Source organism: Lepidochelys kempii, chromosome 24 (assembly GCF_965140285.1).
Source record: "Lepidochelys kempii isolate rLepKem1 chromosome 24, rLepKem1.hap1, whole genome shotgun sequence".
NCBI classification, from domain to species: Eukaryota; Metazoa; Chordata; order Testudines; family Cheloniidae; genus Lepidochelys; species Lepidochelys kempii.
The window spans coordinates 18,535,430-18,640,714 of record NC_136403.1 but is presented as its reverse complement, the minus strand read 5'-3'; the positions used below and the strand labels follow the sequence as shown (position 1 = coordinate 18,640,714).

Below are 105,285 nucleotides of genomic sequence, written 5' to 3'. Positions count from 1 at the left end.
CATGGAGCCATTGATCACTACCCTTTGAGCCCGACAATCTAGCCAACTTTCTACCCACCTTATATTGCATTCATCCAGCCCTTACTTCTTTAACTTGCTGACAAGAATACTGTGGGAGACCGTGCCAAAAGCTTTGCTAAAGTCAAGAAACAATACATCCACTGCTTTCCCTTCATCCACAGAACCAGTAATCGCATCATAGAAGGCGATTAGATTAGTCAGGCATGACCTTCCCTTGGTGAATCCGTGCTGACTGTTCCTGATGACTTTCCTCTCATGTAAGTGTTTCAGGATTGATTCTTTGAGGAGCTGCTCCATGATTTTTCTGGGGACTGAGGTGAGGCTGACTAGCCTGTAGTTCCCAGGATCCTCCTTCTTCCCTTTTTTAAAGATTGGCACTACATTAGCCTTTTTCCAGTCATCCGGGACTTCCCCGGTTCGCCACGAGTTTTCAAAGATAATGGCCAATGGCTCTGCAATCACAGCCGCCAATTCCTTCAGCACTCTCGGATGCAACTTGTCCGGCCCCATGGACTTGTGCACGTCCAGCTTTTCTAAATAGTCCCTAACCACCTCTATCTCCACAGAGGGCTGGCCATCTACTCCCCATGCTGTGATGCCCAGCGCAGCAGTCTGGGAGCTGACCTTGTTCGTGAAGACAGAGGCAAAAAAAGCATTGAGTACATTAGCTTTTTCCACATCCTCTGTCACTAGGTTGCCTCCCTCATTCATTAAGGGGCCCACACTTTCCTTGGCTTTCTTCTTGTTGCCAACATACCTGAAGAAACCCTTCTTGTTACTCTTGACATCTCTGGCTAGCTGCAGCTCCAGGTGCGATTTGGCCCTCCTGATTTCATTCCTACATGCCCGAGCAATATTTTTATACTCATCCCTGGTCATATGTCCAACCTTCCACTTCTTGTAAGCTTCTTTTTTATGTTTAAGATCCGCTAGGATTTCACCATTAAGCCAAGCTGGTCGCCTGCCATACTTACTATTCTTTCGACACATCAGGATGGTTTGTCCCTGTAACCTCAACAGGGATTCCTTGAAATACAGCCAGCTCTCCTGGACTCCTTTCCCCTTCATGTTAGTCCCCCAGGGGATCCTACCCATCCGTTCCCTGAGGGAGTCGAAGTCTGCTTTCCTGAAGTCCAGGGTCCGTATCCTGCTGCTTACCTTTCTTCCCTGTGTCAGGATCCTGAACTCAACCAACTCATGGTCACTACCTCCCAGATTCCCATCCACTTTTGCTTCCCCCACTAATTCTTCCCGGTTTGTGAGCAGCAGGTCAAGAAAAGCGCCCCCCCTAGTTGGCTCCTCTAGCACTTGCACCAGGAAATTGTCCCCTACGCTTTCCAAAAACTTCCTGGATTGTCTGTGCACCGCTGTATTGCTCTCCCAGCAGATATCAGGAAAATTAAAGTCACCCATGAGAACCAGGGCATGCGATTTAGTAGCTTCTGCAAGCTGCCGGAAGAAAGCCTCATCCACCTCATCCCCCTGGTCCGGTGGTCTATAGCAGACTCCCACCACTACATCACTCTTGTTTCTCACACTTCTAAACTTAATCCAGAGACACTCAGGTTTTTCTGCAGTTTCGTACCGGAGTTCTGAGCAGTCATACTGCTCCCTTCCATACAGTGCTACTCCCCCACCTTTTCTACCCTGCCTGTCCTTCCTGAACAATTTATAACCGTCCATGACAGTACTCCAGTCATGTGAGTTATCCCACCAAGTCTCTGTTATTCCAATCACGTCATAATTCCTTGAAATCACCAGGACCTCCAGTTCTCCCTGCTTGTTTCCAAGGCTTTGTGCATTCGTATATAAGCACTTGAGATAAGCTGCTGATCGCCCCTCATTCTCAGTATGAGGCAGAAGCCCTCCCCTCACAGACATTCCTGCCTGTGCTTCCTCCCGGTATCCCGCTTTCCCACTTACCTCAGGGCTTTGGTCTCCTTCCCCCGGTGAACCAAATTTAAAGCCCTCCTCACTAGGTTAGCCAGGCTGCTCGCAAAGATACTCTTCCCTCTCTTCGTAAGGTGGAGCCCGTCTCTGCCCAGCACTCCTCCTTCATGGAACACCATCCCATGGTCAAAGAATCCAAAGCCTTCTCTCCGACACCACCTGCGTAGCCATTCGTTGACTTCCACGATTCGATGGTCCCGAACCAGGCCTTTTCCTTCCACGGGGAGGATGGACGAGAACACCACTTGCGCCTCAAATTCCTTTATCCTTCTTCCCAGAGCCACGTAGTCCGTAGTGATCTGCTCAAGGTCATTCTTGGCAGTATCATTGGTGCCCACATGGAGAAGCAGGAAGGGGTAGCGATCCGAGGGCTTGATGAGTCTCGGCAGTCTCTACGTCACATTGCAAATCTTAGCCCCCAGCAAGCAGCAGACTTCTCAGTTTTCCCGGTCAGGGCGGCAGAGAGATGACTCAGACCCCCGGAGTAGAGAGTCCCCGACCACCACCACCCGCCAAGCTTAGGTTAAAACTTCCCCAAGGTAGAAATTAATTTTACCCTTTGCCCTTGGATTTCCACTGCCACCAACAAACTTTATCTGTGTTTACTGGGGAACGTAGCTTGGACACGTCTTTCCCCCCAAATCCTGCAAACAGTTTTCTTACAAGAAGACTTTTAATAGAAGTAAAGGAATCACCTCTGTAGAATCAGGATGGTAGATACCTTACAGAGTAATTACATTAAAAACATAGAGATTCCCTCTAGGCAAAACCTTAAGTTCCAAAAAAGACACACAGACAGGAATAGTCATTCTATTCATCACAATTCTTTTCTCAGCCAATTAAAGAAATCGTAATCTAACATATACCTAGCTAGATTACTTACAAAAAGTACGAAGACTCCATTCCTTTTCTATCCCCGGCAAAAGCAGCATATAGACAGACCCAGACCCTTTGTTTTTCTCCCTCCTGCCAGCTTTTGAAAGTATCTTGTCTCCTCATTGGTCGTTTTGGTCAGGTGCCAGCGAGGTTACCTTTAGCTTCTTAACCCTTTACAGGTGAGAGGAATTTTCCTCTGGCCAGGAGAGATTTTAAAGGGGTTTACCCTTCCCTTTATATTTATGACACACCCCCCAAATCTCAGCTGGGTGAAACGCTGGCTGGGATTTCTTCCTGGAGCTCTAGGAAAAACAGAGTTAATAAGACACATGCACCTCTAAATATACTACCAAGTACATAAAGACTAACAATCTTTTCCACATCTCAAGGACGATTTTAACCAGTTGATTGTGGGAAACTTTCATGGGAGAGTGCATCAGCCACTTTGTGAGAAGCTCCTGAGATGTGTTGGATGTCGAAATCAAAATCTTGGAGAGCTAAACTCCACCGAAGAAGTGTTTTGTTATTTCCCGTAGCGGTATGAAGCCACTGTAGTGCAGCATGGTCGGTTTGCAGGTGGAAACGCCGTCCCCAAACGTATGGGCGTAGCTTTTCCAGGACGTAGACAATGGCGAAACATTCTTTTTCACTGACTGACCAGTTGCTTTCCCTCTCAGACAGTTTTTTGCTGAGAAACACTACAGGGTGGAATTCTTGATCCGGTCCTTTCTGTATTAAAACTGCTCCCACACCACGCTCGGACGCATCTGTGGTTACGAGGAATGGTTTGTCAAAGTCTGGGGCCCTTAGTACAGGGTCAGACATGAGTGTCGCTTTAAGCTGGTGAAAGGCCTCCTGACACTTTTTGGTCCACTGAACAGCCTTTGGCTGTTTCTTTTTGGTTAGGTCTCTCAGTGGGGCGGCGATTTGGTACAAATTGTCTGTAATAACCAGCCAAGCCTAAGAAGGATTGAACCTGTTTCTTTGACTTTGGGACAGGCCACTTTTGGATCGCATCCACTTTGGCTTGTAGGGCGCTGACAGTTCCTTGACCCACCTGGTGTCCAAGGTAAGTCACTCTGTTTAGGCCTATTTGACACTTCTTGACCTTAACAGTTAGTCCTGCCTCCCTTATGCGCTCAAGGATTTTTGTAGATGTTCCAGGTGTTCTGCCCAGGAATCTGAAAATATGGCCACATCGTCAAGGTAGGCGACTGCATATTCTCCTAATCCCGCTAGGAGACCATCTACAAGTCTTTGGAAGGTGGCGGGTGCATTCCGCAGCCCGAAAGGGAGGACATTAAATTCATACAGCCCGAGATGTGCGATGAAGGCTGACCTTTCCTTGGCGGATTCATCTAGCGGTACCTGCCAGTATCCCTTGGTTAAGTCCAAGGTAGAGATGAATTGGGCCCGCCCCAGTTCATCTGTGCGTGGCATTGGATAGTTTTCTGGGTGAGTTACAGCATTCAGCTTATGGTAGTCCATGCAAAAACGTATCTTCCCATCTGGTTTGGGAACTAGAACCACTGGAGATGCCCATGCACTCTGTAACATATCCTGGATCTCCCGGTCTATAGCAGTTTTAGCTTGAGGATACACCCGGTAAGGTTGGACTTTAATTGGGTGAGCATTACCTGTGTCAATGGAGTGGTATGCCCGTTCAGTCAGTCCTGGGGTGGATGTGATCGTCGGCGCATAGCTTGTGCACAGCTCCTTGGTCTGCTGTCACTGCATACGCCCAAGGGTCATGGAGAGGTTCACCTCTTCCACACCACAAACAGTTTTCCCTTTGTAATAGAAACCTTCAGGCCACTCAGCGTCGTCTCCTCCCTGGGCTGGAAACTGACAAACCTTTAATTCTCTGGAAAAAAGGGCTTTAAAGAATTAATATGGTACACCTTAGGCTTTTGGTTGGAGGTGGGGAATGCTATGAGGTAATTAACAGCTCCCAGGAGCTCCTGGACCATGAATGGGCCTTCCCACGATGCTTCCATTTTATGGGCCTGGAGCGCCTTTAAGACCATGACCTGGTCCCCTACTTTGAAGGAACGCTCTCTGGCATGTTTATCATACCAGGCTTTTTGCTCTTTTGGAGCATCCTGTAAGTTTTCTTTAGCAAGGGCTAAAGAGGTTCGGAGGGTGTTTTGTAGGTTGGTTACAAAGTCCAGAATGTTAGTTCCTGGAGAAGGTGTAAATCCCTCCCATTGCTGCTTCACCAACTGTAATGGCCCCTTAACCTCACGGCCATATACAAGTTCAAATGGGGAAAACCCTAAACTGGGATGTGGTACAGCTCTGTAGGCAAAGAGCAACTGCTGCAACACTAGGTCCCGATCGTTGGAGTGCTCATTTACGAATTTACGTATCATGGCCCCCAAAGACCCATTAAACTTCTCCACCATGCCGTTTGTTTGATGGTGGTAAGGAGTGGCAACCAAATGATTTACCCCATGAGCTTCCAAGAGGTTTTCCATAGTTCCTGCCAGGAAATTAGTCCCTGCAGCTGTGAGGATGTCGGAGGGCCAACCTACCCTAGCAAAAATGTCTGCTAGTGCCTGGCACACACTTTTAGCCCTGGGGTTGCTTAGAGCTCCTGCTTCCGGCCATCGGGTGGCAAAATCCATGAAAGTCAGTCAGTACTGCTTCCCTCTGGATCTCAGAAAAGGACCCAGAATATCCACAGCTACTCACTGAAATGGAACTTCAATGATGGGGAGTGGTTGGAGAGGGGCTTTGACCTGGTCTTGGGGTTTTCCCACTCTTTGGCATCCTTCACAAGACCGGACATAGGTAGAAACATCCTTGCCCATTCCCTCCCAGTGGAATGGCCCCCCAAAAACGGTCTTTGGTCCTGTTCAGCCCAGCATGGCCGCTAGGGTGATCTTGGGCTAAGCTCAAGAGCTTGGCCCGGTATTTAGTTGGAACTACCAACTGTCTCTGAGGATGCCAGTCTTCCTGGTGTCCACCAGAGGAGTTTCTTTGTATAAAAGTCCTCTTTCTACAACAAACCTGGATCGATTAGAAGAGCTGAGAGGCGGTGCGTTGCTCCGTGCCGCTATCCAAGCTCTCTGGAGGCTTTCATCCGCTTCCTGTTCGGTCTTGAACTGTTCCCTTGATGCTGGAGACATCAGTTCCTCATTGGATTGTGGACCTATGCTTGGTCCCTCTGGAAGCAATGTAGGGGATGGGGCTGTTTCCGTTGACTGTGAACCGCTCTCCGCTGGGACACTATGTTGGGGTTCAGGCTCTGGCTGAGCCTCTTGTGTATCGTTATGGGCTGCTGCTGGTTAAGGTTCGGTGGGGCCCTCTGGTGTTGAGGTTGCAAGTACTGGATTCAGTGCTGGCAATGGGTCTGGTGCTGGTTGTTCCTCTGGTTCTGGGACTGGTTCCGTCTGGGTCTCTGGGACTGGATCCACTAGTGCTGTTGCAGACATTGGCCTGGGGTCCAGGTCCATCACCTCTGACCGGCTCCTGATAGAAGTTTCCTGAACAGAGCTATGCCTCAAGGCTCGTTTAGCCTGGCTGCGGGTGACCATTCCCACCCTCTTGGCCCGCTTCACATGATTGGCCAAGTCTTCCCCCAACAGCATGGGGATGGGATATTCATCATAGACTGCAAAAGTCCACATTCCTGACCAGCCCTGGTACTGGACAGGCAATTTGGCTGTAGGCAAATTGAAAGAGTGGGACTTGAAAGGTTGAATTGTCACTTGGATCTCTGGGTTGATTAAATTGGGGTCCACCAATTAAGCATGGATAGCTGACACTTGTGCTCTGGTGTCCCTCCACTCGGCGACCTTCTTCCCGCCCACATTCACAGTTTTCCTCCACTCCAAGGGTATCTGCGAGGCTTTAATCTGTTGGGGTTCTTGGGGCAGTTGGCCTTTACATGCCCCAGCTCGTTCCATTTAAAACATCGTCCAGCTGACGGGTCACTGGGGTGAGGTGGGTTGCTGGAGAATGGGGTGGTGGGACGATAAGGTGTCTGGAGGGTTCTTTGGGAGGTAGGTGGGGCCTTGGGCGGCCCCTGGTAATAGCGTGTGGTCTGGGGTTGTCCCTTCTGGTCTCCGCTCCAACTGCGACCAGTTTTCTTCTTCTCTGCCACCTCTACCCATCTGTCTCTAATCTCTCCTGCCTCGATTACAGTTTGGGCTTCCCATCTAGGATGTGTCTTTCTACTTCCTCAGGAACACCCTCTAAGAATTGTTCCATTTGCATTAGGAAGGGCAAATTTACTGGAGATTCAACACTTGCTCCTGATATCCAGGCATCCCAGTGTTTCACAATGTGGTAGGCATGTCGGGTAAATGACACATCTGGTTTCCACCTTAGGGCTCCGGACCTCCGACGAGAATGCTTAGGTGTTATCCCCATTCTGACTCTCGCCTTGGATTTAAACAGTTCATACTTGTTCATGTGTTCTTTAGGCACTTCAGCCGCCACCTCAGCTAATTGTCCACTGAGCTGCAGCCTCAGCTCTACCATTTATTGGTCTGTAGAGATGCTGTACCCAAGGCAGGCCCTTTTGAAGTTTTCTAAGAAGGCGTCGTTATCATCGCCTGCCTTGTAGGTGGGGAACTTTCTGGGATGGGAAGTGGTACCTTTAGAAGGATTGCTAGGGTTTGTTGGTATATTCTGCTGAGTCTTTACCTTCTCCATCTCCAGTTCATGCTTCCTCTCTTTTTCCTTCTCCTCCTCCACATGCTTCCTTGCCTCCATTTCCCTCCTGTGGGCAGCCTCCTGTACCTCCTTCTCCAGCCGCATGAGTTCTATCTGCCTTTCATGTTCCTTTTGTTTTTCCCTCAGACTGAAATCTGGCTAATTCCAGCATTTCTTGAGCCGTGGATTTTGTCATCCTAACCTCTCTGTTTTTAACTAACTTTACAGCCGTGGTTTGGAAATAAACAAACAAACAAAACTTGGCTGTAAAATTTTGCTGTGCTGGAATAGGATACCTATTCTCTGATAGTGATTGTCAGCCTACAGAAAAAGACAATTCCCTTTGTCTCTGCTCTGGCCCCAAATCAAAGCAAAAAACCTCCAACTACTTGGAAACCTGCTTATCAGGAGCCCCAAAGGAAAAAAAAAATTCATGTTCAAATCTGTGCTCCCTCTAAAAAAAATCAAAATCCTAAAAAAAAAAAAAAAACCCTGCCACTTTTGTATCCAGGAAAATGGGTAGAACACCGCCCCCACCCCCATTTAGTTTTAGGGGGAAAAAAACCTCAGGTTTTCGAAGACTGTGAATTTCTCTGCAGGAGATTAACTACTCTGCCTCCAGGCAAAGAAAACCTGCAATTCACAAAGATAATCCCCTTTTGTCTCTGCTCTGGCCCCAAAGCAGAGAAAAAACTACTTGCTTTCAGTTGGACCTCCTTTCCAGCAGGCCCAAAGGAAAAAAAAATATTTCCTTTTTAAAATCTGTTTTTCTGGTTCAAAAAAATCTCAAATTGATCTCAAAATGATTTCAGGTTAATCCCACCACTCTGCCACCATGTCAAGGTTCCTTCCCCACTCAGAACTTGAGGGTACAGATGTGGGGACCTGCATGGAAACCTCCTAAGCTTACTTTCACCAGCTTAGGTGAAAACTTCCCCAAGGTACAAATTAATTTTGTCCTTTGCCCCTAGATTTCTACTGCCACCACCAAACTTTAACTGGGTTTACTGGGAAACGTAGTTTGGACACGTCTTTCCCCCCAAATCCTCCCAACACTTGCACCCCACTTCCTGGGGAAGGTTTGGTAATAATCCTCACCAATTTGCATAGGTGACCACAGACCCAAACCCTTGGATCTTAGAATGATGAGAAAGCATTGAGTTTCCTTACAAGAAGACTTTTAATAGAAGTAGAAAAGAATCACCTCTGTAAAATCAGGATGGCAAATACCTTACAGGGGAATTAGATTCAAAACAGAGAGAATCCCTCTAGGCAAAACCTTAAGTTACAAAAAGACACACAGACAGGAATATCCATTCTATTCAGCACAGCTATTTTCTCAGCCATTTAAAGAAATCATAATCTAACACATACCTAGCGAGATTACTTACTAAGTTCTAAGAGTCCATTCCTGTTCTGTCCCCGGCAAAAGCATCACACAGACAGACACAGACCCTTTGTTTTTCTCCCTCCTCCCAGCTTTTGAAAGCATCTTATCTCCTCATTGGTCATTTTGGTCAGGTGCCAGCGAGGTTACCTTTAGCTTCTTAACCCTTTACAGGTGAGAGGATTTTGCCTCTGGAGAGGAGGGATTATAAAGGAGTTTACCCTTCCCTTTCTATTTATGACAACAGGTGAAAGTGTTATGCCACTGGCCATGGGGGATTTTATAGCACCGGGGACAGAAAGGTGGTTCCCCTTCCATTTATATTTATGACACGTCCTTTCTTATGTTATTACATAAGTGTCACGGCCACATTGTGACTGACAAATAGCTTCCTTTCTCAGTTCCACCGTGTCATGATAAGATAACTCCACTGGGATATAAATCTTGTTCTTACAGTTCAGTGGATAGTACATAGAGCTGCACAAACAAGTCATTGTGTCAGGAAATTTTAGCTCGTATTGACTTCACTAGTGCTTTATATCTGGCCTGTTGTAAAATGAGGCAAACATCAAGATAAGCTGATGTACCCCCTGGAAGACCTGTGTGTACCCTGGAGTACACGGACCCCTGGCTGAGAACCACAGATCTCCACTAACGCACAAGGGAATTGTCCTCAAGACACATTGCATCACCTGATCAGCCAAAGTCACATGCAGGGTTGTGAAATCTCCCATCTCCGGGTCCACCAGGATGTCTTGGGGCAGCCCCAGCCGATCGCCTAGGGGGCAGGTATTTGCCATCCTGCCGGATAAAACCACAGCCAGATGCTTCCTCGCTGTTCTGCTCACTGCAGCTAACATCCAGGCACCATGTGGGTGGCTCTGCCCCTCTGCCTGCTGTCCGCTCTCCTGGCCACAGGTGAGTCCCGTGCGTCCCTGGTCACAGGGAGCCAGGTGGTGGGGTCGGGAATTCACTTGGGGAAAGTGCTGCTGTCGATGGTGGATTCTGGGGTCAGGATGGAATTTGTGGGTAAAACCAGCAAGAGGAAAACCCGGAGCCACGTCCCCCGGCTGACTCGGGGAGAGCAGGGATTGGAGCCTGGGACACCCACGGCCAACGCTAGGGGCCTGGCCAGCGGGTCTGAGTCCGTCTGTCCTTCCTACTTCTCGTTCCTCCTCCAGCTCTCGCCCGAGCTTGGGGTCATCCCGATGAGGAGCAGCACCCCCGTCCACATGTCGTCCTGCCTAGAAATGTTCCCCTGCCTGTCAGCGCTGAGATTCCTGCCAGGAATCCAGGGTTCATTCCCCGGGTTTGAAAGGGGAATGGGGGTGCAACGGGTGGGGGCTGGGAGCCAGGACTTCTGGGCTCATTCCCCAGCTGTAGAAGCGGGCTGGGGTGTAGTGAGTTTGAGCAGAGATGGTGGAAATCAGGACTCCCGGGTTCTGTCCGTGGCTCTGAAAGAGGAGTGGGATCTCGTGGGTTAGAGTGGGCTGGGAGTCAGGAGTGAGGACTTCTCAGCTGTCTTCTTGGTTCTAACCCTGAATTGAACACATCTTTTTTCTACCTCAGTTTCCATATTTCTTTGATAGGGATAATATAACTTTGCAACCATCTAGGGACATAGAAGGGTAGGGGAAGGTGTTGTGAGGTTTAATTGATGTTTCCACATGAAAGCTCTAAAAAAACCAAAGTGGGAAAATCTTCCTTTCTTTCTTTCTTAAAACTACCTTATGCTCACGTAATGAATTTAAAGGCCCCCACGCTCTGGAGAGGAAAGAGTTGATGCTCCTGGGATCGCTGGCTGGAGACGAACAGCCATTAATCCAAAGGCTTAACAAGCGTCAATCGTATTCTGAAGAAGAGAATTGGCAGGATCAGCGATGAAAAGTGGGTTGAAGTCGAGTGTGGCTGAGCTGATATAACTCTGAGAGGCAGAGGCCTGGAGCAGAGAGTTACGGCGGGGTGTGTGTGTGTGTGTGTGTGTGAGAAAGGTTCACCACAAAGCCAGGAAGAAACCCCTCTTCAGAGCAGCCGAATTCTTGTTTTTCTGTCTACACAGATGTGTGGGGTTTGTTCGCAGGCAAGCAAGATGCCTTTCCCCATCCGGGGAGTTAAATGGAACTGGGCAGAACTGCTGCAAAAGCAGGTGGCATTTCTCCAAGATCTGCCTGCCCACACGTTCAGTGAGGAGGCATTGGTGGTAACAACTCCCACAGCGCCACCTCTTGGTTGCTGGTGGTATTTCGCCCACGGGCACTGCCTGAGGAGGGGTGTGGAGCTGGGGTTTGTACTGAGAATGGATTTTTCCAACCTCCAGGGAGCGCTCTGCAATGCGAGGTGTGTGCGTCCAGAGAGCAATCATGCTCCGGCCCCCTGCAGCCCTGCGCCCCCTCGGAAGGGACCTGCATCACCGTTGTGGCAGAGATCAGGCTGGGTGAGTGAAAGAAGATTCCTACTAAGTGTAGACACCATTGTCCTCCTGAAGCCAGGGGTCGAACCCAGGAATCCTGGCTCCCAGCTCGTCCCCCTACTCTAACCAATAGTCTCCGCTCCTCTCCAGGAGCAGGGACTGCTCAGTCTGGAATGATAATGTCATTGACGGGGGATGGGATGAGATGGGGTATTGCAGTGGGTGGCTTTGGGGCCTGGATCAGACAGAAGAGAGGATTTTATCGCGGGGGGTGGGGAGATGAGATTAGTTGGGGGTGGGGTGGATGGAACAAAAGGGGAGGATGGAGTGGCTGGGGGTCCATTGGGGAGCTCAGAGGTGATGCTCTGTTTCCCTTCCACAGAGGGAAACTCCTTCTCCTACACGGGTAAATCGTGCCTGGAGCCCAAGAACTGTGAGCCCGGCCCCTTCTCGCTGACCTACGTGCACAATGTCACCATGCGGGCGAACATCGCCTGCTGTGACACCGACGGCTGCAACGCCGGGGCCATCCCAGGTGTGTGTCTGCTGCAAACCTAGAGCCCTGCTCCGGCCACACCTGCCTGGAGAGAACCCAGGAGTCCTGACTCCCAGCCCAAAGCCCCCATTCCTAACCACTAGACCCCACTCCCTTCCCCGAGCTGGGATTGAGCCCAATGTGTGGTGACTCCCCACCCTTGGCTGACTGTGTGTGTCTGACTGTTCTCAGTGCCAACTGTGAGCTCCGTCCCTAACGGCCGGCAGTGCCCGTCGTACCTCAGAGGGGGGCCACATCTCTGGAACGGGAAGGGGATCTTGGCCTGCACCGGCACCGAGGACCATTGTGTTGTGGAATCTGGGATATTAAGACTGGGTAAGTCCTCCAGATGCGGGCGGGGTCTGAACACAGAGTACGAGGTGGAGCCCAGGTGTCCCGGCTTAGTCCCAGACCCCCTTGCTCTGACCCACTAGACTCCATTCCCCTGGCAGAGTTGCAGAGAGAACCCAGGAGTCCTACTTGCCGAGATGCCAAAGGAGCACCCAAGGAGGATAAGGCCACTGCGGAGAAACTAAATGAATTCTCTGCATCAATCTTCACGGCTGAGGATGGGAGGGAGATTCCCAAATTGGAGCCATTCTGTTTTGGTGACAAATCTGAGGAACTGTCCCAGATTGAGGAGTCATTACAGGAGTTTTTGCAAGAAATTGATAAATTAAACAGTAATAAGTCACCAGGACCAGATGGGATTCGCCCAAGAGTTCGGAGGGAACTCAAATGTCAAATTACAGAACTACTAACTGTGGTTTGTAACCTACCATTTAAATCAGCTTCTGTCTCAACTGGCTGGAGGACAGCTAATGACACGCCTGTTTCGAAAAAGGGCTTGTTAGCCGATGGCCAAGGATGTTTGGTGAGGTGCCAGCTATGCCCTTTTATACCATCCGTGACTTTAACCGCTAGGACGCACTGTCCCTTCGCGGCGGGCAGCCCGGGCTAGGCTGACGGATGCCCCAAGGTCCTAACGACCCGTGACTTTAACTGCTAGAGCTCAGAGCTCCTTCGCAGCGGGCAGCCAGGATTGTCTGACAGGTGCCCCAAGAGTTTGCCCCATGGAGGCGGCACAACTCAACGCAAGGCTCTTAGTACTCCCACCTAATGGCCAGGCTTTAGAGCCAAAACGGCTGAGGTTCTTTAATTGTGTTGGCTGCTTTACAGTAAACCAGAGAAAACAAGTCAGGCTTATGCACAAATGGTTACCAAAATTTATTAAGCTAGATTCTAACCATGTGGTTACAAAATTGCTAGTGCCTACTTATTTAAATGTAGAGATGTTACACACACAAACAGGTTACAAACTGAAGCCACAATCCCAAAGAAAGAAAACAAAGTATAAAGCTCTATTTCAAAATATGTGTACACTAAAGATACGAGATCAGTTGTGGGTGCTTCTTACCCTCCTTGCATCTCTCGATTCCAGCGGTGCCAAGCCAGGATCAGTCACTCAATTCTGCGGAAAGACGAATAAGGGACAAGGCTTAGGGACCCTCTTAGCTGCAGAAGCCTTGGGAGGCTGTCACTTATCTGACCAGCAGATAGATAGTGAAAAGCAGTCCAAAATCATGGTGCAGTAGGTCCCCTACTTATACCTCTGTACTCCTTTATTCTCTTTCTCCTTTCTTATGCCAAATTGGGGCTGGTCTGTCTGGGTGACGCCAGCTTTCGCAAGAGTAGTTTACACTTGCAAGGGAGAGAAACAATAAGTGTCGACTACTGGACATTTCTTTTATCAGGGTAAATATTTTCCCACCTAGGATGTTGGGGTGTGTGCATCACGCTATTTAGTAGGGGCTAAGAGCCATGTCTGTCACAGGGCCTCTGCCTGCTGTGAGCTTAATCCTTGTATCTGTTCCCAGAGGCACATTGTAGCAGCACACCTGTGCTTTCACAGCTTCAAAGGCTGTGCTGGAATATATGTTAAGTGCCCTGTTCCGGCTTCCTCCTGTGTTTCCAGTAATGCTGGTCTGAGGGGGGCGGTGGGGGGGGGCTGTCTGGCTACAGGGCTCCAGAGGTGATCCCGGCAACTACAGGCCAATAAGTCTGACTTCAGGACAGGGCAAACTCATTGAAACTATAGAAAAGAAGAGAACTGTCAGCCACATAGATGAACATAATTTGTTGTGGAAGGGTCAACATGGTTTCGGTAAAGGGAAATCACGCCTCACCAGTGTATGAGAATTCTCTGAGGGGGTCAACAAGAGTGTGGACAAGGGGGATGCAATGGATATAGTGTACTTAGATTTTCAGAAAGCGTCCCTCACCAAAGGCTCTTAAGCAAAGTGAGCTGTCATGCGATAAAATCCTCTCATGGCTCAGTAACTGGTTAAAAGATAGGGAAAAAAGGGTAGGAAGAAATGGTCAGTTTTCAGAAGGGAGAGAGGTAAATAGTGGGAGTCCCCCAGGGATCTGCACTGGGCCCAGTGCTATTCACCAAATTCTGAAATGTTCTGGAAAAAAGGGTAAATAGTGAGGTGGCAAAATTTGCAGAAGATACAAACCTACTCAAGATATTAAAGTCCAAAGGAGACTGTGAAGAGGTACTAAAGGGTCTCTCAGAACTGGGTGACTGGGCAACAAAATGGCAGAGGAAATTCAGTGTTGATAAATGCAAAGTAATGCACATGGGCAAACGTAATCCCAAGTAGACATACACAATAATGGGTCGAATTTACCACTCAAGAAAGATCTTGGAGTCACTGTGGAGAGTTCTCTGAAATCATCCACTCCATGTGCAGCGGCCGTCAAAAAAGCAAACAGAATGCTGGGAATCATTCATAAAGGGACAGAGAATAGGACAGAGATCTAACCCCAAAGATCGTGTTGCCTCAATATAAATCCATGGGACGCCCACAGCTTGAACACTGCGGACGGATGTGGTCGCCCTGTCTCAAAAAAGATCTATTGGAATTGGAAAGGCTTCAGAAAATGCCAACCAAAATGATGAGGGGGATGGAATGGCTGCCATATGAGGAGAGATTAATAAGAGTGGGACTCTTCAGCTTGGAAATGAAACGGCAAAGGGGGGATATGATCGAGGTCTAAAGAAGGTTGAAGCGTGTGGAGGAAGTAAAGAAGGAAGTGTTATTTACTCCTCCTAACATAAGAACGAGGGGTCACCACAGGCAGCAGGTATAAAACAAACCAAAGGAAGTACTGCTTCACACAACGCACAAGAAACCTGTGGAACTCATTGCCGGGGGAAGTTGTGAAGGCGCAGACTATAACAGGGTTCAAACAGGAACTAGAGAAGTTCCTGGAGGACAGGCCCATCTGTGGCTATGAGCCAGGATGGGCAGGGAAGGTGGCCCTAGCCTCTGTTTGCCAGGAGCTGGGAATGGGCGACAGGGTATGGATCATTGAATGATTCCCTGTTCTGTTCATTCCCTCTGGGGCACCTGGCATTGGCCAGAGGATACTGGGTTGGATGGACCTTTGGGGTGACCCAGGAGGGCCGTTCCTCTTATGTTCTCATGTTGTTCCAGGCCCCCTGCTCTGAGCACTAGACCCCAGTCTGCCTGCAGAGCCGGGTGCAGTCCTGCTGGGAGGGGAGTGTGTGAGAGACCTCATGAGGGTCGGGGTGGGGGGGGAATTGGGAACCCCCGATCACGTCTCTCCCCCTGTCCAGGTAAAATCAAACTGAGGAATACTGCAGCTGGATGTGGCTCCCCTGGCGCCTGCGTGAAGACAGCGTTGGTGAAGAAATACGCCCAGGGCGTGCCGGAGATGCTGAGCGAGGCCGAGTGCTACCCAGCTCCAAAGGCCAGTGGAGGCATCGGGGAGCCCTGAGCCCCGGCCTGGCATCCTCCCCTTCTGCTGCGTGCCGGGCTGCAGTGCACCTCCCTTCAGCAGCCACTGACTGCTGCTTCTCTTTCGGGGGGATTGCGGGTTCCTTTTGTGCATTGGCTGAATAAAGCGAGTTGTGGGGAAAGCACCCCCCATGATCTCTGATCTTCCCTGGGGAAGGAGGGCTGTGGGAAGGAGAGGCCGTGGCTCACCCAGCTGTCCAGGCGGGCGGGAACGCCCTGGAGGGGAGAAATGTCCTTCTAGGTTGATTTTGCAGGGCTCAGTTCGTCCCGCTCTCTGGAGCGGCTCCACTGGGAGTGCCGGGCTCAGGGAAGGTGTCAGGAAACAGGGCAGATCCCCCCAACCGGTGGTGCTCTGTGAGCAGATTTCACCCAGTGTGAACTCCTGGATCGCTGCCCCCGTCTGACCCCGGAGTCACAGCCAGTCCCCTCAGATACTCTCAGACAAGCCGGACTTTGTGAGGAAAGGTCACGTACACCCCAAACCAGCCCACCCAGGTTGTTCCCAGCCCCAGGAGACCGGTCACTTACCCCAGAGCCACGGGACCCCAGATCCTCCACCAAAGGCAACCCTGGCAGCCAGGTCTGTAGGAAACTCGCTAAAGGTTCGTGAGCTAAGGAAAGGAAATGAGGGTCACAAGGGGTTAAAGGCGGTAAAATTCATGCCCAGATGAGTCGCATTCTGTAATTCCAAACGGTGGCGGTGATGGAAGAACCTGCCATTCTCCCAAGTCTTTTCAGGTGCCCCCAGACGGTCTCCGGGGATCCCTGCTTTGCATCTGGTTCTGGTCCCTGTAAGAGTCCAGCCAGCCCAGCGAGGCAGGATCCTTCCCTGAATCCATCCTTACAGCTTCTTCTCCCAGAGAACAAGCTGGCAGGGCCCCCACCCACGTGGGCTTTGCCTTCGATGAGGGAGGGAGGAACGCGGCAGTCAGCACACACGATGGCCCCTGCCTTTGGACTCAGCACTTTCCTGGTGCGAAAGTTCCTCCTTAGCATCCCTCCACCGTCTCTGCTGGGTCAGTGAGTCCCAGGGCTGTGCTCAGGGTGAATGGTTGTTACTCCGCGAAAACAGCAGAGGGGGAAGGGAAAACCATACCACGGCCCATTGGTTTTTATGAAATTGAAACTCCAAACACACTGTTCTACCTTCTCCATGCCTTTGATCTCGGCCAGGGGCTCTCGACCTTTCCAGACCGCTGTACCCCTTGTGGCAGTCTGATGTGTCTTGCATAGCCCAAGTTTCCCCTCACTTAAAGCTACTTGCTTCCAAAACCAGACATGGGGTCTAAATAAGCTGTTCCCAGTCAAGAAAGAGATCTTGGAGTCACAGTGGGTAGTTCACAGTACGCAGTGCATGTCAAAAAAGAGAACAGAATGTTGGGAATCATTAAGAAAGGGAGAGATAATGAGACAGTAAATGTCATATTGCCCCTATATAAATCCATGCTACTCCCATTCTTGAAAACTGTGTGGAGATGTGGTCACCCCAGCGTATAAAAGAGATATCGGAATTGGAAAATCATAGAATCATAGAATATCAGGATTGGAAGGGACCCCAGAAGGTCATCTAGTCCAACCCCCTTCTTGAAGCAGGACCAATTCCCAGTTAAATCATCCCAGCCAGGGCTTTGTCAAGCCTGACTTTAAAAACCTCTAAGGAAGGAGATTCTACCACCTCCCTAGGTAACGCATTCCAGTGTTTCACCACCCTCTTAGTGAAAAAGTTTTTCCTAATATCCAATCTAAACCTCCCCCACTGCAACTTGAGACCATTACTCCTCGTTCTGTCATCTGCTACCATTGAGAACAGTCTAGAGCCATCCTCTTTGGAACCCCCTTTCAGGTAGTTGAAAGCAGCTATCAAATCCCCCCTCATTCTTCTCTTCTGCAGGCTAAACAATCCCAGCTCCCTCAGCCTCTCCTCATAAGTCATGTGTTCCAGACCCCAAATCATTTTTGTTGCCCTTCGCTGGACTCTTTCCAATTTATCCACATCCTTCTTGAAGTGTGGGGCCCAAAACTGGACACAGTACTCCAGATGAGACCTCACCAATGTCAAATAGAGGGGAACGATCACGTCCCTCGATCTGCTCGCTATGCCCCTACTTATACATCCCAAAATGCCATTGGCCTTCTTGGCAACAAGGGCACACTGCTGACTAATATCCAGCTTCTCATCCACTGTCACCCCTAGGTCCTTTTCCGCAGAACTGCTGCCTAGCCATTCGGTCCCTAGTCTGTAGCAGTGCATTGGGTTCTTCCGTCCTAAGTGCAGGACCCTGCACTTATCCTTATTGAACCTCATCAGATTTCTTTTGGCCCAATCCTCCAATTTGTCTAGGTCCCTCTGTATCCTATCCCTCCCCTCCAGCGTATCTACCACTCCTCCCAGTTTGGTATCATCCGCAAATTTGCTGAGAGTGCAATCCACACCATCCTCCAGATCATTTATGAAGATATTGAACAAAACCGGCCCCAGGACCGACCCCTGGGGCACTCCACTTGATACCGGCTGCCAACTAGAGATGGAGCCATAGATCACTACCCGTTGAGCCCGACAATCTAGCCAGCTTTCTACCCACCTTATAGTGCATTCATCCAGCCCATACTTCCTTAACTTGCTGACAAGAATACTGTGGGAGACCGTGTCAAAAGCTTTGCTAAAGTCAAGAAACAATACATCCACTGCTTTCCCTTCATCCACAGGCCCCATGCTGAGCCCCGGCCTGGCATCCTCCCCTGCTGCTGCGTGCCGGGCTGCAGTGCACCTCCCTTCAGTAGCCATGGGCTGCTGCTTCTCTTTGGGGGAGATTGCGGGTTAATTTTGTGCATTGGCTGAATAAAGCGAGTTGTGGGGAAAGTACCCCCCTAGCTCCTTGTCCCCTGACCGTCCCGTACCGGCCCTCCCCTACCCCTATCTGTGCACAAGTGATGCTGGCAGGAAGAGAACCCGGGAGTCCTGACTCCCAGTACCACACCCTGTAACCCACCAGACCATACTCCCTTGTGAAAGCCAGGGATAGAGCCCAGGAGTCCTGGCTCCCAAGCCCCCTGCTCTAACCACTGGACCCCTCTCCCCTTGCAGGGCCAGGGAATGGAACCCAGGAGTCCTGCCTGGACCCCCTCCCGTCAGGCAAGGCCCATGGCTGGGGGAAAGGCACCGGCTGGTTGAGCTCCTCTGAGGAAGGAGGGCTGTGGGAAGGAGAGGTCGTGGCTCACCCAGCTGTCCAGGTGGGCGGGAACGCCCTGGAGGGGAGAAATGTCCTTCTAGGTTGATTTTGCAGGGCTCAGTTCGTCCCGCTCTCTGGAGCGGCTCCACTGGGAGTGCCGGGCTCAGGGAAGGTGTCAGGAAACAGGGCAGATCCCCCCAACCGGTGGTGCTCGGTGAGCAGATTTCACCCAGCGTGAACTCCTGGATCGCTGCCCCCGTCTGACCCCGGAGTCACAGCCAGTCCCCTCAGAGACTCTCAGAGAAGCCGGACTTTGTGAGGAAAGTTCACGTACACCCCAAACCAGCCCACCCAGGTTGTTCCCAGCCCCAGGAGACCGGTCACTTACCCCAGAGCCACGGGACCCCAGATCCTCCACCAAAGGCAACGCTGGCAGCCAGGTCTGTAGGAAACTCGCTAAAGGGTCGTGAGCTAAGGAAAGGGAATGAGGGTCACAAGGGGTTAAAGCAGGTAAAATTCATGCCCAGGTGAGTCGCAGTCTCTAATTCCAAACGGTGGCGGTGAAGGAAGAAACTGCCATTTTCCAAAGTCTTTTCAGGTGCCCCCAGACGGTCTCCAGGGATCCCCGCTTTGCATCCGGTTCCGGTCCCTGTAAGCGTCCAGCCAGCCCAGCGAGGCAGGGTTCCCTCAATCCATCCTTACAGCTTCTTCTCCCACAGAACAAGCTGGCAGGGCCCCCACCCACGTGGGCTTTGCCTTCAATGGGGTGAGGGAGGAACGCGGTGGTCTGCACACGCGATGCCCCTGCCTTTGTGGTCAGCACTTTTCTGCTGCTAAAGCTCTTCGTTAGCATCCCTACGGCATTGTCAAGGTTCCTTCCCCACTCTGAACTCTAGGGTACAGATGTGGGGACCTGCATGAAAACCTCCTAAGCTTACTTTTACCAGCTTAGGTTAAAACTTCCCCAAGGTACAAATTAATTTTACGCGTTGCCCTTGGATTTCCACTGCCACTACCAAACTTTATCTGGGTTTACTGGGGAACGTAGTTTGGACACATCTTTCCCCCAAAATCCTCCCAACTCTTGCACCCCACTTCCTGGGGAAGGTTTTGGTAGAAATCCTCTCCAATTTGCATAGGTGACCACAGACCGAAACCCTTGGATCTTAGAACAAAGAAAAAGCATTGAGTTTCCTTACAAGAAGACTTTTAATAGAAGTAGAAAAGAATCACCTTTGTAAAATTAGGATGGCAAATACCTTACAGGGGAATTAGATTCAAAACATAGAGAATCCCTCTAGGCAAAACCTTAACTTACAAAAAAGACACACAGACAAGAATAGTCATTCGATTCAGCACAGCTATTTTCTCAGCCATTTAAAGAAATCATAATCTAAGACATACGTAGCTAGATTACTTACTAACTTCTAAGAGTCCATTCCTGTTCTGTCCCCGGCAAAAGCATCACACAGACAAACACAGACCCTTTGTTTCTCTCCCTCCTCCCAGCTTTTGAAAGTATCTTGTCTCCTCATTGGTCATTTTGTCAGGTGCCAGCGAGGTTACCTTTAGCTTCTTAACCCTTTACAGGTGAGAGGATATTTCCTCTGGACAGGAGGGATTACAAAGGGGTTTACACTTCCCTTTATATTTATGACAACAGGTGAAAGTGTTTTGCCACTGGCCATGAGGGATTTTAGAGCTCCAGGGACACAAAGGTGGTTCCCCTTCCCTTTATATTTATGACAGGTCCGTTCTTATGTTATTTTAAAAATATATAAAAGTGTCACGGCCACACTGTGACTGACAAATAGCTGCCTTTCTCATTTCCACTGTGTAATTATAAGATAACTCCACTGGGATATAAATATTGTTCTTACAGTTCAGTGGATAGTACATAGAGCTGCACAAACAAGTCATTGTGTCAGGAAATTTTAGCTCGTACTGACTTCACTAGTGCTTTATATATGGCCTGTAGTAAAATGAGGCAAACATCAAGATGAGCTGATGTACCACCCTGGAAGACCTGTGTGTACCCTGGAGTACACGGACCCCTGGCTGAGAACCACTGGTCTCCACGAATACACAAGGAAATTGGCCTCAAGACACATTGGCATCACCTGATCAGCCAGTGTCACATGCAGGGTTGTGAAATCTCCCATCTCCGGGCCCACCAGGATGTCACGGGGCAGCCCCAGCCGATCGCCCAGGGGGTAGGTATTTGCCAACCTTTCCGCAGAGAAGGACCTGGGGATTACAGTGGATGAGAAGCTGGCAATGAGTCAGCAGGGTGGCCTTGTTGCCAAGAAGGCCAAAGGCATTTTGAGCTGCATCAGTAGGAGCGTTGCCAGCAGATGGAGGGAAGAGATTGTTCCCCTCTATTCGGCACTGGTGAGGCCACATCTGGAGTACTGGGTCCAGTTTTGGGCCCCCCACTACAGAAGGGATGTGGACAAATTGGAGAGAGTCCAGCGGAGGGCAACTAAAATGATTAGGGGGCTGGAGCACGTGACTTAGGAGGGGAGGCTGAGGGAACTGGGCTTCTTTCGTCTGCAGAAGAGAAGAGTGAGGGGGAATTTGATAGCAGCCTTCAACTACCTGAGGGGGGTTTCAAAGGGGATGGAGCACGGCAGTTCTCAGTGGTGGCAGATGACAGAACGAGGAGCAATGGTCTCCAGTTGCAGTTGGGGAGGTCTAGGTTGGAGGTCGAGGGGAGGGACGGCATCCACAGGACAGCAACCGGGACCCCAGGGCAGGTCACAGTGGTGAGAGCTCAGCTGCCCGGTCCTGGGGAGCAGCTGGCCGCACGCTGCATGGTGGACGTCTCTTTTTCTTCCATCGGTGGCGGTTGCTACTTCAGGCTCATGATGGCCAGCGAGAAGCCGGGAAGGCTGGGCTGTGCAGGCCCTGCGGCCCGCCCGCCCCTTCTGTCTGCAGTCCCACCCCTGTTCTGCTCCCTCCCCCGTGGCCCTGCCCCGGTTCCCCCCACAGTCCTGTCCCAGTCCACCCACCCCCTTGCAGCCCTCCCGCCCACGTCCCCAAGACCAGGAAAGATCTGTCCCGCCGCCAACTCGGGGTGAGAGCTCTTCCAGTCCCCAGTCCCCAGGCCACAGCCGCAGCTGGGATCCGGGTGCTGGGCCTTCCCCCGCCACCTGGCACTTCTGCCAGGCACCGGGCTTGGGGTGCAGGGGTGCCCATTTTCCAGGGGGCCCCCAATGGGCTGAGGCTGCTGGGCACTGGCCCTGATGGCCCATTGGCTAATCCGCCACCGCTGCACTGCGGGTAGGGGTGCAGGCTCCCCTGGCTGAGCTGGCCTGGCAGGGCGGGGCAGGTGGGGGTAGGGGGCAGGGGGCTCTGTGTGTGGACGGAGCGGGGTTTGGGTTTAAACACGGGTCAGAGCCATGTCCACAGGGAGAGGGGGAAGCCGGCTGGCTTTGAAACAGGGGAGCGTGGCTCCGAACTCGCTTGCAAAGCCACAGGGTGTGACAAGAGGCTCTGGCCCCATAGGGAGCCTGGGGCTGAGCTTTGCCTAGAGCTGGGCCAAGGGCATAGCTAGGTAAAGCGGGAACTGCCGGGAGGCTGCGGGGGCCTGGCCCACTGGAAATCCCGGCCCTGGGCCTCCCTTTGTCCTAGTGCCGATGGGCCCAGGGAGCCAGGGCTGGAAGGAATCCGGGACAGGCGCTCACCTTCCCAGATCTGCCCGCTGATGGAAATGCACTGGCTGGCACGGCCCTCGCACTGCAGGGTCTCCGTGCTGGAACAGCTGCTCCGACCCAGGGCAATGCAGATCGGGCACCGGCCTCCCGTCTAGACGGTGTTGATGATCGGCCCTGCAAGACCCCCAAAGAGAAGGTCGGTGGGGGTTGACGGGCTGGGCTGAGGACAGGTGCCTTCTCTACTTTGTTACCACTTGTTTCTAGCACCACAAGAAGTGAGATCAGGGACCCCATTGTGCCAAGAGCTGCACAGACTCCCCAGAGCAGGGGCCCTGATTGCACTGGGCACTGCATAGATCCCCCCAGCCTGCTACTGGGGGCCCCCCATTGTGCCAGGCACTGCACGCCTCCCTCCCCTGAGATCAGGGTCCCCCCTATGGCACCAGGTGCTACACGGGACCCCACACTTCTCCAGAAAAGAACCTTTTCCGAACCAGTTTGACACTCAGTCGGAGCCTGGGCCACTGGGAACGAGCAGGGAGGGATGCAGAGACGTACAGACAGGAGAGAACCGGGTATTGCAGCTGTTCGTAGAGCAGGTCCGGGATTGAATCTTCACAAAGACCCCGTTCCCGAAGAAGAGGGAGATGTTCCTGGGCGTGGCGGAGGATACACAGGAGAAGGAATAGCCTGCATTTTCCTTCGCTTCTGGTTAGAAGCAAAACAGTCACAAAAATTATTTACAGATGAAACCTGCGCCCCGAGGGCTGGTGATTCCTGGGAGCCACCTCACCCCTTTTCCTGGCGTCCCAGGCCAGAAGGGCCCATTCCCAGCATCTACTCTGACCTGCCGCATAGCCCAGGCTGGAGAAGTCCTCCCTACATTGTGCCCGATCACGTGTATTTGATGAAAGCATCTTCCAGGAGGGCAGCCAGCCTGGCCTGGGGGATGCCGAGGGACGGCGCATCCACCGCATCCCTAAGGAGCTTGTTAACCACCCTCCCCAGCATGTCTAGCTAAATACTTGTCTGGCACGCATCATCATGGTATCTGAACCCTGCGCCATCTTTAATGTATTATCCTCACAGCCACCTTGTGGGATGGGGCAGGGCTGTCACCCGCATTGAACAGATGGGGGAAACTGAGGCACAGATCCTCAGCACGACCTAACTCTTTGAAGCTCTGGGCCTAAGTGGTGTGTCCCAGGTCACACAGGGCGGCTGGCAGAGGGGGGCCTGGAGCCCAGGTGTGCTAAGCCCTTGGCACGCGTGTCCCGCCCACAGCCAGCAAACGGTCGGTGCGGAGACCGATGGTGGAAAGTCAGTGCCACCCACCTTTGACCAGTGCGTTTGCGTCCCAGACACCGAGGCAGGTGCTGTGACCAGCGGGGCAGGGCTGTGGCTGAGCAGGACAGTTGCTCACAGAATTTCTCCTACACTGGTAACAGGATCTGGTGAGGAGGGAAATAAAGCAGGATTTCCATTTTAATTTCTGGTGCCAGCGTCCCCCCTTTTCTCGTCCGGTCCCCGAAGGCCTCGGGTTCGTGGAGGTGGCCTTGGCTGGGTTGATCTCACTCCCCCTGTTAAAGCCAGTGCCTGGGATCGGTGCTGGCAGTGGCAGGGTGCACAGGCCGGTGTCTGCAGCAGTTTGGGGCACAGAGGGATGCGACAAAGTGGGAATTGAGCTCCTATTTCTACGATGCCATGGAGTGCCTCAGTTTCCCTCTGTGCTTTGCAAGGCTGTGCAGGGCCGCCCCTCCATCCATCCCCGACACACCTGTGAGGAAGTGGAAGCGTTCTTAATGTTTCCTCTGAATAGTGTGGGGGTGCCTCAGTTTCCCCTACGCAGTTCTTAAGTATCTAGGTGGGATAAGGGTGTATGATCCTTGCAGAGCCCGAGAGGGCAGGTGTGTGCAGGGGTCTGGAGACAGAGAATGGCCGACACCCTGTTTCCTGGCCACTGATGGCCTGGGCCCTTCCCCCTGCAAGGTGAGAGCTAAAGGGTTGGAGAACAAAGGAATCAGGAGCCCTCCTGGCCCGGGAAAGGGACAAAGCCCAGAGGAAGAGGGGCTGGAGGGAGTTTCAGTTTGGGGCTGGCTGGGGAGTGGAGTGAAGTGCAGACGGGGTTGTCTGGCTCACTGCCCCCCAAAATGGACCGGGCTGAGGGGTCCTGTTCTCTGCACCCACAAGCTCTGTTTTAGACCATGTTCCTGTTGTCTAATAAACTTTCTGTTTAATTGGCTAGCGGAGAGTCCCATCTGACTGTGGAGTTGGGGGACAGGACCCTCTGGCTTCCCCAGGACCCCGCCTGGGCAGACTCACTGTGGGAAGCGCACGGAGGGGCAGAGGAGGCTGAATGCTCCGAGGTCAGACCCAGGAAGGTGGAAGCCGGGCGAGCTGTGTGTCCTGCAGACAGGCTGCTCCCAGAGAGGAGACTTCCCCAGAGTCCTGCCTGGCTTCGTAGGGAGCAGGTCCAGAGCACCGCCCGGGGACTCCCTGACAACACCCATCCTTCCGTCCGTCCATCCTCCTACACGTCCACCCTTCCCCCCACACACCCATCCATCCATTCCCCTACGAGGCTGTCTGTCCATCTATCCATCTGCCTTCACGCCTGTCCATCCATTCCCCTACACACCTGTCAAGGTTCCTTCCCCACTCTGAACTCTAGGGTACAGATGTGGGGACCTGCATGAAAACCTCCTAAGCTTACTTTTACCAGCTTAGGTGAAAACTTCCCCAAGGTACAAATTAATTTTACGCGTTGCCCTTGGATTTCCACTGCCACCACCAAACTTTATCTGGGTTTACTGGGGAACGTAGTTTGGACACATCTTTCCCCCAAAATCCTCCCAACCCTTGCACTCCACTTCCTGGGGAAGGTTTGGTAAAAATCCTCACCAATTTGCACAGGTGACCACAGACCCAAACCCTTGGATCTTAGAATGATGAAAAAGCATTCAGTTTTCTTACAAGAAAACTTTTAATAGAAGTAAAGGAATCACCTCTGGAAAATCAGGATGGTAGATACCCGACAAGGTAATTAGATTCAAAACATAGAGAATCCCTCTAGGCAAAACCTTAAGTTACAAAAAAGACACACAGACAAGAATAGTCATTCGATTCAGCACAGCTCTTTTCTCAGACATTTAAAGAAATCATAATCTAACACATACCAAGCTAGATTACTTACTAAAAGTACGAAGACTCCATTCCTTTTCTATCCCCGGCAAAAGCAGCATACAGAGAGACCCAGACCCTTTGTTTTTCTCCCTCCTCCCAGCTTTGGAAAGTATTTTGTCTCCTCATAGGTCATTTTGGTCAGGTGCCAGTGAGGTTACCTTTAGCTTCTTAACCCTTTACAGGTGAGAGAATTTTTCCTCTGGCTGGGAGGGATTTTAAAGGGGTTTACCCTTCCCTTTATATTTATGACACACCCCCCAAATCTCAGCTGGGTGAAACGCTGGCTGGGATTTCTTCCTGGAGCTCTAGGAAAAACAGAGTTAATAAGACACATGCACCTCTAAATATACTACCAAGTACATAAAGACTAACAATCTTTTCCACATCTCAAGGACGATTTTAACCAGTTGATTGTGGGAAACTTTCACGGGAGAGTGCATCAGCCACTTTGTGAGAAGCTCCTGAGATGTGTTGGATGTCGAAATCAAAATCTTGGAGAGCTAAACTCCACCGAAGAAGTGTTTTGTTATTTCCCGTAGCGGTATGAAGCCACTGTAGTGCAGCATGGTCGGTTTGCAGGTGGAAACGCCGTCCCCAAACGTATGGGCGTAGCTTTTCCAGGACGTAGACAATGGCGAAACATTCTTTTTCACTGACTGACCAGTTGTTTTCCCTCTCAGACAGTTTTTTGCTGAGAAACACTACAGGGTGGAATTCTTGATCCGGTCCTTTCTGCATTAAAACTGCTCCCACACCACGCTCGGACGCATCTGTGGTTACTAGGAATGGTTTGTCAAAGTCTGGGGCCCTTAGTACAGGGTCAGACATGAGTGTCGCTTTAAGCTGGTGAAAGGCCTCCTGACACTTTTTGGTCCACTGAACAGCATTTGGCGGTTTCTTTTTGGTTAGGTCTCTCAGTGGGGCGGCGATTTGGTACAAATCGTCTGTAATAACCAGCCAAGCCTAAGAAGGATTGAACCTGTTTCTTTGACTTTGGGACAGGCCACTTTTGGATCGCATCCACTTTGGCTTGTAGGGCGCTGACAGTTCCTTGACCCACCTGGTGTCCAAGGTAAGTCACTCTGTTTAGGCCTATTTGACACTTCTTGACCTTAACAGTTAGTCCTGCCTCCCTTATGCGCTCAAGGACTTTTTGTAGATGTTCCAGGTGTTCTGCCCAGGAATCTGAAAATATGGCCATATTGTCAAGGTTGGCGACTGCATATTCTCCTAATCCCGCTAGGAGACCATCTACAAGTCTTTGGAAGGTGGCGGGTGCATTCCGCAGCCCAAAAGGGAGGACATTAAATTCATACAGCCCGAGATGTGTGATGAAGGCTGACCTTTCCTTGGTGGATTCATCTAGCGGTACCTGCCAGTACCCCTTGGTTAAGTCCAAGGTAGAGATGAATTGGGCCTGCCCCAGTTTCTCTAATAGTTCATCTGTGCGTGCTATTGGATAGTTGTCTGGGCGAGTTACAGCGTTTAGCTTATGGTAGTCCACACAGAAACGTATCTTCCCATCTGGTTTGGGAACTAGAACCACTGGAGATGCCCATGCACTCTGTAACATATCCTGGATCTCCCGGTCTATAGCAGTTTTAGCTTGAGGAGACACCCGGTAAGGTTGGACTTTAATTGGGTGAGCATTACCTGTGTCAATGGAGCGGTATGCCCGTTCAGTCAATCCTGGGGTGGATGAGAACGTCGGTGCGTAGCTAGTGCACAGCTCCTTGGTCTGCTGTCACTGCATACGCCCAAGGGTCATGGAGAGGTTCACCTCTTCCACACCACAAACAGTTTTCCCTTCGTAATAGACACCTTCAGGCCACTCAGCGTCGTCTCCTCCCTGGGCTGGAAACTGACAAACCTTTAATTCTCTGGAATAAAAGGGCTTTAGAGAATTAATATGGTACACCTTAGGCTTTCGGTTGGAGGTGGGGAATGCTATGAGGTAATTAACAGCTCCCAGGAGCTCCTGGACCGTGAATGGCCCTTCCCACGATGCTTCCATTTTATGGGCCTGGAGCGCCTTTAAGACCATGACCTGGTCCCCTACTTTGAAGGAACGCTCTCTGGCATGTTTATCATACCAGGCTTTTTGCTCTTTTTGAGCATCCTGTAAGTTTTCTTTAGCAAGGGCTAAAGAGGTTCGGAGGGTGTTTTGTAGGTTGATTACAAAGTCCAGAATGTTAGTTCCTGGAGAAGGTGTAAATCCCTCCCATTGCTGCTTCACCAACTGTAATGGCCCCTTAACCTCACAGCCATATACAAGTTCAAATGGGGAAAACCCTAAACTGGGATGTGGTACAGCTCTGTAGGCAAAGAGCAACTGCTGCAACACTAGGTCCCAATCATTGGAGTGCTCATTTACGAATTTACGGATCATGGCCCCCAAAGTCCCATTAAACTTCTCCACCATGTCGTTTGTTTGATGGTGGTAAGGAGTGGCAACCAAATGATTTACCCCATGAGGTTCCCAGAGGTTTTCCATAGTTCCTGCCAGGAAATTAGTCCCTGCACCTGTGAGGATGTCGGAGGGCCAACCTACCCTGGCAAAAATGTCTGCTAGTGCCTGGCACACACTTTTAGCCCTGGGGTTCCTTAGAGCTACTGCTTCTGGCCATTGGGTGGCAAAATCCATGAAAGTCAGTCTGTACTGCTTCCCTCTGGGTGTCTTTTTCAGAAAAGGACCCAGAATATCCACAGCTACTCACTGAAATGGAACTTCAATGATGGGGAGTGGTTGGAGAAGGGCTTTCACCTGGTCTTGGGGTTTTCCCACTCTTTGGCATCCTTCACAAGACCGGACATAGGTAGAAACATCCTTGCCCATTCCTTCCTAGTGGAATGGCCCCTCCAAAAGGTCTTTGGTCCTGTTCAGCCCAGCATGGCCACTAGGGTGATCGTGGGCTAAGCTCAAGAGCTTGGCCCAGTATTTAGTTGGAACTACCAACTGTCTCTGAGGATGCCAGTCTTCCTGGTGTCCACCAGAAAGAGTTTCTTTGTATAAAAATCATCTTTCTATAACAAACCTGGATCGAATAGAAGAGCTGAGAGGTGGTGGGTTGCTCCGTGCCGCCGTCCAAACTCTCTGGAGGCTTTCATCCTCTTCCTGTTCAGTCTGGAACTGTTCCCTTGATTCTGAAGACATCAGTTCCTCATTGGATTGTGGACCTATGCTTGGTCCCTCTGGAAGCAATGTAGGGGGTGGGGCTATTTCCGTTGACTGTGAACCGCTCTCTGCTGGGACACTATGTTGGGGTTCAGGCTCTGGCTTAGCCTCTTGTGTAGGGTTATGGGCTGCTGCTGGTTCAGGTTCGGTGGGGCCCTCTGGTGCTGAGGTTGCAAGTACTGGATTCAGTGCTGGCAATGGGTCTGGTGCTGGTTGTTCCTCTGGTTCCGGTTCTGGGACTGGTTCCGTCTGGGTCTCTGGGACTGGATCCACTAGTGCTGTTGCAGACATTGGCCTGGGGTCCAGGTCCATCACCTCTGACCGGGTCCTGAGAGAAGTTTCCGGAACAGAGCTAGGCCTCACGGCTTGTTTAGCCTGGCTGCGGGTGACCATTCCCACCCTCTTGGCCCACTTCACATGATTGACCAAGTCTTCCCCCAACAGCATGGGGATGGGATAATCATCATTGACTGCAAAAGTCCAAGTTCCTGACCAGCCCTGGTACTGGATAGGCAATTTGGCTGTAGGCAAATGGAAAGAGTGGGACTTGAAGGGTTGAATCGTCACTTGGATCTCTGGGTTGATTAAATTGGGGTCCACTAAGGAAGCATGGATAGCTGACACTTGTGCTCCGGTGTCCCTCCACGCGGTGACCTTCTTCCCGCCCACACTCACAGTTTTCCTCCACTCCAAGGGTATCTGGGAGGTATCTGGGCCTGCGGATCTTTGGTGTGATTCCGGTGCAATGAACTGTAATCTGTTGGGGTTCTTGGGGCAGTTGGCCTTTACATGCCCCAGCTCGTTACATTTAAAACATCGTCCAGCTGACGGGTCACTGGGGTGAGGTGGGTTGCTGGAGAACGGGGTGGTGGGACCATAAGGTGTTTGGAGGGTTCTTTGGGAGGTAGGTGGGGTCTTGGGTGGCTCCCGGAAATAGGGTGTGGTCTGGGGTTGTCCCTTCTGGTCTCCGCTCCAACTGCGACCAGTTTTCTTCTTCTCTGCCACCTCTACCCATCTGTCTTCAGTCTCTCCTGCCTCGATTACAGTTTTGGGCTTCCCATCTAGGATGTATTTTTCTATTTCCTCAGGAACACCCTTTAAGAATTTTTCCATTTGGATTAGGAAGGGCAAATTTACTGGAGATTCAACACTTGCTCCTGATATCCAGGCATCCCAGTGTTTCACAATGTGGTAGGCATGTCGGGTAAATGACACGTCTGGTTTCCAGCTTAGGGCTCTGAACTTCCGACGAGAATGCTCGGGTGTTATTCCCATTCTGACTCTCTCCTTGGATTTAAGCAGTTCATACTTGTTCATGTGTTCTTTAGGCATTTCAGCCACCACCTCAGCTAATTGTCCACTGAGCTGCGGCCTCAGCTCTACCATGTCTTGGTCTGCAGAGATGCTGTACCCAAGGCAGGCCCTTTTGAAGTTTTCCAAGAAGGCCTCGGTATCATCGCCTGCCTTGTAGGTGGGGAACTTTCTGGGATGGGAAGTGCTACCTGGAGAAGGATTGCTAGGGTTTGTTGGTATATTCTGCTGAGTCTTTACCTTCTCCATCTCCAGTTCATGCTTCCTCTCTTTTTCCTTCTCCTCCTCCACATGCTGCCTCTCTTTTTCCTTCTCCTCCTCCACATGCTTCCTTGCCTCCATTTCCCTCCTGTGGGCAGCCTACAGAAAAAGACAATTCCCTTTGTCTCTGCTCTGGCCTCCTTCTCCAGCCGCATGAGTTCTATCTGTCTTTCATGTTCCTTTTGTTTTTCCTCAGCCTGAAATCTGGCTAATTCCAGCGTTTCTTGAGCCGTGGATTCTGTCATCCGAACCTCTCTGTTTTTAACTAACTTTACACCCGAGGTTTGGAAATAAACAAACAAACAAAACTTGGCTGTAAAATTTTGCTGTGCTGGAATAGGATACCTATTCTCTGATAGTGATTGTCAGCCTACAGAAAAAGACAATTCCCTTTGTCTCTGCTCTGGCCCCAAATCAAAGCAAAAAACCTCCAACTACTTGGAAACCTGCTTATCAGCAGCCCCAAAGGAAAAAAAAAAGTTGTGTTCAAATCTGTGCTCCTTCGAAAAAAAAGTCAAAATCCTAAAAAAACCCCCCCTGCCACTTTTGTCTCCAGGAAAACGGGAAGAACACCCCCCACCCCATTTAGTTTTAGGGGAAAAAAAACCTCAGGTTTTCGAAGACTGTGAATTTCTCTGCAGGAGATTAACTACTCTGCCTCCAGGCAAAGAAAACCTGCAATTCACAAAGATAATCCCCTTTTGTCTCTGCTCTGGCCCCAAAGCGGAGAAAAAACTAGTTGCTTTCAGTTGGACCTCCTTTCCAGCAGCCCCAAAGGAAAAAAAATTTCCTTTTTAAAATCCGTTTTTCTGGTTCAAAAAAATCTCAAATTGATCTCAAAATGATTTCAGGTTAATCCCACCACTCTTCCACCATGTCAAGGTTGCTTCCCCACTCTGAACTCTAGGGTACAGATGTGGGGACCTGCATGAAAATGTCCTAAGCTTACTTTCCCCAAGGTACAAATTAATTTTGTCCTTTGCCCCTAGATTTCTTCTGCCACCACCAAACTTTAGCTGGGTTTACTGGGAAACATAGTTTGGACACGTCTTTCCCCCCAAATCCTCCCAATCCTTGCACCCCACTTCCTGGGGAAGGTTTGGTAAAAATCCTCACCAATTTGCATAGGTGACCACAGACCCAAACCCTAGGATCTTAGAACAATGAAAAAGCATTGAGTTTCCTTACAAGAAGACTTTTAATAGAAGTAGAAAAGAATCACCTCTGTAAAATTAGGATGGCAAATACTTTACAGGGGAATTAGATTCAAAACAGAGAGAATCCCTCTAGGCAAAACCTTAAGTTACAAAAAGACACACAGACAGGAATATCTATTCTATTCAGCACAGCTATTTTCTCAGCCATTTAAAGAAATCATAATCTAACACATACCTAGCTAGATTACTTACTAAGTTCTAAGAGTCCATTCCTGTTCTGTCCCCAGCAAAAGCATCACACAGACAGACACAGACCCTTTGTTTTTTCTCTTTCCTCCCAGCCTTTGAAAGTATCTTATCTCCTCATTGGTCATTTTGGTCAGGTGCCAGCGAGGTTACCTTTAGCTTCTTAACCCTTCACAGGTGAGAGGATTTTTTCCTCTGGAGAGGAGGGATTATAAAGGAGTTTACCCTTCCCTTTCTATTTATGACAACAGGTGAAAGTGTTTTGCCACGGGGCAAGGGGGATTTTATAGCACCGGGGACAGAAAGGTGGATCCTCTTCCCTTTATATTTATGACAGCTCCTTTCTTATGTTATTCTAAAAATACATAAGTGTTACGGCCACATTGTGACTGACAAATAGCTTCCTTTCTCAGTTCCACCATGTAATTATAAAATAACTCCACTGGGATATAAATATTGCTCTTACAGTTCAGTGGATAGTACATAGAGCTGCACAAACAAGTCATTGTGTCAGGAAATTTTAGCTCGTACTGACTTCACTAGTGCTTTATATCTGGCCTGTTGTAAAATGAGGCAAACATCAAGATAAGCTGATGTACCCCCTGGAAGACCTGTGTGTACCCCTGGAGTACAAGGACCCCTGGCTGAGAACCACAGATCTCCACTAACGCACAAGGGAATTGGCCTCAAGACACATCGCATCACCTGATCAGCCAAAGTCACATGCAGGGCTGTGAAATCTCCCATCTCCGGGTCCACCAGGATGTCATGGGGCAGCCCCAGCCGATCGCTCAGGGGGCAGGTATTTGCCATCCTGCCGGATAAAACCACAGCCAGATGCTTCCTCGCTGTTCCCCTGCCTGTCAGCGCTGAGATTCGTGCCAGGACTCCTGGCTTCATTCCCCGGGTTTGAAAGGGAATGGGGGTGCAACAGGTGGGGGCTGGGAGCCAGGACTTCTGGGCTCATTCCCCAGCTGTAGAAGCGGGCTGGGGTGTAGTGAGTTTGAGCAGAGATGGCTGCAAATCAGTACTCCCGAGTTCTGTCCGTGGCTGTGAAAGAGGAGTGGGATCTCGTGGGTTAGAGTGGGCTGGGAGTCAGGAGTGAGGACTTCTCAGCTGTCTTCTTGGTTCTAACCCTGAATTGAACACATCTTTTCTCTACCTCAGTTTCCATATTTCTTTGATAGGGATAATATAACTTTGCAACCATCTAGGGACATAGAAGGGCAGGGGAAGGTGTTCTGAGGTTTAATTGATGTTTCCACATGAAAGCTCTAAAAAAACCAAAGTGGAAAAATCTCTCTCTTTCTTTCTTTCTTTCTTTCTTTCTTTCTTTCTTTCTTTCTTTCTTTCTTTCTTAAAACTACCTTACGCTCACGTAATGAATTAAAGGCCCCCACGCTCTGGAGAGGAAAGAGTTGATGCTCCTGGGATCGCTGGCTGGAGACGAACAGCTATCAATCCAAAGGCTTAACAAGCATTAATCGTATTCTGAAGAAGAGAATTGGCAGGATCAGCGATGAAAAGTGGGCTGAAGTCGAGTGTGGCTGAGCTGACGTAACTCTGAGAGGCAGAGGCCTGGAGCAGAGAGTGACGGCGGGGTGTGTGTGTGTGTGTGTGAAAGGTTCACTGCAAAGCCAGGCAGAAAATCCTCTTCGGAGCAGCCGAAGTCTTGTTTTTCTGTCTACACAGACGTGTGGGGTTTGTTTGCAGGCACAAGCTGCACCCCAGATAGCCACGTCAGCAGCTGAAAATGTATTCTAGCCACAGACACTCAGGCAGAAAACAGACTTGTCTGCGGTTTTGAGTAAGATACAAATGACCAGCTAGCAAGATGCCTTTCCCCATCCGGAGAGTTAAATGGAACTGGGCAGAACTGCTGCAAAAGCAGGTGGAATTTCTCCAAGATCTGCTTGCCCACACGTTCAGTGAGGAGGCATTGGTGGTAACAACTCCCACAGTTGGTTGGTGGTGGTATTTCGCCCACAGGCACTGCCTGGGGAGGGTTGGGGAGCCGCGGTTTGTACTGAGAAGGGATTTTTCCAACCTCCAGGGAGCGCTCTGCAATGCGAGGTGTGTGCGTCCAGAGAGCAATCGTGCTCCGGCCCCCTGCAGCCCTGCGCCCCCTCGGAAGGGACCTGCGTCACCGTCGTGGCAGAGATGAGGCTGGGTGAGTGAAAGAAGATTTCTACTTAGTGTAGACACCATTGTCCACCTGAAGCCAGGGGTCGAACCCAGGAGTCCTGGCTCCCAGCCCCTCCCCCTACTCTAACCAATAGTCTCCGCTCCTCTCCAGGAGCAGGGACTGCTCAGTCTGGAAAGGTAATGTCATAGACGAGGGATGGGATGAGATGGGGATTTGCATTGGGTGGCTGTGGGGCCTGGATCAGACAGAAGAGAGGATTTTATCAGGGGTGGGGAGATGAGATTAGTTGGGGGTGGGGTGGATGGAACAAAAGGGGAGGATGGAGCACCTGGGGGTCCATTGGGGAGCTCAGAGGTGATCATAGAATATCAGGGTTGGAAGGGACCCCAGAAGGTCATCTAGTCCAACCCCCTGCTCGAAGCAGGACCAATTCCCAGTGAAATCATCCCAGCCAGGGCTTTGTCAAGCCTGACCTTAAAAACCTCTAAGGAAGGAGATTCTACCACCTCCCTAGGTAACGCATTCCAGTGTTTCACCACCCTCTTAGTGAAAAAGTTTTTCCTAATATCCAATCTAAACCTCCCCCACTGCAACTTGAGACCATTACTCCTCGTTTTGTCATCTGCTACCATTGGGAACAGTCTAGAGCCATCCTCTTTGGAACCCCCTTTCAGGTAGTTGAAAGCAGCTATCAAATCCCCCCTCATTCTTCTCTTCTGCAGGCTAAACAATCCCAGCTCCCTCAGCCTCTCCTCATAACTCATGTGTTCCAGTCCCCTTATCATTTTTGTTGCCCTTCGCTGGACTCTCTCCAATTTATCCACATCCTTCTTGAAGTGTGGGGCCCAAAACTGGACACAGTATTCCAGATGAGGCCTCACCAATGTCGAATAGAGGGGAACGATCATGTCCCTCGATCTGCTCGCTATGCCCCTACTTATACATCCCGAAATGCCATTGGCCTTCTTGGCAACAAGGGCACACTGCTGACTCATCTCCAGCATCTCATCCACTGTAACCCCTAGGTCCTTTTCCGCAGAACTGCTGCCTAGCCATTCGGTCCCTAGTCTGTAGCTGTGTATTGGTTTCTTCCGTCCTAAGTGCAGGACCCTGCACTTATCCTTATTGAACCTCATCAGATTTCTTTTGGCCCAATCCTCCAATTTGTCTAGGTCCTTCTGTATCCTATCCCTCCCCTCCAGCGTATCTACCACTCCTCCCAGTTTAGTATCATCCGCAAATTTGCTGAGAGTGCAATCCACACCATCCTCCAGATCATTTATGAAGATATTGAACAAAACTGGCCCCAGGACCGACCTTTGGGGTACTCCACTTGATACCGGCTGCCAAGTAGATGTGGAGCCATTGATCACTACCCGTTGAGCCCGACAATCTAGCCAGCTTTCTACCTACCTTGTAGTGCATTCATCCAGCCCATACTTCCTTAACTTGCTGACAAGAATACTGTGGGAGACCGTGTCAAAAGTTTTGCTAAAGTCAAGAAACAATACATCCACTGCTTTCCCTTCATCCACAGAACCAGTAATCTCATCATAAAAGGCGATTAGATTAGTCAGGCATGACCTTCCCTTGGTGAATCCATGCTGGCTGTTCCTGATCACTTTCCTCTCATGCAAGTGCTTCAGGATTGATTCTTTGAGGACCTGCTCCATGATTTTTCCAGGGACTGAGGTGAGGCTGACTGGCCTGTAGTTCCCAGGATCCTCCTTCTTCCCTTTTTTAAAGATGGGCACTACATTAGCCTTTTTCCAGTCATCCGGGACTTCCCCCGTTCGCCACGAGTTTTCAAAGATAATGGCCAATGGCTCTGCAATCACAGCCGCCAATTCCTTCAGCACTCTCGGATGCAACTCGTCCGGCCCCATGGACTTGTAGAAGGCCAGCTTTTCTGAATAGTCCCTAACCACCTCTATCTCTACAGAGGGATGGCAATCTCTTCCCCATTTTGTGATGCCCAGCGCAGCAGTCTGGGAGCTGACCTTGTTAGTGAAAACAGAGGCAAAAAAAGCATTGAGTACATTAGCTTTTTCCACATCCTCTGTCACTAGGTTGCCTCCCTCATTCAGTAAGGGGCCCACACATTCCTTGGCTTTCTTCTTGTTGCCAACATACCTGAAGAAACCCTTCTTGTTACTCTTGACATCTCTGGCTAGCTGCAGCTCCAGGTGCGATTTGGCCCTCCTGATAACATTCCTACATGCCCGAGCAATATTTTTATACTCTTCCCTGGTCATATGTCCAACCTTCCACTTCTTGTAAGCTTCTTTTTTATGTTTACGATCCGCTAGGATTTCACCATTAAGCCAAGCTGGTTGCCTGCCATATTTACTATTCTTTCGACTCATTGGGATGATTTGTCCCTGTAACCTCAACAGGGATTCCTTGAAATACAGCCAGCTCTCCTGGACTCCTTTCCCATTCAAGTTCGTCCCCCAGGGGATCCTGGCCATCCGTTCCCTGAGGGAGTCGAAGTCTGCTTTCCTGAAGTCCAGGGTCCGTATCCTGCTGCTTACCTTTCTTCCCTGCATCAGGATCCTGAACTCAACCTACTCATGGTCACTGCCTCCCAGATTCCCATCCACTTTTGCTTCCCCCACTAATTCTACCCGGTTTGTGAGGAGCAGGTCAAGAAAAGCGCCCCCCCTAGTTGGCTCCTCTAGCACTTGCGCCAGGAAATTGTCCCCTACGCTTTCCAAAAACTTCCTGGATTGTCTATGCACCGCTGTATTGCTCTCCCAGCAGATATCAGAAAAATTAAAGTCACCCATGAGAATAGCATGTTGCCTCAATATAAATCCATGGGACGCCCACAATTTGAACACTGTGTGTGGATGTGGTCGCCCCTCTCAGAAAAGAGATATTGGAATTGGAAAAATCTTCAGAAAAGCCCAACCAAAATGATGAGGGGGATGGAACGGCTGCCATATGAAGAGAGATTAATAAGAGTGGGACTTTTCAACCTGGAAAAGAGACGGCTAAGGGGGATATGACTTAGGTCTAGAGAAGGCTGAAGGGTGTGGAGGAAGGAAATAAGAAAGTGTTATTTACTCCTCCTAATATAAGAACGAGGGGTCACCACAGGCTGCACGTTTAAAACAAACCAAAGGAAGTACTGCTTCACACAGTGCACAGTCAATCTGTGGAACTCATTGCCGGGGGATGTTGTGAAGGTGAAGATGATAACAGGGTTCAAACAGGAACTAGAGAAGTTCCTGGAGGACAGGTCCATCTGTGGCTATAGCCAGGATGGGCAGAGAAGGTGGCCCTAGCCTCTGTTTGCCAGGAGCTGGGAATGGGCGACAGGGGATGGATCACTGGATGATTCCCTGTTCTGTTCCTTCCCTCTGGGGCACCTGGCATTGGCCAGAGGATACTGGGCTAGATGGACCTTTGGTGTGACCCAGGGGGGCCGTTCCTCTGTTATGTTCTCACGTTGTTCCAGCCCCCTGCTCTGAGCACTAGACCCCAGTCTGCCTGCAGAGCCGGGTGCAGTCCTGCTGGGAGGGGAGTGTGTGAGAAACCACATGGGGGACGGGGGAGGGGGGTTGTGGGAGCCCCTGATTACGTCTCTCTCCCCCCGTCCAGGTGGCATCACCGTGACGAAGATTGTGGCTGGATGTGGCTCCCCTGGCACCTGCGTGAAGAGAGTGGGGGTGAAGAAATACGCTCAGGGCGTGGTGGAGGTGCTGAGCCAGGCTGACTGCTACCCAGCTCCCAGGGCCGGTGGAGGCATCAGGGAGCCCTGAGCCCCGGCCTGGCGTCCTTCCCTTGTGCTGTGTGCTGGGCTGCAGTGAACCTCCCTTCAGCAGCCACCGGCTGCTCCTTCTCTTTGGGGGAGATTGCGGGTTAATTTTGTGCATTGGCTGAATGAAGCAAGTTGTGAGGAAAGCACCCCCCTTGCTCCTTGTCCCCTGACCGCCCCCTACCGGGCCCCACCCCGCCCCTATCTGTGCACAAGTGATGTTGACAGGAAGAGAACCCGGGAGTCCTGACTCCCAGTACCCCACCCTGTAACCCACCAGACCCCACTCCCTTCTGAAAGCCAGGGATAGAGCCCAGGAGTCCTGGCTCCCAAGCCCCCTGCTCTAACCACTGGACCCCTCTCCCCTTGCAGGGCCAGGGAATGGAACCCAGGAGTCCTGCCTAGGCCCCCTCCCCCAAGGCAAGGCCCATGGCTGGGGGAAAGGCACCGGCTGGCTGAGCTCCCCTGGGGAAGGAGGGCTGTGGGAAGGAGAGGCCGTGGCTCACCCAGCTGTCCAGGCGGACGGGAAAGCCCTGGAGGGGAGAAATGTCCTTCTAGGTTGATTTTGCAGGGCTCAGTTCGTCCCGCTCTCTGGAGCGGCTCCACTGGGAGTGCCGGGCTCAGGGATGGTGTCAGGAAACAGGGCAGATCCCCCCAACCGGTGGTGCTCTGTGAGCAGATTTCACCCAGCGTGAACTCCTGGATCGCTGCCCCCGGAGTCACAGCCAGTCCCCTCAGTTACTCTCAGAGAAGCCGGATTTTGTGAGGAAAGTTCACTTCCACCCCAAACTAGCCCACCCAGGTTGTCCCCTGCCCCAGGAGACCAGTCTCTTACCCCAGGGCCACGGGACCCCAGTTCCTACACCAAAGGCAACGCTGGCAGCCAGGTCTGTAGGAATCTCGCTAAAGATTCGTGAGCTAAGGAAAGGGAATGAGGGTCACAAGGGGTTAAAGCAGGTAAAATTCATGCCCGGGTGAGTCGCAGTCTGTAATTCCAAACGGTGGCGGTGAAGGAAGAAACTGCCATTTTCCAAAGTCTTTTCAGGTGCCCCCAGACGGTCTCCAGGGATCCCCGCTTTGCATCCGGTTCCGGTCCCTGTAAGCGTCCAGCCAGCCCAGCGAGGCAGGGTTACCTCAATCCATCCTTACAGCTTCTTCTCCCAGAGAAGAAGGTGGCAGGGCCCCCACCCACGTGGGCTTTGCCTTCGATGGGGGGAGGGAGGAACGCGGTGGTCTGCACACGCGATGCCCCTGCCTTTGGGGTCAGCACTTTTCTGGTGCTAAAGTTCTTCGTTAGCATCCCTACGGCATTGTCAAGGTTCCTTCCCCACTCTGAACTCTAGGGTACAGATGTGGGGACCTGCATGAAAACCTCCTAAGCTTACTTTTACCAGCTTAGGTTAAAACTTCCCCAAGGTACAAGCTATTTTACCCTTTCCCTTGGATTTCCACTGCCACCACCAAACTTTATCTGGGTTCCTGAGAAAACGTAGTTTGGAAACGTCTTTCCCCCCAAAATCCTCCCAACTCTTGCACCCCACTTCCTGGGGAAGGTTTGGTACAAATCCTCACCAATTTGCATAGGTGACCACAGACCCAAACCCTTGGATCTTAGAACAAAGAAAAAGCATTGAGTTTCCTTACAAGAAGACTTTTAATAGAAGTAGAAAAGAATCACCTCTGTAAAATCGGGATGGCAAATACCTTACAGGGGAATTAGATTCAAAACAGAGAGAATCCCTCTAGGCAAAACCTTAAGTTACAAAAAGACACACAGACAGGAATATCCATTCTATTCAGCACAGCTATTTTCTCAGCCATTTAAAGAAATCATAATCTAGCACATACCTAGCTAGATTACTTACTAACTTCTAAGAGTCCATTCCTGTTCTGTCCCCGGCAAAAGCATCAGACAAACAGAGACCCTTTGTTTTTCTCCCTCCTCCCAGCTTTTGAAAGCATCTCATCTCCTCATTGGTCATTTTGGTCAGGTGCCAGCGAGGTTACCTTTAGCTTCTTAACCCTTTACAGGTGAGAGGATTTTTCCTCTGGACAGGAGGGATTATAAAGGGGTTTACACTTCCCTTTATATTTATGACAACAGGTGAAAGTGTTTTGCCACTGGCCATGAGGGATTTTAGAGCTTCAGGGACAGAAAGGTGGTTCCCCTTCCCTTTATATTTATGACAAGTCCGTTCTTATGTTATTTTAAAAATATATAAAAGTGTCACGGCCACACTGTGACTGACAAATAGCTGCCTTTCTCATTTCCACTGTGTAATTATAAGATAACTCCACTGGGATATAAATATTGTTCTTACAGTTCAGTGGATAGTACATAGAGCTGCACAAACAAGTCATTGTGTCAGGAAATTTTAGCTCGTACTGACTTCACTAGTGCTTTTTATCTGGCCTGTAGTAAAATGAGGCAAACATCAAGATAAGCTGATGTATCACCGTGGAAGACCTGTGTGTACCCCTGGGGTACACGGACCCCTGGCTGAGAACCACTGGTCTCCACGAATACACAAGGAAATTGGCTTCAAGACACATTGGCATCACCTGATCAGCCAGTGTCACATGCAGGGTTGTGAAATCTCCCATCTCCGGTCCCACCAGGATGTCACGGGGCAGCCCCAGCCCATCCCTTAGGGGTAGGTATTTGCCAACCTTTCCGCAGAGAAGGACCTGGGGATTACAGTGGATGAGAAGCTGGCAATGAGTCAGCAGGGTGGCCTTGTTGCCAAGAAGGCCAACGGCATTTTGAGCTGCATCAGTAGGAGCGTTGCCAGCAGATGGAGGGAAGAGATTGTTCCCCTCTATTCGGCACTGGTGAGGCCACATCTGGAGTACTGGGTCCAGTTTTGGGCCCCCCACTACAGAAGGGATGTGGACAAATTGGAGAGAGTCCAGCGGAGGACAACGAAAATGATTAGGGGGCTGGAGCACGTGACTTAGGAGGGGAGGCTGAGGGAACTGGGCTTCTTTCGTCTGCAGAAGAGAAGAGTGAGGGGGAATTTGATAGCAGCCTTCAACTACCTGAGGGGGTTCCAAAGAGGATGGAGCTCGGCAGTTCTCAGTGGTGGCAGATGACAGAACGAGGAGCAATGGTCTCCAGTTGCAGTTGGGGAGGTCTAGGTTGGAGGTCGAGGGGAGGGACGGCATCCACAGGACAGCAACCGGGACCCCAGGGCAGGTCACAGCGGTGAGAGCTCAGCTGCCCGGCCCTGGGGAGCAGCTGGCCGCACGCTGCATGGTGGTCGTCTCTTTTTCTTCCATCGGTGGCGGTTGCTACTTCAGGCTGATGGTGGCCAGTGAGAAGCTGGGAAGGCTGGGCTGTGCAGGCCCTGGGGCCCGCCCGCCCCTTCTGTCTGCAGTCCCACCCCTGTTCTGCTCCTTCCCCAGTGGCCCTGCCCCGGTTCCCCCCACAGTCCTGTCCCAGTCCACCCACCCCCTTGCAGCCCCCCCGCTCACGGCCCCAAGACCAGGAAAGATCTGTCCCGCCGCCAACTGGGGGTGAGAGCTCTTCCAGTCCCCGGGCCACAGCCGCAGCTGGGATCCGGGCGCTGGGGCTTCCCCCGCCACCTGGCACTTCTGCCAGGCACCGGGCTTGGGGTGCAGGGGTGCCCATTTTCCAGGGGGCCCCCAATGGGCTGAGGCTGCTGGGCACAGGCCCTGACGGCCCATTGGCTAATCTGCCACCGCTGCACTGCGGGTAGGGGTGCAGGCTCCCCTGGCTGAGCTGCCCTGGCAGGGCAGGGCAGGTGGGGGCAGGGGGCAGGGGGCTCTGTGTGTGGACGGAGCGGGGTTTGGGTTTAAACACGGGTCAGAGACATGTCCACAGGGAGAGGGGGAAGCCGGCTGGCTTTGAAACAGGGGAGCGTGGCTCCGAACTCGCTTGCAAAGCCACAGGGTGTGACAAGAGGCTCTGGCCCCATAGGGAGCCTGGGGCTGAGCTTTGCCTAGAGCTGGGCCAAGGGCATAGCCAGGTAAAGCGGGAACTGCCGGGAGGCTGCGGGGGCCTGGCCCACTGGAAATCCCGGCCCGGGTCTCCCTTTGTCCTAGTGCCTATGGGCCCTGAGAGCCAGGGCTGGAAAGAATCCGGGACAGGCGCTCACCTTCCCAGATCTGCCCGCTGATGGAAATGCACTGGCTGGCACGGCCCTCGCACTGCAGGGTCTCCGTGCTGGAACAGCTGCTCCGACCAGGGGCAATGCAGATTGGGCACCGGCCTCCCGTCTAGACGGTGTTGATGATCGGCCCTGCAAGACCCCCAAAGAGAGGGTCGGTGGGGGTTGACGGGCAGGGCTGAGGACAGGTGCCTTCTCTACTTTGTTACCACTTATTTCTAGCACTGCAATAACTGAGATCAGGGACCTCCTTGTGCCAAGAGCTGCACAGACTCCCCAGAGCAGGGGCCCTGATTGCACTGGGCACTGCATAGATCCCCCCCAGCCTGCTACTGGGGGCCCCCATTGTGCCAGGCACTGCACGCCTCCCTCCCCTGAGATCAGGGTCCCTCCTATGGCACCAGGTGCTACACGGGACCCCACCCTTCTCCAGAAAAGAACCTTTTCCAAACCAGTTTGACACTCAGTCGGAGCCTGGGCCACTGGGAAGAAGCAGGGAGGGATGCAGAGACGTACAGACAGGAGAGAACCGGGTATTGCAGCTGTTCGTACAGCAGGTCCGGGATTGAATCTTCACAAAGACCCCGTTCCCGAAGAAGAGGGAGATATTCCTGGGCGTGGCGGAGGATACACAGGAGAAGGAATAGCCTGCATTTTCCTTCGCTTCTGGTTAGAAGCAAAACAGTCACAAAAATTATTTACAGATGAAACCAGTGCCCGAGGGCTGGTGATTCCTGGGAGCCACCTCGCCCCTTTTCCTGGCGTCCCAAGCCAGAAGGGCCCATTCCCAGCATCTACTCTGACCTGCCGCACAGCCCAGGCTGGAGAAGTCCTCCCTACATTGTGCCCGATCACGTGTATTTGATGAAAGCATCTTCCAGGAGGGCAGCCAGCCTGGCCTGGGGGATGCCGATGGATGCTGCATCCACCACATCCCTAAGGAGCTTGTTAACCACCCTCCCCAGCATGTCTCGCTAAATACTTGTCTGGCACGCATCATCATGGTATCTGAACCCTGCGTCATCTTTAATGTATTATCCTCACAGCCACCTTGTGGGATGGGGCAGGGCAGTCACCCGCATTGAACAGATGGGGGAAAGTGAGGCACAGATCCTCAGCAGGACCTAACTCTTTGAAGCTCTGGGCCTAAGTGGTGTGTCCCAGGTCACACAGGGTGGCTGGCAGAGGGGGACCTGGAGCCCAGGTGTGCTAAGCCCTTGGCGCGCGTGTCCCGCCCACAGCCAGCAAACGGTCGGTGCGGAGAACGATGGTGGAAAGTCAGCGCCACCCACCCTTGACCAGTGCGTTTGCCTCCTAGACACCGAGGCAGGTGCTGTGACCAGCGGGGCAGGGCTGGGGCTGAGCACGACAGTTACTCACAGAATTTCTCCTACACTGGTAACAGGATCTGGTGAGGAGGGAAATAAAGCAGGATTTCCATTTTAATTTCTGGTGCCAGCATCCCCCTTTTCTCGTCCGGTCCCCGAAGGCCTCGGGTTCGTGGAGGTGGCCTTGGCTGGGTTGATCTCACTCCCCCTGTTAAAGCCAGTGCCTGGGATCGGTGCTGGCAGGGGCAGGGTGCACCGGCTGGTGTCTGCAGCAGTTTGGGGCACAGAGGGATGCGACAAAGTGGGAATTGAGCTCCTATTTCTACGATGCCATGGAGTGCCTCAGTTTCCCTCTGTGCTTTGCAAGGCTGTGCAGGGCCGCCCCTCCATCCATCCCCGACACACCTGTGAGGAAGTGGAAGCGTTCTTAATGTTTCCTCTGAATAGTGTGGGGGTGCCTCAGTTTCCCCTAGGCAGTTCTTAAGTATCTAGGTGGGATAAGGATGTATGATCCTTGCAGAGCCCGAGAGGGCAGGTGTGTGCAGGGGTCTGGACACAGAGAATGGCCGACACCCTGTTTCCTGGCCACTGATGGCCTGGGCCCTTCCCCCCTGCAAGGTGAGAGCTAAAGGGTTGGAGAACAAAGGAATCAGGTGACCTCCTGGCCCGGGAAAGGGGAAAGCCCAGAGGAGGTGGGGCTGGAGGGAGTTTCAGTTTGGGGCTGGCTGGGGAGTGGAGTGAAGTGCAGATGGGGTTGTCTGGCTCACTGCCCCCCAAAATGGACCCGGCTGAGGGGTCCTGTTCTCTGCACCCACAAGCTCTGTTTTAGACCATGTTCCTGTTGTCTAATAAACCTCTGTTTTACTGGCTGGCTGAGAGTCCCGTCTGACTGTGGAGTTGGGGGACAGGACCCTCTGGCTTCCCCAGGACCCCGCCTGGGCAGACTCACTGTGAGAAGAGCATGGAATGGCAGAGGAGGCTGAATGCTCCGAGGTCAGACCCAGGAAGGTGGAAGCCGGGCGAGCTGTGTGTCCTGCAGACAGGCTGCTCACAGAGAGGAGACTTCCCCAGAGTCCTGCCTGGCTTCGTAGGGAGCAGGTCCAGAGCATCGCCCGGGGACTCCCTGACAACACCCATCCTTCCGTCCGTCCATCCTCCTACACGTCCACCCTTCCCCCCACACACCCATCCATCCATTCCCCTACGAGGCTGTCTGTCCATCCATCCATCTGCCTTCACGCCTGTCCATCTGTTCCCCTACACACCTGTCAAGGTTCCTTCCCCACTCTGAACTCTAGGGTACCGATGTGGGGACCTGCATGAAAACCTCCTAAGCTTACTTTCATCAGCTTAGGTTAAAACTTCCCCAAGGTACAAATTAATTTCGTCCTTTGCCCCTAGATTTCTACTGCTACAACCAAACTTTAACTGGGTTTACTGGGAAACGTAGTTTGGACACGTCTTTCCCTCCCAAACCTCCCAACCCTTGCACGCGACTTCCTGGGGAAGGTTTGGTAAAAATCCTCACCAATTTGCATAGGTGACCACAGACCCAAACCCTTGCATCTTAGAACAATGAAAAAGCATTGAGTATCCTTAAAAAGAAGACTTTTAATAGAAGTAGAAAAGAATCACCTCTGTAAAATCAGGATGGCAAATACCTTACAGGGGAATTAGATTCAAAACAGAGAGAATCCCTCTAGGCAAAACCTTAAGTTACAAAAAGACACACAGACAGGAATATCCATTCTGTTCAGCACAGCTATTTTCTCAGCCATTTAAAGAAATCATAATCTAACACATACCTAGCTAGATTACTCACTAAATTCTAAGAGTCCATTCCTGTTCTGTCCCCGGCAAAAGCATCACACAGACAGACACAGACCCTTTGTTTTTCTCCCTCCTCCCAGCTTTTGAAAGCATCTTATCTCCTCATTGGTCATTTTGGTCAGGTGCCAGCGAGGTTACCTTTAGCTTCTTAACCCTTTACAGGTGAGAGGATTTTTCCTCTGGAGAGGAGGGATTATAAAGGAGTTTACCCTTCCCTTTCTATTTATGACAACAGGTGAAAGTGTTTTGCCACTGGCCATGGGGGATTTTATAGCACCGGGGACAGAAAAGTGGTTCCCCTTCCCTTTATATTTATGACACGTCCTTTCTTATGTTATTACCTAAGTGTTACGGCCACATTGTGACTGACAAATAGCTTCCTTTCTCAGTTTCCCCGGGTAATGATAAGATAACTCCACTGGGATATAAATATTGTTCTTACAGTTCAGTGGATAGTACATAGAGCTGCACAAACAAGTCATTGTGTCAGGAAATTTTAGCTCGTACTGACTTCACTAGTGCTTTATATCTGGCCTGTTGTAAAACGAGGCAAACATCAAGATAAGCTGATGTACCCCCTGAAGACCTGTGTGTACCCTGGAGTACACGGACCCCTGGCTGAGAACCACTGATCTCCACTAACGCACAAGGGAATTGGCCTCAAGACACATTGCATCACCTGATCAGCCAAAGTCACATGCAGGGTTGTGAAATCTCCCATCTCCGGGTCCACCAGGATGTCATGGGGCAGCCCCAGCCGATCCCCCAGGGGGCAGGTATTTGCCAACCTGCCGGATAAAACCACAGCCAGATGCTTCCTTGCTGTTCTGCTCACTGCAGCTAACATCCAGGCACCATGTGGGTGGCTCTGCCCCTCTGCCTGCTGTCCGCTCTCCTGGCCACAGGTGAGTCCCGTGCGTCCCCGGGCACAGGGAGCCGGGTGGTGGGGTCGGGAATTCACTTGGGGAACGTGCCGCTGTGGATGGCGGATTCTGGGGTCAGGATGGAATTTGTGGGTAAAACCAGCAAGAGGAAAACCCGGTGCCACGTCCCCCGGCTGACTCGGGGAGAGCAGGGATTGGAGCCTGGGACGCCCACAGCCCACGCTAGGGCCTGGCCAGCGGGTCTGAGTCCGTCTGTCCTTCCTTCTTCTCGTTCCTCCTCCATCTCTCGCCCGAGCTTGGGGTCATCCCGATGAGGAGCAGCACCCCCGTTCACATGTCGTCCTGCCTAGAAATGTTCCCCTGCCTGTCAGTGCTGAGATTCCTGCCAGGACTCCTGGCTTCATTCCCTGGGTTTGAAAGGGGAATGGGGGTGCAAAGGGGGGGGGCTGGGAGCCAGGACTTCTGGGCTCATTCCCCAGCTGTCGAAGCGGGCTGGGGTGTAGTGAGTTTGAGCAGAGATGGCTACAAATCAGGACTCCCGGGCTCTGTCCGTGGCTCTGAAAGAGGAGTGGGATCTCGTGGGTTAGAGTGGGCTGGGAGTCAGGAGTGAGGACTTCTCAGCTGTCTTCTTGGTTTTAACCCTGAATTGAACACATCTTTTTTCTACCTCAGTTTCCATATTTCTTTGATAGGGATAATATAACTTTGCAACCATCTAGGGGCGTAGAAGGGGCGGGGAAGGTGTTCTGAGGTTTAATTGATGTTTCCACATGAAAGCTCTAAAAAAACCAAAGTGGGAAAATCTTCCTTTCTTTCTTTCTTAAAACTACCTTATGCTCATGTAATGAATTTAAAGGCCCCCATGCTCTGGAGAGGAAAGAGTTCATGCTCCTGGGATCGCTGGCTGGAGACGAACAGCCATCAATCCAAAGGCTTAACAAGCGTGAATTGTATTCTGAAGAAGAGAATTGGCAGGATCAGCGATGAAAAGTGGGCTGAAGTCGAGTGTGGCTGAGCTGATGTAACTCTGAGAGGCAGAGGCCTGGAGCAGAGAGTGACGGCGGGGTGTGTGTGTGTGTGTGTGAGAAAGGTTCACCACAAAGCCAGGCAGAAACCCCTCTTCAGAACAGCCGAATTCTTGTTTTTCTGTCTACACAGACGTCTGGGGTTTGTTCGCAGGCACAAGCTGCACCCCAGATAGCCACGTCAGCAGGTGAAAATGTATTGTAGCCACAGACACTCAGGCAGCAAACAGACTTGTCTGTGGTTTTGAGTAAGATACAAATGACCAGCTAGCAAGATGCCTTTCCCCATCCAGAGAGTTAAATGGAACTGGGCAGAACTGCTGCAAAAGCAGGTGGCATTTCTCCAAGATCTGCCTGCCCACACGTTCAGTGAGGAGGCATTGGTGGTAACAACTCCCACAGCGCCACCTCTTGGTTGCTGGTGGTATTTCGTCCACAGGCACTGCCTGGGGAGGAGTGGGGAGCCGGGGTTTGTACTGAGAAGGGATTTTTCCAACCTCCAGGGAGCGCTCTGCAATGCGAGGTGTGTGCGTCCAGAGAGCAATTGTGCTCCGGCCCCCTGCAGCCCTGCGCCCCCTTGGAAGCGACCTGCGTCACTGTCGTGGCAGAGATGAGGCTGGGTGAGTGAAAGAAGATTCCTACTAAGTGTAGACACCATTGTCCTCCTGAAGCCAGGGGTCGAACCCAGGAATCCTGGCTCCCAGCCCCTGCCCCTACTCTAACCAATAGTCTCCGCTCCTCTCCAGGAGCAGGGACTGCTCCGTCTGGAATGATAATGTCATAGACGGGGGATGGGATGAGATGGGAATTGCAGTGGGTGACTGTGGGGCCTGGATCAGAAGGAGAGAGGATTTTATCGGCGGTCGGAGGGGAGATGAGATTAGTTGGGGGTGGGGTGGATGGAACAAAATGGGAGGATGAAGAAGCTGGGGGTCCACTGGGGAGCTGAGAGGTGATGCTCTGTTTCCCTTCCACAGAGGGATCCTCCTTCTCCTACACGGGTAAATCGTGCCTGGAGCCCAAGAACTGTGAGCCCGGCCCCTTCTCGCTGACCTACCCACACAATGTCACCGTGCGGGCGAACATCGCCTGCTGTGACACCGACGGCTGCAACGCCGGGGCCATCCCAGGTGTGTGTCTGCTGCAAACCTAGAGCCCTGCTCCGGCCATACCTGCCTGGAGAGTACCCAGGAGTCCTGGCTCCCAGCCCAAAGCCCCCATTCCTAACCACTAGACCCCACTCCCTTCCCCGAGCTGGGATTGAGCCCAATGTGTGGTGACTCCCCACCCTTGGCTGACTGTGTGTGTCTGACTGTTCTCAGTGCCAACTGTGAGCTCCGTCCCCAACGGCCAGCAGTGCCAGTCGTTCCTCAGAGTGGGGCCATATAACTGGAACGAGAAGGATGTCTTGGCCTGCACCGGCGCCGAGGACCATTGTGTTGTGGAATCTGGGAAATTAAGACTGGGTAAGTCCTCCAGATGCGGGCGGGGTCTGAACACAGAGTACGAGGTGGAGCCCAGGTGTCCTGGCTCAGTCCCAGCCCCCCTTGCTCTGACCCACTAGACTCCAGTCCCCTGGCAGAGTTGCAGAGAGAACCCAGGAGTCCTACTTGCCGAGATGCCAAAGGAGCACCCAAGGAGGATAAGGCCACTGCGGAGAAAGTAAATGAATTCTCTGCATCAGTCTTCACGGCTGAGGCTGGGAGGGAGATTCCCAAACCGGAGCCATTCTGCTTTGGTGACAAATCTGAGGAACTGTCCCAGATTGAGGAGACATTACAGGAGTTTTTGCAAGAAATTGATAAATTAAACAGTAATAAGTCACCAGGACCAGATGGGTTTCACCCAAGAGTTCGGAAGGAACTCAAACGTCAAATTACAGAACTACTAACTGTGGTTTGTAACCTACCATTTAAATCAGCTTCTGTCTCAACTGGCTGGAGGATGGCTAATGACACGCCTGTTTCGAAAAAGGGCTCCAGAGGTGATCCCGGCAACTACAGGCCAATAAGTTTGACTTCAGTACAGGGCAAAGTCATTGAAACTAGAGGAAAGAAGAGAACTGTCAGCCACATAGATGAACATAATTTGTTGTGGAAGGATCAACATGGTTTCGGTAAAGGGAAATCACGCCTCACCAGTGTACTAGAATTCTCTGAGGGGGTCAACAAGAGTGTGGACAAGGGGGATCCCATGGATATAGTGTACTTAGATTTTCAGAATGCGTCCCTCACCAAAGGCTCTTAAGCAAAGTGAGCTGTCATGGGATAAAATCCTCTCATGGCTCAGTAACTGGTTAAAAGATAGGGAAAAAAGGGTAGAAAGAAATGGTCAGTTTTCAGAATGGAGAGAGGTAAATAGTGGGAGTCCCTCAGGGATCTGCACTGGGCCCAGTGCTTTTCACCATATTCCGAAATGTTCTGGAAAAAGGGGTAAATAGTGAGGTGGCAAAATTTGCAGAAGATACAAAGCTACTCAAGATAGTGAAGTCCAAAGCAGACTGTGAAGAGGTACTAAAGGGTCTCTCAGAACTGGGTGACTGGGCAACAAAATGGCAGAGGAAATTCAGTGTTGATAAATGCAAAGTAATGCACATGGGCAAACGTAATCCCAAGTAGACATACACAATAATGGGTCAAATTTACCACTCAAGAAAGATCTTGGAGTCACTGTGGAGAGTTCTCTGAAATCATCCACTCCATGTGCAGTGGCCGTCAAAAAAGCAAACAGAATGCTGGGAATCATTCATAAAGGGACAGAGAATAGGACAGAGATCTAACCCCAAAGATCGTGTTGCCTCAATATAAATCCATGGGACGCCCACAGCTTGAACACTGCGGACGGATGTGGTCGCCCTGTCTCAAAAAAGATCTATTGGAATTGGAAAGGCTTCAGAAAATGCCAACCAAAATGATGAGGGGGATGGATTGGCTGCCATATGAGGAGAGATTAATAAGAGTGGGACTCTTCACCTTGGAAATGAAACGGCTAAGGGGGGATATGATCGAGGTCTAAAGAAGGTTGAAGGGTGTGGAGGAAGGAAATAAGGAAGTGTTATTTACTCCTCCTAAAATAAGAACGAGGGGTCACCACAGGCAGCAGGTATAAAATAAACCAAAGGAAGTACTGCTTCACACAATGCACTAGAAACCTGTGGAACTTATTGCCGGGGAAAGTTGTGAAGGCGCAGACTATAACAGGGTTCAAACAGGAACTAGAGAAGTTGTTGGAGGACAGGTCCATCTGCGGCTATTAGCCAGGATGGGCAGGGAAGGTGGCCCTAGCCTCTGTTTGCCAGAAGCTGGGAATGGGCGACAGGGTATGGATCACTGGATGATTCCCTGTTCTGTTCATTCCCTCTGGGGCACCTGGCATTGGCCAGAGGATACTGGGCTAGATGGACCTTTGGGGTGACCCAGGAGGGCCATTCCTCTTCTGTTCTCATGTTGTTCCAGGCTCCCTGCTCTGAGCACTAGACCCCAGTCTGCCTGCAGAGCCGGGTGCAGTCCTGCTGGGAGGGGAGTGTGTGAGAGACCTCATGAGGGTCGCGGGGGTGGGGGGAATTGGGAACCCCCGATCACGTCTCTCCCCCTGTCCAGGTCACATCAAACTGAGGATGATTGCGGGTGGATGTGGCTCCCCTGGCGCCTGCGTGAAGAGAGCGTTGGTGAAGAAATACGCCCAGGGCGTGCCGGAGATCCTGAGCCAGGCCAAGTGCTACGCAGCTCCCAGGGCCGGTGGAGGCATCAGGGAGCCCTGAGCCCCGGCCTGGCATCCTCCCCTTCTGCTGCGTGCCGGGCTGCAGTGCACCTCCCTTCAGCAGCCTCCGGCTGGTAGTTCTCTTTGGGGGGATTGCGGGTTCCTTTTGTGCATTGGCTGAATAAAGCGAGTTCTGGGGAAAGCACCCCCCTTGCTCCTTGTCCCCTGACCGCCCCCTACCGGGCGCCTCCCGCCCCTATCTGTGCACGAGTGATGCTGGCAGGAAGAGAACCCGGGAGTCCTGACTCCCAGTACCACACCCTGTAACCCACCAGACCCCACTCCCTTCTGAAAGGCAGGGATAGAGCCCAGGAGTCCTGGCTCCCAAGCCCCCTGCTCTAACCACTGGACCCCTCTCCCCTTGCAGGGCCAGGGAATGGAACCCAGGAGTCCTGTCTGGACCCCCTCCCGGAAGGCAAGGCCCATTGCCGGGGAAAGGCACCGGCTGGCTGAGCTCCCCAGGGGAAGGAGGGCTGTGGGAAGGAGAGGCCGTGGCTCACCCAGCTGTCCAGGCGGGCGGGAACGCCCTGGAGGGGAGAAATGTCCTTCTAGGTTGATTTTGCAGGGCTCAGTTCGTCCCGCTCTCTGGAGCGGCTCCACTGGGAGTGCCGGGCTCAGAGAAGGTGTCAGGAAACAGGGCAGATCCCCCCAACCGGTGGTGCTCTGTGAGCAGATTTCACCCAGTGTGAACTCCTGGATTGCTGCCCCCGTCTGACCCCGGAGTCACAGCCAGTCCCCTCAGAGACTCTCAGACAAGCCGGACTTTGTGAGGAAAGGTCACGTACACCCCAAACCAGCCCACCCAGGTTGTTCCCAGCCCCAGGAGACCGGTCACTTACCCCAGAGCCACGGGACCCCAGATCCTCCACCAAAGGCAACGCTGGCAGCCAGGTCTGTAGGAAACTCGCTAAAGGGTCGTGAGCTAAGGAAAGGGAATGAGGGTCACAAGGGGTTAAAGCAGGTAAAATTCATGCCCGGGTGAGTCGCAGTCTGTAATTCCAAACGGTGGCAGTGATGGAAGAACCTGCCATTCTCCCAAGTCTTTTCAGGTGCCCCCAATCCGTCTCCAGGGATCCCCGCTTTGCATCCGGTTCCGGTCCCTGTAAGAGTCCAGCCAGCCCAGCGAGGCAGGATCCTTCCCTGAATCCATCCTTACAGCTTCTTCTCCCAGAGAACAAGCTGGCAGGGCCCCCACCCACGTGGGCTTTGCCTTCAATGGGGTGAGGGAGGAAAGCGGTGGTCTGCACACGCGATGCCCCTGCCTTTGGACTCAGCACTTTCCTGGTGCTAAAGTTCCTGATTAGCATCCCTCCACCGTCTCTGCTGGGTCAGTGAGTCCCAGGGCTGTGCTCAGGGTGAATGGTTGTTACTCCGCTAAAACAGCAGACGGGGAAGGGAAAACCATACCACGGCCCACTGGTTTTCATGAAATCGAAACTCCAAACACACTGGTCTACCTTCGCCATGCCTTTGATCTAGGCCAGGGGCTCTCGACCTTTCCAGACCGCTGTACCCCTTGTGGCAGTCTGATGTGTCTTGCATAGCCCAAGTTTCCCCTCACTTAAAGCTACTTGCTTCCAAAACCAGACATGGAGTCTAAATTAGCTGTTCCCAGTCAAGAAAGAGATCTTGGAGTCACAGTGGATAGTTCACAGTACGCAGTGCATGTCAAAAAAGAGAACAGAATGTTGGGAATCATTAAGAAAGGGAGAGATAATGAGACAATAAATGTCATATTGCCCCTATATAAATCCATGCTACTCCCATTCTTGAAAACTGTGTGGAGATGTGGTCACCCCAGCGTATAAAAGAGATATCGGAATTGGAAAAGATTCAGGAAAGGGTCATAAAATTATTAGGGGGATGGAACAGCTTCCGTGAGGAGAGATTCATAAGAGTGGGACTTTTCAGCTTGGAAAAGAGACGGACAAGGGGGGATAGGAGAGAGGTCTAGAAAATCATGAGTGGTGTGGAGAAAGTAGATAAGGAAGTGTTATTTACTCCTTCTCATAACATAAGAACTAGGGGCCAGCAAATGAAATTAAGAGGCGGTAGGTTTAAAAAAACAAAGGGAAGTGTTTTTTCACATAATGCACCATCAACCTGTGGAATTCCTTGCCAGAGGAATGTGCAAAGTCCAAAAGTAAACTGGGTTCAAAAAAGAGCTAGATAAATTCATGGAGGATAGGGCTATCAATGGCTATTAGCCAGGCTGGGTAGGGATGGTGTCCTTAGCCTCTGTTTGCCAGAAGCTGGGAATGGATGACAGGGGATGGAACACTTGATGTTTGATTACCTGTTCTGTTCATTCCCTCTGGGCAGCTGGCATTGGCCACTGTCGGAAGACAGGATACTGGGTTAGATGGACCTTTGGTCTGACCCAGTGTGGCCCTGTCAGGGTTCCTTCCCCACTCTGAACTCGAGGGTACAGATGTGGGGACCCGCAGGAAAGACCCCCTCAGCTTATTCTTACCAGCTTAGGTTAAAAACTTCCCCAAGGTACAAACTTTGCCTTGTCCTTGAACCGTACGCTGCCACCACCAAGCGTCTTACACAAAGACCAGGGAAAGAGCCCACTTGGAGACGTCTTCCCCCAAAATATCACCCCAAGTCCTACACCCCCTTTCCTGGGGAAGGCTTGATAAGAATCCTCCCCAATTTGTACAAGTGAACACAGACCCAAACCCTTGGATCTTCAGAACAATGAAAAAGCAAACAGGTTCTTAAAAGAAGAATTTGAATGAAAGAAAAGGTGAAAGAATCACCCCTGTAAAATCAGGATGGTAAATACCTTCCAGGGTAATCAAATTCAAAACATAGAGAATCCTCTAGGCAAAACCTTAACTTACAAAAAGACACCAAACCAGGAATATTCATTCCCTCCAGCACAGCTTATTTTACCAGCCATTAAACAAAAGGAAATCTAATGCATTTCTAGCTAGATTACTTACTAACAGAAGTTCTGAGACTCCATTCCTGAGCTGTTCCAAGCAAAAGATCACAGAGACAAGCAGTCCCTTTGTTTCCCTCACTCCCGATTTGAAAGTATCTTGTCTCCTCATTGGTCATTTTGGGTCAGGTGCCAGCAAGGTTGCCTTAGCTTCTTAACCCTTTACAGGTGAAAGTGTTTTGCCTCTGGCCACGAGGGATTTTACAGCACCGGGGACAGAAAGGTGGTTCCCCTTCCCTTTATATTTATGACAGGTCCTTTCTTATGTTATTCTAAAAATACATAAGTGTCACAGCCACATCGTGACTGACAAATAGCTTCCTTTCTCAGTTCCACCGTGTAATTATAAGATAACTCCACTGGGATATAAATATTGCATTTACATTTCAGTGGTCAGTACATAGAGCTGCACAAACAAGTCATTGTGTCCAGAAATTTTAGCTCGTGTTGACTTCACTAGTGCTTTATATCTGGCCTGTTGTAAAATGAGGCAAACATCAAGATAAGCTGATGTACCCCCCGGAAGACCTGTGTGTACCCCTGGAGTACACGGACCCCTGGCTGAGAACCACTGATCTCCACTAATGCACAAGGGAATTGGCATCAGTACACATTGGCATCACCTGATCAGCCAGTGTCACATGCAAGGCTGTGAAATCTCCCATCTCCGGGTCCACCAGGATGTCATGGGGCAGCCCCAGCCGATCCCCCAAGGGGCAGGTATTTGCCATCCTGCCGGATAAAACCACAGCCAGATCCTTCTTCGCTGTTCTGCTCACTGCAGCAAACACCCGGGCACCATGTGGGTGGCTCTGCCCCTCTGCCTGCTGTCCGCTCTCCTGGCCACAGGTGAGTCCCGTCCGTCCCCGGGCACAGGGAGCCGGGTGGGGGGGTCGGGAATTTACTTGGGGAACGTACCGCTGTCGATAGCGGATTCTGGGGTCAGGATGGAATTTGTGGGTAAAAGCAGTGAGAGGAAAACCCGGGGCCACGTCCCCCGGCTGACTCGGGGAGAGCAGGGATTGGAGCTTGGGACTCCCACAGCCAACGCTAGGGGTCTGGCCAGCGGGTCTGAGTCCGTCTGTCCTTCCTTCTTCTCATTCCTCCTCCAGCTCTCGCCCAGGCTTGGGGTCATCCTGATGAGGAGCACCACCCCCGTCCACTTGTAATCCTGCTTGGAAATGTTCCCCTGCCCACCAGCACTGAGATTCCTGCCAGGACTCCTGGGTTCATTCCCCAGCTGTGGAAGAGGGCTGGGGTGTAGTGAGTTTGAGCAGAGATGGCTGCAAATCAGGACTCCCAGGTTCTGTCCGTGGCTCGGAAAGAGGAGTGGGGTCTCGTGGGTTAGAGTGGGCTGGGTGTCAGGAGTGAGGACTTCTCGGCTGTTATCTTTCTTCTAACCCTGAATTGAACACATCTTTTTTCTACCTGAGTTTCCCTATTTCTTAGATGGGGATAAGATCACTTTGCTACCATCTAGGGACATAGAAGGGGCAGGGGAAGGCGTTCTGAGGTTTAATTGATGCTTCCACATGAAAACTCGAAAAAAACCAAAGTGGGAAAATTTTTCTCTTTCTTTCTTTCTCTTTCTTTCTTTCTTTCTTTCTTTCTTTCTTTCTTTCTTTCTTTCTTTCTTTCTTTCTTTCTTTCTTTCTTTCTTTCTGTCTTTCTTAAAAAGCCTTATGCTCACATTATGAATTCTAAGGCCCCCACTCTCTGGAGAGGAAAGAGTTGATGCTCCTGGGATCACTTGCTGGAGGCACACAGCCATCTATCCAGAGTCTTAACAAGTGTCAATCATATTCTGAAGAAGAGAATTGGCAGGATTAGCGATGAAAAGTGGGCTGAAGTCGAGTGTGGCTGAGCTGACGTAACTCTGAGAGGCAGAGGCCTGGAGCAGAGAGTGACGGCGGGGTGTGTGTGTGTGTGTGTGAAAAGTTCACCGCAAAGCCAGGCAGAAACCCCTCCTCAGAACAGCCGAATTCTTGTTTTTCTGCCTACACAGACGTGTGGGGTTTGTTCGCAGGCACAAGCTGCACCCCAGATAGCCACGTCAGAAGATGAAAATGAATTCTAGCCACAGACACTCAGGCAGCAAACAGACTTGTCTGCAGTGTTGAGTAAGATACAAATGACCAGCTAGCAAGATGCCTTTCCCCATCCGGAGCGTTAAATGGAACTGGGCAGAACTGCTGAAAAAGCAGGTGGCATTTCTCCAAGATCTGCCTGCCCACACGTTCAGTGAGGAGGCATTGGTGGTAACAACTCCCACAGCGCCACCTCTTGGTTCTTGGTGGTATTTCGCCCACGGGCACTGCCTGGGGAGGGGTGGGGAGCCGGGGTTTGTACTGAGAAGGGATTTTCCCAACCTCCAGGGAGCGCTCTGCAATGCGAGGTGTGTGCGTCCAGAGAGCAATCGTGCTCCGGCCCCCTGCAGCCCTGCGCCCCCTCGGAAGGGACCTGCATCACTGTCATGGCAGAGATCAGGCTGGGTGAGTGAAAGAAGATTCCTACTAAGTGTAGACACCATTGTCCTCCTGAAGCCAGGGGTGGAACCCAGGAGTCCTGGCTCCCAGCCCCTCCCCCTACTCTAACCAATAGACTCTGCTCCTCTCCAGGAGCAGGGACTGCCCAGTCTGGAAAGGTAATGTCATAGACGGGGGATGGGATGAGATGGGGAATTGCAGTGGGTGGCTGTGGGGCCTGGATCAGACAGAAGAGAGGATTTTATCGGGGGTCGGAGGGAAGATGAGATTAGTTGGGGGTGGGGTGGATGGAACAAAAGGGGAGGATGGAGCAGCTGGGGGTCCATTGGGGAGCTCAGAGGTGATGCTCTGTTTCCCTTCCACAGAGGGAAACTCCTTCTCTTACACGGGTAAGTCGTGCCTGGAGCCCAAGAACTGTGAGCCCGGCCCCTTCTCGCTGACCTACCCGCACAATGTCACTGTGCGGGCGAACATCGCCTGCTGTGACACCGACGGCTGCAACGCCGGGGCCATCCCAGGTGTGTGTCTGCTGCAAGCCTAGAGCCCTGCTCTGGCCACACCTGCCTGGAGAGAACCCAGGAGTCCTGGGTGCCAGCCCAAAGCCCCCATCCCTAACCACTAGACCCCACTCGCTTCCCTGAGCTGGGATTGAGCCCAGGGTGTGGTGACTCCCCACCCCTGGCTGACTGTGTGTGTCTGACTGTTCTCAGTGCCAACTGTGAGCTCCGTCCCCAACGGCCGGCAGTGCCTGTCATTCTTCAAATCGGGGGCAGATCACTGGCAGAAGAAGAAGGAGCTCTTGGCCTGCACCGGCGCCGAGGACCATTGTGTTGAGGATTATGGGGTGTTAACACTGGGTAAGTCCTCCAGATGGGGGCGGGGTCTGAACACAGAGTACGAGGTGGAGCCCAGGTGTCCTGGCTCAGTCCCAGCCCCCCTTGCTCTGACCCACTAGACTCCAGTCCCCTGGCAGAGTTGCAGAGAGAACCCTGGAGTCCTACTTGCTGAGATGCCAAAGGAGCACCCAAGGAGGATAAGGCCACTGCGGAGAAAGTAAATGAATTCTCTGCATCAGTCTTCACGGCTGAGGCTGGGAGGGAGATTCCCAAACCGGAGCCATTCTGTTTTGGTGACAAATCTGAGGAACTGTCCCAGATTGAGGAGTCATTACAGGAGTTTTTGCAAGAAATTGATAAATTAAACAGTAATAAGTCACCAGGACCAGATGGGATTTGCCCAAGAGTTCGGAAGGAACTCAAACGTCAAATTACAGAACTACTAACTGTGGTTTGTAACCTACCATTTAAATCAGCTTCTGTCCCAAATGGCTGAAGGATGGCTAATGAGACGCCAATTTCTAAAATGGGCTCCAGAGGTGATCCCAGCTACAACAGGCCAATAAGTCTGACTTCGGTACTGGGCAAACTCATTGAAACTATAGGAAAGAAGAGAACTGACAGCCACATAGATGAACATAATTTGCTGGGGAAGGGTCAACATGGTTTCGGTAAAGGGAAATCACGCCTCACCAATGTACTAGAATTCTCTGAGGGGGTCAACAAGCGTGTGGACAAGGGGGATCCCGTGGATATAGTGTACTTAGATTTTCAGAAAGCGTCCCTCACCAAAGGCTCTTAAGCAAAGTGAGCTGTCATGGGATAAAATCCTCTCATGGCTCAGTAACTGGTTAAAAGATAGGGAAAAAAGGGTAGGAAGAAATGGTCAGTTTTCAGAAGGGAGAGAGGTAAATAGTGGGAGTCCCCCAGGGATCTGCACTGGGCCCAGTCCTATTCACCATATTCCGAAATGTTCTGGAAAAAAGGGTAAATAGTGAGGTGGGAAAATTTGCAGAAGATACAAAGCTACTCAAGATAGTGAAGTCCAAAGCAGACTGTGAAGAGGTACTAAAGGGTCTCTCAGAACAGGGTGACTGGGCAACAAAACGGCAGATGAAATTCAATGTTGATGAATGCAAAGTAATGCACATGGGCAAACGTTATCCCAAGTAGACATATACAATGATGGGTCAAATTTTACCACTCAAGAAAGATCTTGCAGTCATTGTGGAGAGTTCTCTGAAATCATCCACTCCATTTGTAGCAGCCATGAAAGAAGTGAACAGAATGCTGGGAATCATTCATAAAGGGACAGAGAATAGGACAGAAAAGAGCGTGTTGCCTCAATATAAATCCATGGGATGCCCACAAGTAGAACACTGAATGCGGATGTGGTCGCCCCCTCTCAGAAGAGAGATAAGGGAATTGGAAAAGCTTCAGAAAAGCCCAACGAAAATGATGAGGGGGATGGAACGGCTGCCATATGAGGAGAGATTAATAAGAGTGGTACTATTGAGCCTGGAAAAGAGACGGCTAAGGGGGATATGATCGAGGTCTAGAGAAGGTTGAAGGGTGTGGAGGAAGGAAATAAGGAAGTGTTATTTACTCCTCCTAACATAAGAACGAGGGGTCACCACAGGCAGCACGTTTTTAACAAACAAAAGGAAGTACTGCTTCACACAACGCACAGTCAACCTGTGGAACTCATTGCCGGGGGATGTTGTGAAGGCGAAGACTATAACAGGGTTCAAACAGGAACGAGAGAAGTTCCTGGAGGACAGGTCCATCTGTGGCTATAGGGCAGGGATGGTGGCCCTAGCCTCTGTTTGCCAGAAGCTGGGAATGGGCGACAGGGGATGGATCACTGTGCTGGATTTGTGCTGGAAATGGCCCAACTTGATGATCACTTTAGATAAGCTATTACCAGCAGGACAGTGGGGTGGGAGGAGGTGTTGTTTCATGATCTCTGTGTGTATATAATATCTGCTGCAGTTTCCACAGTATGCATCCGATGAAGTGAGCTGTAGCTCACGAAAGCTTATGCTCAAATAAATTGGTTAGTCTCTAAGGTGCCACAAATCCTCCTTTTCTTTTTGCGAATACAGACTAACACGGCTGTTACTCTGAAACCTGTTACTAAGTTCTAAGAGTCCATTCCTGTTCTGTCCCCAGCAAAAGCATCACACAGACAGACACAGACCCTTTGTTTTTCTCCCTCCTCCCAGCTTTTGAAAGTATCTTATCTCCTCATTGGTCATTTTGGTCAGGTGCCAGTGAGGTTAGTAGTATAATGGCCCTACAGTCAATCAAACCCTAACTCCGCCCCTTGACCACTTAGCCCTTGACCTCTGTCTCCCACCAGAAGTCCCACCCCAATGGGGTATTGCTTCCGGGGTCAAGGCTGCCACAAGACCGGAAGCAAGGTATGTCATGTGACCCCTCTAACAAGTTCTCCCACTGCCCTCTACCAACCAGGAGAGGTTTCGCCCCAGTAGGACTTCCCCCAATAGGAGATTTGACCAATCAGGGCGAGTTTCAGGGCAGTATGTCCTCCCCGGAAGTGGGTCTTGTGACCCCTCTAACAACTCCTCCTCCCACCCTCTACCAATCAGGAGGGGTTTTGTCCCTATAGGACCAAGAGGAGATCTGACCAATCAGGATGAGTTCCGGAGTGGGGTGACCCATCTGGAAATGATTAGTGTGACCCCTCTAACAACTCCTCCTCCCACCAACGTCTGCCAATCAGGCCGCCCCGAGAGCAGATTTGACCAAAATAGGGCAGGATCTGGGATGGGGTGAACCGCCCAGAAGAGGGGCATATGACCCCCTCTGCCAATCAGAACGCAGCACCATCACCCCATAAGTCCCAGCGTCGGGCAGAAGAGGCTGTCTTTTACCAAGAGCACGTGTTTTAGAAATCGTGGAAACATGGACTCCTTCACCACCCCTGTGGGAACTTCGGACTTTGTTTTAGCCCCAAGGGCCTTCGACAAACCGCAGAGAAAGCGTTACATCAGCAAGAGTTCCAAGGAGGAGACGGGGGCAACTGAGGGGAGCCCTTTGGCCCAACCGTTGATGCACACACGGGACCCCGAAACCCGGCTGCTTGTGAGGCACCGTGATGAGCGTGATGGCCTCTTGTTGTCCACCCCCCGAGAGGTGGAAGGTGATCATGGCTTGGGGGAGTTACGGGCAGACAAGGTGACTGCAAAGGACGTGGCTCAGGTAAATGAATGTTTAAGAGGTGACGGTTGGGGTGGGGGTGTGTAATGGGGGGCTAGGAACCAGGGATTGTGTAAATCAAAAACCAAGCAGTGGGGTGCTTACGCTGTTCCTTTTTTGAAAAAAATCTCTCGACAGCTCGATGATGCCGTTCTAGAGGACCCGGAGACCCTGGACAGCGTTGCACCAAGCGGCAAGGATGAACTGGGCCCCCCTTGTTTTTGCTCAACGCCGATACAAAATGTTGAAGAGGACTCCGAGGATGACGGCTAGGAGGAGTTTAGGAGGAGGCTTGGCATGGAACTGACTGAGCCAGTGTCACGTCGTGAGCGTAAAAAAGTCATGCGGACTATTGTACGCGTTGCTGTTTATGCTGTTCTTAATCACTGTCTCAGGGAAAAGCTTTTTGAAGATTTTGAGGGCTGTGTCATAGATGTGCCAGGCCAGCGGCACCATGACTGTGTGACTTGGACTTCAGTGGATATAAACTGCCAGCTCCGGGGCCTGTGTGCTGAGCTGGGTTTGGAAAGCTTATTAACCACTGTGATTGCCATAGGTTATGCTACGCACTGTCTGTGTCTAACCCAAGAACATTTAGCGCAAGGGGTGACCTTGATAAATGCTGTGCAATTCAGTGGAGACCCTGGCTGTGTTTTAAAGAAAATGGCCAAACCGGAAGATGCCTGCTTAGAGAGTTATATTGACCAGCTCGTCCGCACAAAAAGTTACAGAACCCTGCTTAAGAAAATGGCTATTTGTAAGAAATCTATAAGGATTAAGTTAGAAAATGGCGAGGGGCCAAACATGCGATATAAAACTTGGTAGCTGTGAATTCAAAAAAAAAATCTATTGAAAAGGGCTTTGTGACTCTCTGTATTTCTGTTAAAACGGCTCTGGCCCTTAAGGGAGTTTAAAGGTTTTCTTTCTTTCTTTCTTTCTTTTTTTTTTTAATGGAGTATTGTGGTTTGTTTTAAAGGAGCTGTATGTCTTTTAAATAAAAAATTCTTTGTGAGCACCTCGCTCTTGTGTCTTTTGTGTAAGAGAAAGACCCACTGACAGCAAAAAAAAAAAAAAAAAAAAAGCTGAAATGTATGTTGTGGAAGGGGAAAAAATATCCTAAAAACGTGTTTACAATAAAACAAACAGGGATTGTTCAGACATGTGGTTGAGGACAATAGAGCTGACTTATCCTGTTGAACTGAATGGGTTTAACCACCCCCCTCACTGAATAGCCAGAGTGACTGTGATTACTCACCCTTGTGGCCATAGGGTTAATTTTGATGCGGGGGGGGTGCACCCATCGTCAGGGAGATGGGTGGGTGAGGATGGTGAGTTCTGATTAATATGAAATGAAATAAAACCTCAGGAGTTCGCAGATGCTATTGGACAGTTTAAATATAACCCCTGGAGTTGGCAGAACGCTATAGGCCAGTTTAAATATGACCCAGGAGTGGGGTGAAGGCCATGGGGCACTTTTTCTAGAAAGCACCCCACCCCACCCAACTTTAAGCATGAAAGACACATGTTTAAAAAAAACAACAACAACAAAAAACACAAGCCCCAAGACATTCATTGATATCTGCAAAGGGTCTCTCACTTGAAACGGTTATTGTAAGAAGGCCCTACAGGGGTGGGGGAAAAATATGTATTTGAACTTAAAAAAGAAAAGCAGGCCAATTGTGCAGAAAACTTATTCCCCCCAGATCACAAAAGGGAATGCTAGGGAGGGGTGATCCAATCAACCTGCTAACTATTTTGAAACAAAAGAGTTAGGATGGTCTAAAAACCTCAGATAGCTTGGAGACTTTCTCTTTCAACAGAAACTCTCTTGAATTGCTGCTGGACTGCAAGAGGAGGTATGTTCCCTGTTTTTAACTCTGAAAAAAATATATATTTATTAGATAATGCCATGCTTTGGCCATGCTGTCTTAGTAAATAATGGTGCCTATCTTTATTGCAGTGTGATCTGTTTAGCATGGAGCCAGTAACTTTAAGTTGCAGTTCATCACCAGGCCAAGGTAAAAAAAAAAAACATTTTAACTGTAGTTTTGCTTAATAACTTCAGGTATTACATAGGATGAATAGGGATTTGGGGGCTAATACTAACTAACATTTTGGCTTGTTTTTTAACCCAAAGGCTCCAAGCACACATGGCTGGGGCGGGGGACAGAACAACCAGGGGTCTCTTTAAAAGCATGTGGTTTTATTGAAAAGTATTTTGTTGCAAACAGGGTTTTAAACTGCTCTGTGTGTGTGTGTGTATGTGTAAAACATAGGTGGTTTTTAAAAAGTATATGTCTACAAAGTGATGGTGATGGTGTGTTTCCAATTAACAGGGTTTTTACTTTGCAAAATGAGATGTATTTTAAAATGTATTATATATATATATATATTTGTGGGGGTTGTTTTTAAAGCGGTAGAAATAAACTCAAAACCTGTGTTGCTTGTACACCCTGAAATGGATTATTTTGTTTTAAAGCTATGACTTTTTTAAATAGAAAAAACACCCTAATGAATATTTTTTGATTTTAAAGTTTACTAGATAGTTTCATGTGTCTTATTAGAATGTTGTTTGCTTTACAGTACGGTCAAAACGTGAGGGGGTAAACAACCTCAAAAGAAAAAGGAAAGAGACAACTGAAAAGAAAAATTCATCAGTATCAGTGACGGATGGATGGATGAAGCTGGGTAAATATATTTTGCTTATTAGTCTGTGTCATAAATATAAAGGGAAGGGTAAACCCCTTTGAAATCCCTCCTGGCCAGGGGAAAGCTCCTCTCACCTGTAAAGGGTTAAGAAGCTAAAGGTAACCTCGCTGGCACCTGACCAAAATGACCAATGAGGAGACAAGATACTTTCAAAAGCTGGGAGGAGGGAGAGAAACAAAGGGTCTGTGTCTGTCTGTACGCTGGTTTCTGCCAGGGATAGACCAGGAATGGAGCCTTAGAACTTTTAGTAAGTAATCTAGCTAGGTATGTGTTAGATTATGATTTCTTTAAATGGCTGAGAAAAGAATTGTGCTGAATAGAATAACTATTTCTGTCTGTGTATCTTTTTTGTAACTTAAGGTTTTGCCTAGAGGGGTTCTCTATGTTTTTGAATCTAATTACCCTGTAAGATATCTACCATCCTGATTTTACAGGGGGGATTTCTTTATTTCTATTTACTTCTATTTTTTATTAAAAGTCTTCTTGTAAAAAACTGAATGCTTTTTCATTGTTCTCAGATCCAAGGGTTTGGGTCTGTGGTCACCTATGCAAATTGGTGAGGCTTTTTATCCAACATTTCCCAGGAAAGGGGGGGTGCAAGTGTTGGGAGGATTGTTCATTGTTCTTAAGATCCAAGGGTCTGGGTCTGTAGTCACCTAGGCAAATTGGTGAGGCTTTTTACCAAACCTTGTCCAGGAAGTGGGGTGCAGGGTTTTGGGAAGTATTTTGGGGGGAAGGACGCGTCCAAACAGCTCTTCCCCAGTAACCAGTATTAGTTTGGTGGTGGTAGCGGCCAGTCCAAGGACAACGGGTGGAATATTTTGTACCTTGGGGAAGTTTTGACCTAAGCTGGTAAGGATAAGTTTAGGAGGTTTTTCATGCAGGTCCCCACATCTGTACCCTAGAGTTCAGAGTGGGGGAGGAACCTTGACAGTCTGGTTAATTTATGAGGTTTTGTATTTTAAGTAAATACATAGGTGTGGGTGAGAAAGCTGGCAAAGTTACGTTTTTGTACAAAATGCATTTTTCCCCCCGTCCCAATCAGTCAGGTGCAGCCCTTCTGACAAGGCTGTAGTGGGAGCTACCAGGACACAACCCCGAGAACCACCAAAGAACCAGGAATCTGCTTTGAGACCTTTAACAAGGCAAAACAGCACAAGAGAGCAGATGAAGCATCAGGCCAGTCCAAACCTCATTTACGTCAAAGCCAAGGACAAAACAAACACTCTGGTAAAAAACACCCATGCAAACACAACTCCAGTTCCTCAGCGGCCACCGCCACACCGAGCCCTGAGAAAACTGTGAGCGAAAACGCCCACGTTCACAAACCCAGAGCACGCACGCTAGGGGCTCTGAATGTGCCCAGAAACACACACATTCCAAACCCGGAGCAGGCGCTCTCGGGGTTGTGAACAAAAAACCAAGGATTGATAAGCCATTCTCCCAAAACCATAAGCTTGTCACAGATCCCCCATATTCTCGTATTTTGGAAGAGTTTGATGCTTCATTCAGAAAACTGATGGACGCTGTATCCTCGGGGGGTCTAAAACAACAGCATTCTCAAAAGATTTGGAAAAAATACGATGCTTTGTTCAGAAAACTGATGGATGCTGAATCCTCAGGGGGCCTAAAAGAAAGGGGGTCTGGAAAGGGTGGCTCTGATCAGGCATGACTAGGTGTGGAAAGGGGTACCCTGAAGGGTGCACGTCAGCTCATGTGTAAACAAAAGGGCGGACAGCGCTTGGGGGATAAACAGATGGCTGCCAAAAAGATCCAGGCCAGGGTCGCTGTAAAAATTTTAAGAAGGGCTAAAGAGGTAATGAGGAAAAAAACCCAAAAAGATGAGAGCCTCCGGTAGGGGGCATCAACTGGCATGTCTGAAAATGGGGAGGCGAAATCAGACTCTGGTTTAGAAAATTCCCCAGAGGGCTCTCTAGACGGGGGCCCCATCTACTCCCAATGACCCTCACAGAGGCGTCTCAGAGTCTGACTCTCAATTAGTATGGGATGTAGAAGATGCCACTGATGGTTCTGTAGAGGAACCCCCAAGTAACCCTGAAAATGCAGAGATCTATATGGAGAGAGTGAGAAGTTGGCAACGTGAATTACCTAGATTTGGGGGGTCAGTGTATTGTGAGGAGTTTTGTTTTGTCAATCTTGAGGAAATAAATTCAGCTGAAGCTGAAGAGGTTGTTGAAGCCATACACAGAGGGATACAGCTAGTTCTCGATGACATTAATGGTAGGGTAGGCCCTGATGATTATGTACAGTTATGTTTAGAGAGCTGTCATTGAACTGACCCTTTGTTTTCAGTCAGAAGAAGTAGGGATGAGCTGTCCGCTGAGGATTTCTTAAACCAGACCTCAAAGCTGCTACAGAGCGATAGAGAATTGCATGTCGATGGGACATTGCGCCTCATTGTGACAGTTGTAAAAAATAGGGGTGGGGGCGCTCGAAGAGTTTTAAATTCTATCCTTAGTAGTCAAATTATTCCAAAAAAGAGACAATGTTTAGTAGAGCTGACTTACACTGGTACCAATTTCTATGTTTTGCGGGTGGGCTCTTGTCCGTCATGGCCGGTCATAAACCTACGGATGCGGAATTGTTAGCAGAGGCTAGAAAGTTGCATGAGAAACTGGGGTGGTCAGATCCAGAGAAGGTTCTGCTCAGTGACGTAGCAAAGTTTGAACAGCATTTAGGAGGTGGTGCTGTATGCAGTGAAAGGTGGCTGGGGTTTTACCCTAAGACTTATTTCATCCTGTTGCATGATGAACATTACTATGGGGTTCTGGCGTGGGGGTGCTCCTGAGGTGTCCTAGCTGTAGACTGTTTTGTCAGCCCAAAGAGTGTTTAGACAGACATGTCAACTGTGCATCAAAAAAAACCAGTTGAATGCCTGTCTAAAACTTTGTGTGATCAGTGTCCGTCGTACGTGGACAAGCGGCACCGGTGTAAAGGGAGGCGCTGTAAGCAGGGTCAGGGTTTGGTCGTTGGAGATATAGACAGTCACCTCTGTTTTATGGACAGCCTTAGGAAGCCCGAATCCTCAGAAAAGTATATTTTTTATGATTTTCAATGTACGCAGGAGACTGGGTTGCATGTGCCCAATTACATTTTTGCGATGTCCCTAAAGCCAGAAAAATCCTGGGAATTTAAGGGTGACGAATGTCTTTCAATATTTGTTAAGACCTTTATTGGCAAAGAGTTCCGGGACTACACGTTCCTAGCGCACAGTTCCAAAGGTGATGATGCATATGTAACCCTTCTGCCAGGCCAAGTTGATAGCAGCAAGGGCCGGGTTCAGTACACAGTGGTTCCCTCTCATCAAAGCAAATGGAAAACTGGCTCGAGCCCCCACACAGTGACCTGGGAAAATCTTACACACCCCCTGGACACCTCAAAGAGGCGATACTTCCCCTCTTGCAAGCACAGAGTCTCGGTGTAGCAGAGAATCTTTAATAACATGAGGTAAACGACATCAGCATTAAATTGGGAAAACACCACAACTAGTGTTCATTAACCAAACCATGAGCAAAGACCCACCCCAGCAAATTGGGCCACATCCTTTCCCTCGGGTTCTTGAGTCCCAGAACCCAAACGTCTTGAGTCCAGCAATCCACAAATCACCCAAAGTCCAAAAAGTCCAGCCCCAGAGTTCAAAAGTTCATCTGCAGAGTGTTACTCCCCAGTCTGGCTAAAAATGTGCCTGTGTGTGGGGGAAGAGGTAAGGGGCACCTTACGTGACCTGAAGCTGACTGCCCCACAGGGCTCCGCTCCACTCCACCATCTCACGAACGGCTCCGCTCCGCCACGATCGGCTCTGCTCTGCACAGCTCGCCGTCTCACGAACAGCTCCGCTCCGCACAGCTCGCCTCGCTGTCTCACAAACGGCTCCGCCAGCCTGTCCACGATCAGCACCGCTGCACTCTAGATCTTCCGGCTCCCCACTACTTGACACAGCGCTCAGTGATTCCAGCTCAAAGTAGTGGGAGCCTTAGTGCTGGTGCACCATAAGGCCAAAGTGAATTCAGCACAGTACCTGTAGCAAGACTCTTAATAGACCCAAAATTAGCTCTGACATTCCACAGTGGAGAGAGACAGACAGAGGTGCAACTGGTGTTTCGGGCCCACACCACCAGGTACTAATACCTGTCTCAAGCCTCTCTCCAGTCACAGAGTTTTGGCACCCATGTCCCTTCCCTAGCGACTGCTACTTTGTTGATGGTGAGTCCCTCCATCATAACAAATGGCCAAGTACAGTTCCAAGCACAGTTCCCATAATCAGGGTAATAGCAAGTTATTCTTCCTGCCCCAATAACAGAGACACTGGGGATCCCACAACAGCCAAAGTGACCATTTGGGCAGCTATGGCCTCATTCTAGGCGGGGTGGATGTGCCTATGCAAATGAGATCGGCCCCTGAAGTTCTTTTCCACAACTTGCCACACCTCACCACCAGATGTCAGGGTGGAGCTCATCCTGGCTCTGCTTACATCCTCCCCCCAGCCGAGAATTTGTCGTCCCGACAAATCACACTCCCTTTATACCAACTCATTGGTTTCCTCCAAAGGGCCTCAGGAAGCCCACTTGAGCTTCCACAATCCTGTGTGCTAAATGTATTGGCTCCTCACTAGTCACCCCAGGTGCATCATAAGTTAACCATTTTACTGGTCTTATCACCTTGTCTCGTCTATTGAGAATCTCTGTTGCCGAGGTAGGGGGAACATCCTCTTGAGTGATGGATGGAGAGGCTTCCTTTGAGGGTCCCTTGGCTACTGGCATAGGCCCCTGCACTCCTAGTTCTAACGCTGGAGGGTCCAAGGTGCCCAGGACATCCTCTACCTGTGTGTCCACTGTCCAATAACCTGTGTGTGTCATCAGCGGCACAGGGGTGTCGGAAATGGGCCTAAATAATTCCGCTATGGGGTTTAGGGCGGAAGAGGGAGAACTTTCATTTCGTTCAGCTGATCGAGACTGAAATCTTGTCTCCATCCCAGGATACACCAGGGTTGTGTCTTCCTCCTCAGACTCACTCTCAGATGTGCAGAATAGGGGTAAGTTAGCTGTCCGGGTCCCGCTGTCTGTGTTGGATGGCAGCTTTGGTCTAGCTCTTCTGTTCTGGCCGACTGCCCTGTCATGGCCCATCTCATAAGGGGTGCTTACCAATTCCCCCACAGGGAGCAAAAGGTTTCTATGCACTGTCTTTATTTGCCCTGGACCGTCTTCAGGTTTGATCTTGTAGACTGGCAGATCTCCCAGCTTTTCCATCACCAGGTAAGGTATTGCCTTTCATCCGTCAGCTATCTTGTGTTTGCCGGCAATACCCAAATTTCGCAGCAGGACTCTGTCCCCCGGCTGGAGTTCCTGGGAACGCACTCTAGCATCATATCGATGTTTGTTGCGGTCTGCGTTCTTCTGAGTCGTTTCTGAGGGGGTGGAATCTCCATCCTTTGAAGTGTTTAAGGCCCAGCTTGACACAGCTCTGGCTGGGATGAATTCGTTGGGGTTGGTCCTGCTTTGAGCAGGGTTTGGACTAGATGACCTCCTGAGCTCTCTTCCAACCCTGATCTTCTATGGTTCTCTGATACTCTGAACCTGCCTGCCTGCCTGCTCTGGTCACTGCAGAAAATGCCCGGCCACCATGTGGGCGCCCCAACCCCTCTGCCTGCTGTCTGCTCACCTGGTCACAGGGGAGTCCCATCCGCCCCTAGGCACAGGGAGCCGAGCACCGATGAGGAGCAGGAAACGTTTGGAAATCACAGACAATTCTCAGGAGCCAGGAAAACCGTCCCCCACCCTTGTCATCCTACTTGGAAATGTTCCCCTGCCCCCTGCACTGAGATTCCTGCCAGGACTCCTGGGATCATTCCCAGGCTCTGGGAGGGAGTGGGGGGGTCTCTTCTGGGGTGTATGTACCCCACGCTGGCCCAAGGAGTGCAGGGAGAAAAGGGCTGAGCAGCAGAGAGGGTTTTGCAGATTCCTGGGCACAGGGACTAGCGTGAGGGCCGCGCTGAGCTGGGTGAGCCGGGACCGCGCCCTGCTTGGCCAGGAGGGGACACTGTTGCACCATTGCACTGACTCACATGGTCTGATTTCTGGGAGCCAGGACTCCTGGGTTCTATCCCCAAGTCAGGGAGGGGGTGGGTCTAGAATAGGCTGGAAGCCAGCAGCAATTAGGACTCCTTGCTTAAAAGAACAGGAGTACTTGTAGCAACTTAGAGACTAACAAATTCATATAAATTGGTTCGTCTCTAAGGTGCCACAAGTACTCCCGTCCTTTTTGGGGATACAGACTAACACGGCTGCTACTCTGAAATCTGACTCCTTGGCTGTATTCGTGGCTCTGAGTCTGACACTGCCTCTTTCTGCCTCAGTTTCCCTGTTTATAAGATTGGGGATAATGTTCCCTTCCTCCCACCTGGGACCCTGGCAAAAGCGAGGGAAGGCATTTGGAGGTTGAAGTGATGTTTCCAGAGGAAAGCTCTGGAAAAAACCAAAGTGGATGAATTGGTTTTCTTTCTCTCCTCCTTCAATTAAAAACTTATGTTCACTGACTGAACTGTAACTCTCCCAAGCTCTAGACAGCAAAGAGTTAACGATCATGGGATCTCTTCAGCCAGTCCAGAGTTTTTGCATGCATGATGGAGGTGTGAAGGCATCAGTGGCAAGGGTGAACTTGGCCAATCAAATTCGGAAGAAGAGAGTTGACAGGACAGGATGGTCCCCGGCTTTGGAGTCGACACTTTTCTGGTGCTAAAGTTCTTCATTAGCATCGCCGGGCGTCTTTGCTGGGTCAGTGAGTCCCAGGGCTGTGCTCAGGGTGAATGGTTGTTATTCTATTAAACAGGAGACAGGGAAAGGAAATCCATACGATGGTCCATTGGTTTTCATGAAATCGAAACTCCAAACACAGTGTTCTACCTTTGCTATGCCTTTGATCTAGGCCAGTGACACTCGACCTTTCCAGACAGCTGTACCCCTTGCAGCAGTCTGATGTGTCTTGGGTACCCCAAGTTTCCCCTCACCTAAAAACGACTTGCTCACAAAACCATCCATAAAAATGGACAATGTCACGGCCACACTGCTGCTGACAAATTGCTTCCTTTCTCATTTCCACCATTACAAAATAACTCGGCTGGAATGCAGTATGTCAAGTTTCCTTCCCCCTCTGAACTCTAGGGTACCGATGTGGGGACATGCATGAAAACCTCGTAAGCTTACTTTCACCAGCTTAGGTTAAAACTTCCCCAAGCTACAAATTAATTGTATCCTTTGCCCCGGGATTTCCACTGCCACCACCAAACTTTAACTGGGTTTACTGGGAAACGTAGTTTGGACATGTCTTTCCCCCCAAAATCCTCCCAACCTTTGCACCCCACTTCCTGGGGAAGGTTTGGTAAAAATCCTCACCAATTGCATAGGTGACCACAGACCCACACCCTTGGATCTTAGAACGATGAAAAAGCATTCAGTTTCCTTACAAGAAGACCTTTAATAGAAGTAAAGGAATCACCTCTGGAAAATCAGGATGGTAGATACTTTACAGGGTAATTAGAATCATAGAATCATAGAATATCAGGGTTGGAAGGGACCTCAGGAGGTCATCTAGTCCAACCCCCTGCTCAAAGCAGAACCAATCCCCAATTAAATCATCCCAGCCAGGGCTTTCTCAAGCCCGACCTTAAAAACTTCTGAGGAAGGAGATTCTACCACCTCCCTAGGTAACACATTCCAGTGTTTCACCACCCTCCTAGTGAAAAAGTTTTTCCTAATATCCAACCTAAACCTCCCACACTGCAACTTGAGACCATTACTCCTTGTCCTGTCCTCTTCCACCACTGAGAATAGTCTAGAACCATCCACTCTGGAACCACCTCTCAGGAAGTGGAAAGCAGCTATCAAATCCCCCTTAATTCTTCTCTTCTGCAGACTAAACAATCCCAGGCAGAGGCCTGGAGCAGAGAGTGACAGCGGGGTGTGTGTGTGTGAATGTGTGTGTGTGTGAAAGGTTCACCGCAAAGGTTCACAGGCAGAAACCTCTTCAGAGCAGCCAAATTCTTTTTTTTCTGTTTGCACAGACGTGTGGGGTTTGTTCGCAGGCACAACCTGCACCCCAGATAGCCACGTCAGCAGGTGAAAATGTATTCTAGCCACAGACACTCAGGCAGGAAACAGACTTGTCTGTGGTTTTGAGTAAGATACAAATGACCAGCTAGCAAGATGCCTTTCCCCATCCGGAGAGTTAAATGGAACTGGGCAGAACTGCTGCAAAAGCAGGTGGCATTTCTCCAAGATCTGCCTGCCCACACGTTCAGTGAGGAGGCATTGATGGTAACAACTTCCACAGTTGGTTGGTGGTGGTATTTCGCCCACGGGCACTGCCTGGGGAGGGGTGGGGAGCCATGGTTTGTACTGAGAAGGGATTTTTCCAACCTCCAGGGAGCACCCTGCAATGCGAGGTGTGTGCGTCCGAAGAGCAATCATGCGCCGGCCCCCTGCAGCTCTGGGCCCTTCGGAAGGGACCTGCGTCACTGTCGTGGCTGAGTTCAGGCTGGGTGAGTGAAAGAAGATTCCTACTAAGTGTAGACACCATTGTCCTCCTGAAGCCAGGAGTCGAACCCAGGAGTCCTGGCTCCCAGCCCCTCCCCCTACTCTAAACAATAGACTGTGCTCCTCTCCAGGAGCAGGGACTGCTCCGTCTGGAAAGGTAATGTCATAGACAGGGGATGGGATGAGAAGGGAATTGCAGTGGGTGACTGTGGGCCCAGGATCAGACAGAAGAGAGGATTTTATCGGGGATGGGGGGGGAAGATGAGATTAGTTGGGGGTGGGGTGGATGGAACAAAAGGGGAGGATGGAGCAGCTGGGGGTCCATTGGGGAGCTCAGAGGTGATGCTCTGTTTCCCTTCCACAGAGAGAAACTCCTTCTCCTACACGGGTAAATCGTGCCTGGAGCCCAAGAACTGTGAGCCCGGCCCCTTCTCGCTCACCTACCCGCACAATGTCACCGTGCGGGTGAACATCGCCTGCTGTGACACCGACGGCTGCAACGCCGGGGCCATCCCAGGTGTGTGTCTGCTGCAAACCTAGAGCCGTGCTCTGGCCATACCTGCCTGGAGAGTACCCAGGAGTCCTGGCTCCCAGCCCCCCTGCTCTAACTACTAGACCCCACTCCCTTCCCGTAGCTGGGATCGAGCCCAGCGTGTGGTGAATCCCCACCCCTGGCTGACTGTGTGTGTCTGACTGTTGTCAGTGCCAAGTGTGAGCTCTGTCCCCAACGGCCGGCAGTGCCCGTCATTCTTCAAAATGGGGGCAGATGGCTGGCAGGAGAAGGAGAAGGAGCTCTTGGTCTGCACCGGCGCCGAGGACCATTATGTTGAGGAATCTGGGATATTAACACTGGATAAGTTCTCCAGATGGGGGCGGGGTCTGAACACAGAGTACAAGGTGGAGCCCAGGTGTCCTGGCTCAGTCCCAGCCCCCCTTGCTCTGACCCACTAGACTCCACTCCCCTGGCAGAGTTGCAGAGAGAACCCTGGAGTCCTACTTGCTGAGATGCCAAAGGAGCACCCAAGGAGGATAAGGCCACTGCAGAGAAAGTAAATGTATTCTGTGCATCGGTCTTCACGGCTGAGGCTGGGAGGGAGATTCCCATACCTGAGCCATTCCGTTTTGGTGACAAATCTGAGGAACTGTCCCAGATTGAGGAGTCATTACAGGAGTTTTTGCAACAAATTGATAAATTAAACAGTAATAAGTCACCAGGACCAGATGGGATTTGCCCAAGAGTTCGGAAGGAACTCAAACGTCAAATTACAGAACAACGAACTGTGGTTTGTAACCTACCATTTAAATCAGCTTCTGTCTCAACTGGCTGGAGGACGGCTAATGACACTCCAATTTTCTAAAAAGGGCTCCAGAGGTGATCCCGGCAACTTCAGGCCAATAAGTCTGACTTCGGTACTGGGCAAACTCATTGAAACTATAGGAAAAAAGAGAACTGTCAGCCACATAGATGAACATAATTTGTTGGGGAAGGGTCAACATGGTTTTGGTAAAGGGAAATCACGCCTCACCAGTGTACTAGAATTCTCTGAGGGGGTCAACAAGCGTGTGGACAAGGGGCATCCCGTGGATATAGTGTACTTAGATTTTCAGAAAGCATGCCTCACCAAAGGCTCTTAAACAAAGTGAGCTGTCATGCGATAAAATCCTCTCATGTCTCAGTAACTTCACCTTGAAATGAAACGGCTAAGGGGGCATACGATCGAGGTTGAAGCGTGTGGAGGAAGTAGAGAAGGAGTGTTATTTACTCCTCCTAACATAAGAACGAGGGGTCACCACAGGCAGCAGGTATAAAACAAACCAAAGGAAGTACTGCTTCACACAACGCACAAGAAACCTGTGGAACTCATTGCCGGGGGAAGTTGTGAAGGTGCAGACTATAACAGGGTTCAAACAGGAACTAGAGAAGTTCCTGGAGGACAGGTCCATCTGTGGCTATTAGCCAGGATGGGCAGGGAAGGTGGCCCTAGCCTCTGTTTGCCAGGAGCTGGGAATGGGCGACAGGGGATGGATCACTGGATGATTCCCTGCTCTGTTCATTCCCTCTGGGGCACCTGGCATTGGCCAGAGGATACTGGGCTAGATGGATCTTTGGGGTGGCCCAGGAGGGCCGTTCCTCTGTTATGTTCTCACGTTGTTCCAGGCCCCCTGCTCTGAGCACTAGACCCCATTCTGCCTGCAGAGCCGGGTGCAGTCCTGCTGGGAGGGGAGTGTGTGAGAGACCTCATGAGGGTCGGGGGGGAGAATTGGGAGCCCCCGATCACGTCTCTCCCCTGTCCAGGTGACATCAAACTGAGGATGACTGCGGCTGGATGTGGCTCCCCTGGCGCCTGCGTGAAGAGAGTGTTGGTGAAGAAATACGCCCAGGGCATGCCGGAGATCCTGAGCCAGGCCAAGTGCTACCCAGCTCCCAGGGCCGGTGGAGGCATCGGGGAGCCCTGAGCCCCGGCCTGGCATCCTCCCCTTCTGCTCCGTGCCGGGCTGCAGTGCACCTCCCTTCAGCAGCCACGGGCTGCTGCTTCTCTTTGGGGGAGATTGCGGATTCCTTTTGTGCATTGGCTGAATAAAGCGAGTTGTGGGGAAAGTACCCCCCTAGCTCCTTATCCCCTGACCGTCCTGTACCGCCCCCCCCACCCTTATCTGTGCACAAGTGATGCTGGCAGGAAGAGAACCCGGGAGTCCTGACTCCCAGTACCCCACCCTGTAACCCACCAGACCATACTCCCTTCTGAAAGCCAGGGATAGAGCCCAGGAGTCCTGGCTCCCAAGCCCCCTGCTCTAACCACTGGACCCCTCTCCCCTTGCAGGGCCAGGGAATGGAACCCAGGAGTCCTACCTAGACCCCCTCCCCAAAGGCAAGGCCCGTGGCCTGTGGAAAGGCACCGGCTGGCTGAGCTCCCCTGGGGAAGGAGGGCTGTGGGAAGGAGAGGCCGTGGCTAACCCAGCTGTCCAGGCGGGTGGGAACGCCCTGGAGGGGAGAAATGTCCTTCTAGGTTGATTTTGCAGGGCTCAGTTCGTCCCGCTCTCTCTGGAGCGGCTCCACTGGGAGTGCCGGGCTCAGGGAAGGTGTCAGGAAACAGGGCAGATCCCCCCAACCGGTGGTGCTCTCATAGAATCATAGAATCATAGAATATCAGGGTTGGAAGGGACCCCAGAAGGTCATCTAGTCTAACCCCCTGCTCAAAGCAGGACCAATTCCCAGTTAAATCATCCCAGCCAGGGCTTTGTCAAGCCTGACCTTAAAAACCTCTAAGGAAGGAGATTCTACCACCTCCCTAGGTAACGCATTCCAGTGTTTCACCACCCTCTTAGTGAAATTTTTTTTCCTAATATCCAATCTAAACCTCTGTGAACTCCTGGATCGCTGCCCCCGTCTTTTCAGGTGTCCCCAGACGGTCCCCAGGGATCCCAGCTTTGCATTCGGTTCCGGTCCGTGTAACGGTCCAGCCAGCCCAGAGAGGCAGGGTTTCCTCAATCCATCCATACAGCTTCTTCTCCCAGAGAACAAGGTGGCAGGGCCCCCACCCACGTGGGCTGTGCCTTCGATTGGGGGAGGGAGGAACGCGGCGGTCAGCACACGCGATGGCCCCTGCCTTTGGGGTCAGCACTTTTCTGGTGCTAAAGTTCTTCGTTAGCATCCCTACGCCATTCTCAAGGTTCCTTCTCCACTCTGAACTCTAGGGTACAGATGTGGGGACCTGCATGAAAACCTCCTAAGCTTACCTTCACCAGCTTAGGTTAAAACTTCCCCAAGGTACAAATTAATTTTACCCTTTCCCTTGGATTTCTACTGCCACCACCAAACTTTATCTGTGTTTACTGGGAAACGTAGTTTGGACACGTCTTTCCCCAAAAACCTCCCAACCCTTGCACCCCACTTCGTGGAGAAGGTTTGGTAAAAATCCTCACCAGTTTGCATAGGTGACCACAGACCCAAACCCTTGGATCTTAGAAAGATGAAAAAGCATTCAGTTTTCTTACAAGAAGACTTTTAATAGAAGTAAAGGAATCACCTCTGTAAAATCAGGATGGTAGATACCTTACAGAGTAATAACATTCAAAACATAGAGATTCCCTCTAGGCAAAACCTTAAGTTACAAAAAAGACACACAGACGGGAATAGTCATTCTATTCATCACAGTTCTTTTGTCAGCCAATTAAAGAAATCATAATCTAACATATACCTAGCTAGATTACTTACTAAAAGTACGAAGACTCCATTCCTTTTCTATCCCCGGCAAAAGCAGCATACAGACAGAGCCAGACCCTTTGTTTTTCTCCCTCCTCCTAGCTTTTGAAAGTATCTTGTCTCCTCATTGGTCGTTTTGGTCAGATGCCAGCGAGGTTACCGTTAGCTTCTTAACCCTTTACAGGTGAGAGGATTTTTCCTCTGGCCAGGAGGGATTTTAAAGGGGTTTACCCTTCCCTTTATATTTATGACACGTCCCCCAAATCTCAGCTAGGGTGAAATGGTGGCTAGGATTTCTTCCTGGAGCTCTAGGAAAAACAGAGTTAATAAGACACATGCACCTCTAAATATACTACCAAGTACATAAAGACAAACAATCTTTTCCACATCTCAAGGACGGTTTTAACCAGTTGATTGTGGGAAACTTTCACGGGAGAGTGCATCAGCCACTTTGTGAGAAGCTCCTGAGATGTGTTGGATGTCGAAATCAAAATCTTGGAGAGCTAAACTCCACCGAAGAAGTGTTTTGTTATTTCCCGTAGCAGTATGAAGCCACTGTAGTGCAGCATGGTCGGTTTGCAGGTGGAAACGCCGTCCCCAAACGTATGGGCGTAGCTTTTCCAGGACGTAGACAATGGCGAAACATTCTTTTTCACTGACTGACCAGTTGCTTTCCCTCTCAGACAGTTTTTTGCTGAGAAACACTACAGGGTGGAATTCTTGATCAGGTCCTTTCTGTATTAAAACTGCTCCCACACCACGCTCGGACGCATCTGTGGTTACTAGGAATGGTTTGTCAAAGTCTGGGGCCCTTAGTACAGGGTCAGACATGAGTGTCGCTTTAAGCTGGTGAAAGGTCTCCTGACACTTTTTGGTCCACTGAACAGCATTTGGCGGTTTCTTTTTGGTTAGGTCTCTCAGTGGGGCGGCGATTTGGTACAAATCGTCTGTAATAACCAGCCAAGCCTAAGAAGGATTGAACCTGTTTCTTTGACTTTGGGACAGGCCACTTTTGGATCGCATCCACTTTGGCTTGTAGGGCGCTGACAGTTCCTTGACCCACCTGGTGTCCAAGGTAAGTCACTCTGTTTAGGCCTATTTGACACTTCTTGACCTTAACAGTTAGTCCTGCCTCCCTTATGCGCTCAAGGATTTTTGTAGATGTTCCAGGTGTTCTGCCCAGGAATCTGAAAATATGGCCACATCGTCAAGGTAGGCGACTGCATATTCTCCTAATCCCGCTAGGAGACCATCTACAAGTCTTTGGAAGGTGGCGGGTGCATTCCGCAGCCCGAAAGGGAGGACATTAAATTCATACAGCCCGAGATGTGCGATGAAGGCTGACCTTTCCTTGGTGGATTCATCTAGCGGTACCTGCCAGTACCCCTTGGTTAAGTCCAAGGTAGAGATGAATTGGGCCCGCCCCAGTTCATCTGTGCGTGGCATTGGATAGATTTCTGGGTGAGTTACAGCATTCAGTTTATGGTAGTCCACACAAAAACGTATCTTCCCATCTGGTTTGGGAACTAGAACCACTGGAGATGCCCATGCACACTGTAACATATTCTGGATCTCCCGGTCTATAGCAGTTTTAGCTTGAGGAGACACCCGGTAAGGTTGGACTTTAATTGGGTGAGCATTACCTGTGTCAATGGAGTGGTATGCCCGTTCAGTCAGTCCTGGGGTGGATGAGATCGTCGGCGCATAGCTTGTGCACAGCTCCTTGGTCTGCTGTCACTGCATACGCCCAAGGGTCATGGAGAGGTTCACCTCTTCCACACCACCAACAGTTTTCCCTTTGTAATAGACACCTTCAGGCCACTCAGCGTCGTCTCCTCCCTGGGCTGGAAACTGACAAACCTTTAATTCTCTGGAAAAAAGGGCTTTAAAGAATTAATATGGTACACCTTAGGCTTTTGGTTGGAGGTGGGGAATGCTATGAGGTAATTAACAGCTCCCAGGAGCTCCTGGACCATGAATGGCCCTTCCCACGATGCTTCCATTTTATGGGCCTGGAGCGCCTTTAAGACCATGACCTGGTCCCCTACTTTGAAGGAACGCTCTCTGGCATGTTTATCATACCAGGCTTTTTGCTCTTTTTGAGCATCCTGTAAGTTTTCTTTAGCAAGGGCTAAAGAGGTTCGGAGGGTGTTTTGTAGGTTGGTTACAAAGTCCAGAATGTTAGTTCCTGGAGAAGGTGTAAATCCCTCCCATTGCTGCTTCACCGACTGTAATGGCCCCTTAACCTCACAGCCATATACAAGTTCAAATGGGGAAAACCCTAAACTGGGATGTGGTACAGCTCTGTAGGCAAAGAGCAACTGCTGCAACACTAGGTCCCGATCGTTGGAGTGCTCATTTACGAATTTACGTATCATGGCCCCCAAAGACCCATTAAACTTCTCCACCATGCCGTTTGTTTGATGGTGGTAAGGAGTGGCAACCAAATGATTTACCCCATGAGCTTCCAAGAGGTTTTCCATAGTTCCTGCCAGGAAATTAGTCCCTGCACCTGTGAGGATGTCGGAGGGCCAACCTACCCTGGCAAAAATGTCTGCTAGTGCCTGGCACACACTTTTAGCCCTGGGGTTGCTTAGAGCTCCTGCTTCCGGCCATCGGGTGGCAAAATCCATGAAAGTCAGTCAGTACTGCTTCCCTCTGGATCTCAGAAAAGGACCCAGAATATCCACAGCTACTCACTGAAATGGAACTTCAATGATGGGGAGTGGTTGGAGAGGGGCTTTGACCTGGTCTTGGGGTTTTCCCACTCTTTGGCATCCTTCACAAGACCGGACATAGGTAGAAACATCCTTGCCCATTCCCTCCCAGTGGAATGGCCCCCCAAAAACGGTCTTTGGTCCTGTTCAGCCCAGCATGGCCACTAGGGTGATCGTGGGCTAAGCTCAAGAGCTTGGCCCGGTATTTAGTTGGAACTACCAACTGTCTCTGAGGATGCCAGTCTTCCTGGTGTCCACCAGAAGAGTTTCTTGGTATAAAAGTCCTCTTTCTACAACAAACCTGGATCGATTAGAAGAGCTGAGAGGCGGTGCATTGCTCCGTGCCGCTGTCCAAGCTCTCTGGAGGCTTTCATCCGCTTCCTGTTCGGTCTTGAACTGTTCCCTTGATGCTGGAGACATCAGTTCCTCATTGGATTGTGGACCTATGCTTGGTCCCTCTGGAAGCAATGTAGGGGATGGGGCTGTTTCCGGTGACTGTGAACCGCTCTCCGCTGGGACACTATGTTGGGGTTCAGGCTCTGGCTGTGCCTCTTGTGTAGCGTTATGGGCTGCTGCTGGTTCAGGTTCGGTGGGGCCCTCTGGTGTTGAGGTTGCAAGTACTGGATTCAGTGCTGGCAATGGGTCTGGTGCTGGTTGTTCCTCTGGTTCTGGGACTGGTTCCGTCTGGGTCTCTGGGACTGGATCCACTAGTGCTGTTGCAGACATTGGCCTGGTGTCCAGGTCCATCACCTCTGACCGGCTCCTGATAGAAGTTTCCTGAACAGAGCTATGCCTCACGGCTCGTTTAGCCTGGCTGCGGGTGACCATTCCCACCCTCTTGGCCCACTTCACATGATTGGCCAAGTCTTCCCCCAACAGCATGGGGATGGGATATTCATCATAGACTGCAAATGTCCACATTCCTGACCAGCCCTGGTACTGGACAGGCAATTTGGCTGTAGGCAAATGGAAAGAGTGGGACTTGAAAGGTTGAATTGTCACTTGGATCTCTGGGTTGATTAAATTGGGGTCCACCAATTAAGCATGGATAGCTGACACTTGTGCTCTGGTGTCCCTCCACTCGGCGACCTTCTTTCCGCCCACATTCACAGTTTTCCTCCACTCCAAGGGTATCTGGGCCTGTGGATCTTTGGTTTGATTCCGGTGCAATGAACTGTAATCTGTTGGGGTTCTTGGGGCAGTTGGCCTTTACATGCCCCAGCTCGTTACATTTAAAACATCGTCCAGCTGACGGGTCACTGGGGTGAGGTGGGTTGCGGGAGAACGGGGTGGTGGGACGATAAGGTGTCTGGAGGGTTCTTTGGGAGGCAGGTGGGGCCTTGGGCGGCCCCTGGCAATAGGGTGTGGTCTGGGGTTGTCCCTTCTGGTCTCCGCTCCAACTGCGACCAGTTTTCTTCTTCTCTGCCACCTCTACCCATCTGTTTCTAATCTCTCCTGCCTCGATTACAGTTTTGGGCTTCCCATCTAGGATGTATCTTTCTACTTCCTCAGGAACACCCTCTAAGAATTGTTCCATTTGCATTCGGAAGGGCAAATTTACTGGAGATTCAACACTTGCTCCTGATATCCAGGCATCCCAGTGTTTCACAATGTGGTAGGCATGTCGGGTAAATGACACGTCTGGTTATCACCTTAGGGCTCTGAACCTCCGACGAGAATGCTTGGGTGTTATCCCCATTCTGACTATCGCCTTGGATTTAAACAGTTCATACTCGTTCATGTGTTCTTTAGGCATTTCAGCCGCCACCTCAGCTAATTGTCCACTGAGCTGCGGCCTCAGCTCTACCATGTATTGGTCTGTAGAGATGCTGTACCCAAGGCAGGCCCTTTTGAAGTTTTCTAAGAAGGCCTCGGTATCATCGTCTGCCTTGTAGGTGGGGAACTTTCTGGGATGGGAAGTGGTACCTGGAGAAGGATTGCTAGGGTTTGTTGGTATATTCTGCTGAGTCTTTACCTTCTCCATCTCCAGTTCATGCTTCCTCTCTTTTTCCTTCTCCTCCTCCACATGCTTCCTTGCCTCCATTTCCCTCCTGTGGGCAGCCTCCTGTACCTCCTTCTCCAGCCGCATGAGTTCTATCTGTCTTTCATGTTCCTTTTGTTTTTCCTCAGCCTGAAATCTGGCTAATTCCAGCGTTTCTTGAGCCGTGGATTCTGTCATCCGAACCTCTCTGTTTTTAACTAACTTTACAGCCGAGGTTTGGAAATAAACAAACAAACAAAACTTGGCTGTAAAATTTTGCTGTGCTGGAATAGGATACCTATTCTCTGATAGTGATTGTCAGCCTACAGAAAAAGACAATTCCTTTTGTCTCTGCTCTGGCCCCAAATCAAAGCAAAAAACCTCCAACTACTTGGAAACCTGCTTATCAGCAGCCCCAAAGGAAAAAAAAATTCATGTTCAAATCTGTGCTCCTTCGAAAAAAAAATCAAAATCCTAAAAAAAAAAACCCCTGCCACTTTTGTCTCCAGGAAAACGGGAAGAACACCCCCCCCCATTTAGTTTTAGGGGGAAAAAACCTCAGGTTTTCGAAGACTGTGAATTTCTCTGCAGGAGATTAACTACTCTGCCTCCAGGCAAAGAAAACCTGCAATTCACAAAGATAATCCCCTTTTGTCTCTGCTCTGGCCCCAAAGCGGAGAAAAAACTAGTTGCTTTCAGTTGGACCTCCTTTCCAGTAGCCCCAAAGGAAAAAAAATATTTCCTTTTTAAAATCCGTTTTTCTGGTTCAAAAAAATCTCAAATTGATCTCAAAATGATTTCAGGTTAATCCCACCACTCTGCCACCATGTCAAGGTTGCTTCCCCACTCTGAACTCTAGGGTACAGATGTGGGGACCTGCATGAAAATCTCCTAAGCTTACTTTCCCCAAGGTACAAATTAATTTTGTCCTTTGCCCCTAGATTTCTACTGCCACCACCAAACTTTAGCTGGGTTTACTGGGAAACGTAGTTTGGACACGTCTTTCCCCCCAAATCCTCCCAATCCTTGCACCCCACTTCCTGGGGAAGGTTTGGTAAAAATCCTCACCAATTTGCATAGGTGACCACAGACCCAAACCCTTGGATCTTAGAACAATGAAAAAGCATTGAGTTTCCTTACAAGAAGACTTTTAATAGAAGTAGAAAAGAATCACCTCTGTAAAATTAGGATGGCAAATACTTTACAGGGGAATTAGATTCAAAACAGAGAGAATCCCTCTAGGCAAAACCTTAAGTTACAAAAAGACACACAGACAGGAATATCCATTCTATTTAGCACAGCTATTTTCTCAGCCATTTAAAGAAATCATAATCTAACACATACCTAGCTAGATTACTTACTAAGTTCTAAGAGTCCATTCCTGTTCTGTCCCCAGCAAAAGCATCACACAGACAGACACAGACTCTTTGTTTTTTCTCTTTCCTCCCAGCCTTTGAAAGTATCTTATCTCCTCATTGGTCATTTTGGTCAGGTGCCAGCGAGGTTACCTTTAGCTTCTTAACCCTTTACAGGTGAGAGGATTTTTTCCTCTGGAGAGGAGGGATTATAAAGGAGTTTACCCTTCCCTTTCTATTTATGACAACAGGTGAAAGTGTTTTTTCCACTGGCCATGGGGGATTTTATAGCACCGGGGACAGAAAGGTGGTTCCCCTTCCCTTTATATTTATGACAGGTCCTTTCTTATGTTATTCTAAAAATACATAAGTGTTACGGCCACATTGTGACTGACAAATAGCTTCCTTTCTCAGTTCCACCATGTAATTATAAAATAACTCCACTGGGATATAAATATTGCTCTTACAGTTCAGTGGATAGTACATAGAGCTGCACAAACAAGTCATTGTGTCAAGAAATTTTAGCTCGTACTGACTTCACTAGTGCTTTATATCTGGCCTGTTGTAAAATGAGGCAAACATCAAGATAAGCTGATGTACCCCCTGGAAGACCTGTGTGTACCCCTGGAGTACAAGGACCCCTGGCTGAGAACCACAGATCTCCACTAACGCACAAGGGAATTGGCCTCAAGACACATTGCATCACCTGATCAGCCAAAGTCACATGCAGGGTTGTGAAATCTCCCATCTCCGGGTCCACCAGGATGTCATGGGGCAGCCCCAGCCGATCGCCCAGGGGGCAGGTATTTGCCATCCTGCCGGATAAAACCACAGCCAGATGCTTCCTCGCTGTTCTGCTCACTGCAGCTAACATCCAGGCACCATGTGGGTGGCTCTGCCCCTCTGCCTGCTGTCCGCTCTCCTGGCCACAGGTGAGTCCCATCCGTCCCCGGGCACAGGGAGCCGGGTGGTGGGGTCGGGAATTCACTTGGGGAAAGTGCTGCTGTCGATGGTGGATTCTAGGGTCAGGATGGAATTTGTGGGTAAAACCAGCAAGAGGAAAACCTGGAGCCACGTCCCCCGGCTGACTCGGGGAGAGCAGGGATTGGAGTCTGGGACTCCCACAGCCCACGCTAGGGGCCTGGCCAGCGGGTCTGAGTCCGTCTGTCCTTCCTTCTTCTCGTTCCTCCTCCAGCTCTCGCCCGAGCTTGGGGTCATCCCGATGAGGAGCAGCACCCCCGTCCACATGTCGTCCTGCCTAGAAATGTTCCCCTGCCTGTCCGCGCTGAGATTCCTGCCAGGACTCCTGGCTTCATTCCCCGGGTTTGAAAGGGAATGGGGGTGCAACAGGTGGGGGCTGGGAGCCAGGACTTGTGGGCTCATTCCCCAGCTGTAGAAGCGGGCTGGGGTGTAGTGAGTTTGAGCAGAGATGGCTGCAAATCAGGACTCCCGGGTTCTGTCCGTGGCTCTGAAAGAGGTGTGGGATCTCGTGGGTTAGAGTGGGCTGGGAGTCAGGAGTGAGGACTTCTCAGCTGTCTTCTTGGTTCTAACCCTGAATTGAACACATCTTTTTTCTACCTCAGTTTCCATATTTCTTTGATAGGGATAATATAACTTTGCAACCATCTAGGGACATAAAAGGGCAGGGGAAGGTGTTCTGAGGTTTAATTGATGTTTCCACATGAAAGCTCTAAAAAAACCAAAGTGGGAAAATCAATGTTTCTTTCTTTCTTCCTTTCTTTCTTTCTTAAAACTACCTTATGCTCACGTAATGAATTTAAAGGCCCCCACGCTCTGGAGAGGAAAGAGTTGATGCTCCTGGGATCGCTGGCTGGAGACGAACAGCCATCAATCCAAAGGCTTAACAAGCGTCAATTGTATTCTGAAGAAGAGAATTGGCAGGATCAGCGATGAAAAGTGGGGTGAAGTCAAGTGTGGCTGAGCTGACGTAACTCTGAGAGGCAGAGGCCTGGAGCAGAGTGTTACGGCGGGGTGTGTGTGCGTGTGTGAGAAAGGTTCACCGCAAAGCCAGGCAGAAACCCCTCTTCAGAGCAGCCGAATTCTTGTTTTTTTGACTACACAGACGTGTGGGGTTTGTTCGCAGGCACAAGCTGCACCCCAGATAGCCACGTCAGCAGGTGAAAATGTATTGTAGCCACAGACACTCAGGCAGCAAACAGACTTATCTGTGGTTTTGAGTAAGATACAAATGACCAGCTAGCAAGATGCCTTTCCCCATCCGGAGAGTTAAATGGAACTGGGCAGAACTGCTGCAAAAGCAGGTGGCATTTCTCCAAGATCTGCCTGCCCACACGTTCAGTGAGGAGGCATTGGTGGTAACAACTCCCACAGCGCCACCTCTTGGTTCCTGGTGGTATGTCACCCACGGGCACTGCCTGGGAGGGGTGGGGAGCCGGGGTTTGTACTGAGAAGGGATTTTTCCAACCTCCAGGGAGCGCTCTGCAATGCGAGGTGTGTGTGTCCGAAGAGCAATCGTGCTCCGGCCCCCTGCAGCCCTGCGCCCCCTCGGAAGGGACCTGCGTCACTGTCGTGGCAAAGTTCAGGCCGGGTGAGTGAAAGAAGATTCCTATTAAGTATAGACACCATTGTCCTCCTGAAGCCAGGGGTCGAACCCAGGAGTCCTGGCTCCCAGCCCCTCCCCCTACTCTAACCAATAGACTCCGCTCCTTTCCAGGAGCAGGGACTGCTCAGTCTGGAAAGATAATATCAGAGACGTGGGATGGGATGAGATGGGGAATTGCAGTGGGTGGCTGTGGGGCCTGGATCAGACAGAAGACAGGATTTTATTGTGCGTGGTGGGGGAAGATGAGATTAGCTGGGGGTGGGGTGGATGGAACAAAAGGGGAGGATGGAGCAGCTGGGGGTCCATTGGGGAGCTCAGAGGTGATGCTCTGTTTCTCTTCCACAGAGGGATCCTTGTACTACACGGCTAAATCGTGCCTAGAGCCCAAGAACTGTGAGCCTGGTCCCTTCTCGGTCACCTACGCGCACAATGTCACTGTGCGGGCGAACATTGCCTGCTGTGACACCAACGGCTGCAATGCCGGGGCCATCCCAGGTGTGTGTCTGCTGCAAACCTAGAGCCCTGCTCCAGCCACACCTGCCTGGAGAGAACCCAGGAGTCCTGGCTCCCAACCCCACCCCCCACCTCTAACCGCTGGACCCCACTCCTCTCCTACAACTGGGGACAGAACCCAGGAGTCCTGGCTCCCAACCCCCCTGCTTTAACCACTAGACCCCACTCCCTTCCCCGAGCTGGGATCGAGCCCAGCGTGTGGTGACTCCCCACCCCTGGCTGACTGTGTGTGTGTCTGACTGTTTTCAGTGCCAACTGTGAGCTCCATCCCGAACGGCCGGCAGTGCCCATCGTGCTTCACACTGTGGACAGGAAGCTGTAAGGACAACGAGCCCTTGGCTTGCACTGGTGCCGAAGACCATTGTGTTGAGGAATCTGGGATATTTGAACTGGGTAAGTCCTCCAGATGCGGGAGGGGTCTGAACACAGAGCACGAGGTGCAGCCCAGGTGTCCTGGCTCAGTCCCAGGGCCCCTTGCTCTGACCCACTAGACTCCACTCCCCTGACAGAGTTGCAGAGAGAACTCTGGATTCCTTCTTGCCGAGATGCCAAAGGAGCACTCAAGGAGGATAAGGCCACTGCGGAGAAACTAAATGAATTCTGTGCATCGGTCTTCACAGCTGAGGATGGGAGGGAGATTCCAAAACCTGAGCCATTCTTTTGTGGTGACAAATCTGAGGAACTGTCCCAGATTGAGGAGACATTACAGGAGGTTTTGCAACAAATTGATACATTAAACAGTAATAAGTCACCAGGATCAGATGGGATTCGCCCAGGTGTTCGGAAAGAACTCAAATGTCAAATTACAGAACTACTAACTGTGGTTTGTAACCTACCATTTAAATCAGCTTCTGTCCCAAATGGCTGGAGGATGGCTAATGACATGCCAATTTTGAAAAAGGGCTCCAGAGATGATCCCAGCAACTACAGGCCAATAAGTCTGACTTCAGTACAGGGCAAACTCATTGAAACTATAGGAAAGAAGAGAACTGTCAGCCACACAGATGAACATAATTTGTTGGGGAAGGGTCAACATGGTTTCCGTAAAGGGAAATCATGCCTCACCAATCTACTAGAATTCTCTGAAAGGTTCAACAAGCCTGTGGCAAGGGGGATCCCGTGGATATAGTGTACTTAGATTTTCAGAAAGCCTTTGAAAAGCTCCCTCACCAAAGGCTCTTAAGCAAAGTGAGCTGTCATGCGATAAAATCCTCTCATGGCTCAGTAACTGGTTAAAAGATAGGGAAAAAAGGGTAGGAAGAAATGGTCAGTTTTCAGAACAGAGAGAGGTAAATAGTGGGAGTCCCCCAGGGATCTGCACTTGGCCCAGTGCTATTCACCATATTCCAAAATGTTCTGGAAAAAGGGGTAAATAGTGAGGTGGCAAAATTTGCAGAAGATACAAACCTACTCAAGATAGTTAAGTCCAAAGCAGACAGCGAAGTGGTAGTAAAGGATCGCTCAGAACTGGGAGACTGGGCAACAATACGGGAGATGAAATTCAAGGTTGATAAATGCAAAGTAATGCACATGGGCAAACGTAATCCCAAGTAGACATACACAATGATGGGTCGAATTTACCACTCAAGAAAGATCTTGGAGTCATTGCGGAGAGTTCTCTGAAATCATCCACCCCATGTGCAGCTGCGGTGAAGAAAGCGAGCAGAATGCTGGGAGTCATTAAGTAAAAGACAGAGAATAAAACAGACAATAGCATGTTGCCTCTGCGTGCGGATGTGGTCGCCCCATCTCAAAAAAGAGATATTGGAATTGGAAAAGCTTCAGAAAAGCCCAACCGAAATGATGAGGGGGATGGAACGGCTGCCACATGAGGAGAGATTAATAAGAGTGGGACTTTTCAACCTGGAAAAGAGACGGCTAAGGGGGGATATGATTGAGGTCTAGAGAAGGTTGAAGGGTGTGGAGGAAGTGTATAAGGAAGTGTTATTTACTCCTCCTAACATAAGAACGAGGGGTCACCAGAGGCAGCAGATTTAAAACAAATAAAAGGAAGTACTGCTTCACACAACACACAGTCAACCTGTGGAACTCATTGCCGGGGGATGTTGTGAAGGCGAAGGGTTCAAACAGGAACTAGAGAAGTTCCTGGAGGACAGGTCCATCTGTGGCTATTAGCCAGGATGGGCAGGGAAGGTGGCCCTAGCCTCTGTTTGCCAGGAGCTGGGAATGGGCGACGGGATGGATCACTGGATGATTCCCTGTTCTGTTCATTCCCTCTGGGGCACCTGGCATTGGCCAGAGGATACTGGGCTAGATGGACCTTTGGTGTGACCCAGGAGGGCCGTTCCTCTGTTATGTTCTCACGTAGTTAAAGCCCCCTGCTCAGAGCACTAGACTCCTCTGCCTGCAGAGCCTGGTGCAGTCCTGCTGGGAGGGGAGTGTGTGAGAGATCTCTTCGGGGTCGGGGGGGGGAATGTGGGAGCCCCCGATCACGTCTGTCTCCCCCCGTCCAGCTGGCATCACCCTGAAGAAGGCTGCGGTTGGATGTGCCTCCCCTGGCGCCTGTGTGAAGAGAGCGGGAGAGAAGAAATACGCCAAGGGCGTTCTGGAGTGGCTCTTCCAGGCCAAGTGCTACCCAGCTCCCAGGGCCGGGGGAGCCCTGAGCCCTGCCCTGGCGTCCTCCCCTTCTGCTGCGTGCTGGGCTGCAGTGAACCTCCCTTCAGCAGCCTCCGGCTGGTGGTTCTCTTTGGGGGGATTGCGGGTTCCTTTTGTGCATTGGCTGAATAAAGCAAGCTGTGGGGAAAGCACCCCCCTCGCTCCTTGTCCCCTGACTGCCCCCTACAGGGCCCCTCCATCCCTATCTGTGCTCAAGTGATGCTGGCAGGAAGAGAACCCGGGAATCCTGACTCCCAGTACCCCACCCTGAAACCCATCAGACCATACTCCCTTCTGAAAGCCAGGGATAGAGCCCAGGAGTCCTGGCTCCCAAGCCCCCTGCTCTAACCACTGGACCCCTCTCCCCTTGCAGGGCCAGGGAATGGAACCCAGGAGTCCTGCCTGGACCCCCTCCCGGAAGGCTTGGGGAAGCCATGGCTGGGGGAAAGGCACCGGCTGGCTGAGCTCCCCTGGGGAAGAAGGGCTGTGGGAAGGAGAGGCTGTGGGAAGGAGAGGCTGTGGCTCACTCAGCTGTCCAGGCGGGCGGGAATGCCCTGGAGGGGAGAAATGTCCTTCTAGGTTGATTTTGCAGGGCTCAGTTTGTCCCGCTGATTTTGCAGAGCTCAGGGAAGGTGTCTGGAAACAGGGCAGATCCCCCCAACCGGTGGTGCTCTGTGAGCAGATTTCACACAGCGTGAACTCCTGGACCACTGCCCCCGTCTGACCCCGGAGTCACAGCCAGTCCCCTCAAACTAGACGGACTTTGGGAGGAAAGGTCACGTACACCCCAAACCAGCCCACCCAGGTTGTTCCCAGCCCCAGGAGACCGGTCACTTACCCCAGAGCCACGGGACTCCAGATCCTACAGCAAAGGCAACGCTGGTAGCCAGGTCTGTAGGATACTCGCTAAAGGTTTGTGAGCTAAGGAAAGGGAATGAGGGTCACGAGGGGTTAAAGCCGGTAAAATTCATACCCAGGTGAGTCGCAGTCTGTAATTCCAAACGGTGGCGGTGATGGGAGAAACTGCCATTTTCCCCAAGTCTTTTCAGGTGCCCCCAGACGGTCTCCAGGGATCCCCGCTTTGCATCCCGTTCTGGTCCCTGTAAGAGTCCAGCCAGCCCAGCGAGGCAGGATCCTTCCCTGAATGCATCCTTACAGCTTCTTCTCCCAGAGAACAAGCTGGCAGGACCCCCACCCACTTGGGCTTTGCCTTCGATGGGGGGAGGGAGGAACGCAGCGGTCAGCACACACGATGGCCCCTGCCTTTGGGGTCAGCACTTTTCTGGTGCTAAACTTCCTCCTTAGCATCCCTCCGGCATCTCTGCTGGGTCAGTGAGTCCCAGGGCTGTGCTCAGGGTGAATGGTTGTTACTCCGCTAAAACAGCACATGGGGAAGAGAAAACCATACCACGGCCCATTGGTTTTCATGAAATCGAAACTCCAAACACACTGTTCTACCTTCGCCATGCCTTTGATCTAGGCCAGGGGCTCTCGACCTTTCCAGACAGCTGTACCCCTTGCGGGAGTCTGATGTGTCTTGGGTACCCCAAGTTTCCCCTCACTTAAAAACGACTTGCTCACAAAACCAGCCATAAAAATGCAAAATGTCACGGCCATGCTGCTGCTGACAAGCTGCTTCCTTTCTCATTTCCGCCATTATAAAATAACTCGCTGGGAACACAGGACAAATCCTGCACTGGCATTTCAGTGTAGAGTATATAGAGCAATATGAACAAGGGGTCGACAGTTTAGCTCGTACTGACTTCACTCGTGCCTTAATGCGACCGGTTGTAAAACGAGGCAAACATCAAACTGAGCTGATGTTCCCCCTGGAAGACCTGTGTGTACCCCTGGTGTACCTGGACCCCTGGCTGAGAACCACTGATCTGCACTAATGCACAAGGGAATTGGCCTCAAGACACATTGGTATCATCTGATCAGCCAGTGTCCCATGCAGGGTTGTGAAATCTCCCATCTCCGGGCCCACCAGGATGTCATGGGGCAGCCCTAGCCGATCCCGCAGGGGGCAGGTATTTGGCAACCTTTCTGCAGAGAAGGACCTGGGGATTACAGTGGATGAGAAGCTGGCTATGAGACAGCAGGGTGGCCTTGTTGCCAAGAAGGCCAAAGGCATTTTGAGCTGCATCAGTAGGAGCGTTGCCAGCAGATGGAGGGAAGTGATTCTTCCCTACTATTCGGCACTGGTGAGGCCACATCTGGAGTACTGGGTCCAATTTTGGGCCCCCAACTACAGAAGGGATGTGGAAAAATTGGAGAGAGTCCAGCGGAGGGCAAGGAAAATGATTAGGGGGCTGGGGCACGTGACTTAGGAGGGGAGGCTGAGGGAACTGGGCTTCTTTCGTCTGCAGAAGAGAAGAGTGAGGGGTGATTTTATATCAGGCTTTAACTACCTGAGGGGGTTTCCAAAGAGGATGGAGCTCAGCTGTTCTCAGTGGTGGCAGACAACAGAACGAGGAGCAATGGTCTGCAGTTGCTGTGGGGGAGGTCTAGGCTGGAGATCAGGAAACACTATTTCAATAGGAGGGTGATGAAGCGCTGCATTGGGTTTCCTAGGGAGGGGGTTGAATCTCCATCCTTTGAGGTGTTTAAGGCCCAGCTTGCCACAGCCCTGTCTGGGATGAATTACTTGGGGTTGGTCCTGCTTTGAGCAGGGGTTGGACTAGATGACCTCCTGAGCTCTCTTCCAACCCTGATCTTCTATGGTTCTCTGAACCTGCCTGCCGTACCCACAGCCAGCTACTTCATCGCTGCTCTGGTCACTGCAGAGAATGCCCGGCCACCATGTGGGTGCCCCAGCCCCTCTGACTGCTGTCTGCAGGGAGTGGGGGTCTCTTCTGGGGTGTATGTACCACACGCTGGCCCAGCGAGTGCAGGGAGAAAAGGGCTGAGCAGCGGGAGGGGTTTGCAGATTCCTGGGCACAGGGACTATCGTGAGGGCCGCGCTGAGCTGGGTGAGCCGGGACCGTGCCCTGCTTGGCCAGGAGGGGACACTGTTGCACCATCGCACTGACTCACATGGTCTGAGTTCTGGGAGCCAGGACTCCTGGGTTCTATCCCCAGGTCAGGGAGGGGGTGGGTCTAGAATAGGCTGGAAGCCAGCAGCAATTAGGACTCCTTGCTTAAAAGAACAGGAGTACTTGTGGCACCTTAGAGACTAACAAAGTCATATGCCACAAGTACTCCCGTCCTTTCTGGGGATACAGACTAACACGGCTGCTACTCTGAAATCTGACTCCTTGGCTGTATTCGTGGCTCTGAGTCTGACACTGCCTCTTTCTGCCTCAGTTTCCCTGTTTATAAGATGGGGATAATGTTCCCTTCCTCCCACCTGGGACCCTGGCAAAGGCAGGAGAAGGCTTTTGGAGGTTGAAGTGATGTTTCCAGAGGAAAGCTCTGGAAAATACCAAAGTGGACCAATTGGTTTTCTCTCTGTCGTCCTTCAATTAAAAACTTATGTTCAGTGACTGAATTGAAACTTGCCCAAGCTCTGGACAGGAAAGAGTTAAGGATCATGGGATCTCTTCAGCCAGCCCAGAGTTTTTGCATGCACGATGGAGGTGTGAAGCCATCAGTGGCAAGGGTGAACGATCACCAATCAAATTCGGAAGAAGAGAGTTGACAGGACAGGATGGTCCCCGGCTTTGGAGTCGACACTTTTCTGGTGCTAAAGTTCTTCGTTAGCATCGCCGGGTGTCTTTGCTGGGTCAGTGAGTCCCAGCGCTGTGCTCAGGGTGAATGTTTGTTCCTCCGTTAAAACAGCAGACGGGGAAGGGAAAACCGTACAACGGCCCATTGGTTTTAATGAAATCGAAACACCAAACACACTGTTCTACCTTAGACAATGGCATAACATTCTTTTTCACTGACTGACCCGTTGCTTTCCCTCTCAGACAGTTTTTTGGTGAGAAACACTACAGGGTGGAATTCTTGATCAGGTCCTTTCTGCATTAAAACTGCTCCCACACCACGCTCGGACGCATCTGTGGTTACTAGGAACAGTTTGTCAAAGTCTGGGGCCCTTAGTACAGGGTCAGACATGAGTGTCTCTTTAAGCTGGTTAAAGGCCTCCTGACACTTTTTGGTCCACTGAACAGCATTTGGCTGTTTCTTTTTGGTTAGGTCTGTCAGCGGGGTGGCGATTTGGTTCTATTGCTGTACAAATCGTCTGTAATAACCAGCCAAACCTAAGAAGGATTGAACCTGTTTCTTTGACTTTGGGACAGGCCATTTTTGGATCGCATCCACTTTGGCTTGTAGGGGGCAGATAGTTCCTTGACCCACCTGGTGTCCAAGGTAAGTCACACTGTTTAGGACCATTTGACACTTCTGAGCCTTAACAGTTAGTCCTGCCTCCCTTATGCGCTCAAGGACTTTTTGTAGATGTTCCAGGAGTTCTGCCCAGGAATCCGAAAATATGGCCACATCGTCAAGGTAGGCGACTGCATATTCTCCTAATCCCGCTAGGAGACCATCTACAAGTCTTTGGAAGGTGGCGGGTGCATTCCGCAGCCCGAAAGGGAGGACATTAAATTCATACAGCCCGAGATGTGCGATGAAGGCTGACCTTTCCTTGGTGGATTCATCTAGCGGTACCTGCCAGTACCCCTTGGTTAAGTCCAAGGGAGAGATGAACTGGGCCCGCCCCAGTTTCTCTAATAGTTCATCTGTGTGTGGCATTGGATAGTTGTCTGGGCGAGTTACAGCGTTTAGCTTATGGTAGTCCACACAAAAACGTATTTCCCCATCTGGTTTGGGAACTAGAACCACTGGAGATGCCCATGCACTCTGTAACATATCCTGGATCTCCCGGTCTATAGCAGTTTTAGCTTGAGGAGACACCCGGTAAGGTTGGACTTTAATTGGGTGAGCATTACCTGTGTCAATGGAGCGGTATGCCCGTTCAGTCAGTCCTGGGGTGGATGAGAACGTCGGCGCATAGCTTGTGCACAGCTCCTTGGTCTGCTGTCACTGCATAAGCCCAAGGGTCATGGAGAGGTTCACCTCTTCCACACCACCAATAGTTTAACCTTTGTAATAGACACCTTCAGGCCACTCAGCGTCGTCTCCTCCCTGGGCTGGAAACTGACAAAGCTTTAATTCTCTGGAATAAAAGGGCTTTAGAGATTTAAGATGGTACACCTTAGGCTTTCGGTTGGAGATGGGGAATGCAATGAGGTAAGCAACAGCTCCCAGGAGCTCCTGGACCATGAATGGCCCTTCCCACGATGCTTCCATTTTATGGGCCTGGAGCGCCTTTAAGACCATGACCTGGTCCCCTACTTTGAAGGAACGCTCTCTGGCATGTTTATCATACCAGGCTTTTTGCTCTTTTTGAGCATCCTGTAAGTTTTCTTTAGCAAGGGCTAAAGAGGTTCGGAGGGTGTTTTGTAGGTTGGTTACAAAGTCCAGAATGTTAGTTCCTGGAGAAGGTGTAAATCCCTCCCATTGCTGCTTCACCAACTGTAATGGCCCCTTAACCTCACAGCCATATACAAGTTCAAATGGGGAGAACCCTAAACTGGGATGTGGTACAGCTCTGTAGGCAAAGAACAACTGCTGCAACACTAGGTCCCAATCATTGGAGTGCTCATTTACGAATTTACGTATCATGGCCCCCAAAGTCCCATTAAACTTCTCCACCATGCCGTTTGTTTGATGGTGGTAAGGAGTGGCAACCAAGTGATTTACCCCATGAACTTCCCAGAGGTTTTCCATAGTTCCTGCCAGGAAATTACTCCCTGCACCTGTGAGGATGTCGGAGGGCCAACCTACCCTGGCAAAAATGTCTGCTAGTGCCTGGCACACACTTTTAGCCCTGGGGTTGCTTAGAGCTACTGCTTCCGGCCATCGGGTGGCAAAATCCATGAAAGTCAGTCTGTACTGCTTCCCTCTGGGTGTCTTTTTCAGAAAAGGACCCAGAATATCCACAGCTACTCACTGAAATGGAACTTCAATGATGGGGAGTGGTTGGAGAAGGGCTTTCACCTGGTCTTGGGGTTTTCCCACTCTTTGGCATCCTTCACAAGACCGGACATAGGTAGAAACATCCTTGCCCATTCCCTCCCAGTGGAATGCCCCCCCCCAAATGGTCTTTGGTCCTGTTCACCCCAGCATGGCCACTAGGGTGATCGTGGGCTAAGCTCAAGAGCTTGGCCCGGTATTTAGTTGGAACTACCAACTGTCTCTGAGGATGCCAGTCTTCCTGGTGTCCACCAGAAAGAGTTTCTTTGTATAAAAGTCTTCTTTCTATAACAAACCTGGATCGAATAGAAGAGCTGAGAGGCGGTGGGTTGCTCCGTGCTGCCGTCCAAGCTCTGTGGAGGCTTTCATCCTCTTCCTGTTCGGTCTGGAACTCTTCCCTTGATGCTGGAGACATCAGTTCCTCATTGGATTGTGGACCTATGCTTGGTCCTTCTGGAAGCAATGTAGGGGATGGGGCTGTTTCCGTTGACTGTGAACCGCTCTCCGCTGGGAGACTATGTTAGGGTTCAGGCTCTGGCTGAGCCTCTTGTGTAGGGTTATGGGCTGCTGCTGGTTCAGGTTCGGTGGGGCCCTCTGGTGCTGAGGTTGCAAGTACTGGATTCAGTGCTGGCAATGGGTCTGGTGCTGGTTGTTCCTCTGGTTCCGGTTCTGGGACTGGTTCCGTCTGGGTCTCTGGGACTGGATCCACTAGTGCTGTTGCAGACATTGGCCTGGGGTCCGGGTCCATCACCTCTGACCGGGTCCTGAGAGAAGTTTCCGGAACAGAGCTAGGCCTCATGGCTTGTTTAGAGTGGCTGCGGGTGACCATTCCCACCCTCTTGGCCCGCTTCACATGATTGGCCAAGTCTTCCCCCAACAGCATGGGGATGGGATAATCATCATCGACTGCAAAAGTCCACATTCCTGACCAGCCCTGGTACTGGACAGGCAATTTGGCTGTAGGCAAATGGAAAGAGTGGGACTTGAAGGGTTGAATCGTCACTTGGATCTCTGGGTTGATTAAATTGGAGTCCACTAAGGAAGCATGGATAGCTGACACTTGTGCTCCGGTATCTCTCCACGCGGTGACCTTCTTCCCGCCCACACTCACAGTTTCCCTCCACTCCAAGGGTATCTGGGAGGTATCTGGGCCTGCGGATCTTTGGTGTGATTCCGGTGCAATGAACTGTAATCTGTTGGGGTTCTTGGGGCAGTTGGCCTTTACATGCCCCAGCTCGTTACATTTAAAACATCGTCCAGCTGACGGGTCACTGGGGTGAGGTGGGTTGCTGGAGAACGGGGTGGTGGGACGATAAGGTGTTTGGAGGATTCTTTGGGAGGTAGGTGGGGCCTTGGGCGGCCCCCGGTAATAGGGTGTGGTCTGGGGTTGTCCCTTCTGGTCTCCGCTCCAACTGCGACCAGTTTTTTTCTTCTCTGCCACCTCTACCCATCTGTCTCCAATCTCTCCTGCCTCGATTACAGTTTTGGGCTTCCCATCTATGATGTATTTCTCTATTTCCTCAGGAACACCCTCTAAGAATTTTTCCATTTGCATTAGGAAGGGCAAATTTACTGGAGATTCTACACTTGCTCCTGATATCCAGGCACCCCAGTGTTTCACAATGTGGTAGGCATGTCTGGTAAATGACACGTCTGGTTTCCACCTTAGGGCTCTGAACCTCCGACGAGAATGCTCAGGTGTTATTCCCATTCTGACTCTCGCCTTGGATTTAAACAGTTCGTACTTCCAGTTCGTTCATGTGTTCTTTAGGCATTTCTGCCACCACCTCAGCTCAGGGTCCACTGAGCTGCGGCCTCAGCTCTACCATGTATTGGTCTGTAGAGATGCTGTACCCAAGGCAGGCCCTTTTGAAGTTTTCTAAGAAGGCCTCGGTATCATCGCCTGCCTTGTAGGTGGGGAACTTTCTGGGATGGGAAGTGCTACCTGGAGAAGGATTGCTAGGGTTTGTTGGTATATTCTGCTGAGTCTTTACCTTCTCCATCTCCAGTTCATGCTTCCTCTCTTTCTCCTTCTCCTCCTCCACATGCTGCCTCTCTTTTTCCTTCTCCTCCTCCACATGCTTCCTTGCCTCCATTTCCCTCCTGTGGGCAACCTCCTGTACCTCCTTCTCCAGCCGCATGAGTTCTATCTGTCTTTCATGTTCCTTTTGTTTTTCCCTCAGCCTGAAATCTGGCTAAATCCAGCGTTTCTTGAGCCATGGATTCTGTCATCCTAACCTCTCTGATTTTAACTAACTTTACACCCGAGGTTTGGAAATAAACAAACAAAACTTGGCTGTAAAATTTTGCTGTGCTGGAATAGGATACCTATTCTCTGATAGTGATTGTCAGCCTACAGAAAAAGACAATTCCCTTTGTCTCTGCTCTGGCCCCAAATCAAAGCAAAAAACCTCCAACTACTTGGAAACCTGCTTATCAGCAGCCCCAAAGGAAAAAAAAAATCATGTTCAAATCTGTGCTCCTTGTAAAAAGAAATAAAAATCCTAACCCCCCCCTCCCGCCACCATGTCAAGGTTGCTTCCCCACTCTGAACTCTAGGGTACAGATGTGGGGACCTGCATGAAAACCTCCTAAGCTTACTTTCACCAGCTTAGGTGAAAACTTCCCCAAGGTACAAATTAATTTTGTCCTTTGCCCCTAGATTTCTACTGCCACCACCAAACTTTAACTGGGTTTACTGGGAAACGTAGTTTGGACATGCCTTTCCCCCCAAATCCTCCCAACCCTTGCACCCCACTTCCTGGGGAAGTTTTGGTTCAAATCCTCACCAATTTGCATAGGTGACCACAGACCCAAACCCTTGGATCTTAGAACAAAGAAAAAGCATTGAGTTTCCTTACAAGACGACTTTTAATAGAAGTAGAAAAGAATCACCTCTGTAAAATCAGGATGGCAAATACCTTACAGGGGAATTAGATTCAAAACAGAGAGAATCCCTCTAGGCAAAACCTTAAGTTACAAAAAGACACACAGACAGGAATATCCATTCTATTCAGCACAGCTATTTTCTCAGCCATTTAAAGAAATCATAACCTAACACATACCTAGCTAGATTACTAACTAAGTTCTAAGAGTCCATTCCTGTTCTGTCCCCGGCAAAAGCATCACACAGACAGACACAGACCCTTTGTTTTTCTCCCTCCTCCCAGCTTTTGAAAGCATCTTATCTCCTCATTGGTCATTTTGGTCAGGTGCCAGCGAGGTTACCTTTAGCTTCTTAACCCTTTACAGGTGAGAGGATTTTTCCTCTGGAGAGGAGGGATTATAAAGGAGTTTACCCTTCCCTTTCTATTTATGACAACAGGTGAAAGTGTTTTGCCACGGGGCATGGGGGATTTTATAGCTCTGGGGACAGAAAGGTGGTTCCCCTTCCCTTTATATTTATGACAGGTCCTTTCTTATGTTATTCTAAAAATACATAAGTGTCACGGCCACATTGTGACTGACAAATAGCTTCCTTTCTCAGTTCCCCCGTGTAATGATAAGATAACTCCACTGGGATATAAATATTGTTCGTACAGTTCAGTGGATAGTACATAGAGCTGCACAAACAAGCCATTGTGTCAGGAAATTTTAGCTCGTATTGACTTCACTAGTGCTTTATATCTGGCCTGTTGTAAAATGAGGCAAACATCAAGATAAGCTGATGTACCCCCTGAAGACCTGTGTGTACCCCTGGAGTACACGGACCCCTGGCTGAGAACCACTGATCTCCACTAACGCACAAGGGAATTGGCCTCAAGACACATTGCATCACCTGATCAGCCAATGTGACATGCAGGGTTGTGAAATCTCCCATCTCCGGGTCCACCAGGATGTCATGGGGCAGCCCCAGCCGATCCCCCAGGGGGCAGGTGAAGGGTTCATGTAGCGTTCATGCACCTGGAAACAGTCAGGGCACACCCTGACTGTTGTGTAGGAGCAATGCACACATTGCTCTGTTCTATCCAAGGACATGGACCATGAAAACATGGACCATCTGGGAAGTCAAAATAAGGACATCAGCCGTGGGAAGCTTCCTCGGCCGAAGCTCAAGGCCTGAGAATGAAGATTGTAGTAGATAGAGGCTAGTAAATAGGAATATTAATCAAAGTCATATTATTTCCTTTGTTGATGCCTTTTGCGGTTGGTTGGGGTATGTGATGCGCAGGGGGGAGAGGTGGAAAAGCTGACAGGGGTGATCCCATCAGCAGACCAGCCTGCTTGCTTGCCTAAAGCCGTGTCCTGTCTTGTATTGAACCGCCACAGGCAGGTATTTGCCAACCTGCCTGAGAAAACCACAGCCAGATGCTTCCTCGCTGTTCTGCTCACTGCAGCTAACATCCAGGCACCATGTGGGTGGCTCTGCCCCTCTGCCTGCTGTCCGCTCTCCTGGCCATAGGTGAGTCCCGTCCGTCCCCGGGCACAGGGAGCCGGGTGGTGGGGTCGGGAATTCACTTGGGGAACGTGCTGCTGTCGATGGCGGATTCTGGGGTCAGGATGGAATTTGTGGGTAAAACCAGCGAGAGGAAAACCCGGAGCCACGTCCCCCGGCTGACTCGGGGAGAGCAGGGATTGGAGCCTGGGACTCCCACAGCCCACGCTAGGGGCCTGGCCAGCGGGTCTGAGTCCGTCTGTCCTTCCTTCTTCTCGTTCCTCCTCCATCTCTCGCCCAAGCTTGGGGTCATCCCGATGAGGAGCAGCACCCCCGTCCACATGTCGTCCTGCCTAGAAATGTTCCCCTGCCTGTCAGCGCTGAGATTCCTGCCAGGACTCCTGGCTTCATTCCCCGGGTTTGAAAGGGGAATGGGGGTGCAACGGGTGGGGGCTGGGAGCCAGGAGTTCTGGGCTCATTCCCCTGCTGTAGAAGCGGGCTGGGGTGTAGTGAGTTTGAGCGGAGATGGCTGCAAATCAGGACTCCCGGGTTCTGTCCGTGGCTCTGAAAGAGGAGTGGGATCTCGTGGGTTAGAGTGGGCTGGGAGTCAGGAGTGAGGACTTCTCAGCTGTCTTCTTGGTTCTAACCCTGAATTGAACACATCTTTTTTCTACCTCAGTTTCCATATTTCTTTGATAGGGATAATATAACTTTGCAACCATCTAGGGACATAGAAGGGCAGGGGAAGGTGTTCTAAGGTTTAATTGATGTTTCCACATGAAAGCTCTAAAAAAACCAAAGTGGGAAAATCTTCCTTTCTTTCTTTCTTTTTTTCTTTCTTAAAACTACCTTACGCTCACGTCATGAATTTAAAGTCCCCCACGCTCTGGAGAGGAAAGAGTTGATGCTCCTGGGATCGCTGGCTGGAGGTGCACAGCCATCTATCCAAAGGTTTAACAAGCATCAATCGTATTCTGAAGAAGAGAATTGGCAGGATCAGCGATGAAAAGTGGGCTGAAGTCGAGTGTGGCTGAGCTGACGTAACTCTGAGAGGCAGAGGCCTGGAGCAGAGAGTGACCGCGGGGTGTGTGTGTGTGTGTGAAAGGTTCACTGCAAAGCCAGGCAGAAAATCCTCTTCAGAGCAGCCGAAGTCTTGTTTTTCTGTCTACACAGACGTGTGGGGTTTGTTCACAGGCACAAGCTGCACCCCAGACAGCCACGTCAGCAGCTGAAAATGTATTCTAGCCACAGACACTCAGGCAGCAAACTGACTTGTCTGCGGTTTTGAGTAAGATACAAATGACCAGCTAGCAAGATGCCTTTCCCCATCCGGAGAGTTAAATGGAACTGGGCAGAACTGCTGCAAAAGCAGGTGGCATTTCTCCAAGATCTGCTTGCCCACACGTTCAGTGAGTAGGCATTGGTGGTAACAACTCCCACAGTTGGTTGGTGGTGGTATTTCGCCCACGGGCACTGCCTGGGGAGGGTTGGGGAGCCGCGGTTTGTACTGAGAAGGGATTTTTCCAACCTCCAGGGAGCGCTCTGCAATGCGAGGTGTGTGCGTCCAGAGAGCAATCGTGCTCCGGCCCCCTGCAGCCCTGTGCCCCCTCAGAAGGGACCTGCGTCACCGTCGTGGCAGAGATGAGGCTGGGTGAGTGAAAGAAGATTTCTACTAAGTGTAGACACCATTGTCCTCCTGAAGCCAGGGGTGGAACCCAGGAGTCCTGGCTCCCAGCCCCTCCCCCTACTCTAACCAATAGTCTCCGCTCCTCTCCAGGAGCAGGGACTGCTCAGCCTGGAAAGGTAATGTCATAGACGGGGGATGGGATGAGATGGGGATTTGCATTGGGTGGCTGTGGGGCCTGGATCAGACAGAAGAGAGGATTTTATCAGGGGTGGGGAGATGAGATTAGTTGGGGGTGGGGTGGATGGAACAAAAGGGGAGGATGGAGCACCTGGGGGTCCATTGAGGAGCTCAGAGGTGATCATAGAATCATAGAATATCAGGGTTGAAAGGGACCCCAGAAGGTCATCTAGTCCAACCCCCTGCTCAAAGCAGGACCAATTCCCAGTTAAATCATCCCAGCCAGGGCTTTGTCAAGCCTGACCTTAAAAACCTCTAAGGAAGGAGATTCTACCACCTCCCTAGGTAACGCATTCCAGTGTTTCACCACCCTCTTAGTGAAAAAGTTTTTCCTAATATCCAATCTAAACCTCCCCCACTGCAACTTGAGACCATTACTCCTCGTTCTGTCATCTGCTACCATTGAGAACTGTCTAGAGCCATCCTCTTTGGAACCCCCTTTCAGGTAGTTGAAAGCAGCTATCAAATCCCCCCTCATTCTTCTCTTCTGCAGGCTAAACAATCCCAGCTCCCTCAGCCTCTCCTCATAACTCATGTGTTCCAGTCCCCTAATCATTTTTGTTGCCCTTCGCTGGACTCTCTCCAATTTATCCACATCCTTCTTGAAGTGTGGGGCCCAAAACTGGACACAGTACTCCAGATGAGGCCTCACCAATGTCGAATAGAGGGGAACGATCACGTCCCTCGATCTGCTCGCTATGCCCCTACTTATACATCCCAAAATGCCATTGGCCTTCTTGGCAACAAGGGCACACTGCTGACTCATATCCAGCTTCTTGTCCACTGTCACCCCTAGGTCCTTTTCCGCATAACTGCTGCCTAGCCATTCGGTCCCTAGTCTGTAGCTGTGCATTGGGTTCTTCCGTCCTAAGTGCAGGACCCTGCACTTATCCTTGTTGAACCTCATCAGATTTCTTTTGGCCCAATCCTCCAATTTGTCTAGGTCTTTCTGTATCCTATCCCTCCCCTCCAGCTTATCTACCACTCCTCCCAGTTTAGTATCATCCGCAAATTTGCTGAGAGTGCAATCCACACCATCCTCCAGATCATTTATGAAGATATTGAACAAAACTGGCCCCAGGACCGACCCTTGGGGCACTCCACTTGATACCGGCTGCCAACTAGATATGGAGCCATTGATCACTACCCGTTGAGCCCGACAATCTAGCCAGCTTTCTACCCACCTTGTAGTGCATTCATCCAGCCCATACTTCTTTAACTTGCTGACAAGAATACTGTGGGAGACGGTGTCAAAAGCTTTGCTAAAGTCAAGAAACAATACATCCACTGCTTTCCCTTCATCCACAGAACCAGTAATCTCATCATAAAAGGCGATTAGATTAGTCAGGCATGACCTTCCCTTGGTGAATCCATGCTGGCTGTTCCTGATCACTTTCCTCTCATGCAAGTGCTTCAGGATTGATTCTTTGAGGACCTGCTCCATGATTTTTCCAGGGACTGAAGTGAGGCTGACTGGCCTGTAGTTCCCAGGATCCTCCTTCTTCCCTTTTTTAAAGATTGGCACTACATTAGCCTTTTTCCAGTCATCCGGGTCTTCCCCGGTTCTCCACGAGTTTTCAAAGATAATGGCCAATGGCTCTGCAATCACAGCCGCCAATTCCTTCAGCACTCTCGGATGCAACTCGTCCGGCCCCATGGACTTGTGCACGTCCAGCTTTTCTAAATAGTCCCTAACCACCTCTATCTCCACAGAGGGCTGGCCATCTCTTCCCCATTTTGTGATGCCCAGCGCAGCAGTCTGGGAGCTGACCTTGTTTGTGAAAACAGAGGCAAAAAAAGCATTGAGTACATTAGCTTTTTCCACAACCTCTGTCACTAGGTTGCCTCCCTCATTCAGCAAGGGGCCCACACATTCCTTGGCTTTCTTCTTGTTGCCAACATACCTGAAGAAACCCTTCTTGTTACTCTTGACATCTCTGGCTAGCTGCAGCTCCAGGTGCGATTTGGCCCTCCTGATAACATTCCTACATGCCCGAGCAATATTTTTATACTCTTCCCTGGTCATATGTCCAACCTTCCACTTCTTGTAAGCTTCTTTTTTATGTTTAAGATCTGCTAGTTGAACCTCATCAGGAGGTTCAAGGAATGTGTGGGCCCCTTACTGAATGAGGGAGGCAACCTAGTGACAGAGGATGTGGAAAAAGCTAATGTACTCAATGCTTTTTTTGCCTCTGTCTTCACGAACAAGGTCAGCTCCCAGACTGCTGCGCTGGGCATCACAACATGGGGAGTAGATGGCCAGCCCTCGGTGGAGAAAGAGGTGGTTAGGGACTATTTACAAAAGCTGGCCTTCTGCAAGTCCATGGGGCCGGACGAGTTGCATCCGAGAGTGCTGAAGGAATTGGCGGCTGTGATTGCAGAGCCATTGGCCATTATCTTTGAAAACTCGTGGCGAACGGGGGAAGTCCCGGATGATTGGTTGGACTAGATGACCTTCTGGGGTCCCTTCCAACCCTGATATTCTATGATTCTATGATTCTATGATCAGCGGCACTGCTATGGGTACCCGCATGGCCCCACAGTATTCCAACATTTTTATGGCTGATTTAGAACAACGCTTCCTCAGCTCTCGTCCCCTAAAGCCCCTACTCTACTTGCGCTATATTGATGACATCTTCATCATCTGGACCCATGGAAAAGAAGCCCTTGAGGAATTCCACCATGATTTCAACAATTTCCATCCCACCATCAACCTCAGCCTGGTCCAGTCCACAGAAGAGATCCACTTCCTGGACACTACAGTGCTCATAAACAATGGTCACATAAACACCACCCTATACCGGAAACCTACTGACCGCTATTCCTACCTGCATGCCTCCAGCTTTCACCCTGACCACACCACACGATCCATCGTCTACAGCCAAGCTCTGCGATACAACCGCATTTGCTCCAACCCCTCAGACAGAGACAAACACCTACAAGATCTCTGTCAAGCTTTCTTACAACTACAGTACCCATCTGCGGAAGTGAAGAAACAGATTGATAGAGCCAGAAGAGTTCCCAGAAGTTACCTAGTACAGGACAGGCCTAACAAAGAAAATAACAGAACGCCACTAGCCGTCACCTTCAGCCCCCAACTAAAACCCCTCCAACGCATTATTAAGGATCTACAACCTATCCTAAAGGATGACCCAACACTCTCACAAATCTTGGGAGACAGGCCAGTCCTTGCCTACAGACAGCCCCGCAACCTGAAGCAAATACTCACCAACAACCACATACCACACAACAGAACCACGAACCCAGGAACTTATCCTTGCAACAAAGCCCGTTGCCAACTCTGCCCACATATCTATTCAGGGGACACCATCACAGGGCCTAATAACATCAGCCACACTATCAGAGGCTCGTTCAGCTGCACATCCACCAATGTGATATATGCCATCATGTGCCAGCAATGCCCCTCTGCCATTTACATTGGTCAAACTGGACAGTCTCTACGCAAAAGAATAAATGGACACAAATCAGATGTCAAGAATTATAACATTCAAAAACCAGTCGGAGAACACTTCAATCTCTCTGGTCACGCAATCACAGACATGAAGGTCGCTATCTTAAAACAAAAAACTTCAAATCCAGACTCCAGCGAGAAACTGCTGAATTGGAATTCATTTGCAAATTGGATACTATTAATTTAGACTTAAATAGAGACTGGGAGTGGCTAAGTCATTATGCAAGGTAGCCTATTTCCCCTTGTTTTTTCCTACCCCACCTCCCCCCAGATGTTCTGGTTTAACTTGGATTTAAACTTTGAGAGTGGTCAGTTTGGATGAGCTATTGCCAGCAGGAGAGTGAGTTTGTGTGTGTATGGAGGTCGGGGGGGTGAGAAGGCCTGGATTTGTGCTGGGGGTGGCCCACCTTGATTATCATGCGCATTGTGGGGAGAGTGGTCACTTTGGATGAGCTATTACCAGCAGGATAGTGAGTTTGTGTGTGTGGTTTTTGGGAGGGGGTGAGGGGGTGAGAGAACCTGGATTTGTGCAGGAAATGGCCCAACTTGATTATCATGCACATTGTGTAGAGAGTTGTCACTTTGGATGGGCTATCACCAGCAGGAGAGTGAATTTGTGTGGGGGGGTGGAGGGTGAGAAAACCTGGATTTGTGCTGGAAATGGCCCAACTTGATGATCACTTTAGATAAGCTATTACCAGCAGGACAGTGGGGTGGGAGGAGGTTTTGTTTCATATTCTCTGTGTGTATATAAAGTCTGCTGCAGTTTCCATGGCATGCATCCGCTGAAGTGAGCTGTAGCTCACGAAAGCTCATGCTCAAATAAATTGGTTAGTCTCTAAGGTGCCACAAGTCCTCCTTTTCTTTTTGCGAATACAGACTAACACGGCTGTTCCTCTGAAACCTACTCAAGATATTAAAGTCCAAAGGAGACTGTGAAGAGGTACTAAAGGGTCTCTCAGAACTGGGTGACTGGGCAACAAAATGGCAGAGGAAATTCAATGTTGATAAATGCAAAGTAATGCACATGGGCAAACGTAATCCCAAGTAGACATACACAATAATGGGTCGAATTTACCACTCAAGAAAGATCTTGGAGTCACTGTGGAGAGTTCTCTGAAATCATCCACTCCATGTGCAGCGGCCGTCAAAAAAGCAAACACATGATGGGAATCATTCATAAAGGGACAGAGAATAGGACAGAGATCTAACCCCAAAGATCGTGTTGCCTCAATATAAATCCATGGGACGCCCACAGCTTGAACACTGCGGACGGATGTGGTTGCCCTGTCTCAAAAAAGATGTATTGGAATTGGAAAGGCTTCAGAAAATGCCAACCAAAATGATGAGGGGGATGGAATGGCTGCCATATGAGGAGAGATTAATAAGAGTGGGACTCTTCCGCTTGGAAATGAAACGGCTAAGGGGCGGTATGATCGAGGTCTAAAGAAGGTTGAAGCATCTGGAGGAAGTAAAGAAGGAAGTGTTATTTACTCCTCCTAACATAAGAACGAGTGGTCACCACAGGCAGCAGGTATAAAACAAACCAAAGGAAGTACTGCTTCACACAATGCACAAGAAACCTGTGGAACTCATTGCCGGGGGAAGTTGTGAAGGCGCAGACTATAACAGGGTTCAAACAGGAACTAGAGAAGTTCCTGGAGGACAGGTCCATCTGTGGCTATTAGCCAGGATGGGCAGGGAAGGTGGCCCTAGCCTCTGTTTGCCAGAAGCTGGGAATGGGCGACAGGGTATGGATCACTGGATGATTCCCTGTTCTGTTCATTCCCTCTGGGGCACCTGGCATTGGCCAGAGGATACTGGGCTAGATGGACCTTTGGTCTGACCCAGGAGGGCCATTCCTCTTATGTTCTCATGTTGTTCCAGGCCCCCTGCTCTGAGCACTAGACCCCAGTCTGCCTGCAGAGCCGGGTGCAGTCCTGCTGGGAGGGGAGTATGTGAGAGACCTCATGAGGGTCACGGGGGGGGGAATTGGGAACCCCCGATCACGTCTCTCCCCCTGTCCAGGTAACATCAAACTGAGGAAGACTGCGGCTGGATGTGGCTCCCCTGGCGCCTGCGTGAAGAGAGCGTTGGTGAAGAAATACACCCAGGGCGTGCCGGAGATCCTGAGCCAGGCCAAGTGCTACCTAGCTCCCAGGGCCGGTGGAGGCATCG

The 105,285-nt window shown here is 50.6% G+C and overlaps 1 protein-coding gene and 1 pseudogene across 1 annotated transcript; both read left to right on the top strand.

The window, feature by feature from the left end:
• Positions 1-45,835: 45,835 nt before the first annotated feature.
• Positions 45,836-50,693, top strand: LOC140902739 (phospholipase A2 inhibitor and Ly6/PLAUR domain-containing protein-like; annotated as a pseudogene).
• Positions 50,694-52,555: 1,862 nt separating this feature from the next.
• LOC140902981 (phospholipase A2 inhibitor and Ly6/PLAUR domain-containing protein-like) lies at positions 52,556-74,023 on the top strand. Its single transcript, XM_078850490.1, has 6 exons — positions 52,556-52,569; positions 54,394-54,491; positions 56,018-56,134; positions 56,494-56,646; positions 56,839-56,985; positions 73,741-74,023. The coding sequence occupies exons 1-6, from the start codon at positions 52,556-52,558 to the stop codon at positions 73,899-73,901; spliced, it is 690 nt and encodes a 229-aa protein (XP_078706616.1). The 3' UTR covers positions 73,902-74,023.
• Positions 74,024-105,285: the final 31,262 nt, after the last annotated feature.

What these genes read in the sequence shown, in the direction of transcription:
- LOC140902981 (XM_078850490.1), top strand. An exon ending in CAACGCCGGGGCCATCCCAG is followed by an intron (nt 56,647 to 56,838) that starts GTGTGTGTCTGC and finishes GACTGTTCTCAG; the next exon opens with TGCCAACTGTGAGCTCCGTC. An exon ending in TTATGGGGTGTTAACACTGG is followed by an intron (nt 56,986 to 73,740) that starts GTAAGTCCTCCA and finishes TCCCCTGTCCAG; the next exon opens with GTGACATCAAACTGAGGATG.